The sequence below is a fragment of the Jaculus jaculus genome, chromosome 12, assembly GCF_020740685.1.
Source record: "Jaculus jaculus isolate mJacJac1 chromosome 12, mJacJac1.mat.Y.cur, whole genome shotgun sequence".
Classification (NCBI taxonomy): domain Eukaryota; kingdom Metazoa; phylum Chordata; class Mammalia; order Rodentia; family Dipodidae; genus Jaculus; species Jaculus jaculus.
In genome coordinates, this window is record NC_059113.1 from 60376187 (window position 1) to 60513618 (window position 137432).

General features: G+C 47.4%; 9 protein-coding genes, 1 long non-coding RNA gene, 1 other non-coding gene and 2 pseudogenes across 38 annotated transcripts in view; 5 read left to right on the top strand and 8 right to left on the bottom strand.

The window, feature by feature from the left end:
* LOC123453648 overlaps positions 1 to 941 on the top strand; it is a 6107-nt gene extending 5166 nt beyond the window's left edge. Inside the window, exon 3 of the long non-coding RNA XR_006632907.1 lies at positions 1 to 941. This exon is cut by the window's left edge and continues 1717 nt beyond it. This is a non-coding gene — a long non-coding RNA (uncharacterized LOC123453648).
* LOC123453647 overlaps positions 1 to 941 on the top strand; it is a 3876-nt gene extending 2935 nt beyond the window's left edge. For 2 of the 3 annotated variants that reach the window (XM_045130833.1, XM_045130836.1), the window contains exon 2: positions 647 to 941. The gene's annotated coding sequence lies outside the window, so the exon portion shown is untranslated. The other variant, XM_045130834.1, reaches the window with a different exon arrangement.
* A 744-nt stretch (positions 942 to 1685) lies between these two features.
* Positions 1686 to 10719, bottom strand: LOC123453749. The gene is made up of 5 exons (XM_045131627.1): positions 10448 to 10719; positions 9688 to 9831; positions 9319 to 9474; positions 2175 to 2617; positions 1686 to 1908 (listed from the first exon to the last, which is right to left on the bottom strand). Exons 1-4 carry the CDS (start codon positions 10451 to 10453, stop codon positions 2504 to 2506), a joined length of 420 nt encoding a protein of 139 aa, XP_044987562.1. The 5' UTR covers positions 10454 to 10719; the 3' UTR covers positions 1686 to 1908; positions 2175 to 2503.
* A 28449-nt stretch (positions 10720 to 39168) lies between these two features.
* Positions 39169 to 40852, bottom strand: LOC101598542 (annotated as a pseudogene).
* An 8348-nt stretch (positions 40853 to 49200) lies between these two features.
* On the top strand, positions 49201 to 56994 carry Tlcd3b (TLC domain containing 3B). 2 transcript variants are annotated; one of them, XM_004670253.2, is made up of 5 exons: positions 49202 to 50093; positions 50998 to 51081; positions 54166 to 54400; positions 54716 to 54811; positions 55972 to 56994. In XM_004670253.2, the coding sequence occupies exons 1-5, from the start codon at positions 49969 to 49971 to the stop codon at positions 56257 to 56259; spliced, it is 828 nt and encodes a 275-aa protein (XP_004670310.1). In that variant the 5' UTR covers positions 49202 to 49968; the 3' UTR covers positions 56260 to 56994. The 2 variants fall into 2 exon arrangements, with proteins under 2 accessions (XP_044987407.1, XP_004670310.1); XM_045131472.1 differs by lacking the exon at positions 54716 to 54811 and having other exon boundaries at positions 49201 to 50093.
* A 295-nt stretch (positions 56995 to 57289) lies between these two features.
* C12H16orf92 (chromosome 12 C16orf92 homolog) lies at positions 57290 to 58207 on the bottom strand. Its single transcript, XM_004670187.2, has 3 exons — positions 58144 to 58207; positions 57461 to 57619; positions 57290 to 57381 (listed from the first exon to the last, which is right to left on the bottom strand). Exons 1-3 carry the CDS (start codon positions 58205 to 58207, stop codon positions 57290 to 57292), a joined length of 315 nt encoding a protein of 104 aa, XP_004670244.2.
* Positions 58208 to 67553: 9346 nt separating this feature from the next.
* LOC123453910 lies at positions 67554 to 67636 on the bottom strand. The gene has a single exon (XR_006633081.1). It is a non-coding gene; the product is annotated as a small nucleolar RNA snR60/Z15/Z230/Z193/J17 (small nucleolar RNA).
* Positions 67637 to 73562: 5926 nt separating this feature from the next.
* Doc2a (double C2 domain alpha) lies at positions 73563 to 80312 on the top strand. Of its 7 annotated transcripts, XM_045130769.1 has the most exons (13): positions 73563 to 73813; positions 74735 to 74833; positions 74917 to 75178; positions 75527 to 75606; positions 75756 to 75830; positions 75949 to 76058; positions 76569 to 76610; positions 78537 to 78663; positions 78743 to 78802; positions 78878 to 79041; positions 79131 to 79212; positions 79302 to 79398; positions 79481 to 80312. In XM_045130769.1, exons 3-13 carry the CDS (start codon positions 74926 to 74928, stop codon positions 79624 to 79626), a joined length of 1236 nt encoding a protein of 411 aa, XP_044986704.1. In that variant the 5' UTR covers positions 73563 to 73813; positions 74735 to 74833; positions 74917 to 74925; the 3' UTR covers positions 79627 to 80312. The 7 variants fall into 7 exon arrangements, with proteins under 7 accessions (XP_044986704.1, XP_044986703.1, XP_044986707.1 ...); XM_045130768.1 differs by lacking the exon at positions 74735 to 74833 and having other exon boundaries at positions 73564 to 73813; XM_045130771.1 differs by lacking the exons at positions 73563 to 73813; positions 74735 to 74833 and adding an exon at positions 74195 to 74288.
* On the bottom strand, positions 80025 to 92105 carry Ino80e (INO80 complex subunit E). 8 transcript variants are annotated; one of them, XM_045130776.1, is made up of 7 exons: positions 91919 to 92105; positions 91693 to 91802; positions 91454 to 91506; positions 85373 to 85451; positions 85166 to 85277; positions 84684 to 84749; positions 80025 to 80592 (listed from the first exon to the last, which is right to left on the bottom strand). In XM_045130776.1, exons 1-7 carry the CDS (start codon positions 91997 to 91999, stop codon positions 80371 to 80373), a joined length of 723 nt encoding a protein of 240 aa, XP_044986711.1. In that variant the 5' UTR covers positions 92000 to 92105; the 3' UTR covers positions 80025 to 80370. The 8 variants fall into 8 exon arrangements, with proteins under 8 accessions (XP_044986711.1, XP_044986709.1, XP_044986708.1 ...); XM_045130774.1 differs by having other exon boundaries at positions 84684 to 84800; positions 91919 to 92104; XM_045130773.1 differs by having other exon boundaries at positions 84684 to 84803; positions 91919 to 92104.
* An 85-nt stretch (positions 92106 to 92190) lies between these two features.
* Positions 92191 to 95158, top strand: Hirip3 (HIRA interacting protein 3). Of its 2 annotated transcripts, none has more exons than XM_004670257.2 (8): positions 92191 to 92284; positions 92370 to 92759; positions 92837 to 92957; positions 93056 to 93167; positions 93375 to 94261; positions 94357 to 94525; positions 94610 to 94708; positions 94786 to 95158. In XM_004670257.2, exons 2-8 carry the CDS (start codon positions 92695 to 92697, stop codon positions 94947 to 94949), a joined length of 1617 nt encoding a protein of 538 aa, XP_004670314.2. In that variant the 5' UTR covers positions 92191 to 92284; positions 92370 to 92694; the 3' UTR covers positions 94950 to 95158. The 2 variants fall into 2 exon arrangements, with proteins under 2 accessions (XP_004670314.2, XP_044986700.1); XM_045130765.1 differs by having other exon boundaries at positions 92865 to 92957.
* A 778-nt stretch (positions 95159 to 95936) lies between these two features.
* On the bottom strand, positions 95937 to 110919 carry Taok2 (TAO kinase 2). Of its 4 annotated transcripts, none has more exons than XM_004670262.2 (18): positions 110784 to 110919; positions 110533 to 110604; positions 109813 to 109914; positions 109304 to 109349; positions 109114 to 109210; positions 108853 to 108966; positions 108661 to 108752; positions 107294 to 107387; positions 107117 to 107198; positions 106059 to 106226; positions 105637 to 105903; positions 105302 to 105463; positions 102474 to 102839; positions 102192 to 102395; positions 101632 to 101871; positions 98389 to 98601; positions 97254 to 97436; positions 95937 to 97168 (listed from the first exon to the last, which is right to left on the bottom strand). In XM_004670262.2, exons 1-18 carry the CDS (start codon positions 110913 to 110915, stop codon positions 96647 to 96649), a joined length of 3156 nt encoding a protein of 1051 aa, XP_004670319.1. In that variant the 5' UTR covers positions 110916 to 110919; the 3' UTR covers positions 95937 to 96646. The 4 variants fall into 4 exon arrangements, with proteins under 4 accessions (XP_004670319.1, XP_004670318.1, XP_044987416.1 ...); XM_004670261.2 differs by having other exon boundaries at positions 105637 to 105921; XM_045131481.1 differs by lacking the exons at positions 95937 to 97168; positions 97254 to 97436; positions 98389 to 98601 and having other exon boundaries at positions 99850 to 101871.
* A 6562-nt stretch (positions 110920 to 117481) lies between these two features.
* Positions 117482 to 117607, bottom strand: LOC123453794 (annotated as a pseudogene).
* Positions 117608 to 120114: 2507 nt separating this feature from the next.
* Positions 120115 to 137432, bottom strand: part of Tmem219 (transmembrane protein 219) — a 20871-nt gene continuing 3553 nt past the window's right edge. For 7 of the 8 annotated variants that reach the window (XM_045131486.1, XM_045131485.1, XM_004670263.2 and 4 more), the window contains 2 exons: positions 124335 to 124564; positions 120115 to 120252 (listed from right to left, as the gene is read on the bottom strand). In XM_045131486.1, the coding sequence (XP_044987421.1) occupies positions 120115 to 120252; positions 124335 to 124564 (368 nt within the window). The remainder of the gene's footprint in view (positions 120253 to 124334; positions 124565 to 137432) is intronic. The other variant, XM_045131487.1, reaches the window with a different exon arrangement.

The window sequence follows — 137432 nt, forward strand, 5'->3', positions numbered from 1 at the left end:
GGATATACAGGTCCTACAAGATTCTATCTCCAAATTAGAAGAGTCACTAATTTCCTTATCCGAGGTGGTCTTACAGAATAGAAGAGGTCTAGATTTACTGTTCCTTAAGGAAGGGGGACTCTGTGTGGCCTTAAAGGAAGAATGTTGCTTCTATGTAGACCACTCGGGTGTTATCAAAGACTCACTGAGAAAACTCAGAGAGAGACTAGATGCCAGAAATTGGGAAAGAAAACAAAGTCAGGGATGGTTTGAATCATGGTTTAATAGGTCCCCCTGGTTGACTACTCTGATATCCACCCTATTAGGACCACTCCTCCTCCTCCTCCTCCTCCTCCTAACGTTTGGGCCCTGCATTTTAAACCGTCTGGTAACGTTCATCAGGGAGAGAATTAACACAGTCCAAGTACTGGTTCTCCGTCAGCGATATCAGCTAGTAGGGGAATCAGAAATCTAAAATTCCATGATTGGAATTATGCCCAAGAAAAAGGGGGGAATGTGAGGTTAAAAAAAAAAAGGACCATTACCATGCTAACCTGCTTTCTCAGCTTTTGTAACGTTGCTTGCTTGTCTCAAATTGTCTGGTTAGCCCCTGCCCCGAGAACCTAACCGACCTGTTGTTGTTCTTGAACCTTGCTCCATTGCCTAGTTCTCGAACCTGTCTCTGTTTCCTGGAACCCAGGAAGCCACCATCCTGCCTGAGGTCACTTTTGGCCTAGTCAAGCAATGCCACGTGGACTCCACCAATCAGAATCCACTCTATATGGAAAGTCCCTTGAGCAAGACCCCCTCCCTAGCTCTGTGGTTTTTCCCTATATAAACCCTGTAAAGTTGCTATTCGGAGCTTTTCACCCCTCCTGCGTGAGGACTCTGTGTTGAGCCCCCGTGCACCGGTACCTCAATAAACACTTCTTGCTGCATTGCATCGAGAAGCGTCAGTGTCAGTCCTTGGGGTTTCGCTCGATTCCCGAGACTTGGAGTCCCTCCGTGAGGAGGGGTCCCAACAAAAGCTGCTCCTGCTTCCTTCCCAGAAAGCCCCAGCTTCCGGCCGGCTTGGCGGCCACAGTTAGGTCACGTTACCGAGTACAGGGGTCGGGCGTGAGCAGCCTCACCCGTGGGCTGGACTGCGGAGCCAACCTCCCTGTGCCTAGCCCAGGCTCTGGACAGGAAGGCAGGGTGCCAAGTGCACGCACAGGGAACGGAAAAGGTGGTGAGAGCTTGCCGTAGAGGCCTCGGGGATCGGGAGGGTCGCCCCACTCCGCATAGCCAGTGCTCCCGCACATCAGTCCGAGGTCGGCCTCCTGCAGCAGGGGCTAGCCTGGCCTGCGGACTCACGCACGCTCTCTGCCACGGCTGACCGAGACCTGCTTCCGTTCACCCCAGACTGCGGAAATTGGCCATCTAGGGTTTGGCCTGAAAGACCTGTCTTGCCTGAACCTGACTGCCTTCTCCAAAATAAAATCAGTCCACAGCTTTCCGCTTCCCAGATACTTTTTAAGCACCGCCCCCCTTCCTCATCAGTCGGTCCCTACCCTGCCCGCTCCCAGTAGCGACCCACCTGTGGCGAGGATGTTCGAGCCGGTGGAGTGTGTTTGCAGCGAGTGAGCCCCAAGGCTCTGGGCTGGGTTATAAAGCAGCTCCCGCCCTCCCCCGGCGCTGGTGTCCCCGACCTTCTCTGTCACCCCTGCCCTTTCCCCACCACGGATCTCCGCGGCAGAGACCTATATTTAGGGAAACCTGAAGCTCCTGACATTCATGCCAACGTGGCGGCCCCGTGTGGGGGAAGAGAAAGCCTTGCTCTGCCCTGAGTGGAGGAGGGGCCCGCTCACCATTCACCGGTCCTTCAGAGGTACTTTTTTCCTTAGAAAGCCAGACTTGGTTGTCAGAAGAATGAAATCTTTGGAGAGGGATCTATGGAAAAGGAGGGAGAGGAATAGGATGGGGTAGCCCTCTGCCTCATTACTGAGCCGGCTGGTGGCTGTATTTTCTTTCCTGAGGTAGGGTCTCACTCTAGCCCAGGCTGATCTGCCACTGCCTCTGTGATGTCAGGCTGGCCTCAAACTCAGTGATCTTCCTCCTTAATACCTCTGCCTCCAGAGTGCTGCGATTAAAGGCATGTGCAACCACGCCCTGCTTTGTTTTAAAAGAGAGAGCTCAGATGCAGGCAATATACTCACCTCCTAAAATAACCAAGTGTCCATGGTTGGACATCCCATATCTTGATCCTCAAGGTTAGTTGAGTTCATCCCATACTGCTGTGTGGTGAGCAATCCTCACTTTCACATAAAAGAGTTTGCTCCGGAAGGGGGCAGGGACATTGTCCAGTGCATCAACCCTTCTCCTTTCCATCCCTCAGGGAACCAGGCCCTCCACTGAAGACTCCCAGACGGGCAAGCTGGACAGCCATGTGTAGTTCCAGTGGCTTGGCCAGAGATGTCCTCAGGGCCCAAGGATAAGGAGGGCATGTGGGCCCTGAGTGCTGGCCACTTCCCAAAGGATTAGGCCCTCATCGGAGCTTGATCTCGAAGCACAGACAGTTGAGACTCTGGCAGTCAGGAAGCTGGCAGGCACAGGCACAGTCGCACAGTGGGCAGCAGCGTGGACAACGAGGAGCCCAACCCTGAGGGAGAGGAAGCGAGTGAATGAGGCAAGACCAGGCTTTCAGTATGCTTCCTTACCATGGGAGAAGGGAACCGAGGGGCCCATTGGAACAGAGGGTACCATCCATCACTCTTGGGAACAAAGCAATTCCCCATACTGTTGAGAAACCAGCAGTGATGCAACATTCTGGACAAATGAGTTCCAAAGCTTAAAGCTGTTATTCGGAGTTCTGTCCTCCCCCCACCATCCATAGGTAAGAAGAGTAAGGGCCACTGAGCTGAACAATAGGCCCCAGGTCCCAACTAGTATTTATTTGGGTGTCCCAGTGTCCGGCTCAAAGATAGTTCTACTCTACTCTCAGAGCCATGTGCAACTGACAGAGAAAGGAAGGAGAAGGAAAAATAGATATTTTTGTTGGCTTTAAACTAAACTCTAAGCTGAAAAGTGTCTTTTTAATGTGTTTATAAACATTTTGGCTTTTTTTTTTAAATTTTTTTTGTTTATTTATTTGAGAGCGACAGAGAGAGAGAGAATGGGTGCGCCAGGGCTTCCACCACTGTAAACGAACTCCAGACGCGTGCGCCCCCTTGTGCATCTGGCTAACGCGGGTCCTGGGGAACCGAGCCTCGAACCAGGGTCCTTAGGCTTCACAAGCCAGCGCTTAACCGCTAAGCCATCTCTCCAGCCCCATTTTGACTTTTTCTTTTTTTTTTTGAGGTAGGGTCTCACTAGCCCAGACTGACCTGGAATTCACTATGTAGTGCTGGGATTAAAGGCGTGCACCACCACGCCTGGCTATTTGAAACACAGAGAGAAAGAGGCAGATAGAGAGGGAATGGGTGCACCAGGAACTCTAACCACACTATAAACAAACTCCAGATACATGTGCCACCTTGTACATCTGGCTTACATGGGTACTGGGGAATCGAACCTGGTTCCTTAGGCTTTGTAGACAATCACCTTAACCGCTAAGCCATCTCTCCAGCCCAAGACATTTTTTTTTTTTTTTTGAGATAGGGTCTCACTCTAGCCCAGGCTGACACTATGTAGCTTCAGGGTGGCCTTGAACTCATGGTGTGTGCACATGTAAGTGGAGACCAGGGGAAAACATCGGGTGAGGATAACTGATTATTGCTCTTCTGCTTAATTTCCCTGAGTCTCTTACTGAACCTGGAATGCCTCATATTTTGGTTAGACAGGCTGACCAGGGAGACCAGTGATCCTCCTGTCTCCACCCTGCTCAGTGCTGGGATTACAAGCATGTGTACTCATACCTGTTTTTGTTTTGTTTCTAATGGGTGCTGGGAATCAACTGAGGTCTTTGTGAATTCCCTATGTAGTCTCAGGCTGGCCTCAACTCACAGCAATCCTCCTTCCTCTGCCTCCCTAAGTGCTGGGATTAAAGGCATGCACCACCACACCCAGCTCCCACATATCTTTTTTTAAAAAAATAATTTAAAATTATTTATTTATTTACCTATGAGAGACTGAGAGAGAAAAACACATATAGAGAGTGAGAATGGGCAATGAACTCAAGACATATGCACCACCTTGTGCATGTGGCTTACGTGGGTACTAGGGAATTGAACCTGGGGACTTTGTACTTCATAGGCAAGCACCTTAACCGCTAAGCCATCTCTCCAGCCCAACCTTTTTTAACACAGACTCTTATTCTATAGCCTAGGCTAGCCTGGAATTTACTATGTAGCCCAGGTTGGCCTTGAACTCATGATCATATTCCTGCTTGGTATTGGAGACATGAACCATAATGCTTGGTGATGTCATATGTCATTCATTTTTGAGTACTAACTGCAAGGCACAGACCATATTTGTGAATGATTTTTTTTCTTTTTTTTGCAAAGAATTTTTTTTAACCTTTCTGAGTCAGGTGTGGTGTCTCACACCTGTAATCCCAGTACTTGGGAGACAGAGGCAGAAGCATGGAATTCAAGGTCATTTTGAACACACAGCAAATTGAGGCCAGCCTGAGATACTGTCTTGGGTGGAAAATATAATTCTATCTAATGATCACTACCCTACATGAAAGGCCTCTTCACAACAAGAAAATGGAGCCTTAGATTAGGGAGGGATTTTCCCAAATAGCATCTAGAGAATTGAGCTGGCACGGACCAGAGTTGACACCCCAGGCCTGTGATTACCCTCTCCCCACCCTTTCAGGGTCAGGAATGTCCACTTCATCCTGGGGCCAAGGGCAGAGGCAGTTAAGTCTCATCTCTCCACTGAGTTAGTGTATAGAACTCATGCTCAGCAAGTGTCTGAGGAGATGAGTGCTGAATGAATAGAGGAATCTAAACATTACATTTCCCTCTTTAGGCAAAGAAAGAAGAGGGCTTCTCAGCACCAGAAAAGGGCAGGTCTGTCTCCTGGACATAATCTGAGAGACAGGAAGGGACATTTGCTCCTCCAGCCCACAGTTCTCTCCCTGGGACAGGGATGATCTACCAACTGCCCTAGGCATGGACTGGAGAAAGGCCAAGTGGCTGAAGTAGACACACCCAGGATGGCTATGTGACAGAGGTTGGCTCCTTGGTGCCACAAGCAAAGCTAGTGACAGCCACAGTTGCACAGCTCAATCAGAGACCAGGTCAAGCCAGGAATAGGGAAATGACCTTTCCAACAGCTGAAGTTTCAGGGTACAGTGAGTATCAGATGACTGGTGAGATCAGCTATCATTAGGGGCTCCAGCAAGGGTAGAGGACCAACCAACCACAGGGAGAGGGGCCTGAACTGGGCTGTGCTACTGCCAACACAGAAAAGCTGGAGTGTCATGGTGGAAGAGAAAAAGAAGTGGGTTTTCTCATGTGTGATGAAGAGTGGTTGAGGGACATCTCTGGGGAATCTCAGTTTAGGGTTGAAGTTGGTTCTGTGGGTTTCTTAGAGGACCACACCATCATTCTATGTGTAAAACCATTGGCCAAGAGGCTCCACTGCTTTCCTCAGAAAAGAGGGTATTAAAAGCACTTCTTAGCTCTGTCTGTGGAAGAATTTAGATCCAGCCATTAATAACTGGCTAATGGATTTCTTGACTCTCACAAGTACTGGCTTCTAGAAGAAATCTTCTGTTTAAGTACATTAAACATAACTCCACATGCCTGTTAACCTTTGTGTTTCCCTAAGCTCTTGGATAAGGTTTTCACTTTGACATTTTGCCCTTGAACTTTAGAAGGGTCAGGAGTCATTTTTACTGGCCAATGTCTCAAGTCCTAGAATCAGTATGCCCTAAGTTTGAATCTCAGCTTAGCTAATTCATGTCCTGGGCCTCATTTCCTCATCTCTGAAATAAATACAGTACCTACACTTTGCAGAGTCATTGTGAAGTGTCAATGGGAAGAACTGAGTATGCCTCACACTTAGTGAGAGCTCAGTGAAGAGAGCCATGCTGGTCATTACACTCCAGTGGACATCAGAATTACATGAGAACTTGTTAAAAAGTCACAAACTATAGTCCATCTTGACCTAAGGAGCCTAGAGATCTGACTTCCAAGTCTCCTACCTACTTTGCACATACAGGGCTACATGTTACCTCTTTTTCTCATGTTACTACAATTGCCTACATACTTATATGTGTACCACACCACAGTGTAAGTCCTGGAGGTCATAGATCTAATCTTGTTTTTGCTGGCCCCAAGCCTTAACAGTCCTCCCCATATATATTGAATTCTCACAACAAAGCAATGTAATAAGCAGGCGTCCCACACACACAAGGAAGAAAACATTGGATTTGTGGTCTGGCTGGCTCAGCTATTAACCCCAGGCAAGTCACTGGACTCTCTGTGAGCCTTAGTGTCTTCAACTGTAAAACAGGAGAGCTTTGTACCTTTGTGGTCATTGTTATTATGAGGAAACTGGAGAACAGTGGCACTGTAATATACTTTGAGGAAAGACAGATCAAGGACAGGATATCCCTGCCCTATTCTAGGTCATTCTACATCTCCTTCTGGTCCAGTAGAAACTAGATAGAATCAAATGCTGAAGGCCCTGGAGCCCTAGATACCATCCTTCTCACACTCTGCCTTAGCCTGTCCTCTCTCCTAAGAAAAGCACAGGTCCATAACCACTTCAAACGCACAGATAGGGAAAGGGACAAGGTACTGAGTACCAGAAATCATTCTGTGACTGATCATCTACTATAAAAAATGGAGTTTTTAGGGGCTGGGGAGATGACGTACTGGTTAAGGTGCTTGCCTAAAGACCCAGGCTCAATTCCCTAGTACTCATGTAAACCAGACACACAAGGTAGCTCATACTTCTGGAGTATGTTTGCAGTGGCTGGAGGCCCTGGTGCGCCCATTCTCATTTTTTTTCTCTCTCTCTGTCTCTTAAATAAATAAAATAACTTCTGCCAGGCATGGTAATGCACGCCTTTAAACCCAGAACTTGGGAGGCAGAGGTAAGAGGATTGCCATGAGCTGGAGGCCAGCCTGAGACTACATTGTGAATTCTAGGTAAGCATGGGCTACAGTGAGGCCCTACTTTCAAAACAAAATACTTTTTTTTAAATAGGAGTTTTTAGAACCCATGGTCTCCTTCTTTCCTCCTGTGCTTCCCTGCCCTCAACCCCAGAGGCCCATCTCTTGGCTATCTCTGGAGAATCAGAAGCAGATTCTCTGAAAAAGGAAAGCTCTTGACCCAGTGATTTTTTTTTTTTTTCTGAGACAGGGTCTTTAGCCCAGAGTGGTCTACCCAATTCCCTATGTAACGGAGGATATGAACTTCTGGTTGTCCTGCCTCTTCCTCCTAAGTATTGGAATTATAAGCCTGTGCCAACATACTGGGTTTATATGGTATTTGGTGGGGATTGAACCCAGGATCTTGTGTATTCTAGGTAAGCATTCTACCAAATGAGCTATATCCTCAGTCCCCATAATTTATTTTGAACCTCAAAACATCTTCCAGAGATTTGCACTAAGTATAGTCAGTGCAAGATATGAACTTGCTGGCACTCAGACTATTATCCCCCTCCCTTCTAGGGAAGGTCACCACTCCAAGGGCAAGAGCTTTACTGTCTAATCTCTGAGACCAAAATAATCATTGTCTAGGAAGGTGGTCAATCACATTGACCATCTTTAAACCCACAAATGCAAAAATGGCTATTCTTTTGTGAGCCAGCTTCTTCCCCGAGGATTCTGTTGCAGATAAAACACCATGGAGCAATTTACTGTGGAGACTCTGCTGTGTAATACCAGAGAAGCCACAACCCTCCTAAGCAGCCTGCTCCTCTGTGAGATGGGCAGAGGAGTACTTATCTAGGCTATGTTACAACACGGAGGAATTGCCAAGGTGTGATGTCAAGGTGAAAGGGCAAGTAACAGTTGGGATGAATAGTCTAATGTGGTAGAGCTCCATTTTTTGGCAAAGAATACTAACTGTAGTGATGGATTTGTATATTAATATATGTGGGATAACCCCCCTCCCCAACAATCTGGGGTTACAGAGCTAGCTTAAAAATCTTTGAGCTGGGTGTGGTGGTGCACGTCTTTAATCAAGGCACTTGGGAGGTAGGGGTGGGAGGATTGCTGTGAGTTTAAGGCCACCCTGAAACTACATAATGAATTCCAGGTCAGCCTTAGCTACAGTGAAACCCTACCTTGAAAAACGAAAATAAATAAATATCTGAATAGCTGGGCATGGTGGCACATAACTTTAATCCCAGCACTCGGGAGGCAGAGGTAGGAGGATCACTGAGAGTTTGAGACCACCCTACATAGACTACATAGTGAATTCCAGGTCAGCCTGGGCTAGAGTGAGGCCCTATCTCAAACAAACAAACAAACAAAAACCCTAGTTTTCATACTTACTATGATTCAGTTAAAATTTGGGGCAGCATGGTGATGCATCCCAGCCTGGGAGGCAAGAGGATCGGGAGTTTAGGGCTAGCCTTGGCTACACAGCTAAGACCAGCCTAGGATACATAAGACTTTACCCCCTAAAAAACTAAAAAGTTAAATTAAATAAAATAAATACTTGAGGGGCTAGAGGGATGGCTTAGCAGTTAAGGTATTTGCCTGCAAAGCCAAAGGACCCAGGTTCGATTCCCCAGGACCCACATTAGCCAGATGCACAAGGGGGCACATACATTTGGAGTTTGTATGCAGTGCCTGGAGGCCAAGGTACGCCCATTCTCTCTCTCTCTCTCTCTCTCTCTCTCTTTCTTTGTCAAATAAATAAAAATAAGGGAGGGAATTACCATGGGATATTGTTTATAATCATGGAGTCATGGAAGTTATCAGTAAAAAAAAAGAAAATATTAAAAAAATACTTGACACTTAGGTTGGAGAAAAAAATGTCAGTAAAACAGTGCTATTCTCTGGACCATAATATTCACCTAATGAGTAGTAGGTGTTTTATTGGGGCTCAAACCCTTGTCTATGCTAGATAGGCAAGCACTTTATCACTGAGCTACACCCCCAGTCCTACTTCTTTAAGGACTCTTTCAGAAGTTCTAATTATGTACTGTGCATGTCACACACAGCATTTTTATCAGTCATCCAACTTTCAAGTACCTTTCATCACCAGGAACCATCTGATATGTTGCTTGTGTTTTTTTTTTTTTTTTTTTTGCTATCTGCATGTGACTCAGTACCTGGAATGGTGCCTGGGCCTAAAGTTGCTGCTCAGTAATAAATGTGGCCAAAGAAAGAAAATCAAGGCGCAGAGCATTCCTCAGTGACAGCTCTTCAGGGTAAGAATGGAACTCACGGGATCGCTGGGCTGGGGGCAGCAGGCATCCAGGCAGTGGGCTGGGCTGGGCAAAGGGAAATCCCAGGTTTCCGCACAGGTCCAGCAGCAGTCTTGGGTCTCTGAGGCACCCTGGTTTTTGCAGGGGGTGGTACAGTCTGTGCAGCAGCCCTGGGCCTAGGAGATGTCAAGGCTCAGGGCATGGGTCAGGCAGCAGGAAAAGACAAGACTGACTTTCCCAAGAGGGGCAAGAGTAGGGTTAACTGGAACAACGGAATCCCATGTTCCATAAAAAGGATAGACTGAATAGCGAAGGTGCAAGTGAAGGGGCATTTTAACCAATTTCCACGTCTCCAGAGCCCACCCTTGACGTCCCATCAAGCCCCTCACCCGAAGGCAGCGCCTGGTCAGCAGCACCAGGCCCAACAACAGCAAATAGATGCCCACAGCTATGAAGACAATGGCGGGGATAGGGAGCAGCAAGGAAGGGCTTCTGACAGAAGCTGCGGCTGGATTCCACGGGCTTGAGGAGGCCTGGACAAGGACAGGAGAAAGGAGTAACAAGGAGGTGAGGAAGGGCTGCATCCGATTGGGGTGAAGAGTTAATAGGACAACACCCTAACTTGTCTCCCAAACCTGCCGGTTTTCCTGTCATCCTCATCCCACTACCTAGCATGTGCGGGTCATTCTGGAATCTTATGAGAAGCATTGCTCTTTGTAGTTATCTTGTGTCTGGCTCCTGTACACTACTTTCCCATCCATCAGCCCCTTTACTGGCCATAACGCTCTTCCACACCAGCTGTTCTGTGCATCTCACCCTCGCTTACAATCAGCCCATCAGTGGTTCACAGGGACTCGGGGACAAACCCTCTGCCTACCTCTCTGTCTCCACACCCGCCCCCACAGCGCAGCACCCAGGGCTTTACAGCAGTCCCCAGGTGTTCCATTCTCCCTGTCCTCCAGGCCTCTGCCTAAGTGGCTAGCCATCTCCTTGAATGTCTTGCTAGGAATAATCAAAACGTGGCCTCCGTCGGGAAGGCATTCTCGGCACCACAGCGGCACAGCGCCTATCCTGAGCTGGAAGGGCTAAGTGAAGTGGAAAGCCGTTCCCGGCCTGAGAGGTCAGGTGAGCACAGGACACTGGACTCACGTCCATGGAGCAGAACAGCGCCAGTTCGTCCAGCAGCTGCTAAAGAGAGAAGATCCTGGGCTGAGCGACCGAAACCCAGGCACCCAGTCTCCTCTCTCTTCCTGTGTCGGGGAAACTGAGGCCAGAGATGGCCGCTGCTCAGGAGGGGGATGGGAGCACTGGGTCTGGGGAAGTCAGAGGCGGCTCCTTCTCCACTGGCCCGGGCCGCGCCCTCGGCTGCCAGCGCACACGGCCAACCCCCGGCCCGCGGGTCCCCCACACCGGAGTGCCGCTGGCGTTTCACAGATTCCGCGCCGCGCTGGCCAGCCCGCCCAGGCGCCAGGCCCGCCCAGAAACCCCGCGCTGCTTTTTACTGTTGCCATGGGGAGCGGAGAGCTGCGACTACGGCGGCTGCCGAGACCCAAACTCCCTCTACCCTCCTCATTCCACGGCCTGTTTATCTGAGCCCACAGATTCTACTATCATTGCCAATCTTCTTGGCTTTTCCGTCTAGACTCGACGGAAATTGCGAATTCTCGCCGCTCTAGGCCCAGGTCGGATCTCAGCAGATACTGGACATGCTGGGCCCCGGGGCGCTGCAGAGGGAGGACCGAGTTCCCAGGCTACAGCACTAACTGGTGGTATCACTGTGCCTGAGTCAGTTTCCTCTTCTGCCTCACGGGGATAGTGTGCTTAAAAAAAAATCGCGGGCGTGGTGGCGCCCGCCTTTAATCCCAGCGCTCAGGAGACAGAGGTAGGAGGGTTGCTGTATGTTCCAGGCTGGCCTGGAATTACAGAGTTCTAGGTCAACCTGGGCTAGGGCGAGACCCTACATCGAAAAACCCAGGCTAACCTCGAATTCACTATGTGGTCTCAGAGTGGCCTGAAACTCATGGTGATCCTTCTACCTCAGCGTCCATGGAATTAAATTAAATTCTGGGATTAAGGGCATGGGCCACCACACCTGGCCCCCAGTATTTTTTTTTTTTTAACTGACTTCTCTTTCCCATTTTCACTTCTTTTTGCCATCCTTTGTTATCACTGTTATTGTGATTTCCTACCATTCACATCACATCCATCCACGTTAATCTTTTTTTGTTGAGACAAGTGTCATTCTGTAGCCAGGCTGACCTGTACTCACTATATAACCCAAGCTGGTCTCTAACACTTGACAATCCTCTGACATCAGTCTCCCAAGGGCAGGATCCACCTTAACTGGCTCACCTCAGATCTTGTTCTTTTTCTATTTTGAACCTTCCAGAAGCTTCCCACTGGCTCCATGCAGTCAAGCCCAACACCATCTAATCTGAGTGCCTTCTAGCTTCCATTGATTTCACATCTCCCTTGGGTACCAAGCACTGCTATACTTTTGGAGCAGTTAAGGCAAATTTCCTGGCTCTTAATTTTTTTTTTTTTTTCAAGGTAGGGTCTCACTCTAGCCTAGGTTGATCTAGAAATCACTCTGTAGTCCCAGGCTGACATTGAACTCACAGCAATCCTCCTACCTCTGCCTTTTGAGTGCTGGGATTAAAGAGATGTGGTACTATGTCTGGCCTTCCCAACAGCTTTATACATGTATATTTTGATCATAATCATCTCATATTATCTTCTCTTTCCCTCCTCCTCTTACCCCTCTTACTGAACCCCTTCTTCCTCCCAACTAGTTCATGTGTGTAACAGTCAACTGCCAATAATTTCTCAGGGAGGGATGGGGATCTGCTTCCCCCACCATCCATGACAGAATGTTGATGACATCAATATTGTGCAGGACTTATTTAGGTAACAACAGCTGCTGTAAGGTCATGAATGCAATGGCCAGGTCATGTCTGGAAGATGGCATTCCACAACATTCCTTCCCATACACTGGCTTTTACATTCTTTCCACCCTGTCTCTTCTATAATGCTCCTTGAGTCTTGGAGGAAATGATATATATCATTTAGTACTTAACATTTGTTCTCAGCACTTTAGCAAGTTTTTGTTTTGTTTTGAGGTAGGATCTCACACTAACTCAGGCTGATCTAGAATTCACTGTGTAGTCTCAGGGTGTCCTTGAACACACAGCAATCCTCCTACCTCTGCCTCCTGAGTGCTGAGATTAAAGGTATGTGCCACCACTGTCGCGTTTTTGTTTTTTGGGTTTTTTTTGCTGCTGCTGTTAGTTTATTTATTTATTTGAGAGAGGAGAGAAGAAGGGAGAGGGAGAGAGAGGGAGAGAATGGATGCACCAGGGCTTCCAGCCACTGCAAACGAACTCCAGGGACATGTGCCACCCTGTACTTCTGGCTTACATGGGTCCTGGGGAATTAAACCTGAGTCATTTGGCTTTGCAGGCAAGTGCCTTTACCACTAAGCCATTCCTCAAGCCTGTTTTTTTTTTTTTTTTTTTTTCAAACTCCAGTGGATATTTACAACCAAATAACACAGCAGGGTAAGCCTAGAAAATCCCAAATACAAATGGAGGGCAGAAGTAGCACCATGGAGCAAAAAGCCAAATGAGGGAAAGGGGGGTGAGCTGAGGACTTCAAAAGAGCCAACAGATGTCCAGTGGAAGTCATGGCAGGCCAATTTGAGAACAGGAGCCCACACTGGGAGGAGCCTTACCAGTCCAACAAGCTGATTTTTGTTGAATTTGGTGAAAGAATGGTACATATAAAACCCATGTATACAAACAATCGCAGTGTTTATTGTAAGCTGAGAGACATTGGGACACTGTCCCATCTCCTGGATGAGGTTGGCAGTAGGACAGCTCCTTGTTGGCCTCCATCCCTTAGTGGCTGCTCAGACGTGTTCTCCAGGTGCTCTGGAGTGAAGAACCAGCAAGAAGCTCCACAGCCTATACGAGGACACTTCTTCCTCTGCCCGTTCCCACAGCCCCTTCCCTCCCACCCCAGTCGCTGACTTCCTGGCCAAGCCCCCCCACCCTTTTTTTTTTTTTTGGTAGGGTTTCACTCTAGCCCAGACTGACCTGGAAATCACTAGGTAGTCTCAGGCTGGCTTTGAACTCACAGTGATCCTCCTACCTCAGCCTCCCAAGTGCTGGGATTTAAATCGTGCGCCTCCCTGCCCAGCATTTTGGCAAATTTTGAGTCTCCCAAGTAACCACTACCTACTGCAAAAGAAGCATCTTTGACCAAAGGTGACAGCAGCACTTATCTATGAGCATACACATACATATTTAAGAGCAATCTGATGAGCACACAGTGTAATCATTTAGCCAAAAACTAGTAGTAACTTTCCTCCTCGGAGCTCCCCAGTAACAGGCCAGGTCTTCAGTACCAGGGATGGATTTCATCTGGTGGAGCTGACCTCAAATCCAATCAGAGCAGTGAGTGACCCCCATAACAGTCACACCTTTATTGTACCAGTGGGCACAACTTCCCAAGCTGGTTGGTGTATGGGACAAAGGGTCCACCGCTGGATAAGACTGGGTGATTTTTCTCCCCCAAGCACCTGCATAGCACTTTCCAATACAGTGAAAGCTGGCTAGCAGGGAATAAGCTTCCAGTTCCCTCCACTTAATTTCTCTGGGTCCTGCAACCAAAGAATGTGCTGTCTCAAAGCAGTAGGGTCTTACTATCTATTTTGGACAACCCAAAATTTCCTACTCTCTTTCATATATACAAATAGGGGTTTTTGTTTGTTTGTTTGTTTTTGTTGTTGTTTGTTTGTTTTCTGAGGTAGGGTTTCACTGTAGTTCAAGCTGACCTGGAATTCACTATGTAGTCTCAGGGTGGGTTGGAACTCATGGTGATCCTCCTACCTCTGCCTCCCAAGTGCTGGGATTAAAGGCATGCATCATCACATCCTGCTTATATATTGTTTTTTTTGAGGTAGGGTGTCACTCTAGCTCAGACTGACATAGACTTCACTATGTAGTCTCAGGGTGGCCTCGAACTCATGGCGATCCTCCTACACCATGCCTGGCTCCTCCTTTCTTTCTATGGATTGAAGGAAGGGCCAGATATACAGATTTTGTGCCATACCAGTTCTTTTAATGTGTCATGTAGGATCTGTTGAAAGTTGCTAAACCAGTGCACAGGGTTTCACAGCTGTATGGCTTTGAGGTGCTATTCCCTCTGCCTAGAACACCCTTCCCTTTTTTTCCCCTCATTTTTAATTAACATTTTCCATGATTATAAAAAAATATCCCATGGTAATACCCTCCCATCCCCCCTCCCCACTTTCCCCTTTGAAATTCCATTTTCAATCAGTCTATTATTATGATGTAATGATCTTTTCCTCCTCTTATGATGGTCTTGTGTAGGTAGTGTCAGGCACGGTGAGGTCATGGATATGCAGTCCATTTTGTATCTGGAGGAGCATGTTGTAAGGAGTCCTACCCTTCCTTTGGCTCTTACATACTTTCCACCGCCTTTTTCACATTAGACCCTGAGCCTTGGAAGGTGTGATAGAGATGTTACTCAGTACTCCAGTCATTTCTTTCCATCACTATGATACCTTCTGAGTCATCCCAAGGTCACTGCCATCTGAAAAGAGAAGATTCTCTACCCAAAGTGAGAGTAGCGTTAATATAAGGGTGTAAATATTAAGAGAAGTACTTACTGGGCAGTTTGATAAGCATAGTGTATACACTTATCCAGACATCAGCAGATGTTACAACCCTAGGGCTCATGACTACCCCTATTTTAAGTTTTCAGTATCAGGGATGTATTCCCCCCAGCCCCATGGAGTGAGCCTCCAGTCCAATTGGAGGGCAGTTGGTTTCCACTATGACAGACGTGCCAATTTTGCACCCGTTGGCTCGTTTGGCCTAGCTGGCTGAATATAAGAGTTTCAGTGTCCACTGTTGAGTATCTAAACTGGTGGTATCTCTTTCTCCCATTGAACTACATGTAGAATGGCTTCTTCCAGCTTTCTGTCATCTGGTCTACATGGAGGAGGTTATCAGCTCAGTTCCAGAAGAATTTTTCAGTGGCCTTGACGTCCAAGTATGTGGAGTCTTCAGCAATAGGGTCTTATCATCAATTCCTGGTGGGAAACCAAGGGCCTTGGCAATGGCCTATAATGTTTTGGGGGCATCAGGGACTTCCCTGGCCAACAACTCATTGGAGGTATCCCATCCCTGGCTCCTGAGTGTTCCATTGTCCGAAACCAGAGGATTCTGTATGAATTATTTGCATCCTCTTTGATTTTGATTAGCTGTCCCTCCACCTTTCCTTTACTCAATCTCTTCCCCTGACCTCACTTTGGGCCTATTTACACCCATTAATCTATTCTTCTTACATATATACAATATTAGCCTATTAAGTACCCTCCTCCCTTCCTTTCTCTTCCCTTTAAATCTCCTTTTTAACTTACTGGTCTCTGCTCCTGACTTTTTTCTTTCTCATGCAGAAGCCCAATCATTTGTAGCTAGGATCCACATATGAAGGAGAACATGTGGTACTTGGCTTTCTGGGCCTCGGTTACCTCACTTAGTATAATCCTTTCCAGATCCATCCATTTTCCTGCAAATTTCATAACTTCATTTTTCTTTACCGCTGAGTAGAACTCCATTTTATAAATGTGCCACATCTTCATTATCTACTCATAAGTTGAGGGACATCTAGACTGGTTCCATTTCCCAGCTATTGTGCATTGAGTGGCAATAAACATCGTTGAGCATGTACTTCTAAGGAAATGAGATGAATCCTCAGGATATATGCCTAGGAGTGCTATAGCTGGGTCATATGGTAGATCAATTTTTAGCTATCCTAGGAACCTCCACACTGATTTCCACAATGGCTGGACCACATTGCATTCCCACCAACAGTGTAGAAGGGTTCCTTTTTTTCCACATCCCTGCCAGCATTTATGATCATTTGTTTTCATGATGGTAGCTAATCTGACAGGAGTGAGATGGAATCTCGATCTAGTTTTAATCTGCATTTCCCTGATGACTAGGGATGTAGAACATTTTTTTAGATGCCTATACACCATCCATATTTCTTCTTTTGAAAACTCTCTATTTAGCTCCATAGCCCATTTTTGAATTGACTTGTTTGATTCCTTATTATTTAACTTTTTGAGTTCTTTGTATATCCTAGATATTAATCCTCTATCAAACATATAACTGGCAAAATTTTTTTCCCATTCTGTAGGTTGCCTCTATGCTTTATTCACAGTGTCCTTTGCAGTACAAAATCTTTGTAATTTCATGAGGTCCCAGTGATTAACCTGTGGTTTTATTGCCTGAGCAATTGGGGTTGTATTCAGAAAGTCTTTGCCAAGACCATTATGTTGAAGGGTTTCCCCTACTTTTTCCTGTAGCAATTTCAGAGTTTCATGTCTGATGTTAAGGTCTTTAGTCCATTTGGATTTAATTTTTGTGCATGGAGAGAGAGAAGAATCTATTTTCATCCTTCTACAGATACATATCCAGTTTTCCCAGCACCATTTGGTGAAGAGGCTATCTTTTCTCCAATGAGTATTTTTGGCATTTTCATCAAATATCAGGTGGCTATAGCTACCTGGACTTATATCTAGGTCCTCTATTCTGTTCCATTGATCTACATATCTGCTTTTGTGCAAGTACCATTCTGTTTTCATTACTATGGCTCTGTAGTATAGGTTAAAATCAGGTATGGTGATACCTCCCACCTTATTTTTGTTGCTCAGTATTATTTTAGATATTCGAGGGTTTTTTTGTGATTCCAAATGAATTTTTGGATTGTTTTTTCTATTTCCGTGAAGAATGCCTTTGGAATTTTGATGGGGTTGCAATAAATGTGTAGATTGCTTTTGGTAAGATTGCCATTTTCACAATATTGTTTCTTCCAATCCAAGAACAAGGGATTTTTTTTTCCATTTCCTGGTGTCTTGTGCAATTTCTCCCTTGAGTGTATTATAGTTTTCATTGTAGAGATTCTTTACTTTGTTGGTTAGGTTTATTCCAAGGTACTTTATTTTCTTTGATGCAATTATGAATGGGAGTGATTCTCTGATTTCATCCTCTGTGTGTTTCTTGTTAGCATGTAGGAATGCTACTGATTTCTGTATCTGCATCGGCACCTCTTTCCCAATTTGGAGGAAGTTTTCTTCTATGATTTTGTTGAAGATGCCTACTATGCCTTTGGTGTGGAATTCTTCTCCTTCTACTATGCCCTAAATTCTTATATTTGATCTTTTCATAGTGTCCCAAATATCTTGAAATTCCCACTCATACTTTTCTATTAGTTTGTCTTTCTCTTTGTTGGACTGTATTAGATCTGCCACCTGGTCTTCTAGCTTAGATATTCTGTCCTCTCCTTCATCCATTCTACTGCTGAGATTTTCTACAGAGTTTTTTATTTCTTTAACTGAGTTCTTCATTGCTAGTAATTATGACTGGATTTACCATATGACCCAGTTATAACACTCCTAGGCATATATCTTATGGACTTGTCTCACTCCCTTAGAGATACTTGCACATCCATATTTATTGCCACTCTATTCATAATAGCTAGGAAATGGAACCAACCTAGATGTCCCTTTTGATCAACAGATAATGAAAATGTGATACATTTACACAATGTGCTTCTATTAAGCAGTAAAGAAAAATGAAATTATGACTGGGCATGGTGGCAGACACCTTTAATCCCAGCATTTGGAAGGCAGAGGTAGGAGGAGTACCATGACTTTTAGGCCACCTTGAGACTGCATAGTGAATTCTGGGTCAGCCTGGGCTAGAGTGAAACCCTACCTCAAAAAAAAAAAAAAAAAAAAAAGAAAGAAAGAAAGAAAGAAATAAAACAAAACAAAGGGCTGGAGAGATAGCTTAGTGGTTAAGATGCATGCCTGTGAAGCCTAAGGACCCAAGTTTGATTCTCTAGGTCCCATGTAAGCCAGCTGCACATGGTGGTGCATTCATCTGGAGTTTGTTTGCAGTGGCTGGGAGCCTTGGTATGCCCATTCTCAATCACTCTGTATCTCTCTCTCCCTCTCTCTGTCTCTAATAAATAATTTTTTAAAAAATAAAAAAGAAAAGAGAGGAAAAATGAAATTATGAAGTTTGCAGGGAAATGGAGGGATCTGAAAAGGATTTCACTAAGTGAAGTAATCAAATTTAGCCCAGAAAGCTAAACTCTGCATGTTGTCTCATATGTGGATCCTAGCTACAAATATTTAGACTTTTGTATAAGTTGGAGTAAAAATCGGTAGTGGGGCCCAATAAGCTAGAAAGGGGCTATGTGGAAGCAAGGAAAGAGAAGGACTTAAGGAGACAGTATTGTATGTATGTAAATGGATGAACAGATTATTGGGGGTGGAAAAGACTAAGTGAAGTCAGGGAAAGAAATTGAGCAAAGGAAGGGTGAGTGGAGGGTTAATCAAAATCTCAGAGGGTATGAATAAGTCATATGGAAACCTACTTTTTGGACAACAGCACACCCAGAATTTCAGTGCCAGGGATGGGATACTTTCCAGTGAATTGTTAGCCAGGGAGGTCCCTGATGTTCATTGCCAAAGCTCTTGGTTTCCCACCAGGAATATATGGTAAGACCCTATTGCTGAAGACATACTTGGGCTGCATGATCACTGAGAAATCTTGCTTAAGCTGAACTGAAAAACTCTTCTGTGTAGATCATCTGACAGAATGATAGAAAAAGCTACACTGCATATAGCTTCATGGGAGAGAGAGAAGTTGACAGTGGAGATAAGTAACAGTGAACACTACAAGCCTTAGATTTAGCCAGCCAGGCCAAATGAGCCAATGGGTGCAATAGTGACATGTCTGTTATGGGAGGTGGGGGAACAACTGCTATCCAATTGGACTGGAGATCTGCTCCATGGATGCCTGGTACTGAAAACCTAGTCTAAAGCCTATGATGAGGGAAGTCATGAGCCACAGGGGTGTAACTCCTGATGGTGTCTGGCTAAATGCATAGATCGTGCTCACCAAATTGCCAGTAAGCATTTCTCTTAATGTTCATACTCATATATTAATGCTACTCTCACTTTTTTTTCTTTGAGGTAGAGTCTTACTCTAGCCCAGGCTGACCTGGAATTCACTGTGTATTCTCAGGGTGGCCTCAAACTCATGGTGATCCTCCTACCTCTGCCTCCTGAGTGTTGGGATTAAAGGTGTGGGCCACCATACCCGGCACTTTTATTTATTTTTATTTTTTTGTACTCTCACTTTTGGTTAAAGAAGCTTCTTTTTTCAGATGGGATTGACCTTGGGATGACTCAGAAGGCACCATGATGCTGAGAATAAATGACAGAGGAGTGCTCAGCACTGAAATATCTCTATGACATCTTCCAAGGCTCAGGGTCCATTGAGGAAGAGATGGCAGAAAGAATGTAAGAGCCAAAGAAAGAGTAGGACATCTTACAATACACTCTTTCACACACAAAATGGTCTGGATATTCATGACCTCATAGTGACTGGCACTATCTACACAGGACCATCATAACAGGAGGAAAAGATGATGACATCAAAATAAAAGAGAGACTGATTGAGAGGAGGAGTTGCAAGGGGGAAAGGGAAGAGGTAGGGAATTATCATAATTTATTGTCTATAGTTATGGAGTTGTCAATAATTAAACAAAAAAAGCAAGAAAGTACAAAAAAAAAAAAGGTTTTCATTGTAGAGATCCTTCACTTCCTTGATTAGGTTAATTCCAAGGTACTTTATTTATCTTTTTTGAGACAATTGTGAATGGGAGTAATTTCCTGATTTAATCCCCAGCATGCTTATTATTCATATATAGGAAGGCTACTGATTTCTCTGTGTTTATTTTGTATTCTGCTATGTTTCTAAAAGTTTATCAGCTCTTACAGTATGCTGGTAGAGTTTTTAGGGTCCTTTATGTATAGAATCATATCACCTGCAAATAATGATAATTTGATCTCTTCCTTTCCAATTTATATTCCTTTTATGTGTGTCTCTTGCCTTATTACTATAGCTAAGACTTCATGTACTACATTAAATAAAAGTGAGCACAGTGGACACCCTTATTTTGTTCCTGATCTTAGTGGAAAAGCTTAAAGTTTTTCCCTAACTTAGTATTAGGTTGGCCATAGGTTTGTCAAAAATAGTCTTTATTGCTGGGCATGGTGGTGCACACCTTTAAGCCCAGCACTTGGGAGGCAGATATAGGAAGATCACTGTGAGTTTGAGGCCACCCTGAGACTACATAGTGAATTCCAGGTCAGCCGCAAAAAAATAGTCTTTATTTTGTTGAGATAGGTTCCTTCTATTCCCAGTTTCTTTAGGACTTTTACCATGAAGGGATGTTGGATTCTGTCAAATATCTTTTCTGCATCTATTGAGATGATCATGTGATTTTTGTCTTTCAGTTCATTTATTTTTCAGTTCATTTATATAGTGTATTACATTTATTGATTTACATATGGTGAATGATCCCTACATCTCTGGGATAACGCCTACTTGATCAGGGTGAATGATCTCTTTATTATTTCTTCTTGTCCACTGATTTTTGATTTGCCTTGTTCTTTTTTTCCAAAGCCTTAAGGTGAAGCACTAAGTTGTTTACTTACAACTTATATAATTTCTTAAAATATTTTATTTTTATTTATTTATTTGGCAGAGAAAGAGGGAGAGGGGAGAGAGAGAAAGAGAGAATGGGCATGCCAGGGCCTCCAGCCACTGCAAATGAACTCCAGACGCAGGCAACCCCTTGTGCACGTGGCTAACGTGGGTCCTGGGGAATCTAACCTGGGTCCTTTGGCTTTGCAGGCAAATGCTTTAACTGCTAAACCATCCCTCCAGCCCTATAATTTCTTTATATAGGCACTTAGAGCTATAAATTTTCCTCTTAGGACTGCCTTCATTGGGTCCCAAAGGTTTTAGAATGTTGTGTTCTCATTATCATTTGAGTCTATGATTTTTTGGGGGGGAGGTTAAGGTAGGGTTTCACTATAATCCTGGCTGACCTGGAATTTCCTATGTAGTCTCAGGGTAGCCTCGAACTCACTGTGATCCTCCTGCTTCTGCCTCCCTAGTGCTGGGATTAAAGGCATATGTCACCACGCCTGGCTTCCTTCCTGATTTCTTCATTGACCATTCATCATTTAGTAGTGTACTATTCAGTTTCCATGATTTTGTGTATGTGCTATAACTTTTCTTGCTGTTGACTCATAGTTTAATACCACTGTGGTCATCAGATAGAGTGCAAACAATCATTTCAATTTTCCTCTATTTGTTAAGATTTGCTTTTTGTCCTACTATATGGTCTATTATAGAGACTGTTCTATTTGCTGCTGAAAGAATGTGTATTCTGCAGCATTTGGATGGAAATGTTCTGTAGATATCTGTTAAGTTGATTTGTTGTAATAACTCATTTAATCCATATGCTTCTCTGTTTATTTTTTGCCAGGATGACCTGTCAATTGATAAACGTGGGGTACTGAAGTCACCTGCTACATTTGTGTTTGGTGTTATCTGTGACCCTAATTCTTTTTTTGTGTGTGCCACCTTTTAAAAAATTAATTAATTAATTTTTATTAACAACTTCCATGATTGTAAACAATATCCCATGGTAATACCCTCCCTCCCCCCACTTTCCCCTTTGAAATTCCATTCTCCATCATATCTCTTCCCCATCTCAATCAGTCTCTTTTTTATTTTGATGTCATGATCTTTTCCTGCTATTATGATGGTCTTTGTAGGTAGTGTCAGGCACTGTGAGGTCATGGATATCCAGGCCATTTTGTGTCTGGGAGAGCACGTTGTAAGGAGTCCTACCCTTCCTTTGGCTCTTACATTCTTTCCACCACCTCTTCCACAATAGACCCTGAGCCTTAGAAGGTGTGGTAGAGATATTGCAGTGCTGAGCACTCCTACTATGACCCTAATTCTAATAGTATTTGTTTGATGAAATTCAGAGCCCCAAGTTTGGTGCATATATGTTTAAAATTATAATGTCCTGTTGGATTGTTCCTTTAATCAATATAAAGTGACCTTCTTTATCTTTACTAATGTTGGCTTGAAGTCAATCCTGTCAGATATTAGGATAGCAACCCCTGCTTGTTTCTAGGTCCATTTGCTTGAAATACCATTTTCTATCCTTTTACCCTAAGATAGTGTTGCAGTCCGGTTTACATTGCTGGTAGAAATCACCCAACCAAGAGCAGGTTCTGGGAAAAAGAGATTTATTTTGGCTTACAGGCTCGAGGGGAAGCTCCACGATGGCAGGGGAAAACGATGGCATGAGCCGAGGGTGGACATCACCCCCTGGCCAACAGAAGGTGGACCACAGCAACAGGAGGGTGTGCCAAACACTGGCATGGGGAAACTGGCTATAAAGCCCATAAGCCCACCCCCAACAATACACTCCCTCCAGGAGGCATTAATTCCCAAATATCCATCAGCTGGGAACCTAGCATTCAGAACACCTAAGTTTATGGGGGACACCTGAATCAAACCACCACAGATAGTGTCCATCTTTAATGGCAAAGCAAGTTTCTTGGAGGCAACAAATAGAAAGATCCTGGGGTTTTTTTTGTTTTTTTGTTTGTTTGTTTTTTTGTTTGTTTGTTTGTTTGTTTTTGGTTTTTCAAGGTAGGGTCTCACTGTAGCCCAGGCTGACCTGGAATTCACTATGGAGTCTCAGGGTGACCTCGAACTCATGGCAGTCCTCCTACCTCTGCCTTCTGAGTGCTAGGATTAAAGGCGTGCACCACCACGCCCGGCTGCAGATCCTGCTTTTTAACCTAGTCTGCATGCCTGTGATTTTGGTTGTAGCCTTGAGGATATTTATATTAAGAGTTATTATTGGGCTGCAGAGATGGCTTAGCAGTTAAGGCGCTTGCCTGTGAAGCCTAAGGACCCAGGTTCAATTCTTTAAGTCCCATGTATGCCAGGCATATCTTTCCTTATTTGGGGAAATTTTTCTCTATGATTTTGTTGAACATACCTACTGTCTTTGGAGTGAATTTCTTCTCCTTCCACTATACCCTGAATTCTTATGTTTGATCTCTTCATAGTGTCCCAAATGTCTTGAAATTCCTATTCAAGCCTTTCTATTAGTTTGTCTTTCTCTTTGTTAGACTGTATTACATCTGCCACTGTGTCTTCTAGTTTAGATTGTCCTCTCCTTGATCTATTCTACTGGTGGGACTTTCTACAGAATTTTCTATTTAACTTACTCTGTTTTGCATTTCTAGTATTTCCCACTGGTAGTTTTTCATTATTTCCTTACTCATGTATTGACCTCTTTATTTCATTATGTTGGGGTTCTCTTAGAATTCCTTCAGGAGTTTATTTTCTTGTTTAATTCCTTTCAAAATAGATATAATCTTTTTTAAAAAATTCTTTGTCAGGCATTTCATCTAAATCAGTATCATTGGAGGTCATTTCTGATGGGTTCATAATTTTTGGTGGAATTGCATTGTTTTGATTATTTGTATTTCTTGTATTAGAATGTAGAGATTTTTTTCATCTTGGGTTACTTTGATGCTTGGGTTTTCTAATTATCTGTAGTATTATTAGATGTGTAAATCCAGTGTTATGTATTTTCAGGGTAGGAATTTAAGGTGTCAGGTGTGGCTCTTATGTTCCTCCCAGAGTAATAGCAGAAGTGACCCTATGTGTTGAGTTTGCCTACTATACAAGTATTCTAATAGACTGGGTGAAGCAAATTACTGGCAAATTCTAAAATAAGTAATATACACATTCAATCAAAACCAGCACAGAGTATTGATGCAAGAGTAGGGATTAGCCAGACATGGTGGTGCACACCTTTAATTCCAGAATTTAGGAGACAGAGATAGGAGGATAGCTGTGAGATTGAGGCCACTCTGAGACTACACAATGAATTCCAGGTTAGCTTGAGCTAGAGTGGGACCCTACCTCAGGGAAAAAAAAAAAGTAGGGATTAATACAAACAGATAATTTAATAAAGTCAAAGTCTCTAAGAGTGTGTGTTGACCCACCCTCTTAATCCTGTCCACTGGGAGGCTGAGATTACTAGTCTGAATTGGGTTCTAGGTCAGCCTGGGAGTGAGTGAGACCCTGCCCCCAATAGTGGCAGAAGAAAACGACCAAGGCCTATAATCATGAAATGTCAAAGGCAACAATAGTCAACACCAAAATACAGTTTATTTGATTATGGTAAAACTGACCAAGAATACGTCAGTGAAATCTAGCACATAACCTGCCCTGACATGGAAGGTGAGATTAGCTTCCAGTGCAGGCCTATGTACTTGGCTTTGTGTAAGTAGGCCCTGTTACCTTTTGGGGTGACTTCCAATCTCACCTATGCTGAGTGCCCACCTTGAACCCTCTCTGTTGCACTGTGGATTCGGTTAGGCTGCTTGGATTGCTGGATCTGGTTTTCTGATCAGCTTTGCTGGATTCTGTGTGGCTGGGGGCCAGGTGGATGAGCTCTGTGGTGGTTCACAGCACTGATTGTTGGGGGGTGGGAGGCTGTGCAGGATGCCTGGAGTTGTACTGGAGCTGCTCTGCTGGTCCTCCTTGTGTTCTCCTTCAGCAGCTGCTCAGCTGGTCCCTGCTGGCTTCCCCTTCGGGTTTACTGACTTTGCGAGGAGGCTGGTGTGCATGGCAAATCCCTTCACCTGGCTTCTGCTCCTTTGGCCCTGTGTGGGGTTAGGTGGGCGTGGGGATCCAGGCCACAGCTTCCACAGTGGGAGCCGATTCTGGCTGGTTTCCTGCTTGCTAGAAGCTCTGGGTCTCTCCTGCTTCTCTGCTGTGATTGATAATTCCTTATACACTTTCACTTTGTGGTAGATGAGTGTATTTTGTTGCTTTTTGCTTATTTCCCCTCTTCCCCAGGCTGCTTTGGCTTGGCTACTACATCACCACCTTACCTGCAAGTCCACAACTATGCTTTGAGCCTCTTTATTTTTATTTATTTGTATATACATGTGTTTGTGTGTATGGGCATGCCACAGTCTCTTGCTTATGCAAATCAATGTAAGATGCTTGTGCCACTTTTGTTTTGTGTCTGGCTTTATGTAATTAGCAGAGAAATTGAACCTGGGTTGACAGGCTTTGCAAGCAAGCACCTTTAATTGCTAAGCCATCTTCCCAGCCCATATACCTAATTCTGCTCTCCCATCTTATTTTTGCTGTTTGTTTGGTTTTTTGAGGTAGGGTCTCACTGTAGTCCAGGCTGACCTGGAATTCACTATGCAGTCTCAGTGTGGCCTTGAACTCATGGCAATCCTCCTACCTCTGCTTCCTGAGTTCTGGGATTAAAGGTGTGAGCCAGCAGGCCCTGCCTGTTCTCCATCTCAATGCATCTGGCCACAGCTGCTGCCTCTGCAGCTTTCCTATGCCAGCCACAGAGCTTGCCAGAGTCTGTGTCCCTGAGTTCTGAATCTCCCCTCCCATGTTCAATCACAGTGAGAGTCCCAGGCACTCCCTGTGCCAACCCTTGCCGTCTCAGAAGGGGTTTTGAGTTTTGAGGTCCGCAGACAGTTCAGCTGTTCTCCACTGTCACCATTGCTAATATGAAGGCAGAGCCAGATTGTCTCCTTGGGGTGCCTTTTTACATGAGTCCCAAGAAGCAGGATGAGCCCGGTCCCTACCTTAGCTGCAGGAAAGGTGCTCTGCTGACATGAACTCCTTCCCTGTCTTCAAGTCTTGCCAACAGAGAGGCATGAGCCTTGGCAAGGGCCCGGGGCGGGTCCGTGACCTGCAGTGGGCAGGCTGACTGCTGATGGTGTTCCTTTCCTCCCATTGGCTCCTCCGGAGTGCAGGCAGGACTCCAAGCTGGCTTGTTGCCAGCAAGCTGAGAGGAAGGGTGATGATAGATTCTACTTTGTTGAGGCCCACTTCTACCCACGTTATATCACTTTCAGAAGGCAGAGTCACACTGACTTCAAAATAGCTGATTGCCATCATGACTCCCTCTGCCTGAAGTTCAAAACCAGAGATGTCAGATAGCATCCAAGATAGTGTCAAAATGCCCTAGCAAAGTGAGGAAAGGTTGGCAAACTCCCAGCCATCATCTCTGGGGAAGAGATGGGAAATGCAAAGGGCCTAGAAAATGAAAGGCCTGGAGAAGCGTGGGCTTGGACTCAGGAAGGGAGCCAGATAGGTTTTTCTTTTCAGTTTTTTAAATTTTATTTAGCCTGGCATGGTGGCACATGCGTTTAATCCATGCACTCAGGAGGCTGAAGTAGGAGGATTATCATGAGTTGGAGGCCAAGCTAGGCTACAGATTGAGTTCCAGGTCAGCCTGGGCTAAAGTGCTTCAAAACAAAGCAAAAGGCAGGGTGTGGTGGCACACGCCTTTAATCCAGTTCTCAGGAGACAGAGGTAAGTGGATCACTGTGAGTTGGAGGCCACCCTGAGACTACATAATGAATTCCAGGTCAGTATGGGCTAGAGTGAGACCCTATCTCAAACCTCCCGTCCCTGCCCCCCAAAAACCCCACCAAAGTAAAAGTAAAATTTATTTATTTGTGTGTATGCACACATGTGTGGGTGTATACATGCACTAGAGTCTCTTTTTTTCTACCAACAAGTGCCTATCTGGCTTTATGTGGGTGGCTGGGGAATTGAACCCAGGCCAATAAGCTTTGTAAACCAGCACCTTTAACCACTGAACCATGGACCTTAGCCTCACATTTTATTTTGATCTAATACTTCAGTTCCATTGGCTATCAGACAGTATTACTTCTTAGAGATTAAACAAAGTTCCTTAGCCTCCTTAATGTGAGCATGAAAGGCCCATGTTAGTCATTACCATGGGGGAACTAAGAAACTACACTGGACCTGGTATGGTGGCTCACCTCATCCAAGCACTTAGGAGGCTGAGACAGGGGGAGTCTAAATTCAAACATAGCCTGAGGGGCTGGGGAGATAGTTCAGTGGTCAGAGACACTGGCTAGAAAAGCTTGACAGCTCAGGTTTAATTTCCCAACATCCTTATAAAGCCAGATGAAGAGTGGAGATTGCATCTGTGATCCTGGAGCATCTGTGACAATGGGAGGCAGAGCCAGGAGAATCCGAATCTCTTGGATCAGCTACTCTGACATTTGTTTGCAGTGGCAAGAGGCCCCGTCTCAAAGATGGTGAAAGCGGGGTGTGGTGGTACACTCCTTTAATCCCAGCACTCGGGAGGTAGAGGTGAGGATCACTGTGAGTTCAAGGCCACCCTGAGACTACATAGTGAATTCCAGGTCATTCTGGGCTAGGGTGAGACCCTACCTTGAAAAGAAGAAAAGAAAAGGATGGTGGAATAAAGACACCTCAAGGTTGTCCTCTGACACCCATAGGTGTTTGTGCCACGAATGCCCCCCACCACAAATAAACTGTTTGCAGGGGACCTCAGCGATGGGATGCTTTGCTAGCATACACAAGGCCCTGGGTTCAATCCAATCCCCAGCCTCATAGGAAACAGAAACACTATGAAGGATGGAGAGATGTCTTAGTGGTTAAGGTGCTTATCTGCAAAGCCAAAGGATTCAGGTTCGATTCCCCAGGACCCATGTAAGCCACAAGTGACGCGTGCATCTAGAGTTTCTTTGCAGTGGCTAGATGCTCACCCATTCTCTCTCTGTCTTCCTCTTTCTCTCTTCCTCCTTCCCTCCCTCCCTCTCTATCTCAAATGCATAAAAATAAATTAAAAACAAAAAACAGACGCACTATGAGAAAATACCATAATGAATACTCATATAGGAACTGTGTCATATGCTTAGCTTGTTTAATTGTCCCCTGCAGCTCTTTGTAGAGTTCCTGTTCTTGTCCCCATTTGTATATAAGCACCTCAAAGCTCAGGGAACTTGAATCAAGTGCACAGGACCCATGCTTAGGCAACACGACTTTGTGTCTAGGTGACAGTCTCAGATTCTGAACTTGGTCAAGACCACACAAGTAGGCTATGTGGATCCATTGTCAGTTGGCTCACTGTGTCATCTGCTGTGCCAGTCAGCTTGTTCTAGTGTAAGGAGAAAGGGTGGGACCAGAATTGCTTGGAACTGTACTAACCCAGGACAGCACAAACAAAAGTGCTAAATAATAAATGCCCTGGCACACTGTGCAGAATTCTCCCCAGAGCGCAGGTGGGGGAATCAGACCCCTGTCTGAGTATCAGGTAGGAAACAGACACTTTTGGCTGCTCATTGGTTACTTATTCACAGCCCTTGATGATATCACACCTGAACACCCTCAGGGCTAAGGAGTGCTTTGCACTAGTCCTGAGGATGAACCTGGGAGTCTGTGAACAGAGAAGCCCAAAGCAACGGAAACAGTAAGCTTCGGGTACAAGAGAACCTGCCAGAAGCCCTTTAACAGCTTTCTGTCTCCACCTTTTTTTAAAAAAAATTTATTTATTTATTTATTAGAGAGAGAGAGAGAGAGAGAGAGAGAGAGAGAGGGAGGGAGGGAGAGAGAGAGAGAGAGAGAGAGAGAGAGAGAGAGAGAGAGAGAGAGAGGGAGAGAATGGGCACACCAGAGCTTCTAGCCACTGCAAATGAACTCCAAATGCATACTCCACCTTGTGCATCTGGCTTTACATGGGTACTGGGAATATTGAACATATGTCCTTAGACTTTGCAGGCAAGTACCTTAATTGCTAAGCCATCTTTCCAGCCCTCTCCCTCTATTTTTTTTTTTTTGCTTTTCAAGGTAGGGTCTTACTCTAGCCTGGGCTGACCTGGAATTCACTATGTGTCTTAGGCTGGTCTAGAGCTCATGGCAATCTTCCTATCTCTGCCTCCCAAGTGCTGGCATTAAAGGCATGTACCACTACACTGGCTTCTGTCTTTTTTTTTTTTTTTAAGTGAGAGAGAGGGGTGGGGGATGGCCTTCAGCTCAGAAAGTGCAGCCTTGGGCACTCTAGCTATAATGATTTGTCTTTGCTATTGTTTTTGTTACTTGTCTGTTTATAGTCGTTACTGGCATTCCATTTTCTGGGTCTTTAAAAAGTGTGTGTGTGTGTGTGTGTGTGTGTGTGTGTGTGTGTGTACTAGGGTCTCTTGCTGCTGCAAACAAGCACCCTGTCCAATTTGACATGGGTGATTAAGGAATTGAACTGGGGCCAGCAGGCTTTGCAAGTAAGTGCCATCTCTCCAGTCTGACTATTCTTTTCTTTTCTTTTTAAATTTTTTGAGGCAAGCCTAACAGGCCAGCCATATTTTTTAAGGAGAGAGAGCAAGAGCAAGGGAGACAGAGAATTTGTGTGTTTGGGCCTCCAACCACTGTAATCAAATGCCAGATGCATGCTCCACCTTGTCTGGCTTCCGTGGGGAGTCTGACATGGGTCCTTAGGCTTCCCAGGCAAGTGTCTTAACCACTAAGCCATTTCTCCAGCCCAAATGATACTATTTTATTGGTTGTTGGGACCATGCACTTAAAGGTGGCTCAGAACAGAAGTATCAGCATGGTGTCTCTCATACATTCTTGTTGCCTGCAAGGAAGCAAAAAATGTTCTTATTGGCATATATTTAGTGTACATAGTGATGGGTTTCATAGATATTTTCATACAAATTTACCATATGCTTTGACCATACTCATCCCGCCATGCCCACTCCTTTCTCTCCTCTCACTCCTCTACCAACTATTTTATTTTGTTTTAAAAACATGTTATATAAGCCAGGCATGGAGGCATATGCCTTTAATCCCAGCACTTTGGAGGCAGAGGTAGGAGGATTGCTGTGAGTTCAAGGCCACCCTGAGACTACATAGTCAGCCTGAGCTAGAGTGGGACTCTACCTCGAAAAACCAAAAATAAAAATATTTTATTTATTTGAGAGAGAGAGAGGAGACAGAGGCAGGTAGAGAGAGAGAGAGAGATAATGGGCACACCAGGGCCTCTAGCCACTGCAAACGAACTCCAGATGCCTGTGCCATCATGTGCATCTGGCTTTATGTGGGTACTGAAGAATTGAACCTGGGTCCTTTGGCTTTGCAGATAAGCACCTTAACCGCTAAGCCATCTCTCCAGCCCTGTTACTTACTTACTTACTTATTTATTTATTTATTTATTTATTTATTTATTTATTTATTTAAGAGAGAGAGAGAGAATGGGCATGCCAGGGCCTCCAGCACTGCAAACATACTCCACACACATGTAACACTTTGTACATCTGACTTACGTGAGTCCTGGGGAATCATACCTGGCTCCTTAGGTTTTGCAGGCAAACACCTTAACCATTAAGCCATCTTTCCAGCTCAAAACTGCTTTATTTTTGAGACAGCGTTTTAGTATGTAGTCAAGGCTGTCTTCAAACTCTAAATCCTCCAGCTTCAACATTCTGAGTGTTTGTATGACAAACATGAGCCACCATACTCAGAACCAAGAACTGGTTCATGTGTGTGTCTGGCTTTACATGGATGCTGGGGGATTGAACCGTAGGCCAACAGGCTTTGCAAGAAAGCACCTTTAACCACTCAGCCATCTTCCCAGCCACTCAAAACTTAGTTCTTGAAGTATAAAAAAGTATATATATACATATATATGTGTATGTGTATATATGTGTGTGTGTGTGTGTGTGTGTGTGTGTGTGTATGAAGCACAGATAAATAGGTATACATTATATCTGTTTTATTACAATTAGGGAAAAATTATGGGTTGGAGAGATGGCTTAGTGCTGAAGGTGCTTGCTTACAAAGCCAAAGGACTCAGGTTCTGCAAGGAAGACATAGTCAATAATGGGAGAGGAGCTGGAGAGATAGCTCAGCAGTAAAGGCCCTTGCTTCAAAAGCCTAGGAACCAGGTTTGATTCCCTAGTATGCAAGTAAAGCAAGATGCACAAAGTGGCACATTCATCTGTACTTTATTTTCAGTGGCTGAAGGCCCTGAAACTGTAGAGTGAGTTCCAGGTCAGCCTGGGCTACAGTGGGACTCTACTGTGGGAAAAAAAAAAAATGGAAACCTACTGCTATAACTCACTATTTTTTTTTAAAATTTTATTTATTTATTTGAGAGCGACAGACACAGAGAGAAAGACAGATAGAGGAAGAGAGAGAATGGGCGCGCCAGGGCTTCCAGCCTCTGCAAACGAACTCCAGACACGTGCGCCCCCTTGTGCATCTGGCTAACGTGGGACCTGGGGAACCGAGCCTCGAACCGGGGTCCTTAGGCTTCACAGGCAAGCACTTAACCACTAAGCCATCTCTCCAGCCCTAACCCACTATTTTTTTCCTTCATCTTTTATTCCTCAGACAAACCATGTAGCTGTGGAAGGTTTGGCTGGAGACAAGAAGTATTTGATGACGAAATAAAGAAATGTGAGAAAGTCCAGATTCTAATGAGACTTGGGCCTGACCTTTTCCAGACACTGGCTCTGGAGTTTTCTTCCCTTGCTCTCGGTAAGCCATAGGTCCAGAAGACCTCAAAATAGAAGAAGGAAGAGTGGGAAAGAAGAGCGGGTTCAGGGCTGGGGAGATGGCTCAGTGGTTAAAGGTGCTGGCTTACAAAGCCTGATGGCCTGGGTTTGATTCTCCAGTACCCTTGTAGGGCCAGATGCACAAAGTGGTACATGCATCTGGAGTTTTGTAGTGGCAGGAGTCCCTTGCACACCTATTCTGTCTCCTTGCAAATAAATCAATAGAATTTCTCCTTTCTTTCTTTCTTTTTTGATGTTTTGAGGTAGGACCTCACTCTAGTTCAGGGTGGCCTCGAACTCACAGTGATCCTCCTACCTCTGCCTCCCACACCCGACTTTTTTTTTTTTTTTTTTTTTTTTGAGGTAGGGTTTTGCTTTAGCCCAGGCTGACTTGAAATTTACTATGTAGTCTCAGGATGACCTCAAAGTCACTGTGATCTTCCTACCTCTGCCTCCCAACTGCTGGGAATAAAGGTGTGCACCACCACACCCAACTTCTTTCTTTCTTTCTTTCTTTCTTTCTTTCTTTCTTTCTTTCTTTCTTTCTTTCTTTTTTTTTTTTTGGCTTTTCAATGTAGGGTCTTGCTCTAGCCCAGGCTGACCTGGAATTTACTATGTAGTCACAGGGTGACCTCAACCTCAAACTCATCAGGGATTAAAGATATGTGCCATCAAGCCCAGCTTTATTTTTTTATTTTTTTTGGCTTTTTTGAGGTAGGGTCTCACTCTAGCCCAGACTGGAATTAACTATGTAGTCTCAAGGTGGCCTCAAACTCATGGAAGTCCTCCTACCTCTGCCCCCTGAGTACTGGGATTAAAGGCATGCAGCACGAGTGTCCGGCCTCTAGCTTTATTTATTTATTTTTCATAAAGGGAAGAGTTTTATTTAGCTTATGATTTATTTATTTTTATTAACAACTTCCATGATTATAAAAAATACCCCATGGTAATACCCTCCCTCCCCCTACCTACCCCTTTGAAAGTCCACTTTCCATCATACCCCTCCCCATCTCAGTCAGCTCTCTTTTACTTTTGATGTCATGATCTTTTTTCCTCCTCTTATGATGGTCTTATGCAGGTAGTGTCAGGCACTGTGAAGCCATGGATATCCAGGCCATTTTGTGTCTGGAGGGAGAACGTATGGAGTCCTGCCCTTACATTCTTTCTGCCACCTCTTCTGCATTAGACCCTGAGCCTTGGAAGGTGTGACAGAGATATTGCAGTACTGAGCACTGCAGTCATTTCTTTCCATAACCATGATACCTTCTGAGTCGTCCCAAGGTCACTGCCATCTGAAAAGAGAAGATTCTCTACCAAAAGTGAGAGTAGTATTACTATAAGTGTGTGAACATTAACAGAAGTGTTTACTGGGCAGTTTGATAAGCATAGTATATGCATTTAGCCAGACAACTCAGATGTTACACCCCTAGGGCTCATGACTACCCCTGTTTTAAGTTTTCAGTATCAGGGATGTATTCCCTCCCATGGAGTGGGCCTCCAATCAAATTAGAGGGCAGTTGGTTTCCCCCATAACAGACGTGTCACTATTGCACCCATTGGCTCATTTGGCCTGGCTGGCCAAATATAAGGCTTGCAGTGTCCACTGTTTAGTATCTTCACTGGTGATTTCTCTTTCTCCCATTGAACTGCATGCAGAATGGCTTCTTCCAGCTTTCTGTCAGCTGGTCTACATGGAGGAGGTTATCAGCTCAGATCCAGCAGGATTTCTGAGTGGCCTTGCAGCCCAAGTATGTGAAGTCTTCATCAATAGGGTCTTACCATCTATTCCTGGTGGGAAACCAAGTCTAGCTTTATTTTATTTTATTTATTTACTTTGGTTTTTCAAGGTAAGATCTCATTCTAGCCCAGGCTGACCTGGAATTCACTATGTAGTCTCAGAGTTGCCTTGAACTCAGGGTGATCCTCCTACCTATGCCTCCCAAGTGCTGGGATTAAAGGCATGTGCCTCCACAACCAGTCTATTTTTTATTATTTAATTAATTAATTTTGTTGTTTTGTTTTGTTTTTTTGAGGTAGGGTCTCACACTAGCCCAGGCTGACCTGGAATTCATGTAATCTCAGGGTGGCCTCAAACTCACAGTAATCCTCCTACCTCTGCCTCACGAGTGCTGGGATTAAAGGTGTGTGCCAGCACTCCTGGCTTTATTTCTTATTTTTTAATTTTTATTTATTTGTAGGGAGAGAGAGAGAGAGAGAGAGAGAGAGAGAGAGAGAGAGAATGGGTATACCAGGGCCTTTTGCTACCTGGTTATGTAATTCTTCAATATTTTATTTATTTATTTTTTGTTTGTTTGTTTTTTTGAGGTAGTGTCTAACTCTAGCCCAGGCTGACCTGGAATTCACTATGTAGTCTCAGGGTGGCTTCAAATTTATGGCAATCCTTCTACCTCTGCCTTACGAGTGCTGGGATTAAAGGCATGTGCCACCATGCCCAGCTCTATTTATTTATTATTATTTATTTGAGAGAAAGAAGCACATAAATATATATGTATAGATAGATACAACTTTCTCTCTCTATGTCTATCTCTGTCTCTCTTTTATTCCTTTCTTCCTTCTTTCTCTTTCTTTCATATTTTCTACTTTTTTCTCTTTTTCTTTTTTCTTAACAGGATCTGATGTAGCCTGGGCTGACCTCTAACTCACCATGTATACTAGGCTAAACCCAAACCTATGGTGGTCCTCCTACTTTAGCTTCCTAAGTACAGGGATTAGAGGGTCTCACTCTAGCCCAGGCTGACCTGGAATTCACTATGTAGTCTCAGGCTGGCCTCGAACTCATGGTGATCCTCCTACCTATGCCTCCCAAGTGCTGAGATTAAAGGCTTGTGCCACCATGCCCAGCTCCAATGAATGTTTTAAAATAATTATTATATTTATTGAGGGAAGTACAGAAGAAAGAAAAGGTAAATGAACACCTATGTGATCCGAGAGCCCACATGGAGTTAGAGAAGAAAGAAAATAAAGTACAAAGAGCTCCTGCCACATGGAGTGAGTACAGAGCCCATGTGGAACTAAGGGTCAGAGGGTCCCCCTCATCTCAGCCAGCCAAGAGGAAGGAAAACATACCAGAACCTGGAGGTTCATCAGCAGTCAGGCAGCCCAGAGCCAATTAACTTTTTTTTTTTTTTTTTTTTTGAGGCATGGTCTTACATAGCCCAAGCTGGCACCAAAATGGCTATTTAAGAACGGATGATCTTAAACTCTTGATCCTCTTGTCTCCACCTGCTCAGTGCTGGGATTATAAGTGTGTGCCACTGAGCTGGCTTACTTTTTATTTTGAGACAGGATTTCACTGTTTTACAGGTTGCCTTGAATTTACTCTGTAGCTCCAGCAAATTCTGAGATTTTGATCCTCATACCTCAGCCTTCTGGCTCTCTGGGATTATGGGCCTGACCATTAGGCCCAACTTTCACTTGATTTTGTTTGTTTTATTAGTTTTTTTGAGGTAGGGTTTCACTCTAGTTGAGGCTGACCTGGAATTTACTATGTAGTCTCTGGGTGTCCTCGAAATCATGGTGATCCTCCTACCTCTGCCTCCCAAGTGTTGGGATTAAAGGCATGCGCCACCATGCCCAGCATATTTGGCACTTTTTATAACTGCAGCTGAAAGTGCACCATTTTTTTATTGACAATGTCCATGATTGTAAACAATATCCCATGGTAATTCCCTCCCTCCCTGAAAGTGCACAAATTAAAAAAAATATTCCTCAATAATATTTATGCACATACAATCATATATATTCAGACATACATGTATATACGTATTTATATGCCCAACAGTACCCCCCCCACACATTAAATGCTGTTCTGAGGAAGCAGGAGAGTGTGGGGTGGGACTGGTATTGAGTCAAAAGACACCATGTATGGAATCTTTTGCAAGTCTGAGCTTAAGATACCTGATTTGCAAATGGCTTTAATAAATTTTATTTAGTTTTGTTTTTTTTTTTCATGGAAATATGATGTTATTTTCTAATTGATTGTTTTGCCTTTCTGAATTCTTCCTCCTCTTCCTCCTCTCCTCAGACTCCTGCATCTTCTCCTCTTCTCTTCCACCTTTTTAAAAACATTTTTCTTGCCAGGCATGGTGGCACACACCTTTAATCCCAGCACTTGGGAGGCAGAGGTAGAAGGATCGCTGTGAGTTCAAGGCCATCCTGAGACTACATAGTGAATTCCAGGTCAACCTGAGCTAGGGCGAAACCCTACCTTGAAAAACCAAAACCAAAACAAACAAAAAAAAAATTATTGACAGCTTCCATAATTATAGACAATAAATCATGATAATTCCCTCTTCTATTTTCCCCTTCACAAATTACCCTCCATCACATCCCTTCCACCTCTCAATTAGTCTCTCTTTACTTTTTTTTTTTTTTTCTTTATGAAGCAGGGTCTCCCTCTACCAAGGCTGTCCTGGAATTCACTATGTAGTTTCAGGGTGGCCTCAAACTCAAGGCGATCCTCCTACCTCTGCCTCCCAACTCTCTTTTAATTTTGGTTTCATTATCCTCTCCTCCTATTATGAGGGTCTTGTGTAGGTAGTGCCAGTCACTGCAAAGTCAGGATATCCGGGCCATTTTGTGTCTAGAAGAGTGCATTGTAAGCATCTTACCTTTTTTTTTTTTTTTTTTTTTTTTTGGTTTTCGAGGTAGGGTCTCGCTCTAGCCCAGGCTGGCCTGGAATTCACTAAGTTATCTAAGGGTGACCTCGAACTCTCAGCAATCCTCCTACCTCTGCCTGCCTCCTGAGTTCTGGGATTAAAGACGTGCACCACCACACCCAGCTAGTCCTACCCTTCTTTTGACTCTTACATTCTTTCCATTATTTCTTCCCCAATGGACTCTGAGGCTTAGAAGGTATGATAGAGATGTTTCAGTGTTGAACACTCCACTGTCACTTTTCAGCACCATGGTGCCCTTTGAGTCATCCCAGTGGTCACCACCCTCTGAAAAGAGAAGCTTCTCTAACCAAAAGTGAGAGTAGCATTAATATATGGATATGAACATTAAGAAAAGAGCTTACTTTGGTGAGTATAATCTATGCATTTAGCCAGACACCAGCAGGTGTTACACCCCTAGGACTCATGACTTCCCTCCCCCAATCCATCATAGATTATTCAGTATCAGGCATGTGGTCCCTCTCGTGGAGCAGGCCTCCAGTCTAATTAGAGAGCAATTGGTTTCCCCCATAACAGACGTGCCACTATTCCACCCATTCAGTCATTTGGCCTGGCTGACCAAACTTAAGGCTTGCAGTGTCCACTGTTTTCACTGCTGGTGACTTCTCTCTCTTATAGGGCTATATGCAGTGCAGCTTTTTCCAGTTGTCAGTTGGTCTACAAGGAGGAGGTTTTCAGCTCAGCTCCAGCAGGATTTCTCAGTGACCTTGCAGCCCAAGCATGTGGAGTCTTCAGCAATAGAGTCTTGCCATCTATTCCTGGTGGGGAACCAAGAGCCTCGGCAATGGCCTGTAATGTTTTGGGGCCACCAGGGACCTCCCTAGCCAACAACTCACTGGAAGGTATCCCATCCCTGGCACTGAAATTTATCTACTAACAGTCTATGGCTTCTAGATGCACCATTATTAAAAGAAGTAGGTTTCCATATGGCTTATTCACAATATCTTGAATTTTGATTAACCCTCCCCCCACTCTTCTTTTATTCATTCTCTTCTGCTAACCTCACTTAGGCCATTGTGTCCATTGTAATCTGTTCATCTACTTACATATGTACAATACCCTCCCCTTAAGTTCTCCCCTCTCCTCCCTCCTTTATAGCCCTTTTATAGATTATTGGCCTCTGCTACCATTTTTTACTCCAACTCATGTATAAGTCTAAACATTTGTAGCTAGGATCCACATATGAGAGAGAACATGCGACTTTTGGCTTTCTGGGCCTGGGTTACCTCACTTAGTATGATCCTTTCCAGACCCATACATTTCCCTGCAAATTTCATAATTTTATTTTTAATGTTGAATAGAACTCTATTGTATAAATGTACCACATCTTCATTATCCATTCATCAGTTGAGGAACATCTAGGCTGGTTCCATTTCCTAGACATTGTGAATAGAACAGCAATAAACATGGATGAGCAAGCATCTCTAAGGTAGTGAGACGAACCCTTAGGATAGATGCCTAGGAGAGGTATAGCTGGGTCATATGGTAGATCTATTTTTAGCTGCCTCAGGAACCCCCACACTGATTTCCATAACAGCTGTACCAGATTACATTCCCACCAACAGTGTAGAAGGGCTCCTCCTTTTCCGCATCCTCCCCAGCATTTTCTATGTTTTGTTTTTTTGAGGTAGGGTCTCACTCTAGCCCATGCTGACCTGGAACTACACTATGTAGTCTCAGAATGGCATCAAACTCACAGCAATCCTACTACCTCTGCCTCCTGAGTACTGGGATTAAAGGCGTGTGCCACCATGCCCAGCTCCTTGCCACCATTTATTGTCATTTGTTTTCTTGATGATAGCCATTCTGACAGGAATGAGATGGAATCTGAAAGTAGTTTTAATTTGCATTTCCTGATGGCTAAGTATGTGGAGCATTTTTTTAGATGTTTATATGCCATCTGTATTTCTTTTCTTTCTTCTTTTTTTTTTTCATTTTTTGAGGTAGCCCAGGCTAACCTGGAATTCACTATGTAGTCTCAGGATGGCCTTGAACTCATGGCAGCCCTCCTATCTCAGCCTCTCAAGTGCTGGGGTTAAAGGTATGCATCACCATGCCCAGCTTGTATTTCTCCTTTTGAGAACTCTCTACTTAGTTCCATAGCCCTTTCTTTTAATTCTGTTTTTTATTTTTATTTATTTATTTGGGAGTGATAGAAGGAGAGAGAAAGGCAGAGAGAGAGAGAGAGAGAATGGGCACGCCAGGGCCTTCAGCCACTGCAAACAAACTCCAGATGCGTGCGCCCCCTTGTGCATCTGGCTAACGTGGGTCCTGGGGAATAGAGCCTCGAACCGGGGTCCTTAGGCTTCACAGGCAAGCGCTTAACCACTAAGCCATCTCTCCAGCCCCCATAGCCCATTTTTTAAAAAAAAATCTTTGTTTTAGAATTTTCATTACAGTTGCATTGTTTTACTTAACAAGTCTACTGTTTATTTTCTCAGGATTTTAAACAAAAACAATTAAGATTCTAGAGAATTAAACACCAAGGAAAGGGCACAACTGTCCCATTCTTAGCTATTCTAGTTTAATGTCTAGCTTCAAAACAAAATTAACTTTCTTATTTCTAAGTGAAATAATGTACAACCACCATCTGCATCTATGTGTGTTATAACATTCAAATACAAAGCTTCATTTTAAGCTTGGTTAAAAAAAAGTAACAGGAATGATGGCTGACCTTAATATGTAGTATATTATTCCTTACAGGAAATATTGTTAATAATCATAACACAGTAATAATGCCATTAATAGTGAAGTCCTCAATTTAGAATTTGGAACATTCTTCCGTCAAGGGGGTAAGGGGAAATTCAATCCAATGAGTCTGCCTTAACATCTTCATTTCTTGTTTGCTCCACTTATATTCTCTCTTTAGTAACTGGATTAATGCTATGCTTTGAGCTCCCCTCCCCCCAAATATATATATATATATATATATATACCATACCTGGCAAGATGTACTTTTAAGAACTATTTTATTTTTCCTTATTTATTTGAGAGAGAGAGAGAGAAATAGGCAGGTAGGCCGGGCATGGTGGCACACTCCTTTAATTCCAGCACTTGGGAGGCAGAGGTAGGAGAATCGCCATGAATTCAAGGCCACCCCGAGATTACATAGTGAATTCCAGGTTAGCCTGGGCCAGAGACTCTACCTCGAAAATCCAAAAACGAAAGAAAGAGATAGGTAGAGAGAAAAAGATAGAGGGGGAGAGAGAGAGAGAATGGCACACCAGGGCCTCTAGCCACTGCCAACGAACTCCAGATACGTGTGCCTCCTTGTGCATCTGGCTTATGTGGGTCCTGGGGAATTGAACCTGGGTCCTTTGGCTTTGCAGGCAGGTACCTCCACCACTAAGCCATCTCTCCAGCCCAGCAAGATGTATTTTTATTACTGCAGATTACATCTGTTTGGTGTTCTGTCTCCATTGGTTCCTCCTGCTTCTTCTCGTGCTGCCCTTTCAGTGTCTTCCTCCTGTGAGCACTCTGAGCTTCCTTCCACCCTCCTCTTCTTTTCGCCTTCTTGATGGTCTCCTTCCTCTTCAGAACAGAGGTTGATGCAACCCCAGTTTTAGGTAAGTTCTTCCTTTTTGATTCAACTTCTTCCCCCTCCCCACCCTTTTTTTTCGAGGTAGGGTCTCACTTTAGCCCAGGCTGACCTGGAATTCACTATGGAGTCTCAGGGTGGCCCTGAACTCACAGTGATCCTCCTACCTCTGCTGGGATTGAGGGTGTGCGCCACCACGCCTGGCTTTTTCCCCTTTTTTATCTGGTTCTTTTTTTGGTTTATCCTCATCCTTTTGGCCTTCTTCCTCTTTAAGTTACTTTTTAGGCTGTTTCTCCTCATGCCCCTTTTTTCTTACTTTCATCTTCATTACTCTCTGAAGGGCAGGGCTGTTTTACTGTTTTAGGTCTGCCTCTTGGTCTGGAATCTTGACCTCCGTAGCTGCACGTCGTCCTCTTTGAGGACTCACTTTCAGATTACCAGATGCCATTGCTGCTGTTTCCACTCATGTCTCCTCAGTTTCTACTTGTTTTTCTGCCCTTCTCTTTCTTCCTGTTGAGCAGCTTTTGGAGTGGTGATGTAAATTGCTTTTGTCACATCTTCATTGCTGGCTTCTTCTTCATGATCAGAATCTTCCTTTGAAACATTAGTTTCTTTTTTTTCCACTTCAACATCAGATGATGCATTTGGTTGTCTAGTTGATGTCTGTTAACTTGAAAATTTCACTTTTGGATTGTTATCTATCTCCCAAAAACCTTCATTAAGTCCTTTTCATTTATTTGGTTTGCCATACTTCTCCTTATTCTTTGAGTATGGAAATATATCCTTTGGCCCTAGAAAAGCAGTCTCAAGTTCCAGGAAAAGAAGACGGGTAGTTTGTGTGTGGGTGGCCTTACTGCTCCCTCACGAACTTCATCTACCCAAGCTGGCCAATGAGGGTAACCTTTCATCTTGGCAAAGATGAGGTCTCCAGGTTTGAAATGGCGAGTCATCTTTCCCTGGGTGAAGCCAGGGGTCCTGAGATCAGGAGGTGGTGAAGCCAGTGGCCATCTAAAGGTGGATGGAGGCCCAGGAAGTGGGGTTAGGGGTGTTCAGATGTGGCTGCCGAGGCACTTGCACTGGGGCTGGCCACCTCTGCCCGCGTCCTTGGGAGCCACCTGCACCACCAGCTGCTGCAGAGGCATCTCAAGGGCCTACACTTACCACCCCCATATAGCCTATTTTTTATTTGGACTGTTCGATTTCTTATTATTTAGCTTTTTGAGTTTTTTTGTATATCCTAGATACTAATCTTCTGCCAGGTATATAGCTGGCAAAGATTTTCTCCCAGTCTGTAGGTTGCCTCTTTGCTCTATTCACAATGTCCTTTGCTGTACAAAAGCTTTGTAATTTCATGAAGTCCCAGCAGTTTTATTCCCTGAGCAACTGGGGTTATATTCAGAAAGTCATTGCCTATGCCAATATGATGAAGGGTTTCCCCTACTTTTTCCTCTAGCTGTTTCAGAGTTTCAGGTCAGATATTAAGGTCTTTAATCCATTTAGATTTGATTCTTGTGCATGGAGAGCAATAAGGATCTATTTTCATCCTTCTGCATCCAGATATCCAGTTTTCCCAACACTATTTGTTAAAGAGCCTGTCTTTTCTCCAATGAATGTTATTGGCATTTTTGTCAAAAATCAGATGGCCAGGCTAGAGAGATGGCTTAGTGGTTAAGAAGATACTTGTCTGCAAAGCAAAGGATTCAGGTTTGATTCCCCAGTACGCACATAAGCCTGATGCACAAGGGGGCACATGCATCTGGAGTTCATTTGCAGTGGCTAGAGGCCCTAACATGCCCATTCTCTCCCTTCCCCCTCTCTCTGCCTCTTTCTCTCTCTTTTTAATTAATTAATTAGTTAATTAATATTTTTAAAAACTCAGATGGCTGAAGCTGCCCAAATTTATATCTGGGTCCTATATTCTGTTCCATTGATCTTCATGTCTGTTTTGGGACCAGTACCATGCTGTTTTTGTTACTATGGCTCTGTAATACATCTTAAAATTAGGTATAGTGATACTGCCAGTCTTATTTTTCTTGCTCCAAATTGTTTTGGCTATTTGTGGTTTATTGTGCTTCTAAATGAACCTTGGATTTTTTTTTTTTTTTGAGGTAAGGTCTCGCTCTAGCCCAGGCTGACCCGGAATTCACTATGTAGTCTCAGGGTGGCCTCGAACTCTCAGCAATCCTCCTACCATAGCCTCATGAGTGCTGGCATTAAAGAGGAGTGCCACCACCACCCGTTTTTTTCTATTTCTGTGAAGAATGCCTTTGGAATTTTGATGGGGATTGCATTAAATGTGTAGATTGCTTTTGGCAAGATTGACATTTTCACAATATTGGTTCTTCCATACAAGAACATGGGGTGTCTTTCCATTTTCTAGTGTCTTCTCCAATTTCTCTATTAATTTCTTTTTTTTTCGAAGTACGGTCTTGCTGTAACTCTGGCTGACCTGGAATTCACTATGTAGTCTCAAGGTCGTCTTGAGCTCATGGTGATCCTCCTAACTCTGTCTCCTGAGAGCTGGATTAAAGGCATGCACCACTATGCCCGGCTCTCTATTAATCATTTTTCTAATATTTTAATTATTTATTTGAGAGAAAGGAGGAGAGAGAAAAAAAATGGGTGTACTAGGACCTCTAGCCACTGCAAACAAACTCCAGATCCATGCACCACCTTGTGCATTTGGTTTGTGGGGGTCCTGGGGAATTGAACCTGGGTCCTTTGGCTTTGTAGGCATGTGCCTTAACTGCTAAGCCATTCTCCAGCCCTATTAATTATTTTTTAAAATATTTTATTTATTTATTTATTTGAAAAAAAGAGAAAGTCAGATAGAGAGCGAATGGGTGCACCAGGCTCTCTAGCCACTGCAAATGAACTCCAGATGCATGTGCCACCTTGTGCATCTGGCTTTGCATGGGTACTGGGGAATTGACCCTGGTCCTTTGGCTTTGCAGTCAAGCTCCTTAACCACTAAGCCATTTCTCCAACCCTAGTGTTTCTTAACTTATGTATTTGTTTGATTTTTGGCTTGCTGGAGATTCAATTTAGGCTTTAGAAATACTAGTCAAGGACCCGGGCATGTTGGCTCATGCCTTTAATCCCAGCACTCAGGAGGCAGAGGTAGAAGGATCACTTTGAGTTCAAGGCCAGCCTGAGACTACAGAGTGAATTCCAGGTTAGCCTGGGCTACAGTGAGACCCTACCTTGAAAAACAAAACAAAACAAAAGAGTAAGGGTAAGCCTGCTGGCTTTCAGTGATGGCACATGTGGATCTCAGGGGCCATTGTGCTGTTGGGGTGAGGGCACCGGGTGCTCGGCAGGACAGCTGCATTGAGGTGTTCTCATGGCGTCTTTCTCTTACTCCCCCACAGAGCGGCATGCCCCTGCTCTTCCTGCTGGGCTGTGCCTTCTTCCCCCTGTGCTTCACTGTCCTCTGTTGGGGCCTGCAGAACCATGGCAACTTGCAGATGGAGCGACAAGAGGCTGTTTTGGTCGCATCCAAGTAAGATGACAAGGGTGCGGGATTCTTTCCTGGCTAGGGCTCACGGAGCTGATCTGCCAGTCCCGAGAGAAGTTAGTAGAGGCAGCAGCAAGAGAGACTGTGCTGTGGCTAGGATTGAGTCAAGAGATACCAGCTATGGAATCTTTTGCAGGTTATCGACTCTCTGAACTTAAGGTCCCCCATTTGGAAATGGGTTTCATAATCATGTCATTTGATTTTTTTTTTTCTTAGATAGGATGTGAGAGTTATGTGAATTAAGGTCTATAAAGGAGAGACTGTAAATTCCTGCAAATAACGTAAGGGCTATGGACTTTGGAGATGTGTGAGCTGATGGACTCACAGTCCATGTACGGGTGCAGCAGCTGGCGAGCCCCAGGAAGACATGGCGGAGTCAGAGTGTGAGCTCAGCCCAGGAACTCTCACAGGCCAGGCCAGTGCTGTCCCCTCGCCGGCGTGCCCAGTCCGTGTGTGTGTTTCTGAGCGAGCTCCCGACTGGCTTCACACTGGATCCTCCTGCCCTAGCCTCCCAAGAGCTAGAAACTGAGCTTCCGAGCTTTTATGTGAAATCTACTGTTTGTTTTGTGGGTTTTTTTTTTTTTTTTTGAGGTAGGGTCTTGCCTCAAACCCAACCCCCCCCCCCCCAAAAAAAGAAAGAAAGAAGTCAGGCATGGTGGCACAAGCTTTTAATCCCAGCACTCAGGAGACAGAGGTAGGAGGATCACAGTGAGTTCGAGACCACCCTGAGATTACAGTGAATTCCAGGTCAGCCTGAGCTAGAATGAAACCCTATCTCAAAAACTTAATAAGTAAAGAAAATAAAATAAAGAAAGAAAAAGAAAAACAGAGTCCTGGACTCTGCTGGCAGCTCCACTCGGGCCAAATAACACATGTTTGTGGGCTGGGTTGCAGCCTCAGGCTTCAAGTTTCTCACTCATTTGACAGATCTTAATGGAATGTGATCCATGGTTTGGCAGGTAGGAAAGAGAGTGGCAGAAGGCAATATTTTGGTTTTGTAATCTTGGGAATAGACTTCAGGGATTCACACATGCTAGGCCAGTATTCTACCACCGAGCAACATCTCCACCCCCAGAAGATAGTTTACCAAAGTGTGGAAATGAACTTCCAGTAGAGACAAACAAAACAACAAACTCAATGGCAAAAAAAAAAAAAAAAAAAAAAAGTGGGGGAGGGCTGGGAAGATGGCTCAGCAGTTAAAAGTGCTTGCTTGCAAAGCCTGCCTACCTGGATTCAATTCCCAAACCACCTGCCACCCACTACAAGCCCGGTGTTTACAGCAGCAAGAGTCCCTGAAGTCCCCTGACATGCAAATAAATAAATTTTTTGTTGTTTTTTTTGGTTTTCGAGGCAGGGTCTCACTCTGGCTCAGGCTGACCTGGAAGTCACTATGTAGTCTCAGAGTGGCCTCGAACTCATGACAATCCTCCTACCTCTGTCTCCCGAGTGCTGGGATTAAAGGTGGGCAGCACCACACCCGGCTTTTAGCACCCCCCCCTTTTTTTAAAAATTATAGATCTCAGCTGTCTCTTCCCAGTACTTGGGTCAAAGAAACATTAGTACAAATCCTGGCTCTGTAGTTAGATGCCAGGAAAACTCAGGAGGGCCGGCCCTTTTTCCTTAACTGTGAGGCCATGGGTCAGAAAACTAGGTAACAATAGTCTCTAAAATTGGTTCAAATGCCAGTCAATTGCAAAACTTCTCTTGGTTTTTCCTATATCACACCACTAGAGGGCAACACAGAATTGGGAATTGGGCCCCTTCCCTTCAGTGGCAAAGAGGTAGTAAGGTTTGGGCTGGAAGATGTTTTAGATTTGTTGTGGGATTTATTTTGGCTTTTGTTTTTTGAATTTTTTGTTTTTTTGAAGGTAGGATCTCGCCCTAGCCCAGGTTGACCTGGAATTCACTATGTAGTTTCAAGCTGTCCTCAAACTCATGTGGATCCTCCTATCTCAGCCTCCAGAGTGCGGGGATTAAAGTTGTGTGCCACCATGCCTGCCTTGTTTTATTGTTTTGTTTTGTTTTGTTTTGTTTTGTTTTGTTTGAAGCAGGGTCTCAGTCTATCCCAGGCTGACCTGGAATTCACTCTGTAGCCCAGGCTGGCTTCAATTCATAGTGATCCTCCTACCCACCCTCTTCCCAAACACACCAGGCCAAATGTGGACTTTTTGAGTATAGATAGGGTGGCAGGCCTCACGCACACAGAATGCTGCAGGGCAGCGGGTTCAGGGAAGAGAGGCAGGGCGCCGGCGAAGCTGCAGGTGACCCCTGCCCTGTCATTGGGCTAAATATCCCCTTTGCGTCCATGAGGAAGTTGAACCAGCTAACCCCACGAGATTCTTTCTCACTCTGAAACTAGGCTGTTCTGTGAAAAGACAGGGGAAAGGGAGCCAGGGTGCAATAGGGGAGAAAAGGAGAGTGCTGGTGCCGGGGGAAACCAGAAGAGGGCATGGGCAGCCCAAGGAGCAGCCTGTTTGGACAGCAGTTCCCCTACTTCAAGCCCGAGCCACTCTCACAGCTGGTATGAGAGGCTTTCTGCCGCTTGCTTTTATTTTATCTCTCTTTCTTCCTTCTCTTTTTATTTTTATTTGTTGGTGGGCAGAGAGAGTGTGAGAGAGGGAGAGAGAGAGGATGAATGGGTATCAGGGCTCTCACCACTACAAACTCCAGATGCATATGCCACTTTATGTATCTGGCTAGGGATTCAAACTGGCAGGGAGGCTGTGCAAGCAGGTGCCTTTAATGATGGAACCATCTCCCCAGTCCCTCTTTCTCTCATTTCTTTCATTTCATTTTCGTTTTTCTTTCTTTCTTTGTTTGAAATATGGTCTCTGCAGCCCCAGCTGGCCTTCACTCGTGGTGACCGTCCTGTCTCAGACTCCCAGGTGCTGTGATTACAGGTGGAACCACCAAGCCCAGTTTTCCTTCCCTCCCTCTCTCCTCTTCTCTCTTTTTTTATTCCTTTAAAAAAAAAACTCATGTATTTATTTATTTGAGAGAGATAAAGAGGCAGGGGGAGTGAAAGAGAGAGAGAGAATTGCATGCCAGGGCCTCTAGCCACTGCAAATGAACTCCAGACTGCGTCTGGCTGATCAGGGTACTGGGAAATCACACCTGGGTCCTTAAGCTTGACAGACAAGTGTCTTAACCGTTTAACCATCTCTCCAGCTCTCTCTACCTTCATTTCCCTCCCTCCCTTCCTTTCTTCTTTCTGTAGCCCAAGCTGGCCTGGAACTCACTCTGTCATTTCAGGTGGCCTCAGACTCACAGCAGGGATTAAAGATTTTTTTTTTTTTTTCTTTTTCGAGGTAGGGTCTTGCTCTAGCCCAGACTGACCTGGAACTCACTATGTGAATCTTAGGCTGGCTTCGAACTCATGGCGATCCTTCTGTCTTTGCCTCCTGAGTGCTGGGATTAAAGGTGTGCACCACCACATCCGGCTCATGCCTGGCTTCTTTTCTTTTTTATTTTTATTTATTTATTTATTCTTATTTTTTGGGTTTTCGAGGTTGGGTCTCACTCTAGTCCAAGCTGACCTGGAACTCAGTATGTAGTCTCAGAGTGGCCTCGAACTCATGGTGATCCTCCTACCTCTGCCTCCTGAGTGCTGGGATTAAAGGCGTGCACCACCACGCCTGGCTTTTTATTTATTTTTTGAGACAGGATCTCCCTATGTACTCCTGGCTGAACCTGGAACTTGCTGTGTAGTTCAGGCTGGCCTTGAACTTTGGGCAATCCTCCTGCCTCTGCCTCCGGCTCCTCAGTGCCAGGGCTATGAGTATTCTCACCACAGTTGGTTAAGTCTTCTTGTTGTTTTGTTCTTTTTTTGACATAGGGTCTCACTCTGGCTCAGGCTGACCTGAAATTCACTCTGTTGTCTCAGGGTGACCTCGAACTCTCAGTGATCCTCCTACCTCTGCCTCCTGAGTGCTGGGATTAAAGGTGTGTGCCATCACGACAGGCTCTTTTTTTAAAATTATTTATTTATTTGAGAGAGAGACAGAGAGGCAAATACAGAGAGAGAGAGAATGAACACATCAGAGCCTCTAGCCACTACAAATGAACTCCAGATGCATGTGTTCCCTTGTGAAGCTTGTTTATGTGGGTCCTGTGGCCTCGAACCTGGGCTTTTTAGACTTCTCAGGCAAGTGCCTCAACTGCTAAGCCATCTCTCTGACCTTTTTTTTTTTTTTTTTTTTTGAGGTAGGGTCTCACTCTGGCCCAGGCTGACCTGGAATTCACTATGTAGTCTCAGGGAGACCTTGAATTCATGGTGATTCTCCTACTTCTGCCTCCCAACGGCTGGGATTAAAGGCATGCGCCACCATGCCCAGCTCATTTTTTTTTTTTTTAAGAAAGCATTTTTTAAATTAATTAATTAATTTATAAGCAGAGAGAGAGACAGAATAGAGATTGACAGAGAGGGAAAGAAAGTGGGTTTCCCAGGTCTTCTAGCCACTGCAAACAAACTCCAAATGCATGTGCCACTTTCTGCATCTGGCTTTATATAGGTACTGGGGAATCAAAACCAGGTTTGTTAGGCTTTACAGGCAAGCACCTTAACCACTGAGCCATCTCTCCAGTCCTGTTTCTTTGTTTCTCTCAATCTTTTTATCTCTCTTTCTTTTCCTTTTTTTTTTTTTTTTTTGCGGGGGGGAGGTTGAGGTAGGGACTCTCTAGCTCAGGCTGACCTGGAATTCACTATATAGTCTCAGGGTGGCCTTGAACTCACAGCCATGCACCTACCTCTGCCTTCCAAATGCTGTGATTAAAGGTGTGTGCCACTACACCTGGCTCACTTGCTTGCCTGCTTTCTTTCTTTCTTTTTTTCTTTCCTTTCCTTTTCTTTCATCCTCAATGCTGGTGATCAAACCCATGGCTTTACGCTGCTAGGCAAGTGCTCTAGTATTGAATCCCTCAACCACGTTTCTGTCTTAACGTTGTGACCTTAGGGGACATATGAGTTATATTTTAGGACTATTCCCTGATCCACAAAAAAGTGGACAAGAAGCCAAACTCAGTGGTCCTCCTACTTCAGCTTTTGGGAGTGAAGGTATATAAATAATAAAGAATGAAAGCTGGGGCGTGGTGGCACATGCCTTTAATCCCAGCACTTGAGAGGCAGAGGTAGGAGGATCTAAGTGAGTTAAGGCCAACCTGGGGCTACAGAGTGAGCTCCTGGTCAAGCTGTGGTACAGCGAGACCCTACCTCAAAACAAACAAAAAGTAGGCAACCCCTGCTACCTGGTATTGTCACAGTGGTGAGATGAGGACACGGGACAGTCTTGCAACAGAGTGCGTACAAGGCGACCGCTTCGTTAGTGTCCCCTGCCTCTGATGGGCGAAGGGCGTTCCGAGTCTGAAGGGCATTGTGTGTGAGATGGTTTTGTTCCTATGTATCTCTTTAACATTTCCCTTCAGGGAAAGCAAGAAACACTACTTACTCAGGCTCCCTTCCCTGGGGAATCCTCTCGGCTAGAGTGGGCACCCCGAAGCTAAGCTTCCCAGCTGGCCTCTGAGGGACACATGTTTGTTGGTATTGGCAGAGGAGGAAATGCCAGGCATTTTGCAAAGTGCTGATGGGAAATGGTGTCAGGTCCATGGGGGGGGGGGGCTCAGTGACCATTCCCAGCTGGCCAAGGAGCCCCAGGCCACCTTCTTTCCCAAGAGATAACCCACTCTTCCCCTGTCGCTTGTTCCCAAGCAGCCCCCTGTGTTGCAGCTTCTGTCTCTTTAAGGGCCTCCCCCTCCCTCTTCACTTGCTTTCCCCCCCTTCCCACTCTCTGTCGCAGCCGCTGCCGTGGCTCAGAGCTGCATGGACGACACTGCTGCAGGTCCTGTTTCTTGGTGTCTGGTCGGTGCCATCATTTCCCTCCCCCTCCTTTGCCCTCCCCAAGCTGACAGCTTCCCCTCCCCCTCCTCCTCCCCACAGAGGGGGCAGGGGGCTGGGCACCACTCTATAATGCCATGTGTAATATCCACGCAAGGCAGTGGGGACTGTGGCAGCAGCCTGAGAAGGCAGTGGTAGCCGGTGGTGGCAGGAGATCAGTGTTGACCGCTGACCATTTGCTCAGCTGCTCTCCTAGCTCAGACCTTCGGTCCCTCCCTCCTTTCGGGGCTGGCACTGCCGTCCCCCACCCCGCCTCCTCGGGCCCTCCCAGCCTCTCCACGTAAGTCCCCCCCCCACCTGCCGCGGCTCTCCCTCCCCTCCCCCAGCTGCATCCTCCTCCTCCTGTCCCTTCTCTCTCTCAGTCCTCTCACCAAGTCCTCCCCTGGTCGCCTCTTCCCATCCTTCCCACTGGCTTTCTCCTCCCCAGCTCCCATCCTTTCTTTTCTGACTCTGCCTGGCTGGTCCTCTTTCCCGTGTTCCCAGTCTCATCGAAGTCGCTGCCTCCCTTCCCCTGGTCTGGCTCCCTTGTCCCATCCTGTCCCCGCCCTGTCCCCTTTGTGCCCCTTCCTCCTCCTTTCTCTCTCCTTGCCTGGCTTGGTGTCCCTTCCCCACCTCTAACTCCTTCAGCTCGCTGGTTTCCCTGCCCCGTTTGAGCCACCATGCTCACCCCAATGGTGGCTGGGGGGGTTGTGTTCCCCGGACTCTTCCTCCTATCCAAGAAGACGCTCCAGAGGCTGCCCCAGCTGCGCTGGGAGGAGGCTGACGCGGTCACTGTCTCCGCCAGGTAAATCGCATGCCTTCGCCGAGCTCAGCCCCTCTTCTCTGTCAGCCTTCCTTGGGATGGCAGGGACCCCAACACTTCCCTGGACCCTTGGCCCTGAGGGGATGGCAGCCCCATGTGGTGGGCAGTCAGTGGGTGTACCTCCAAGCTTCTTTTCATCCTTGGGCCCCTCACCTTCCCCAGAGACCTCAAGCTAACCCAGCCATCTGGTCTACTAGCATCCAGCCTGCTTTTCTTCCTTCCCCTTGTCACTGTCCCATCCTCCAAAACAGACCAGCATGTGACTAAACATTCCTACAAGATATCAGGGAACAAGGCGAGAGGCAGACCATGTGTTTTTCAGGGCCAGTATTTGGGGGGCCAAGGCACAGAAGAGAAGATGGTGGAATTTGCACATCCCTAGGATGAGGGTCAGCCTCGGGGAAGGGAGCACAGTGGCACTCAAGAAGGCGGCGGGAAAGTGGCCCCGGGGAACTTGGGGTCACGGTGGGACCAGGCACTGGAGTGATGAGCATCCTGGTGATTGGGAGCCCCGTGGTGCGGGAGCAGCTTGAGGCTTCCTTGGCCTTCCTCAGGGAGAGGCTTTGCTGTCAGCACTCCCAGCAGCACCTCACCTCAGGATGACCCCCCTCCCTCATGTCTTGGGAGAAGGCAACTCAGCTGTCACAGATTGTGGGAAGGAGGAAGGCCAGGAGGCGTGGGGAAAGTGGCGGGCAGTGGCTGAGCAAGGCCAGGATCTGGGAAGTGATGGTGGAGGGCGAGCCTGGCCCTGGGAGAAAGTTGTCAAGGAGTGGCCCTGAGAAGTGACCAGTCCCAAAGCACAGTAACTGGACTAACTATGAGGAGGCAGCAGCATACACGGCTTGTCCCTTCTTCCCTTCCTTTCTTCCTTCCCCTGTCTGCCTAGGCTGGTGTCCTCCGTCCAGGCCATCATGGCCTCCACAGCTGGCTACATCGTGTCCACCTCTTGCAAGCACATCATTGATGACCAGTAAGTACCTCACAACACCTCTGCCCGTGACCCCTCGGTCTGTGTATGTGTGGGATCCAGGAGTACCCCAGCTAACTTGGGCTTGAGCAAGTTTGTATAATTGCTGTAACTCCACACTCAGGGAGAAATTCATCCTGTCCTGTACTTAAAGGTCAGAACCAGGGGAGCAAGAGTAGGGGGAATCAAAGAACCCTCAAGGCAGTGTCTGGTCAGCTTCCTGACCTCTTGTATTATAGTGGGATCTGCATGTCGTTTCCAACCCTGCCTCACCCCAACTCTTACACCCCTCCTGTCCCATTTCCAACCAGCATTCAAATGGGGTGCCCCTCATTGTACTAGGCTTATCTCCCAACTCCTCCCAGAATTCAAGTGTCCAACCCAGTTCTGTGCCCAAGAGAGAAGAGAACAGAAAGATGACACAAACAAAGCCACTAAGGGTCAGGCCGTGGGGGAGGGGAGGGAGGGCAAAGAGGCCAGAATTTGGCACAGGAAGCTGCTGCAGTGTTTAGTGCTTGCCAAAAAGGCCCAGGCCTTAAGAGGTGGGGCAGGAAGAGGTGGAGGGAAGACGGGCCCTGTCCGTGGTGCTGATCCGGACACTTTTGCTGGCTGTGTGCTGCAAGTTGGTTCTGAGGGTGCCCAGGATGCCCTCCTTTCACTCTTTGCTTCTGATTCTGTTACCATTCTGTAGTGTTCCTTGAGCCCCAGGGGACATCCTGGGGATGCTCTTGTCCCCAGCTGCCCCTGATCTGTTTGCTTTCTCTTTTCCCATATGTGAGTTCTCTCCTCTGTAAGGTGAGGTTACATCCTTGCCCTGAAGGGCTGCTGCAAGAAGGGATTGGGGTGGCTGTAGTAGGTGCTTAACTCCTCATACCCTCTCCATGACTTGGCTTCCTCCTGACTTTTCCCTCCCCTTCCCTGGCCAATTAGATCCAAGAGGAGCCTAGCCTTCAGGGCCTTTCCTCCTCACACCTTCTTACTCAGGGGTCACCTTTTGGCTCTTTCATTTCCTCCCCCTCTAAGCTCGTTCTTGCCCCCCCTTTAATCCTCAGGTAGGTGGGAGGATCAAGGTTAATCAGGGGCAACAGCTGTTCCTCCTTCTGAGCACCTGATTGCTGAGGGAGTGGGGAACGGGATAAAACAGCTCACACAGCAGCCCGGGGCCTGGAGCCCATCCTGCACTCTCCCAGCCGAGGGTCCCACAGGTTCCAACCCCCACCATGTTTCTGGGCATGCTACCTGAACTACTCTTTAAATAAAAAAAAAAAAAAAAAAAAAAATATATATATATATATATATATATATATATATATATATATTTTTTTTTTTTTTTTTTTAGGTTTTTCAAGGTAGGGTCTCACTCTAGCCCAGGCTGACCTGGAATTCACTGCATAGTCTCAGGGTGGCCTCCAACTCTCTGCGATCCTCCTACCTCTGCCTTCCCAGTGCTGGAATTAAAGGCATGCACCACCACACCAGGCTTGAGCTACTCTTTACTATAGTTTCTCTAAGGCTAGTTTTCTCCTTCTTCACTGTTCCCCTGTGTATCTGTTCTTCATGTCTGGTCATCTGCCTCTCCCTTGTCATCCCTGTGTTCCAGTCACATGCCCTTCTAGCAGGTTCTCCCCTCCCCACCGCACACACTGCCAGTGGTTCTTTTAAGAGTGGACCTTCTCTCCTTCCAGAACAGCCGACCTTGGCACACTCCATCCCCAGCTGGCCTCCACCCCAAGTCTTGCACTCTCTCCTCAGCAGCAGCAGCAGCAGCAGGTCTTTCTTGGTGTAGTAGGGCTGGCTGACTTTGCTTTCACCCCCAGCCCACCTGCCTGGATGAACAGGCTCCCCTGGGCTTGCCTTTCTTACCCACTACCACCTCAGACCCGCCGGAGGACTGCTGGACTTCAGAGAAAGTGCCAGTGTGCTGACTCGAGGCAAAAAAAAAATGCAATGGTGCATATTCGTGTACTTCTGTTTTTTGTTTGCACTCAAAGCCCATGGAACTTTCTCTGTCCTGAGCATCTTTTGCTCAGCATTTTCTCCTGTCTGCTTGGCTACACTTGAAGAAATGAGATGGACCACCTTGGAGCAAAGAGAGCCGCAGCACTTCTGCCTCACCATGGAGGTCTGGCTCTGACACCTCGTGAACTTTCTAGAGACAGTAGGGTTGACAGCAAGGACTTCTGAGGTTATTGCTTGGCCACATTATCTAGCTTTTCCATGACTCAGTTGTATTGTCTGTATATGTTTTTTTAAAATTTTTATTAGCATTTTCCATGGTTATAAAAAAAATCCAATGGTAGATTCCCTCCCTCCCCCACCCCTCAGGTAGACTCAACACCTTTGCACCTCAGGCTGCAATGCTGCTAAGGAATGCCCCCCACCCCCAAGTCTTTCCCCTTTGTGTACATGGGGTTTTGTGAGGAGTGAACAAGTTAACACAGCCAGGTGTGGTGGCGCTCGCCTTTAATCCCAGCACATGGGAGGCGGCAGAGGTAGGAGAATTGCTGTGAGTTCAAGGCTAGCTACATAGTGAATTCCAGGTCATCCTGGGCTACAGCAAGACCCTACCTCAAAAAAAAAAAAAAAAAAAAAAAAAGTTAATGCACTATAAAGAAAGCCTTCGCAGCACAGGGTCTGGCATATGGTAAGTTGGCAATTGTAGCTGGGCTGTAGGTTCTTTCTCTGGTGAGCACCAGTCTCCCCACTATTTGTCCTTACTCTGCATATCTGTATTTGTACTTGGCCAGAGCTCATTTCCATCTCTACCTTGTGAGCTACAGTTTTCTGGTCTTTTCCTTCCCTTCCCCCTTTATGTTGCAGAGAGAGAGAGAGAGAGAGAAACCGAGAGAGAGACAGACAGATAGCATAGGTTCCGAGGTCCATCTGGCTTGCATCTCAGCCCCATTTCTTAGTAGCTGTGAGACTGCATGACCTTGGGCGAGCTCCTCACCCGCCTCTACCCTTCAGCTCCACCGCCCGTAACCTGAGACCCGGTTGTTGGGAGCTTGCTGTCCCAGACTCTGGAGCACTGGGAGCTGCTCACCTGGGAACGGAGCTCTCAACCCCTCTTACCCCACTTCCCTACAGGCACTGGCTCTCTTCTGCCTACACACAATTCGCAGTGCCCTATTTCATCTATGATATCTACGCCATGTTCCTCTGCCACTGGCACAAGCACCAGGTCAAAGGACACGGAGGAGAAGATGGGACACCCAGAGCCCTGGGCAGCACCTGGGCGGTGGTGCGTGGCTACCTGCACAAAGAGTTCCTCATGGTACTCCACCACGCCGTCATGGTGCTCGTGTGCTTCCCGCTGTCCGTGGTGAGTCCTTTCTCCCACAGCCAGGTGGGCTGGGGTATGGATGCAGAGAGCAGGTCCCCCACATCACGCCAGCCCTGTAGGAAACCTAGCAGCAAGACTTGGGGGTGGGGGGCATTCCTTAGCAGCATTGCAGCCTGAGGTGCAAAAGCATTGAGTCTACTTGGGGTGCTTTGGAGATCCAGCTGTGCATCCGAGCCTGTCCCTCCTCTGTGGTGTGAGGCCTGCAGTCTTGCCTCCAGGATCGTTGTGTGTTAGGCTCTCGGACCTCTCTGAAGCAGGCAGGCCTCCTCCTCACACTCCTGCCTCTCCCCTCAGGTGTGGCGACAGGGCAAAGGAGATTTCTTTTTAGGTTGCATGTTGATGGCTGAGGTCAGCACCCCCTTTGTCTGCCTGGGCAAGATCCTCATCCAGGTGAGAGGGGAGCTGAGGGCCTACGGGTCTAATAGTAGGGAGCAGACATGGAGGGCTTTCAGAGATTTTTCTAATAATTTATTTATTTTTATTTTTTAATTATTATTTCATTTTACTTGTATTTTTTGGTTTTTAGGGGCAGGGTTTCACTCTAGCCCAGGCTGACCTGGAATTCACTATATAAATCTCAGGGTGGCCTTGAACTCACAGTGATCCTCCAACCTCTGCCTCCCAAGTGCTGGGATTAAAGATGTGCACCACCATATCTGGCATATTTTTTATTATTTTTATTTTTATTTTATTTTTGAGATAGGGTCTCACTCTAGCCTAGGCTGACTGGAATTCACTATGTAGTCTCAGGGTGGCCTTGAACTCACGGCGAACCTCCTACCTCTGCCTCCCAAGTGCTGGCATTAAAGGTGTGTGCCACCGTGCCTATTATTTTTTTATTTAAATATTTTATTGGGGCTGGAGAGATTGCTTAGTGGTTAAGGTATTTGCTTGCAAAACCAAAAGATCCCAGTTTGATTCTCCAGGACCTACGTAAGCCAGCTGGCACATGCATCTGGAGTTCATTTGCAGTGGCTGAAGGACCTGGCGTGCTCATTCACTTCCTCTCTCTCTCTCTCTCTCTCTCTCTCTCTCTCTCCCTCTTTCTATCAAATAAGCAAATAAATAAATATATTTTAAAATATTTTATTTATGGGAAAGAGGGCATGCCAGGGCCTCTAGCCACTGCAAATGAACTCCAGATGCACTTGGCACCTTGTGCATGGGGCTTTATGTGGGTACTGGGGATTTGAACGCAGGTCCTTTGACTTTGTAAGCAAGTGCCTTAACTGCTAAGCCAGCTATCTTTCCAGCCCTCAAAGATTCTTTAAAGGCCAGGTACAGCTGTTGGGCATGGTGGCAGTGCCTATAATCCCAGCTTGCAGGAGGCTGAGGCAGGACGATCAAGGGTTAGAGACTAGCCTAGACCATATATTATAGTACGATCAGCCTGGTACCGAGGTGGTCATGGGCGGAGCCCTAGGCCAGGTGGAGGGGAGGCTGTGGGTGGCTGTGGAAATGTGCAGGGAGGCAGGTGGGCAGAGGCCCACGGGCGTAAGTGCAGGGCAGGGTCCTTCTCTGCCCCTGCCACCCCCGCTCTATCCACACAGTACAAGCAACAGCACACACTGCTGCACAAGGTGAACGGGGCCCTGATGCTGCTCAGCTTCCTGTGCTGCCGGGTGCTGCTCTTCCCCTACCTGTACTGGGCCTACGGGCGCCACGCCGGCCTGTCGCTGCTTGCCGTGCCCCTGGCCATCCCAGCGCACGTCAACCTGGGCGCCGCGCTGCTCCTCGCGCCCCAGCTCTACTGGTTCTTCCTCATCTGCCGCGGGGCCTGCCGCCTCTTCCGGCCCCGAAGCTCCCCTCCACCCTCTCCCTGTCAGACCCAGGACTGAGGGTGGGGGCCTGGGGACCCCCCCCACCCGTACCCCAGTGGGGACAGGGCTCTAGGGCCAATGGGTGGGGGGTTAAGAGCCAGGGACCCCTTGCCTTGACAGCCCCAAGACCCACAGATGGACCCAGAATGGGGAGGGACCATCTACCCTCCAGCGCTGAGGACAGGTGACCGGAAGGCAGGGCGAGAGAACCGCGTCTCCCCCCAAAGTGGCCGAGCCCGGTGGGGGGGGTGACCCTCTTCCCACATAGCCCCATGCTGGCGAGGTAGAGGAAAGAAGGCGACCATAGAACCAGACGTCAAAGGTCACGGGGTGGCCCCGTTACTAAGGACATCCCAGCCCCTCTGCTGCAAAGCTCTCTCTGCTCCCCATCACCTGGAGGGAGGAGACACCTTAATCCACCCCATGGGCCTTGTGAGGGGTTGGTGCCCTCCGCATAGCTCCTTCTTGAGGAGGAAGTCCGAGGAATCTTAATTATGTACTTATTTATTCTCATATCAAACTGATTTGTTGGGAGGGGCTGGTGACTGCTAGCCCTCCCCCAGGCTTCCCAATGCTGAGCAACTCCGGGGGCAGGTGAGGGCCCCAGCCCCTCCCCTTAGGCTGCACATCTTGCCCTCAGGCTCTGGCTTGTCCCTGGTGCTACAGCCCTCTCAAGGCTTCCTCCAGTCGTGGGTCCGGGACCCTGGGAGGTGCTTTACAGACCGCTAATAAAGACGATCTGCGTGAACGCCATCAAGGCTCCTCCTCTGGAATTTTCGGGCTGGGAAGGGCGAGGCTGTTCACAGAGAGGACAGGACACCTCCCCTCTCTGGCCCGTCACTGCTCACCGAGCAGTCAAGGGGGAGGGAGGCGACAACCTTTATTATCAGTAGGAGAGCAGCGGGGTCTGGACGCAGCGTTGGGTTCTGGGCCCTTAGGCTCCTTTCTGGAGAGTCCTGTAGGGCCGGGAGATCAAATGGAATGGTCACACATAGAGGACTTGGGTCCTCTGGAAGGGGTGAGCGTGGGGGGAGCATGGGAACAGGCCTCACATGTGGGTGCAGAGCTGGAAAAGGAGCCAGAAGAAGGCGACAGTCAGGGCGCTCACCAGGAAGTGATGGAAGAGCCCAGGTCCCGAACCTGGCAGACAGAGAAGCGTCAAGGGCAGCTCCCCTTCAGCCCGGAGAGGAGGGAGGCCCCTTTCTCAGCTGCTCTGTACCTGTCTTAAAGACCACGGGTCTCTCTCCAATAAACTGGGCCACAGCAAGAAGACTGGCTTCATCTGAGTCTGGGTAATCAAAGAAGTCAGTCCTGTCTAAGAAGAGCTGGGATTCTTCTGCTCCTGGGGCTGAGGCCTTGGTGCCATCTGGCCTGGGCGCTAGGATCCAGAGCAGAATCTGTGACAGGGACCTAGCAGACTCCTGTGCCCACCCAACCAGGTCAGGCAGACTCTGGGCCCTGCTGGTCCTTGTTCCCAAGGTAGATGAACTCCCACAGGAGGCCAGTGTCTGAGATGGGGTAGATGGGAGATGAGCAGAGGAGAGAAAGGCCAGTCAGGGGTGTTGGTTCATGCCTATAACCTAACACGAGGGAGGCCAAGACAGGAGGATTGCTCTAAGTTCGAGGCCAGCTTGGACTACATAGTGATTTCCAGGCCAGCCTGGGCTACAGAGTGAGACCCTTCTCTCAAGAAGAAGAAGAGGAGGAGGAAGGGGAAGGAAGGGAAGGAGGAGAAGAAGAAGAAAAAGGGAGAAAAGGGAGGGAGGAAAGGAGGGAAGGGTGGAGATAGAGAAGAAAAAAGAAAAGTTAAAAGGCCTAGAGCAGGCTGGGCTCCTCACCCTACTGAACAGTACTTATCCCCAAGCCTCCTTTCTTCCCACTGTCCCAGGGACAGCTTCCCACCTGTTTCTATGATCTCCAACCCAGCCAGCCACACGCACACAGACACACACTGCCACAGCCCCATGACCCCTCTGCTCCAATCTCCACTCCGACGACAGGGTGGGGTCTATGATGTCACAGCCCAGAGCCATTCTGATGGTCCGTGGTGGGGTGTGGGGAGAAAGTGCTCAGAGCTGGGCCCCTTTTCCCAAACTTCTGAAAGGGGGGATATTAAGGCCACTGAACCTTCATCCTTGGGGAAGATACACACGATAACGCAGTGACGGGATTGCGGTGTAGCACAGGGGTAGAGCTCCTGCCCAGCATACACGAGGCCTTGGGTTCCATCACAGCACACCAAGATAAATAAAAAATAAATAACAGCAGTGGCCCAGAACTTGGCAGTTCAATCTTGCCAAAAGCTGGCACTGCGGGGCACTGCATTGGTACAGCAGGCATATTTTAGGGTGGGGGACAAGGCCTCACATGTCATTGTCGCTTGAATCAACCATAAGTAATGTTTATTGAGCACTTATTAAATGGTAGGAGGGCTGGGGATGTAGTTCAGTTGAGTGGCACACATAAAGCCCTAGGTTCGAGCCCCAATATTATATAACCTGGGTGTTGTAGCAGATGCCTGTAATCCCAGCACCTGGGAGGTAGAGGCCGGAGGATCTGACCTTCGAGGTTGACTACACAATGAGTGTGAGAGCAGCCTGGGCTCCATGAGACCCTGTCTCAAAAAAAAAAAAAAAAAAATTACAAACTGCTGGGCATGGTGGTGCACGCCTTTAATCCAGCACTAGGGAGGTAGAGGTAGGAGGATCTCCACGAGTTCAAGGCCACCCTGAGACTACAGGGTGAATTCCAGGTGAGCCTGGGCTAAAGTGAGACCCTACCTCAAAAAACAAAAACAAATTAAAAATTAAACTAAACCAAAATAAAATCAAATGCTAAAAAAGAGGCTGGGTAGGGCTGAAGAGATGGCTTAGTGGTTAAGGTGCTTGCCTGCAAAGCCTAAGGACCCAGGTTTGATTCTCCAGAGCCCACATAAGCCAGATGTACAAGGTGGCATATGTGTCTGGAGTTCGTTTGCAGTGGCTAGAGGTCCTAACACACCCAGTCTCTCTCTGTCTCTGCCTCTCTTTCTCAAAATAAATAAATAAAAATAAAAGAGGCTGGAGAGATGGTTCAGTAGCTAAAGGCACTTGTTTGCAAAGTCTAACAGCTTGGGGTTCAATTCTCCAGTACCCATGTAAAACTGGATGGGTACTTGTAATGGCAACAGACCCTCCTCACAAATAAATATTTTTTTAGATGTAGGGTCTCACTGCAGCCCAGACTGACCTGGAATTCACTATGTAGTCTCAAGCTGGCCTCAAACTCACAGTGATCCTCTGATCTCCGCCTGCACAGTGCTGAGATTAAAGGCGTATGTCACCATACCTGGCAATAATTTTTTTCAAAAAAATGTCAAGAATGACTAGAGAGAACCCATTGGTTAAAAAACACTTGTTTGCAAGGCCTGATGGTTCAGATTCTATTTCCCAGTACCCACATAAAAACAGATGCATCTGAAGTTTATTGTGGCAAGAGGCTCTGGCAACCTATTCTTTCTTTCTTTCTTTCTTTCTTTCTTTCTTTCTTCCTTCCTTCCTTCCTTCCTTTCTCTCTCCCTCCCTCCCTCTCTCTCTCTCTCTCTCTCTCTATCTCTGCTTACAAATAAATATTACATATATATATACACATATATATATATGTATATGTATGTATATGTATGTATATGTATGTGTATATATATATATATATATATATATATATATATATATATATATATATATATATATATCGTTTGCTTGTTTTTTCTTTCAGGGAGGGTCTCACTCTAGCTCAGGCTGACCTGGAATTCACTATGTAGTCTCAGGGTGGCATCAAACTCATGGCAATCCTCCTACCTCTGCCTCTCAAGTGCTGGGATTAAAGGTGTGCACCACCATGCCTGGCATTTTTTTTTGTTTTTTGGAGGCAGTATCTCACTCTTGTCCAGGCTGACCTGGAATTCATTATGTAGTCTCAGGGTAGCCTCGATCTCACAATGATCCTCCTACGTCTGTCTCCTGAGCACTGGGTAAAAATATTTTTTTAAGGGCTGGAGAAATGGCTTAGCAGTTAAGGCACTTGCCTGAGAAGCCTAAGGACCCAGGTTCAACTCCCCAGAACCCAGCCAGATGCACATGGTGGCACATACATCTGGAGTTCATTTGCAGCCGCTAGAGGCCCTGGCACGCCATCCTCCCTCTCCCTCTCCCTCTCAAATAAATAAATAAATGTAAATACCAAGAAACCACAGATTGGCTCATTTAACCAATTTTGAAATAGCTCTAGGACAGAGGGCCTTGTGTCCATTCTACAGAAGACAGAACCAAGCACAGGGGGGAAAGGAACTGAACAACTGTGTGCATCTTCCTGGGGTTCTTCATTGTCTTCTGGGCCTAAATTCAGGAGTGTTCTCTGATCCATCACCAGATCCTGTAAAGCTCAACAGACGCTGAGGACCGAGGGTAATAGCAGATTTTCCCACAAGGTGGCAGCAGTATCCACCTGACTTACACCTCCTCACTATAGGAGCCTCCAGGCCTCCAGCCAGCCTCTTCCCACAGGAGGCATCTGGTGCCCCAGGAAGACATGCATCACTAGGGACTGGCTATGGGGTTGTCAGATAAATTTCCCTGGCTCATTCCAAAACAAGACTCTAGGCCGCCAGATTTCTTTCACGCTAACTCAGTTTCCCCTCTGATGGCAGCAGCGACTTTTCTGTGACACTTCTCAACTGTCATCTGCACTCCTCATCTCAGCTTGTAAGAGACAGCTTCTGTTTAAGACCTCCACCTTAATTTTTTGTTTTTTTTTTTTGTTTGTTTTTTCGTGGTAGGGTCTTGCTGTAGCCCAGGCTGACTTGGAATTCACTATGTAGTCTCAGGGTGGCCTTGAACTCATGGCGATCCTCCTACCTCTGTCTCCCAAGTGCTGGGAAGAAAGGCATGCAACATCATGCCCGTCTATCCACCTTTATTATTATTTTTTGTTTATTTTTATTTATTTATTTGAGAGAGACAGACAGAGAGAGAAAGAAGTGGAGAGAGGGAGAGATAAAACAAACTCCAAATGCATGTGCCGTCACCTTGCACATCTGGTTTTTGTGGGTCCTGGGGAATCGAGCCTCAAACCGGGGTCCTTAGGCTTCACAGGCAAGTGCTTAACCTCTAAACCATCTCTCCAGCCCCCACCTTAATTTAAAAAAAAAAGTTTTATTCTATTGGAGAGAGAGACAGAGAGAAAGAGAGATAGAGAGGCAGATATATAGAGAGAATGAACACTCCAGGGCCTCTAGCCACTGCAAACGAACTCCAGACACATGTGCCACCTTCTGCATCTGGCTTACGTGGGTCCTGGGGAATTGAACCTAGGTCCTTAGGCTTTTTAGACAAACTCCTTAACCGTTAAGTCATCTCTCCAGCCCTCCATCTTAATTTTTGAGAGAGGGTCTCTTATTGAACCTGAAGCTCACCAATTCACATGGGTGTATAAGCAGGTGCATGTGCATGTGTGTGTGAATGTGAAAAACAGGGGTTGACATCAGATGTCTTCCTCAATCGCTCTCACCTCATTTTATTTTATTTACTTATTTAGGTAGGGTCTTACGCTAGCCCAGGCTGATCTGTGATTCAGTATGTAGTCTCAATGTGTCCTCAAACTCCCAGTGATCCTCCTACATCTGCCTCCTGAGTGCTGGGATTAAAGGTGTGCGTCACCACGCCTGGCTTTTTTTTTTTTTTTTTTTTCAAGGTTAGGGTCTTGCTCTAGCACAGACTAACCTAGAATTCACTATGTAGTCTCAGGCTGGCCTTGAACTCATGGTGATCCTCCTACCTCTGCCTCCTGAGTGCTGAGATTAAAGAAGGCATGTACTATCATGCCTGGCTATTATTTTATTTTATTTACTTGATTAGAGAGAAAGTTCAGGCGCTCCAGAGCTTCTTGCCACTGTAAACAAACTTCAGACACCTGTGCTACTTTGCACATCTGGCTTTATTTGGGTACTGGGGATTGAACCTAAGCCATTAGGCTTTGCAAGCAAGCTCCTTTAAGCAGTGAGTCATCTTTCCAGTCCCACCACCTTTATTATTATTAGGGATTTTTTGGGGGGGGGGTTCAAGGTAGGGTCTCTCTCTAGCCCAGGCTGACCTGGAATTCATTCTGTAGTACAAGGCTGACCTCAAACTCATGTCGATCTTCCTACCTCTGCCTTCTGAGTGCTGGGACTAAAGGTGTGAACCACCATGCCTGGCCTAAACCTTATTTACTTATTTATATCTGAGAGAAAGAAAGAGAGTGAGAATAACCATGACAGGACCTCTAGCCGCTGCAAACAAAACTCCAGATGCATACACCACCATGTGCATCTGGCTTATGTGAGTTCTGGGGAACTAGACATGGATCCTTAGGCTTCACAGGCAAGTGCCTTAACTACTAAACCATCTCTCCAGCCCCCACCTTATTTTTTTTTTAAGTTTATTTCTTTTTTTCTTCACTTTTTAAATTTTTCTTTGAGGGAAAGGAAGAGGCAGAGAGAGAAAGGAATGGGGTGCGCCAGCGCCTCCAGCCAGATCAAACAAACTCCAGACGCATGCCCCACCTTTTGCGTCTGGCTTACATGGATACTGGAGACTCAAACCTGGGTCCTTGGGCATTGCAAGCAAGTGCCTTAACCTCTAAGCCATCTCTCCACCTCACTCACCTTGATTTTTGAGAGAGGGTCTCTTGTTGTACCTGAAGCTCACCAATTCTGCTAGACTAGTAACTAGTCAGCATGTTCCAGGTTCTTTCATTCTTAACTATCCTACCTCTGGAATGACAGATGCACACTGCTATAGCCAGCTTGTATGTGGATTCTGGGGATACCACACAAGTCCTCATGCTTACACGGAAACTGAGCCATCTCCCCAGCCCAGTATTTCTTTTCTTTTCTTCCTATTTTATTTATTAAAAAAATTATTTTAAAGAGAGCCGGGTGTGGTGGCACATACCTTTAATCCCAGCACTTGGGAGGCTGAGGTAGGAGGATCACTGTGAGTTTGAGGCCAGACTGAGCTGCATGGTGAATTCCAGGTCAGCCTGGGCTAGAGTGAGACCTTACCTCAAAAACCAAAAGCAAGCCGGGTGTGGTGGCACATACCTTTAATCCCAGCACTCGGGAGGCAGAGGTAGGAGGATCGCTGTGAGTTCGAGGCCACCCTGAGACTCCATAGTGAATTCCAGGTCAGCCTGGGCTAGAGTGAGACCCTACCTCGAAAAACCAAAAACAACAACAACAACAACAAAAAAAAACCAAAAGCAAATATTTTTTTAGAGACAGAGACAGAGAGACACACACAGGAGAAAATTGGCATGCCAGGGCCTCAGCCTCTGAAATTGAACTCCAGATGCTTGCTCCCCCTAGTGGGCATTGTGACCTTGCACTTGTTTCTCCTTTGTGCATCTGGCTAAGGTGGGATCTGGAAAGTCCAACGTGGGTCTTTAGACTTCCCAGGCAAGTGCCTTAACCACTAAGCCATCTCTCCAGCACTCTTTCTATTTATTTATTTATTTATTGATTGATTGATTGATTGATGTTTATTTGAGACAGGGTCTCACTCTAGCTCAAACTGACCTGGAATTCACTATGTATTCTCAGGGTGACCTCAAACTCACAGTGATTCTCCCACCTCTGCCTCCTGAGTGCTGGAATGAAAGGCGTGCACCACCATGCCTGGCTCTCTTTTACTTTTTTTTTTTTTTTTTTTTTAATATTTTTGGTTTTTCAAGGTAGGGTTTTGCTCTAGCCCAGGCTGACCTCAAATTTACTATGTAGTCTAGGGTGGCCTCAAACTCATGCAGTCCTCCTCTACCTCCTGAGTTCTGGGATTGAAGCCACCATGCTTGTCTTATTTTCTTAAAAAAAAAAAATCTATCTATCTATCTATCTATCTATCTATCTATCTATCTATGATTGAGAGAGAGGCAGACACAGAGAGGGAAAGAGAATGGGTATGCCAGGGCCTCCAGCCACTGCAAAAGAACTACAGATGCATGCCCTACCTTGTGAATCAGACATTATGTGGGTACTGGGAATTCTAACCTGGGTCCTTTGGCTTTGCTGATAAGTACCTTAATCACTAAGCCATTTCTCCAGGCCCTAGATTTTATTTATTTTTTAAAATATATTTTATTTATTTATTTGAGAGAGAGAAGAGGGAGAGGGAGAGGCAGAGAGAGAGAGAGAGAGAGAGTGAGAGCGAGAGAGAATGGGTTTGCCAGGGCCTCCAGCCACTGCAAACAAACTCCATATGCATGGGCCCCCTTGTGCATCTGGCTTATGTGGGTTCTGGGGAATCGAACTGGGCTCCTTTGGCTTTGCAGGCAAATGCCTAAAATGCTAAGCCATCTCATCAGACCCCAGATTTTATTTTTTTGAACAAACAAACAAACAAACAAATGCCTAGACGGCTGAGCACAGTAGTGCATTCTGGTAACCTAGAAATCAGGAGCGTGAGATACAGATGCACAAGGTGGCGCATGCATCTGGAGTTTGTTTGCAGTGGCTGGAGGCTTTGGTACATACACTCTCTCTCAAATAAATCAAATATAAAATAATATTTATTTGGGGGGCTTTACCCCCCTCTTGCTTCCCTTATTGCTGGAGCTCTTTGTATTTCCTCCTCTTGTTATGGGAATTGCTGGGTGTCAAGAGACCAACAGCCGAGTCCGGAGGAGAGGAAGTTTATCCATGCTGGTGGGCAGAGACTCAGTTTGATCATTTCATAATGGCATCAGCCCTGAGTTTAGGTTTGTAAGGGGATTTATACAACATGTATTTATGGTAGGTGACCAAGTAGGTTACAAAAGATTACAAGAATTAACAGTTTAGCAAACAAAGGTTACAATGGGGTGTAAGTGGTAGTTAAAAGTTAAACCTACCAAAAAAAAAAAAATTTAAAAAAATTTAAATCCAGCACACAGAAGGCAGAGGTAGGGGGATCACCATGAGTTCAAGGCCACCCTGAGAGATTACATAGTGAACTCCAGGTCAGCCTGGGCTAGAGTGAGACCCTAAAAACAGCAACAAACCACAAGGAGATCTTGGGCAGACTCCCTGTTTATCCTTCCTCAGTCTTTTGTTATCTCATCTTGGGGACTTTCCACTATTCAGGCTCTTTGGAATATTTCTACTGCCATTACAGTCTTTCCTTCTGTTAATCTAATAAAGTCTCTCTAACCCTTAAGGGCCATTTGTTTCTATTTCTCTGTGGTGTGTGCCACGCTTTGTGCACCTGTGTGCAAAGCCAGAGCAGTGTGTGTTTTCTTTCACTCTTCTGCCATTACTTCCCTGAGACACAGCCTCCCACTGAATGCTTTTTCTTTTTTTGTTTAAGAAATTTGAGCTAGGCATGGTTGTCCACACCTTTAATTCCAGCACTTGGGAGGCAGAAGTAGGAGGATCGCCATGAGTTCGAGGCCACCCTGAGACTCAGAGTGAATTCCAGGTCAGCCTGAAGAGTGAGACCCTACCTGAAATTCACTATGTAGTCTCAGGGTGGCCTTGAACTCACGGCGATCCTCCTACTTCTGCCTCCTGAGTGCTGGGATTAAAGGCGTGAGCCACAATGCCCAGATATGATCAATTTTTTAAAAATATTTTATTATTTATTTATTTAGTTATTTGACAGAGAGAAAGAGGGAGAGAGAGAGAATGGAGGTGCCAGGACCTCCAGCCACTGCAGATGAACTCCAGACGCATGTACCACCTTGTACATCTGGCTAATGTAGGCCCTGGGGTATTAAACCTGGATCCTTTGGCTTTGCAGGCAAACACCTTAACCACTAAGCCATCCCTCCAGCCCCCCCCCCTTTTTTTTTGTTTTTGAGGCAGTGTCTCACTATAGTTCAGGCTGATCTGGAATTCACTAAGTAGTCTCAGGGTAGCCTCGAACTCACATTGATTCTCCTACCTCTGCTTCCTGAGTGCTGGGATTAAAGATGTGCGCCACCATGCCGTTTGTGATCAATTTTGTTTAATCTTTTATCCCAAAGCGTCCATCCAGCTATGTTGCCTTGCTGCTGCCACAAGAACCCTTCAAGCTGCCAGGACAGCATGCTCACCTAGCTCTGATACTGGAACTCTTTTTTTTTTTTTTAATAAACTTTTAAAAAAATCTTTTTTGTTTTATTTTTATTTATTTATTTGAGAGCAACAGAGAGAGAAAGAGGGAGAGAGAGAGAGAGAATGGATGCACCAGGGTCTCCAGCCACTGCAAACGAACTCCAGATGCTTGCACCCCCTTATACATCTGGCTGATGTGGGTCCTGGGGAATCAAGCCTCAACCGGGGTCCTTAGACTTCACAGGCAAGTGCTTAACCACTAAGCCATCTCTCCAGCCCTGATACTAGAACACTTAATGCTGATTCATTCTAGGAATACAGGATTAGGCATATTATGTGTTATCTAAGAATTTAAACCCATTTCCTTTTTATTTTATTTTATTTTTGATAGAAACAAAGAAAAAGAGGCAAAGAGAGAAAGGCAGAGAGAGAGGGAGAGAGAGAGACAGAATGGGCACACCAGGGCTTTTCAGTTGTTGTGAATAAACTCCAGATGCATGCACCCCCTTGTGCACATGTTTGACATTGCATGCTTGCATCACTGCATCTGGCTACATGGGACCTGAAGATTCGAATATAGGTTCTTAGGCTTCGCAGGCCTTAACCACTAAGCCATGTCTCCAGCCTTTTTTAAATTTTTTATTTTGTTTTTCAAGGTAGCATATTGCTCTAGTCTAGGCTGACCTATATCTCACTATGTACTCTCAGGCTGGCCTTGAACTCATGGTGATCCTCCGACCTCTGCCTCCTGAGTGCTGGGATTAAAGGTATGTGCCAGGCTTGAGGGATGGCTTAGCAGTTAAGACGCTTGCCTGCAAAGCCAAAGGACCAAGGTTTGATTCGCTAGGGCCCACATTAGCCAGATGCACAAGGCGGCATATGCATCTGGAGTTCATTTGCAGTGGCTGGAGGACCTGATGCACTCATTCTCTCCTTCTCTCTCTGCCTCTTTCTCTCTGTCAAATAAGTAAATAAAAATAAAATATATTTAAAGGTATACACCACCACACCTGGCTTTTTATTTTTTTTCGAGGTAGGGTCTCACTGTAGCCCAAGTTGACCTGCAACTCACTATGTAGTCTCAGAGTGGCCTCAAACTTATGGCAATCTTTCCCACCTCTGCCTCCCAAGTTCTGGGATTAAAGGTGTGCACCACCAGGCCCAGCCTTAAACCCATTTTCTATTTGACAGGTTCAGGCTTTTTCATGGACATACATTAAACTATTGCAGCCAGATACATTAGATAGGAATGAAAGACTTCTTATTGCTCATCAGTGTCAAATCCGCTGAACTATGTTATCATCATTGTATTGGACCCTTTTTCTCTTCTGTTTTTGGGGGTACATTTTTATGTGTTTATTTTAAACTATTTATTTTAGTTATTTGCAAGCAGAGACAGACAGAGAGAAAGACAGAGAGAGGGAGGGAGGGACTGAGAAAGACAAAGAGAGAATGTGTACATCAGGGCTGCTAGCCACTGCAAATGAACCCCAGTCATGTGCACCACTTTGTGTATCTGGCTTTACATGTATACTGGGGAATTGAACTTAGGTCATTAGGTTTTGCAGGCAAGTGCCTTAACCACTGAGCAATATCTCCAACCCAAATGTTTTTTTATTAAATTGACAACTTCCATAATTATAGACAATAAACAATTATCATTTCTTCTCCCACTTTCCCCTTCACAAATCTACTCTCCATCACATCCCCTCCATCTCAATTAGTCTCTCTTATTTCAATGTCATCATCTTTTCCTCCTATTATGAGGTTAGGCCATTTTGCATCTGGAAGCTTGCATTGTAGGCAGTCCTATACTTCCTTTGGCTCTTACATTCTTTCCGTCACCTCTTCCACAATGGACCCCGAACCTTGGAAGTTGTGATAGGGATGTTTCAGTGCTGAGCACACCTCTGTCACTTCTCAGCATTATGGTGCCTCTTAGGTCATCCCAGTGGTCACTGCCATCTGAAAAGAGAAGCTTCTCTAATCAAAAGTGAGAATAGCATTAATATGTGGGTATGAATGTCAAGAAAAGCACTTACAGGGCAGTTTGATGAGTATAATACATGCATTTAGCCAGTCAAGAGCAGGTGTTAACATTCCTAGGGCTCATCCCCTCCCCTGCCACAGGCTTTTGACTGGGTTTTCAGTACCAGGCATGTAGTCCCTCCCATGGTGCAGGCCTCCAGTCCAATTAGAGAGTGGTTGGATTCCCTCATAGCAGACATGCCGCTATTGCTCCTGTTGGCTCCTTTGACCTGGCTGGCCACACTCAAGGCTTGCAGTGTCCACTGTTGTCTATGTTGATGACTTATCTCTCTCTCCCATAGGGCTCCATGCAGCCTAGCTTTTCTCTGCTTTCTGTCAGCTGGTCTACATGGAAGTGGTTTTCAGCTCAGCTCCAGCTTGATTTCTGTTATTTTGCAGCCCAAGCATGTGGCATCTTCAGCAGTAGGGTCTTACCATTTATTTCTGGTGGAAAACAAAGAGCCTTGGCAATGGCCTGTTATATATGGGGAGGGGGATCAAGGACCTCCCTGGCCAACAGCTCACTGGTTGTTGTCCTCCCGTCTCTAACCCTCAGCACTGGGGTTCCAGGCATGTGCAGCCATGCAACTTCTCTGAATATAGCTTCAGCCCTATTAGCTCACTCACTGGAGCCACTTTGGTGAAATCCGCCAATGGCATCAGCCCCTTTTTTGTGGGGGTGGTTTGAGGTAGGGTCTCACTGTAGCCCAGGCTGACCTGGAATTCAGTATGCAGTCCCAGGCTGGCCTCAAACTCACAGTGATACTCCTATCTCAGCCTCATGAGTACTGGGATTAAACTGTGCACCTCCATGCCCAGTTGACATTTCCTTCATCCCTCCTAAGCAACCATAGCAGTAGAGCAGCCAAGCCACTCCCTTCCCTTTCTGTTCAGTCTCTCCCAATTGGGTCTTCTGTCCCTGTCTCCCACTCTTCAAGACTTCTCTTGCCAGCTTGGCTTTGGGTCTCCTTTTATCTGTATTCCCTCTCTCTAGGTGATCTCATCCAGTCTCATGGCTTTAAATACCATGTATATGCTAGTGACTCACAAATGTATGTTTCCAGCCAAGACCTCTCCTCAGAGCTCCAGACTCCTATACCCAGCTTCCGGCTCCATCTCCGTATCCCAAAGCATCTCTGACAGTCATAGTGTGTGAAGCCCTCAATTTTCCAACTCCAAACCTCCCTCTCTCTTCATTTTACCTCAGCAGCAGAGTGCTGGGCTTCCTGTAGATGTTCTACTCAACACAGAACCCTCCCTTTCTTCTAGCTGACAAGCCCCAGGCAAACAACTATAGTCTCCATTTCCAACAGTAATCTCCAGTCTGGCTGGGTGTGATGGCCCCGGCGAGGCAGAGGAGCGTTGATTCTGGTCAGCTCCAGCCTGGGATGTGCAGCAAGATTCTATCACAAAAGAAAGGGGAGGAGGAAGAGGAAGAGAAGAAGGAGGCGGGAAGAATCTCAAATTCATCTGTTTTTCCTCCCTCTCGACTTCCCTCCTTGTTGAGACCAAGGCTATATTTCATCTGACCAGTTTACTGAGATAGTCTTCTGTCTGGTTAAGTTATAGTTGTTTTTACATCCTAAGATTCAGCCTCCAACCATCACCCGAACCAACCAGAAGACATGGACCTGCAACTTAATCTTTCAGTGCCTTCACACTACTCCTGGTTTGACTTGCTTGATGGCTGTCCTGCCACCTATCCATCTTACACTGGCTTTCTCACAGCATGTCAGTCATGCTGGCTTTAGACCACTCTCTGCCCCCCTCGCCCACCGCCAAGTTAGGGTCTTGCTCTAGCTCAGACTGTCCTGGAATTCACTACATAGTCTCAGGGTGGCCTCAAACTCAAGGCAATCTTCCTACCTCTGCCTCCTGAGTGCTGGGATTAAAGGCATGTGGCACCACGCCCAGCTTCCTCTTCTTCTTTTTTTTAAATTATTTTATTTTATTTATGAGAGAGAGAGAGAATGGGCATACCAGGGCTTCCAGCTGCTGCAAACAAATTCCAGACACATGTGCCACTTTTTTTTTTGTTTTGTTTTTTTGAGGTAGGGTCTCATTATGGCCTATGCTCCCAAGTGCCTCCCAAGTGCTGGGATTAAAGGCGTGTGCCACCATGTCTGGAACATGTGCCATTTTATGCATCTGGCTTACATGGGTCCTGGGGGATCAAACCTGGGTCCTTTGGCTTTGCAGGCAATCACCTTAATCATTAAGCCATCTCTCCAGCACCCCTCCCCTCTGTTTTTTTAAATTGATTTTTCTGAAATGAGGGTCTTGCTATGTAGCCCAAGTTTCTGGCCTGAAACGCACACCCTGCTGGGCTCACAGGTGCAGGCTCCAGGCATAACTTATTCTAGGTTTTAGACTGCTTTCCAGCTTGCTCACAGGCCTCCTCAAGGCCACTGCTGCTCCTTATTGGATGTGGTTAACAACTCCTCAGCATGTGACACACTTCCCTGGGAAAGGAGCCCTGACCATCCGGCTCTTGACCATCACCTGTCCCTCCCCCCATCCATCTCACTGGGTAGAATCCTCTGTGGGTTTGTCTGTCACCCTGCAGGACCGAGGGCAGAGGCTGCTGCTCCCAGCAGAGCAGGTATGGAGTGACACAACATAGGTATGTTGGATGCAGAGTCTTTCCAACTCTGGACAGGGCAAGGCTTGGCATCGTCTGCTGTTCTTCTGGACCCTTGCCTTCAAGGAGGCCTGGCAAGGTATGACGGGTTGGGCCCATGCTGTGCACTGTGAGATGACAGCAGAAGGAAAAAGAGTCTGTGGCCTCAGTGATCACACAGCAGGTGCAGGTGGCCTGCATCTAGGCCAAGGTCACCCTCATTATAGCCCTGGCTGGCTTGGAACACAGGGATCAATGCTCCTGCCTTTTAAGTACTAAGGGTCACAGGCTTGCAACACCAAACTCAGCCTTCTCTTTCTCCCTTAGAGACCGGGTTCTGCTATGTAGCTCAGGTTGATCGTGAACTCACAGTGATCCTCCTATCTCTGCCTCCTGAGTGTGTTGGGATTAAAGGCACCCGCCACCACACTGGGCTCTGCCTAGTTTGATATTCCTCTTACTTAAAAAAAAAAGTGTGGGGCTGGAGAAATGGCTCAGCTGTTAAGACACTTGCTTGCAAAGCCTAACAACCCAGGTTTGATACCCCAGTACCAATGTAAAGCCAGGTGCACAAAGTGGCGCCTGCACCTGGAGTTCATTTGCAGCAGCTGGAGGCACTAGTGGGCCCATTTTCTTTCTCTCTCTCTCTCCTGTCTCCCTCCACTTGCAAATAAATAATCTTTTTTTTTTTTTTTTTTTAAGTTGCAGGCTGGGGAGATGACTCAGCAGTTAAAGTTGCTTGCTACCAAAGCCTGCCTTCTTGGGTTTGATCCCCCAGCACCCATGTAAAGCCAGGTGCACAAAGTAGCACGTGTGTCTGGAGTTTGTAGTGGCAGGGGCCCTGGCGTGCCCATGTTCTTGCTCTCTCTCTCTCTGACTGAAAATAAATCTAATTTTTTTAAATTAATTAATTTATTTATTTGAGAGTGACAGACATAGAGAGAAAGACAGATAGAGGGAGAGAGAGGATGGGCACGCCAGGGCTTCCAGCCACTGCAAACGAACTCCAGACGCGTGCGCCCCCTTGTGCATCTGGCTAACGTGGGACCTGGGGAACCGAGCCTCGAACCGGGGTCCTTAGGCTTCATAGGCAAGCACTTAACCGCTAAGCCATCTCTCCAGCCCAAATCTAATGTTTTTTGTTTTTGTTTTTGTTTTGTTTTTCAAGGTAGGGTTTCACTGTAGCTCAGGCTGACCTGGAATTCTCTGTGGTGACTTCACTCAGGGTGGCCTTGAACTCACGGTGATCCTCCTACCTCTGCCTCCTGAGTGCTGGGATTAAAGGCATGCACCACCATGCCCAGCAAAATTTAAATTCTTTAAAGTCATGATAAGTTTTTTTTTAAGGTGGCTGTGAGTTTAAGGTCTGGGCTAGAGCAAGACCTTACCTGGAAAAAACAAGTTATGATAAAGCCAGGCATGGTGGTGCATGCTTTTAATCCCAGGAGGCCTAGGTAAGAGGATGGTAGTAAGTTCAAGACCACCTGAGGGGAGAGGAAAAGTTATGATAAAATACAAGCGCAAAATTTCCCTACAGCAAACTTTCCAACGTTAGCTTTTGGGGGGTGCTTCTCAGCACCCCACAATCTAGGGCTTCGTGCATGCTAAGCACACACTGCGCAAGAGCCCAACCTTGCCCATGTTTCAGTGGGCAGTCAGTGTTGGCTCAGTTTCTGTTACGTCTCAACACTTAGGCTGACTTGGTGCCAGGCCCAGTCTGGGGCAGTAGGGCCTTGGAGGTGAATCAGCCCCTGCTCAGTGCACAACTCCCTGGCTGATGAGACGCAGAAATGTTAACAGGCAGACAAAACTCAGCAGAGCTAAGGGGACAAGGGAAGGAGGTAGAAGAGGGGTGCTCTAGGGACACTCCTGGGACCAGGTAACCTGGCATGGTCCAGGTGTCACCAGCAGAGGTGTGCACCTGAGCAAAGGCCCAGAGGCCTAGGGATCCAGGTGTGTTTTGGACTTGGAGGTAAGTGTTGCCAGTCTGTGGTGGGCAGAGAAGTACCCTGGCAGCCTTTTAGGGCTTTGTCTTTCCAAAAGGGAGGGTTGGGGGGTCAAGATCAAAGGCTGGGTTGAAGGCCCAGGTAGCAGCACAAGTCTGGGATTCCAGCACAGGCTAAGCTAGGGCAGGACGTTCAGTATCTTGGGTTACCTACGGAGACCTGTTCTCAAAGATCACAGAATAAACAGAAGACTAGGGGCGAGGCGCTGGAGGGCAGGGTGGAGGTGGCAGGCCTCCTCAGATCGCAGGCCTTGGCGCAGATGTCCCTCCCCACTTGAGGGGCAGCACTGTAGACAGCAGAGGGTGGAGGAGGGGACGGTGAATTCCCCAAGGAGATGTGGTCCAGGGGGCCTGGTGGGGACACGAGAAGCGAGGAGGCGTGGGAAAATCATGTCTCAGGCTTCTGAGTGTCCTTCAGACTTGGAGGTTCCCCAGCACGGATCAGTGACCCTGAGATGCCAGGCTAGCGCCAGCCAGAAAACTAATAAGACCCCCTTCCCCGGCTGCCCCTAGGCCACTGCGGATCTCTAAACCACGCCCCTGAGGACATCCGAGTGGGGAAGACACTGCCCCTCTTCACTCTCCAGCGCGGGTGTGAGTGTGAGTGTGTGTGTGTGCGCGCGCGCGTGCATGTGTGAGTGTCGCCATAGCAACTAGGCTGGTGGTCTGGCCCAGGAGACCTGGGAGCGAGGGAAGGAGGAAGCCAGGGGAGGCGGAGGCTCCGTGGGCACGGCGGACTGGCGGGCAGGCGCGGCGGCCTGGGTCTTCCTGGAGGAGTTGGGAAACACCGGGCAATTCTCGTGCCTGGTCCGTGCTGGCGCCGGGAGCCCGTGTGTTGGTGAGTGTGCAATGCGAAGTTCTTGGGCGAGTGTGCCCGCCCGTGTCTGCGTTTGGTGAACGGATATGAGTTTGCACACACGAGCACAGGCGTTGGGTTATGTGCACGCGGGAGTGCCCGGGTCTGCGTGCACACTCGTGGATGCCAGCCCCCGCGTGCCCGTGCGTGGGAGTGCGAGCACACGTGTCCGGTGGTGGTGGTGCCCTCGCGGGCGCTCCCAGGCGGACGCGTGGTGCGCGGCCAGGGGCAGCCGGAGAGTCCCGCCCCCGCCCCTCCCCAGCCGGCGCCCCCCGCCCGCGGGCCGCGGCGCCTCCGCCCGCTCTCCCCCTCCTCCCGCGCTTGCCGCGCTCCCTCCTCCCTCCCGCTCGGCGCACAGCCGGACTCCACTCCGCTCGCCCGCCGCCCTGGGACTCGCCGGCCGCCGCCGCCCAGCCAAGAGCCCGCGGGCTGCCCGGCGTCTGGGCACCTGTTGGAGGTGCAGAGACAGGTGCAGGGGGGCTGGGCCGTCCGGGGGCGCGCGGGCGAGGGCGAGCGTTAGCCTGTGTGCTCCGGGGGTGGTTAGCCCTGCCGCGGGCTCCATCTCTGGCTCTTCTGCGGAGTGGCGCTCCGGAGGTGGCATCTGAGGCGGGGGGTCCCCACCTTGCGAGGGGCGATGACGGTGGTAGGGGATGATGCAGTAGCTTGGACTGAATGAAGGGAAGCTAGAAGGATGGGTGACACCTTGGCCAGCCCAGGTTTGCCTGGTGCAGAAGACGATGCCCAACGCCTCAGAGCAACAGAGGAGAGGACCTGTGGGGTCCCTTGGGGGTATACAGGGGTGCGGAGAGAAGGGAGCCCGGGATGAGAGGAAAGCGCTGGAACAGGGGAACAATCTAGAGGTAGGTAGGTGAGGTTAAGGGGGAGTCACGATCTTTCTACTAGGAGTGACCTGGAAGCCCAGCCCCTGTGGAGCCAGGCCTTCTGCCTGCATGCCCACCCGCTGGCACAAGCTACCCTCTCCCTTGACACCGAGGAAGAGAGGTCAGTGAGGGCCCCACAGACTCAGAGGCCGTGCCTGGCCCGGGGCCAGACACTCCAGTTCTCACACCCAGTCCGCTTGCCAGAAGTGCTGCATGAGGGGCCGCAGGGGCGACCGCATGACCATCAACATCCAGGAGCACATGGCCATCAATGTGTGCCCTGGGCCCATCCGGCCCATCCGACAGATCTCTGACTACTTCCCTCGCCGAGGGCCAGGACCCGAGGGTGGTGGGGAGACCCCAGCTCATCTAGCTCCCTTGGCTCTGGCCCCCCCTGCGGCTCTCCTTGGGGCCACCACACCCGATGATGGAGCTGAGGTGGACAGCTACGACTCCGATGATACCAGTGAGTCTGGGGTCTTGCAGGGCTTATGGGGGGAGGCAGCCTCCTGGGTGTGTGTGGGGGTGGGGGAAGAGGGACAGCAGTCCCAGTCCCGCCACCACAGCTGCAGTCCGGGTGGAGATTACAGCTTCAGCAAGGCTCAATATTCAATATTTCTGCTGAGACACTCCACCACCCACACAGCCCGTTGCAGCCCAGCCAGGGACCCAGACACGCGCATGCATATGCCTGCTCAGCCTCCAGCACACATACACCCCAACAGATAGGGACAAAACACATTCAGTGCCCAGTCACAGGATCTCTCATACACCTGTCTTGGCCAGAGGACTCACACTTTTCCCTCTTCCGTAGCTTCCCTGGGCACGCTGGAGTTTGACCTTCTCTATGATCAGGCCTCTTGCATGCTGCATTGTAGAATCCTCAGGGCCAAGGTGGGCAACCCTGCCTCCCAGGAATTCACCCTGGGGTCTCCATCCTTCCTGAACCTGGGCTCCTCCTTCCTCCCTGTTGCTTCACCCTGTGGGGGATTCAGCCTTGCAGAGGCAGGGAGCCAACAGCCCTCTTCCTACCCTGTGCTCAGGGCCTCAAGCCCATGGATTTCAACGGCCTAGCTGACCCCTATGTCAAGCTGCATCTTCTTCCAGGAGCCTGCAAGGTATGTCTCTGCCCTAGCCCTGCTTGTGGCTGCCTCCCAGACTCTCCCAGTCCCTGTCGTCACTCTCCAGAGGCCGGGGGGGGGACATGCATCAGAACCCTCTGTCCCCACATCCCAGGCTAATAAGCTAAAAACTAAGACTCAGAGGAACACGCTGAACCCTGTGTGGAATGAGGACCTGACGTACAGCGGGATCACTGATGACGACATCACTCACAAGGTGCTCAGGTGAGGGCTCTTCCTGCCTATGGCCAGGGATTCCAGCCCAGCACCTCTGTGGGACAGTTGTCATTGTAAGCGTTGGTTGGTTGAACACCCTATGTCTCATTAAGCCCCCACCTCGATGATACTCAGCAACAGCCAGTGGCTCCCCAGCCCTTCAGCAGCAGGTCCACATTATCCCTGGCATTGCTGCCCCAACACATTTTCCACTGCTCAGTTTCCTATATGCCAGCCGTTGTCAGTCATGTCTCTTCCACCAGGAAAGTGCTCTTGGCTTTCTGTCTCCCAGCTTCAGTCCAAGACATGCCTCCTCTGAAAAGCTTTCCCTAGTTCACCTTCTCAAAGCTGAGGTCAGACCTCTCCATACCTCAGGCTACCAGTCTTGTCCCATGTCCTCAGTAAAAACCTCAGGCTGCCAGTTCTCTTATGTTGGGAAAGTATGTTCCCCAAGGTTAATGGAGCAGCCAAACCCAGGCTTGGGATAGATCTCTCTCTCTCTTTTTTTTTTCCCACTAGGGAACCACAGAAGAGCTTGCATGAGGAAAGGAGCGCAGTCAGGTCAGGGCTGTTTTAGAGATCATCATGGTGTCAGAGGTGGGAGGGACAGAGGCAGATATCAGAAAAGCTGGCTCCGGGGTCCAGATGTGAGAGGTCGAGGCTCAAAAGTAACTGGGCACTCTCTTTTTTTCCTTTTTGAAACAGGATCAGCTCAGGCTGGCCTCAAACTCACAATCCTCCTGCCTCCTGAGTGCTAGGATCACAACATGTGCCTCACCTATTTAGTAGGAAGCATCTCTATCTCTTGACTAGCTTTAAGAGGCATATAAGTGTTATCTCTACAGATGGGAGTGGGGGCTCAAGGGGGTCACAAACAGGTAATTAGAGGCAGGGCTGGAATTTCAACATGTCTACATGCCTCAGCTGCTTGGCACAGCAGCTGGTCACAGCAGCAATGCAGTGTCTGCAGAGGAGAAAAGTTAAGCCAATTGCTTTTTTTTTTTAATTTTTTTTTTTTTTATTTTTATTTGAGAGCAACAGACACAGAGAGAAAGACAGATAGAGGGAGAGAGAGAATGGGCACGCCAGGGCTTCCAGCCTCTGCAAACGAACTCCAGACGCGTGCGCCCCCTTGTGCATCTGGCTAACGTGGGACCTGGGGAACCGAGCCTCGAACCGGGGTCCTTAGGCTTCACAGGCGAGCGCTTAACCGCTAAGCCATCTCTCCAGCCCCCCCCTTTTTTAATGAGAGAGAGAGGGTGGGGGGAGAGAATTGGCATGCCAGGACCTCCAGCCACTGAAATCCAACTCCAGACGTGTGTACCACCTTGTGCATGCATCACCTTCTGTGTCTGGTTTATGTGGGATCTGGGGAGTCGAACATGGGCCTTGAAACTTTGCAGGCAAACACTGTAACTGTTTAGCTGCCAAGCCATCTCTCCAGCCCAAGCCAACCACTTAAAAAATATATATATATTAGCCCAGCACTCGGGAGGCAGAGGCAGGAGGATCGCCATGAGTTTGAGTCCACCCTGAGACTACAGAGTAAATTCCAGGTCAGCCTGGGCTAGAGTGAGACCCTACCTTGAAAAAAGAATTTTGTTTGAGGGAGGGAGGGAGGTGGCAGGGACAGAGGCAGGGAGAGAAAGAGATAAGAGGCAGAGAATGGGTGCTGGGCATAGTAGTACCAAAAAAAAAAAAAAAAAGAGAGAGAGAGAAAGAGAGAAAGGGAGGGAATGGGTGCACCAGGGCCTCCAGCCACTGCAAACGAACTCCAGATGCGTGCACCTCCTTGTACAACTGGTTAACGTGGGTCCTGGGGAATAGAGTCTCTAACTGGGTCCTTAGGCTTCACAGGCAAGTGCTTAACCACTAAGCCCTCTCTCCAGCCCTTCAATCACTTTTTAAACGATGCATGGATCACTGTGCATGTGGTTTTACATGGGTACTGGGGAATCAAACCTGGGTTTTAGGCTTCACAAGCATGTACCTTAACCACTGGGCAATCTCTCCAGCCCCAGCAATCACTTCTTGGGCTACTGAATCTCTGCTAGGTTGGCTCCCTGCTCCAGCAAAAAACAAACAAACAAACAAAAAAAAACAGGAGGGCCCCAGGGGATCAGTGTTTTTGGCTATCCGAGACAGCTCCAGGCCCTTCTAGCTCTTACTGTCTGCATTGTGTGGCCATGCCAACCTCCCACCAACACATGCCTGTAGTATTCAGTTGGCTTGTGTTCTTAGGACCAGCATGGGGGCAGTTCACTGGATTTGTGGTGGCTTCCTACTATAGCTAAATAGGTCCTGAGAATTTAGGAAAACCTGGAGCAGAGAGCAGGGCAAATCCAATTGTCCTTCTCAAGCTCCTGCCCATTTTACAGATGAGGTGGAGAGAACTTAGGGCAGAGCTGGGAGTGGTCTGAGGACCTGTCTCTCCCTCCGGAGCGGGGTTCAGATGCCCAGGGCCCTGACCCTGCAGTTCCCTGCCAGGATCTCCGTCTGTGATGAGGACAAGCTGAGCCACAATGAGTTTATTGGGGAGATCCGAGTGCCCCTCCGCCGCCTCAAACCTTCACAGAAGAAGCATTTTAACATCTGTCTTGAGCGCCAGGTTCCGGTCAGTGTCAAGGTTATGGGGGTTCGTGGGGGAGGAGCCCTAAGGAGGTCAGCTTGCTAAAACCTCTTTGCTCTCTCAGCTTGCTTCACCTTCTTCCATGTCTGCAGCGCTGAGGGGCATCTCCTGTTACCTGAAGGAGGTGAGGCACCTGGGGGGAGCTGTCTGGGTGAGAGGCAGGGGAGGCCCCAGCTGACGCTGGTGTTGGTTTCCACAGCTGGAACAGGCAGAGCAGGGCTCTGGGCTGATGGAAGAGCGTGGGCGCATCCTGCTGGGCCTCTGCTACAGCACCCCGCGGCGAGGGCTGCTGGTGGGCATCATTCGTTGTGCCCACCTGGCTGCCATGGATGTCAACGGTTACTCTGATCCTTATGTGAAGACGTGAGCCCTCACCTAAGCCTGACCCTCACCCAACTCCCTCTGGGGCCTAGCCTGTCCCTGACCACACAGCTCTCCTCTCCCTCCCCCAGGTATCTGAGACCAGATGTAGATAAGAAATCCAAGCATAAAACCTGCGTGAAGAAGAAGACACTAAACCCAGAATTTAATGAGGTAACCATGGCAGACCACATACCCAGAAGGGCTGGGGCAGGGGTGGGGTTGGAGAGGCCCTCATGGGGTGTGGCTTGCTTTGCTCCCAGGAATTTTTTTATGAGATGGAGCTCTCCACTTTGGCCACCAAGACTCTAGAAGTTACAGTCTGGGACTATGATATTGGCAAATCCAACGACTTTATAGGTGAGAGGAGACAGCTACTGTGGTGCTTGAGGGAGGGCTGCCAGGCTGGAAGCTGACTGGACCTGCCCTGGCCACTTTCTAGGTGGTGTTTCCCTGGGGCCAGGAGCCCGGGGAGAGGCTCGGAAGCATTGGAGAGACTGTCTACAGCAGCCAGATGCAACCCTGGAGCGCTGGCACACCCTGACCAGCGAGCTGCCCCCAGCAGCCGGGGCTCTCCCTATGGCCTGAGCAGAATGCAACTGCCCCTCAGGCTGGGTCCAGTACCCAACCTTCGCACGAGTGTGTTGCACGTTTACACGGGGTGGGATGCCCCCCGCCCCGCACTATCTGTCTTATTTTTGTGCGAGTCTCTGTGACTGTCGGTCTGTTTTCTTGTAAGGGACTGTGGAGGTCTATATTCACATATGCAAACTTTCCTCTTGCCTGACTCGCTGTTACCTGCAAATATGCAAACCACCCCATGCACATGGTGGGGGTGGGGGAGACCTATCAGCGCCCAGGCCCCTCCCCAAACTGCTCTTCTCTTGGCCTCTCCAGGCTGCCCGGCCCTCTATCCTAAAGGGGAGGAGGTCGGATTAGGGGAGATTTGGAGGAGAATGTTTAAAAAAAAAAAAGATAAGCAAAAAGAGAAAAAGAGCCAATCCTTTAATATAGAATCTTCATTTAAAAAGTCCCAGCCTTGTTCAGCTGCCCTTTTAAAAGGGATGGCCCCTATAGGATCTGTGCCTCCCTAAGAGGTGGCAGACACTCCTGGCTACTAATTTAAATAACTGTCCCCTGAATGGGGCTGGGATATGAAGGGAGGGCCCCTGCCATCTTCCTGAGGGACATCTGTGCATGTTTACGCCTTTTCTGATTGTGTCAGTGGCCGAAGCATGGCAACTGGGCATCAATAAACATCTCTGAGGAAGTGAGCTCGAGTATGCTGGCACAGGGAGGGTGCTGGGCAGGGCTCTGCAGGGCACCTGGGGCTCACTCCGGGATGTCAATCACCAGGTCGTCATCACCGTCCAGAGCATCATCCCCGCTGCCTGCATCGCTGAACATCTGCCGAGGGACGGTGCTCAGGATCGTGTGGGGGGGCATCTTGGGTGGGGGCAAGGGGGTCAGGGCTGCCCCGACCCCAGCCCCAGGACCCCGGGCAGGGAAAGTCAGCGGCCCGCCCACAGGGCAGTCAGGGGGTCCCACCGCCATCTGCATCAGGGGGAGAAACACAGGGAGGGATTGTCAGAGAAGTTCTGGCACCTCTGGGAGGCTGGGCACTGCCCCTGAAGGCAGTTCTAGGGGTGGGGAAGGGGCAGCAGACACTCAGCTGGCCAGTTCTGGAATGGGGTCTGCCCCACTTGAGCCCCTTAAGAGTCTCAAACCAGCAAGTGCCTGGAGGTGAGGGGCAGGGATAGAGGCATGATGGGAGGAGCAGGAGGAGCTTGCCAGCAAACTTGGACAGAAAAGCTGTGCCCTTCCCTCTCCAGGGAGGCACCCTGGCTGCCCTGTCACCATAGTTACAGCCAGAAGTCAGTACCAGCTCAGAGTGCTTTCCTCCTGCCTCTGAGCCCCTCAGGTACCACCTGCCACCACTGGACACTCTCCCTCCTCCTCCTGGGGACTTACTGGCTTATGGAGGGCATCCCCAGCTGCCTGAGCCAGGAGCCTCGATGGTGGCTTTGCCCCTCAGCTTCTATGACATTGTGGATGGGCCCCTCCATGGGATCCCAACAGCCACCAGCCTGGGCCAGGTCCTCCTTGGCTCACCTGGACTAGGTACCAGCCTCCTAACTGGATTCCCTGCCTTCAGCCTCTCCCAGATCCAGCTCCTCCTCCACACTGCAGTCAGAGTGATCGCTCTAGAACACAGACCTGAGCATGTCACCCTCTGCCTAGGGCCTTAGCCCTAGCTGCCCTCAGGACTGGCAGCGCAGTGTGTCTCAAACAGGTTTACCCTGCTACCTGGTGCACCTTCTCTATGTGTCGAAGTCCTGCTTTGTCCTGGGAGGGTGGGAAGTGGCCTCTTCCCTGTCCACTTCCACGCTACCCTGTCCAGGTCCTCACAGAGCTCTGGGTGCGGGCAACAGCTTGTGTATTGTGGGCACTACTATGGGCTAGGTGAATTTTATCAATGATCTCTACCTTCTAGAACCACCCTGCAAGGAAGGTACTGTCATATGCCAGAGGATCCTAGGCTACACTGGGCAGCACCCTGGGATTGAGGTGGCAGGAGACACTCATCTGTGCTCTCCACAATGGCCTCTTTTTGTTTGTTTTGGAGGGAGGGTCTCATTCTAGCTCAGCTTCACTTGGACCTCATTCTGTAATCCCAGGCTGGCCTCGAACTCAGCGATCCTCCTAAGTACTGGAATTAAAGGTGTGCGTCATCATGCCTGGCCACAGTGGCTTCTTGATTGCTGACATAGCTGGCTCTGTGGTCTGCCCTCTGCTTCTCAAGGAGACTTCTCTTCTTGGGGTGATACTGGGGTCTGGGGTGGGCAAGGTCTCCAGAAACATGGATAGCAGACAGAGGAGTTGCACACACGACTAGAGAGGTCAGTTCCACAAGGACCATGCTTCTGCTGGTTACCCTGTCTGCACCCTCGCCCTGAGCCAAACCTCTTCAACACCACCAGGAGCAGCTAACGTGCCAGGGCCCAGACACTGGGCTGTGTTCCTTATCCCTTCACTAATTTTAGCTTCTCATGCTTCCAGTGACCAAAAAATATACAAAAAATAAAAATAAAATAAAAATGCAGAGTTAGTGACAAGCCCAAGGTCATATGGTAAATACATGAAAGAACTGAGATTCAAACCCAACCAAGGATAATTCCCAGCTTTTAACTTTTATTTTTAGAGTGTCAGGAATCCAACCCAGTGCCTCATGTGTATAGCAAGTGTCCTGCCAGAGCCACATGATGTTGGTGAAATCCCAACTCTTAACTGACTTGTATTAGCCTTCATTGTCCCACAGTTTACACTTGCCTCCTTCCCATAGCTCTCACCAGGAAACGTCAGAGACTTACTCCCTTCTCAGAGATGGGCTGCGTCCTGACCAGGTGTCTAGACCGTGACTCACTTTTTACTTTCCAGTATCCTCTCTGGTCACTTCTACTGTATGTAGCCCACTTCTCACTGTGCTCCCTTCCCACTATGGCCTCACTTGGAACTATCAAGATCTTACTTAACTCGTGCTCAAATTTTTTGTCTTCTCCAGACTTCCTCTGATTTACCCCTCCTACCCCCTACACTGACAGCAGCCTTTCCACTAACCTGGTTACTAACCTAATTCAGGACAGCAGCGACCAGAAGCCTTTGTCCACACGTGCCTCCACAAACCAGGCTTCCCATCTGCTCTAGGACATCATGGCTTGGCTTTTCCACCCACCTGTCTTGAAGGCCAAATCAGCAGAGGCCCAGCATTATTATCGTGATTTTCTTTTCTTTTTTTTTTTTTTTTAGGTAGGGTCTCACTCTAGCCCAGGCTGACCTGGAATTGGCCTTGAACTCACAGCAATCCTACTACCTCTGCCTCCCCAGTGCTGGGATTAAAGGCGTGTGCCACCATGCCTGGCACTGATTTTTATTTTTGGCAGTGCACACGGTAGGCGGGCACTCTCCTCCTGAGCTGCATCCCCAGGACCCATGCTCGTAATACTATAAACACAATCTCCCACTTTGCTTGTGGCTTCAGAGTCCTGAGAACTGAGTGGCCCTGTCCCTACTCAGTGCTTCCCAGCGGACAGGTCCTAACCGTATCTTGGCTAGTTTCTCACTGCTTCTGAGCTTCACGTTCAGCCTTCTTCCCTTCTCCCTCCACCTCCAAGTACACACCCTGTGCTCCCCAGGATCACACGTGCCACTGTCTAGTTTGCAGTTTCAGATGGCCTCCCAGCTCCCAGAGCTGAATTCTTATTTTCCCTGTAAAACCCGCTCTTCCTACAATCTTTTCCGAAAAGGCCAGTAGGCTTCTTTACTGCTCAGGAGCGAGCTCTGGAGCTCCCTGCTTGGCTCTTCTCTCCTTCACACACATCCTGTGGCCCCTTCTTTGGGCTAGAACCATGGTGTACTCTACTAGGCCTCTTGCAGTTGCCTCCTCCCTACCATCCTGACTGCCCTGCCTCTGTTCCTAGGCTTATCTCCATACAGCCATATGGGTCATGTGTCAAAATGTAACCTGGATCCGACCCTGCCCTGCTCACCCTCCCCAAGTGGCTCCCATCCCATGCCTATGTAAGCCAAAGTCTCTCCAGACCCACAAGGCCCTATGCATTCTGGTTCTTCAGGTGCCACTGTCTCTGACCTGCTGACACTGGACTCTCCTCCTTCCCATCAGGTCTTTTCACAAGCCAAACAAGCATGCTCCCTGGGGCTTTGGGCCTGGCTGTCTCCCTGACAGAAGCACTGTTCCTCTATCTGAAACACTTTCTCAAACAGCCACATGTCTTGCTCTCATTGCACGTAAGTATCCAATTAAGTAACACTCCAGACCACTGAACTAAAAAGGTTCCACCCACCATGCTCTTCCACCCTTTCACTTTTCTCCATGCGGCCTATTACTCATCTTGTTAGACCAGGAGCTGCATGAGGCAGGGGTGTGTCTCCCTGCACAGTGCTGTAATCGCAGCACCTTGGACAGGGCCTGGTCCATAGCAGACGCTCAGTGAACACCTGTTGATTTCACTTGGTTCAATTCTCAGAGTCCAGGAGACCTATTCAGTCACGTAACTGAGGAGCCTCTGGACTCTACATTCCACAGTTGTGTCTTCCCTCAGGGGCTGAATATAGTACTTGTGACCTGTGTGAATATGACTCGTTCTGGCCACACCGCAGACCCTGCCAGGGAAAAGAACCGTAAGCACCCTCACTGCCTGTCTTCTAAGAGTGGTTCTGCCCAGTTCTGTCTCCACAGGAGCCAGTGGGCCAGGATGTCTGTGCTCTGTCCCTCAGTGTTGAGCCCTGGTCTGGATGTTAGCATCGCAATCAGTGTTTCAAAGTTCCTGTACAGTGGGCTTGGGATAGAGCTCAGCAGGCAGAGTGCTTGCCTAGACACACAATCTCCAGCATTGCATGGTGGTGCACACCTGTAATCCCAGCACCTGGGAGGTGGAGGCAGGAGGATAAGACGTTCAAGGTCATCATCAGCTACATAGCAAATTCAAGGCTAGTCTGGGACATATGAGGCTCTGTGTCAAAAAACAAAACCCCCAACGCCCCCAGAGTTCTTAAGACACCCAGCCTGTCTTACGCCTCCCTCAGATGGCTGTCCTGCTGCTGTGGCCCCTCCCACATCAGGGTACCTTGAGTTTCCGGGGCAGGCGGGGCCGTTTCTCCAGCTTGGGCCTCAGGGGGCTGGGCTCGGGCAGCTGCAGGGCCAGGTAGTCAGAAGGGAATGGGGGATAAGGGGGGGAAGCCAGCTGCTGGTGGGAGTTAGGGGATGAAGATGGGAAATGGAGTGGTCAGGGCAAGGGGTGAAGGAAAGAAATGCAAATAGGAGGAAGAATGGAAAAACAAAAGAGATGGTGATGAGTGTGGCTCCTAAGAACAGAAGGGGGAGGGACAGCAGCAGGACTATGTCCTGGGTCTGCTCCCTAGTCCTACATAAGAGAAGCAGGTAACCGTGACTCACACCCTCTGAAGGACACTTGCTTGCTGGCCATACCTGGACACATGTCCTGAGTTGGTAGGCCTTAACCTGAGGCCTAGCCCCTTTGCCCAAATGATGCCCACTTTATTCCCAGGCATCATAGCCCACCACTTCCTAACACTGACCCCAACTTACCGAGCTCAGGTATGGGGAGGGGGCTCCGGAGGACTGCAGGGGAAATCCTGTTGAAGGAGGCAGGGAGAGGCTGGAAGGGGAGGGGGTACCCCCCAGAGGAGGGCTTCTCTTCCTAAAGGGAAGACAGGAAGGTGTCAGAGGCACCTAGGAGGCCCAAGTCTACCCATCACTCCTGCCCTGCCCTGGGGATTGCTGGCTGCTTCTTACCTCTTGGGAACCGGAGTGTCCGACAACTTGGGTGTCCCCTCTGTCTCACTGTTATCTGAAGATGCAGTGGCATCTGAGTCTGTGAAGGGGAGGGCTGGTCAGTGGAGTTGGGGGGCAGTTTATCAGAGAGCTCTAACAACATAGAAGGGCCCTAAGGAAATGAACTCACTCCCTAGTCGGCACACATACATACTACTCTGGGAAGGCAGACCACTCCCCAGCTTTCATGCCCGTTTCCTGCTTTTGGCTCCTTCATAACACACTTGCCATGTTCATACTATGTCCCAGGCTCCTCTACACTCACCACCTCTTTGGTCTTCAGAGGCACTGAAGGAAGAAGGTAAGAATACCACTTCCCCTTCCAGATGAGGTCACTGAAGCTCAGAAGGCAGGTGTGGGCTGAGACCCGGACTCAGGGCTGAGGCTCCTTGGATTACTTTACACTCCCTCATTTGTCTCTAAGGCTCCTTCAGCTTCTATTTCGGCTCCATTTTCCTTATTCAGGGTTCCACTAACCTACCCTCCAACCTCTCAACTACTGCTCCCCATTCCAACTGTCACATCAAAACCTAGTCAGCAGTCTTACCACTCTTCAACACTCACTGTCCAACCCAGTTTCATAACCCTGGTTACATCCCTCCAGACAGGCACCTCCTCATTTCCTGAAGGCATTAACAGTTTATTTTGCCCTCAGCCTACCTTTAAAGGATCTCGCTGTAGCTCAGGCTGACCTGGAACTCACTTTGTAGTCTCAGGCTGGCCTCAAACTCACAACAATCCTCCTACCTCTGCCTCCCAAGTGCTGTGGGATAAAACGCATGCACCAGCACATCCAGCTAGCCTACCTTTCTTTCTTTCTTCTTCTTTTTCTTTTTTTTTCGAGGTAAGATCTCACTCTAGCCCAGCCTAAGATGGAATTCACTATGTACTCTCAGGCTCATGACGATCCTACTTCTGCTCCCTTAGTGCTGGAATTAAAGGTGTGCAACACCATGCTCAGCTAAATAAAATAAGGTTTTTCTTAAGGTAGGGCCTTGCTCTAGCCCAGGCTGGCCTGGAATTCATTATGCAGTCTCAGGGTGGCCTCAAACTCACAGCAATCCTATCTTCCTACCTCTGCCTCCCAAGTGTTGGGATTAAAGGAGTATGCCACTACACCTGTCTTTTCTAATAATTTATTTATTTGAGAGAGAAAGAGGCAGAGAGAGTTAGAGAATGGGTGCACCAGGGCCTCTAGCCAACGCAAATAAACTCCAGGTGTGTGTGCCTCCACCTTGTGCATCTGGCTTTACATGGCTATTGGGGAATAGAACCTGGGTGCTTTCACTTGGCCAGCAACTTCCTGAATGGTTAAACAATTTCTCCAGCCCTAAAATATTTTAAAAATATTTTATTTATTTGATAAAGAGATAAGAGGGAAGGAGACAGAGAGAGAGAATGGGCATGCCAGGGCCTCCAGCCATGGCAAACTCACTCCAGATTCATGTGCCACCTTGTGCATTGGCTAACATGGGTCCTGGGGAATCAAACCTTGGTCCTTTGGTTTTGCAGGCAAATGCCTTAACCACTAAGACATCCCTTCCGCTCCAGCCCTAAAATATTTTTAAGACAAGTTCTTGCTATGCAACCAAGGCTGTCCTTGAATTTGCAATTCTCCTTCCTTGACCTTCTGAGAGCTTGGATTACAAACACATGCTATCACCATGTCCAATTCTCTTTTACTATTATTGAGGCCAGCTCTCACTCCAGCCCAGGCTGACCTGGAATTCACTCTGTAGCTCCTGGTTGGCCTCTTATTTCAGCCTCCCACATGCTGGGATTAAAGGCAAGGTTGTCCAGGTATGATTCTTTAAACTACAGATTAAAGGCCTCTTCTTCTAAGAAGTTCTCCAGAATCCCTTGGGTCCAGGTAAATGTTGCTTCTCCCAGAACCTCCTCTCACACTGTGCTGAGAAGTGTGGCATGTGTGGGCCTCTCCAGGATATGAATGGAGACTTTATCTCTGACTCATGCTCCTTATATTTAACCTACTCTGACCCTGGGTTCTCTCAGTCTCCTATCCTAAAGTTCACCTCAAACAGTAAGTTAACTGGAAGGTCTTAAGGGAGAAACAGGGAATGAGGCTTGACTAGAAAAGTTAAAACTTCCTGCCGTGACCTATGAAGCTGGCCTTTGCCTATTCCTCTGGCCCTATCTATAAACCTTCAGTAACAGTAAATAAATGCATGGAATGTAGTCCAAAAAACATTTATAAAAACAAGCAGTTTGGGCTGGAGAGATGGCTTAGCGGCTAAGCGCTTGCCTGTAAAGCCTAAGGACCCTGGTTCAAGGCTCGATTCCCCAGGACCCACGTTAGACAGATGCTCAAGGGGGCGCACACATCTGGAGTTTGTTTGCAGTAGCTGGAAGCCCTGGCACACCCATTCTCTCTCTCTCTGTGTCTGCCTCTTTCTTTCTCTGTCACTCTCAAATAAATAAAGGAAAAAAAGAAAAGCAAGCAGCTTAGTTGGCTAGCATTTGCAAATCCCTGCCCTTAACTAATGTTTTTATTTTCCAGACAGAGTCTCAAATGCAGCCCCGGTTGGCCCCACTATCTTTCTCTTAAGATCCTGGCCATCATATCCAGTAGACCAGTGTTTAAAGACACTGGAAAGGAAACATTGTGTGTGATCATCTTATAAGGTCCTCATTCTAGAATAGGCCCACAATGCCTATTTTTTGGACTTTTTCAAATTGTGGGTTATTTTTTTTTTTCTTCTTTTTTTTTTTTTTGGTTTTCAAGGTAGGGTTTCAGTCTAGTCCAGACTGACCTGAAATTCACTATGCAGTCTCAGGGTGGCCTCGAACTCATGGTGATACTCCTCTGCCTCCCAAGTGCTGAGATTAAAGGCCTGTGCCACCATGCTTGGCTTTTATTTTTTTTAATTATTTTTTGAGGTAGGGTCTTGTTCTAGCCCAAGCTGACCTGGGATCACTATATAGTTTCAGGCCTTGAACTCACAGCGATCTTCTTACCTCTTCCTCCCCAGTGCTGGGATTAAAGGCGTGCACCACCATGCCCAGCTGACAAATTGTGGGCTGTAATTCATTAGTGGTCATGAAATCAACTTATCACTCTGTAGCATTAAAGGAGGGACAAGAACAGTGTAAGAAATATAAGGATGAATTACATTTGGTAATCTTAAAAAAAAAAAGTTTCAGGGCTGGAGAGATGGCTTAGCAGTTAAGGCACTTGCCTGCAAAGCCAAAGACCCAGGTTCAATTTCCTAGGACCCACATGAGCCAGATACACAAAATGACACATGTGTCTGGAATTTGTAATGCAGTGGCTAGAGGCCCTGCTGGTGCACCTATTCTCTCTCTCCCTCTTTCTCAAGTAAAGAAAAACAAAATATTTAAAAGTTTCAATAATTCTGTTTTATAAGCATGCATGTGGATGTATGTGGGGGGCTTGTGATTATTTTTTTTAGGTAAGGTCTCACTCTAGCTCAGGCTGGCCTGGATGGAATTCACTATGTAGTCTCAGGGTAGCCTTGCACCCACAATGATTCCCCTACCTCAGCTTCTCAAGTGCTAGGATTAAAGGCGTGCATCACCACGACCAGGAGGACTTGTGCTTTTAATATATAATTGACTGTAGACAATACTAAAAACAGTGGTCTATTTTTCATTACTGCTATCTGCACAAGCCTGGGTCATTCTTATCTCACAGCATCTATATTGTTATTCTACCTAGAAAGCTCTAGCTCTGTCTTATTATATGGGCTGTTTCTCTAGCTTGCGGCCCAAATTCATCACAAAACAGGCCTTTCTCATGTGTACTTTATTCAGACGCTACATGCTGCCTGCTTTTGTGCGGCCTACAAGATAGAATGGCCTATTTGAAATAAGGTCTCATTCTGTAGTTCTGGTTAGCTTGGAACTTGCAGCAATTCTCCTGCCTCAGCCTCCCCAGGGTTGGTATTACAGGTGTAAGTCATCATGCCCGGCTGGCCTATTTTATCTTTCTTTCCCCTACTCTTTTCTGATACCAGGTCTAGTTCACGTAGCCAAGGCTGTTCTTACATTTCTTTTGAAATATTTATTTTGTGTGTTTTTTCTAGGAAGGGTCTCACTCTAGCGCAGGCTGACCTGGTATTCACTCTACAGTCCCAAGCTGGCCTCAAACTCACAGTGATTCTACCTCTGTCTTCTGAGTGCAACACTACACTTGGCTGTTAAATTTCTTAATCCTCCTGCCTCCACCTCTTAATTAGGATTAGAGGTTTGTACCATCGTGCCCAGCTTTACATTTTTCAATGGCTGGGAAATTTTCTTTTTTTAAAGCTGGCTGCAGGCTGCAGAGATGGCTTAGCGGTTAAGCACTTGCCTGTGAAGCCTAAGGACCCCAGAGACTCGATTTGGTGCATGCGTCTGGAGTTCGCTTGCAGTGGCTGTAGGCCCTGGCATGCTCATTCTCTTTCTCTGTCACTTTCAAATAAATAAATGAGAAAAAAAAAAAAGCTGGCTGGGCGTGGTGGTGCAAGCCTTTAATCCCAGCACTCAAAAGGCAGAGGTAGGAAGATCACCATGAGTTCTAGGCCACCCTGAGACTACATAGTGAATGCCAGATCAGCCTGGGCTAGAGTAAAACCCTACTTTGAAAAACCAAAAAAAAGCTGGCTGTGGAAGTCAGGTGGTGCACACCTTTAATTCCAGCACTTGGGAGGCTGAGGTAGAGGACTGCTGTGAGTTCGAGGCCAGCCTAAAACTAATTTCCGGTCAGCCTGGGCTAGAGCAAGACTCTACCATGAAAATGGAAAAAACAAACAAACAAAAAAAGCTGGTTGTGGTGGTACAAGCCTCTAATTCCAACACTGGAAAGCTGAGTCAGTAAAATCATGAACTTAAGACCAATCTGGGACACATATTGGTAATTTATCTCAAAAAGAAAATAATAAAAAAATTATATGAAATTTAAGTTTCAGTGTCTCCTAAGGTTTTATCAGAACACAGTCATCTTTGTTTATTTACAAATTGGCTATGGCTGTTCTCACATCAGCCAAATAGTTTGCTTTGAGACTATGTTCTACAAAGCCAAAATTACTTATCTGACCTTTTATAATAAAAAATTGTCAGGCCAGGCATGGTGGTGCATGCCTTTAATCCCAGCACTCGAGAGACAGAGGTAGGAGGATCACCATGAGTTCGAGGCCACCCTGAGACTGCATAGTGAATTCCAGGTTAACCAGGGCTAAAGCAAGACCCTACCCCAAAAAGACCAAAAACAAAACAAAACAAAACAAAACAAAACAAAAAAAGTCAACTACTGTTTTACTGTAATTACTACCACATTACGCTGTTTAATTCTCTTCAATTTTTTTTTTTTAATGTAGTGTCCTGCTCTAGCCCAGGCTGGCCTAGAACTCACAGCAATCCTCACGAGTGCTGGGGTTAAAGGCATGGGTTACCACAACCACCTCTCAAGTTCTTACCACCACTTAACTATAGGGGTGTTTTTGTTTCTTCCCTCCCACCCCACTTTTTTCTTTAACACTAGGTCTCATGTATGCCCAGGCTGGCTTCTAACTTGTCATCCTCCTGCCTCAGCCTTATGAGTGATGGTATTAAAAGCATGTGTCACAACCTCTGGCTTTCAAGTCCCTCCCCCGCCCCCAGGCCCCCAAGGTAGAGTCCCGCTCTAGTTCAGACTGAGCTGGAATTCACTATGTAGTCTCAGGATGGCCTCGAACTCATGGCGATCCTCCTACCTACTTCCTACCTCTGCCTCCTGAGTGCTGGGATTAAAGGCGTGCACCACCACGCCCGCCTCAAGTTCACTTTTTCACTTACCACACCCACCCAACTAAGATGTAAGTGACAAGGGACCAAAGGCTTTGTCCATCTTTGCTACCCTGTGCCAAGCATGGTGCTTAAAACACAGCAGATGCCCAACAACACTGCAATGAACGGGATGGTAGTGGTGGAAGGCAGAAGACAACTAGGTTGCATCAATTTCCACATCCTAAGAGGAAGGGCCTAGAAGACTTGCTTAAGTGCCAGAAGCCATGTCCTCTTTCAGCTTTTCACGACCTTGCTCACCAGAAGAGTCTTCGTCCACGTTCTCATACTGCAGAAGTCGGTCTAGAAGGAAGCTGGGGGGAGAGGTGAAGGAGAGAGATTATTTCCATTTCAGCAATGTTTCTCATGAGTCCCAGCTCCTCCAAGAGGGCCCACAAGATCCTTCTAAGAGTCCATGCATCTGTGAACCCATCCCAGGAGGGGGCCAGAATGTAGATCCCTAAGAGTCATATCACCTTCTCCCCCACAATGTGCCTCACCTCTTGTCCCGGGACACCTTCAGCAATTTCCTCTGCGCTTTCCTGAGCTCCTCCTGGAAGCACTCGTGTTCCTGTAGTACAGACAGGGCGGGTGCTGAGCCAAGGGAAGTCTGTAACAGGCCAGAACCAAGAAACATCTCGCCCCACCCCCTTTACACATGGGTAAACTGAGGTCCTCTCAGCGCCAGGCCTCATACTTCACAACCTCCCCCACAGCAACACTCACATAGATGAGGAACTTAAGCTTCCGCTTCAGGTTCCGGTATTTCTTTTTGTAGTCCACTTCACCGTCCGCCGGCCCGTTCATGACCCGCCCACGAGCAGCGCCCGAGCAGCAACCGCACCACCCGTGGCTCCTCCAGCCTCCACTTCCCGAGGCTCTGCAACGCTCACCCCGGAAGGACTACAACTCCCGGCAACCTCCGCGCCAGTTCGACCGGACTACAACTCCCGACAACGTCCGCGCCAGGGAGCGTAATCGCACGAACCACCCTACCAGGAAAGACCCGGAAAGGAACGCAGCTACGACTGGCTACCCCGATGATGTCACATGGGTGCGGTACGCCGGAGGGCGCATTTACTGATTCTCAAGGTACTTAAGCGATTTGGAGCCACAGAAGGATCTCCTTCAGAGATTCATAGTGCTTTGTCAATGGTCTTTTCTCTTCTGCTTGTAGAGATAACGAAGGCGTAGCTTGGTGACCGTGACTGCAGAGCAGCGTCGCGAATTGATTACGCTATACCCAAAGATTTCCGGTGCCGAATCGGTTTTTAACGAGAAATTTAAGAATAATTTGTTTTAACCAAGAACAGAAGCCTATAAACTCTGCAAATGCCCAGGAAAACAAGTTTTGTCTAGCAAAGTTCTTCGTCTCTGGCGGTGGGCCAACGGCTCGGCCCCTCACGGTGCCGCGGCAGTGCGCATGCGCAAACTGCTGTCACACGCGCTGACTGAAGCCGGGAAGGAAAAAAGGCGGGAGCCGCCAATCAGGCTGGCGCAAAATGGCGCTGGAAGATGAGGTGCTGGAATTCACGCGCAGCTTTTTCCGGTGCCGTCCTGACCTCAGGTGCACAGTGGATTGGAGTTGGGGTTGGCTGGGGCAGGGCTGGGGCTGGGACTGTGTCTTGATTGGTGTCTCTGTAGCACGCTCACGCTCTCCACCGTGCGCCAGAAGTTCTTGGCTCACACGGGCCGGGACCACCTGAGACCCGAAGAGAAGCAGGCGCTGAAGCGGCTGGTGGAGGAGGAGCTGCTGAGCATGCAGGTGTGGGCATGAGCGTGGCCAAGAGGCAGGGCTTGTTGCTGAGGGGTTAGGGCTGCACACAATGTTGATCTGGTGTGCCTTTGTGTTGCTGCACACAGGTGGAAGATGCTGGCTCCAGGGAAGAAAAGCTAGGCTTTACTAAAGCGAAGAGGCCTCCTGCCCCTGGCAGTGATACCGAGAGAAAAAGATTCCGCTTCAATTCAGAGTCAGGTACTGACCTCCTGCCTGCTTGTCCACAGCAGGTGCCTTCTGTATCACTGGGTTCTTTAGTAGGAGTGAGGAGGGTCAGGAACCAAGGAAGAGGTGAAACCCTGCTGCCCTTCTTTCTAACTGTAGGGATGGAAGCAACTTATCCTAAATAGAGGGCCAAAGGACAGGAGGAACCTATCCCAGCTCTGACTTCTCTCCATATTCTAGAGTCCAGCTCTGCAGCCTCCAGTCCAGACTGCTTGGGATCCCCAGCAAAGGATGAAACAGTCGAAGAGGAAAGTCCAAGACAAACCTTAAAGAAAACAGTTGAGAACATCGCTGAACAGCAAAGGGACCTGGTTGCAAAGATGGGATTAGAGGAAAGCAGTGAGGAGGAAGGGGAAGCGTCTGTCAGAACGAGAAAGGTCTTGGAGGAAGAGAGCAGTGAGGAAGGCGATGAGAAGGAAAAAGAACAGAAAGGCAGGACTAAGAAGGAACATGGGACTAAGAGCAAGCTGGTAGCAGGCAAAGCTTCAACCAGAAAGAAGCATGTTAGAGAGGAAATTGAAAGCAGCGAGGAAGAGCCTGTGCAGAGGAGAAAAAAGGTGAGGGGAAAAAGAGGAGCTAAAAGCCACAAAGGTGAAGAGAGTGAGGAGGAGGAGCCTAGAGCCAGGGGCAACAGAGGGGAGGGGGCAGCCTGGGGGGGCACTAGCTGTAAGCAGAAAAGCAAGGATGGGAGGCTGAAGGGAGACTTGGGGGGCAGTGAAGAAGAGAAAGAGGCAGCAGGCAGTGGGGATGACAGTGGTGGAGATGAAAACTCCCCAATACAGAGGAAAAGCAAAGACAAGACCCAGCTCCAGGGTGGGGCAAGCCAGAGTGGAAGCAGTGAGGATGAGGACAGCAGGAAGATGCAAGCAACTGCTCAAGGCACTGCAAAAACAGACAGACAGGGCAGCACCAGTGGTGAGAGTGACACTGAGAGGGAGGTGAGTGACTGCGACACAGGAGGGAGCCCTAACAGGGTGAGGAAGAACCGCTCTTCCAAGGGCTCCAAGAAAAGCAGGACGCGGAGCTGTTCCTCCTCATCATCAGATGGAAGTCCAGAGCCCCAGAAGGTGAGGAGGGTGCATGTTGGGTGGGAGGCTACCATTAGGAAAGAGGAAGACCCTAGCACAGCAGGCTGGGCCTTCAGCTGTGTTTTCCTTGATAGACTGGCTCTCAGCGCCGTGGAGAGGACCACCCAGCTGTGGTAAGGCTGAAGCGCTACATACGGGCCTGTGGTGCCTATCGAAACTACAAGAAGCTGCTGGGCTCCTGTCGTTCCCATAAGGAGCGTCTGAGTGTCCTCCGCTCTGAGCTGGAAGCTCTGGGCATGAAAGGTGAGGTGGCACATGCCCTGAGGGGTCAGGAGGGCCTGGGCTACTGTGGAAGAGGGAGGGACTTATACGCTACATTTGTTTCAGGCAACCCTTCCTTGGAGAAGTGTCGGGCCTTGAAGGAGCAGCGAGAAGAGGCAGCTGAGATGGCTTCTTTGGATGTAGCCAACATTATCAGCAGTTCAGGTGAGTAGTTTCCTCTCTGCTCAGAAGAGGAAGAGATCGTGCCTGTTCAGATAATTTATCTCTGTCCCACCTCCCAGGCCGACCGAGAAGACGCACAGCCTGGAACCCTTCAGGAGAAACAGTCCCACCGAGGGAGCTCTATCACCGGACCCTAGAATCAGAAGACGAACAGCCACGTCAGGCACCCCCAGACTGGTCCCATATGCGTGGCATCATTAGCAGTGATGGTGAGAGTAACTGAGCTCCACCAGCCCCAACCCCAGGATGAACTTTGCTCTGTTGTACAAAACTTAAATAGTACCTGAGCTCTGACTCTGCAGAGCAGCCTTTCAGAGAAGATTACAGCCCCAGGGCATAAAGTATTGGGACACTACTCAGTTGCATGTTCTGTTTAAGGTGGTTTTAGGGGCTTATTTTTAAAGGCCCAATAAAGGAGTATTTATAATCACAGTGCTTTGTTACAAATGGTCCTTCACTCTCATGCCCTGTCCTTTGTGGGGCAGAAAGCTGAGGAAGTTACTAGTACTTGGCAGATTCCCCAGCCGAAGGACCCTGCCATGTGTCCAGTCTGCCACCTGGCTATGTCAAAGGAGTGTGGCTCCTATCCTTCAACTTGACCAATCCCATCCCCACCCCCTCAAACCACTCTTAATAAGGAACGTGCGATAAGGATATGGCCTAGTGGTAAAACACTTGCCTAGCATGCACAAGGCCCCAAGAAAAGGAAAGAGTACAGCACAAACTCAGGCACAGATAGCCAGGAGATGACTCAAGTGTTGAAAGTGAGTACAGTAGACCTGAATGACCCATTAGAGTCCCACAGATCTCTGCAGGAATTTGTATTCAGGTACCTAGTTAGAAGGATGTAGGGCTTTGTGTTTGAAGTGGGCCTTCTGAAAATCCCTGAACCTAAAGAAAAGCAGAATCCAAGGGTTTTGGAGGCTGACTTTCCCAATCATGAAGTCATTTTTTAGCTACACAGCCAGATACATTCTTTTAAAGCTGGGCATGGTGGTGCCCACCTTTAATCCTAGCACTCAGGAGGCAGAGGTAGGATCACTGTGAGTTCGAGACCACCCTGTGACTACACAGTTAATTAATTCCAAGTCAGCTTGGGCAGAGTGAGACCCTGCCTCGAAAACCCAAAAGCAGATAAACACAAGTAATAATCACTTGCCACTGAGCAGTTCTTCATATACACCTTAGACAGAAAGGGTGACTCCTTCAGTCTGTTAGAATAACCAACAATTTATTAAAAGCTTGCCCTGGGCTCTGTGCCAGCCCCATAGCTGGGAGGGGCTCCCATGACTGCTTCCAAAGGGTACAGCCCTTTCCAAGGTAATTTCCCTTGTCCCCACCCCAGCCCTGACCCCAAATTAAAAAAAAAAAAAAAAAAAAAAAGACAAGACGGCACAGGACGTCAGATAGCAATGGGGGAATGGAGAGACCCAGGCGCATCCTAACCCCAAGACCTCATCCCAATCCTGAGGAAGGCCTTCTCCCATTCTCCCTACTTTGGATCCCAGACATGTTCTGCCATATCTCAAGTCTGGAGGCCCTGTCATTCCCAGTCCATAGCCCCATCGCAAGGGTAGTATAGTTCTCTGAATATAATATATCTAGACCCACCCTTCCCCCTCCCCCAGGGGACCAGATGAATATTGACGCACACTCCTCCCTCTGCTCCCAGGCAGTGATGGAGGGAGACCCTGGCACCATAGTGGGTAGGCAGGGCTCCTGGTCAACATTGGGGCACCAATGCCCAAGCTGGCCTGGGATCACTGGCCAACCCCGAGAAGCTCATGAAATGAGGTCTGAGGGGAACTGAAACCAACATTCTGTCCCCACCACCCTTGGGTTGGCCTCATTTACTGCCTGTAGGACCAGGGTCCACCCACTCCCACCCTGCCCTACTCCTTGGCTAACCCACCCAACACTTCAGGAATAGAAGTGGGAAGAACCATTGAGGATGTGGGAAGCAACACTGGTACTACGGCTCAGGGGCCCTGGTACTGCTGCAGCAGGGGGCCCCACATTCTCACTGCTACTACCCCCAGAGGCTGCCCGACGCAGGGGCTGGGGGCTGTTTCTTAGCAGCAGCAGAGCTCCACCACGAGGTGTTCCACTCTGTGTTGGAGGCCCCAGCCAGTTTGGGGGACCTGGGGGAGCCAGCAGAGCTGGTTGACGCCACGCTGGTGGGGGCATGCCTGGTGGAGGAGGGCCGTGGCTCCAGTGGGCCCCTGAGCGGGGGACAGGACGGGAAGGCCAGGCAGGGGCAGGGGGTGGAGCGGGATAGCCCTGGGCAGCAGCTTCAGCTGGAATGCCCCCCAGAGCCATGCTGGAGAAGCCCAGCCTCATGCTCTCAGCATCAAAGGCCTCAATCTCACGGGCCTGCCGCTCTAGCAAACTCCGGATTCGCTCGGAGCGTCCTGTTTGCAGGGCCAGCAGCTCTTCTTCTACCTGTGACACCCAAAACAGGGGAGGTGAGAGTCCCAGAGTGGAAAGCTGACCCTCCTTCCCACATCCTGGGGCCTGAACCTCGTACCCGCTGCTCCAGCAGCGCCCGCCTCAGGGCTACTCTCTGCTCTAGCTCCCGCAGCTCTCGCTCATGCTGGCTCTCAGTGCGGATCTTGATCTTGCTCTGATAGGCGTTGAGCAGCTCCAACTCCTGCTGAAGCTGCTGCCTCAGGGCCTGGAACTCTGCCTCTTGGGTCTCATCAAGCCGGAGCTGGAGGGCAGGAAGAGCTGATTTTAGGGACATTCTCCTCTCCCCCATGATCCTCCCCTGCCCCGGTAGGCCTGGGCCCTAAGGTGGCAAGGAGCAGCAGTCTCAACGTCTATCAGAATGGAAGATGGTCATACCCTGTGGCACAGCAATTACACTTGCAGGAATCTATCCCCCAGGTATACTTGCACATGCGCTCCAGGTGTTCACGGAAGCGTTGTGATAGCAAAATGCTGGAAACAACCTAAATGTCCACCAATAAGGGATGGGTTAAATAAATTATGGTACAGCCATACCATGGAAAATTCTACACTGTAAAAAATGAGATATGTGTACTGACATGGAATATGTCCAAGAAATATTGGGTGGAAAAAGGAAGTCAGAAACAAATATGTACAGCATGATTCTATTTGTAACTTTTCTATATAATTTTCCAAATATGCAATAGGAAACAATCTATAAAACACTTAATCATTACCAGGTTACCTCTGAGAGGTGGGACTGGGTGAGAATGGGGTTCCTGATTCTTTGCACTCCATTTGCACTTTAATTGGCCCACTCCAGTGTTGTGTATGGTCAGTTTTTAGAAGAGCAACCTTCCAAATTTCCTGAAGTCTGAGTAAATAGGCATATGGGCCACACTCATTGTAATCTGCTTCCTGTTCACATAGTAAACTAACTGAGGCCCAGGAAAAAAAATTATAGCCACTCTTTTTCTTTGGGTGTTCTTGGTAGACAGAATAGCTTTGAAGACATTAGGAAAATACTAAGAGAAATAATAAAACAATTGAGAAATTGAAATAATAAAACCACTGCAGCAAATATCAGCAAAGCGTATCTGAATTTCCTCAAGTCCAAGAAGGCCCAGCTCTGTTCACACCTCCCATCTTCCTTTGACAGAACTCAGGTGGAAATAGGCCAACCTCTAGCCTCCCTCCCAGACCCCAGGCCTCACCGCCTGTGAGCTGAGCATCTCTGAGATGGACTGGTCGTACTGCTCGGCCAGGATCGCCAGCTTGCGGGTCTGTTCCTCCTTGAGCCGCTTAAGGAGGCTCTTGTGCTGAGCTTTGGGGGTGGTCTCCAGCAAGTGTGCCCGCAGAGCCTTGTACTGCCTGGTCTGGATCTTACATGTCTCCTGGAACTGCTTCTTGATCTGCAGCTCCTTCGACTGTGCAGTGGATGGATCAAGGGGAAATGGGGGCAGGGGAGAAGGAGAGGAGGAAGAAGAGGAACAACGAGGGAAAAGGGAGAAGAGAAGGAGAAAGGAGACAGAAGCAGAGACAGGGAGAGGGAGAGAAACAGAAAACATGTTAGACAGAGGGGGCGGGGGGAGCTGTATATAGACAGACATGGAGATGGGATTGTACTGAGAGACAGAAAGGTCTCCACAGGTAAGAGAGGAGTAGAACACAAGACAAGTTCTAAGAGCATGACCACAGTTGAGTGAGATATCACAGAAAAATGTCAGGAGTTCACAGACAGGGAACTGGGACTCTGGAGGACCAAGTGCTCTGACCATGCAACCAGGGAGAATGTGACCTCAGAAGAGAAGCATGTGAGCAAATGTTTAAGATTGTGCAAAGGATCAAGAGGGAGGACCAAGTCACACACAACAGCCATGGAAGAAGCCGACACAACTAAGGACAGACAGAGAAGTCCCAGGAGCAGCACCTCAGGGAGAAAAGGCAAGGGAAGGAAAAGCACCAACTGAGGAATGGGAAAGACGCTGCCCTGGCTTGGGCAACAGAAGGGAGAGGCAAAAGAGGTGACCAGAAAAGGCCTGACAAGTTCAACAGGCAGCAGCTGTCACCCTGACCAGATCCACATTCCAGCCCAGCCCCTACAGACTCAGCTCCCACTCCAAGCCCACAGCAGTCCCAGTCCTTTGACCCGTACACTCTGGTCCCCAGCTCAACACCCTCAACTGTGGAGGGTCTATAGTCCCAGCCCCCAACCCTCTAGGCTAATGCCTGACACAGGGGAGAGACACAGCTCCAAACCATATAGGCAACAGGTTTGGAATAAAGATGGCGAATGATTCCTAAGGAAGGGGCCCACGATCAGGGGAAATGTGAGACCAGGTTCTGTGGAAGCTCCATGGGGAGCCCAGAGCTCAGGGCTGGTGGTGGTCATGGTACAATACAGCTATGAAGGTAAAGAGGATGTGGCTGAGGAGTGAAAGGAGTGGAGACAACGTAGATGGGGTGAAGAGGTCATGGAGCTGGGGGGCCAAGGGTCCAGACTGGGGACAAACCAGGGAGGCTAGGCGGCAGGACAAAGCAGACAGAGGCAGCTTGGGCCAAAGGTACAGTTCCGCTCAGATATTTTTATTTGTGTTTGTCTTTTTCTCTTCTTTTTTGGTGAAGGGAAGGGGACAGGTTGGAAGGGAGACAGAAAAACAAAATCAAAGAGGAGAAAAAAAAAAAAACCCATGACTTCCCTCCCTGCCACCCCTGGCCCCAGGCCTGAGCTGATGAGGGTGAGGATGAGCACACACAGTGGTGGGGGGTGGGGGACAGCAATAACTTAGGGAGAACACAGAATGTCACTTCTGGACTCCACAATAGAGAAGGCTGCCTGACTAGAGGTCTCAAGGGCCGGGCTTGGGGAACATATTGAGGAAGGAGGTGCAGAAAGGAGGACTGGGGACTGGAGAAATTTCACCGAGTTGTAGGAGATAAAGTGCTCAATGCTCTAAATTTGGGTGTGGGGGGGTTAGAATTGGTTACCTCCAGGGAGGAAGGGCCCGGAAATGACGGGTCCGGGACCTCCGCCCAGCCAGAGTCCCTGCTGGTAGCTGTCTGGGAGCAGGGAGCATAAGCCGGCGCTGGCTACGAGGTAGTAGCCGAGGGATCCGGCTGGGACGTTCACTCCTAAGCAGACCCCAGCTGGCCAATGTGTGGATGGCCCAGGGGGGCAAACGAGAGGCTAAACTGTGGCTGGCTCGGGCCAGACGCCAGTTCCAACCCTTGCACAGAGCCCAAACCCTTGCTAATAGGGCTAGTGGATGCTGAGCAGTGTGAGGCTGTCCCTGCCGGGGCCAAGGGACAGGCAGTCGGCTTCGGAAACCATTTTTGTTGGTTTTGGGGTAGAGTGCAAATAGGCCCCGATCCCCCACAGCCCCACAGCCCTGTAGGGCCCGAAAGGCCATTGGAGACAGGCGCAGCAGAACCCGCAACCAGAGTCGAGAGATGCCTCGGCGCAAACGGGGGCCCTGCTGCTGTACCCATTTGCCCCCAGCTGCCACAGCTGCCAGAGGTAGAGCCAGGCCAGGCCAAGCTAGAAGCCAGGCAGCCCCAAGGCCCAGAGGCACACCCATCAGGCCTCGGCGCCAGCTGAGGCTGAGGACTGTCCCCAGTGCGGTGCCCTGGGCCAGGAGGAGGAACAGACTAGGGGGCAAGTGGAGAGCTGTACAAAAGAGCAGGTAGGAGGCCCCCAGGCCCACAAGTCCTACCTCAAGGGCCAATAGTGCTGCCTGAAGGCCACCCCCACCCTGGGCTGCCAGCAATGGGAGGAGCAATAGAAGTAGTAAGGGCAGGAGGCCAGAGGAGGACCCCACAGCAAAGGAAAGGCCAGCCAAGAATCCATGAGATAGGAGTCCAGGGAGCTGGCTAGCAGGGCCAGGCCTCAGATGTGATGGAGGTGGCTCTGGAGGAATGTCTGGAGAAGGACAGCCATCTCCAGGATCCCTAGGGGTTCCAATTGGAGCCCCTTCCTCCTCTTCCTCCTCTTCCTCTGGGACTGGAGTCAGGGCAGGACCCTGAACCCAGCCGAACTTTAATTCCTCATCCAGAAGGCTCCCATGCTCCTTCCCCCACAGCCTCCATTCCCCAGCCTCCTCCTGGCCAATAATGCTCCTCTCTTCAGGTGCTGGAGATGGGACTCTATGTTCCTCCATCTCCTCCTGAGGTATACCCCAATCTTCCTCATTAACCAGACTCCTATGTTTTTGTGGGCTGGTACTAACGGTTCCTGATTCTTCCCCCAGAATCCTCTGCTCCTCTGGCTTCAAAGTGGACCTTTCCTTTCCCAGAATCCTTCTCTCTGGCACTGCTTCCTCCTCCTCTCCCAGCATCCTTTGGTCCAGGACTGCCTCCTGACCAGATAGGCAGGGCTGCTCTTCACTAAGGGTGCCTGTGCTGGGTGGTCCCAGAGCCCCAGTAACAGGAAGGGCCACGGGGCGCCGGCCTGCACGTACTTTGAGGCTCTTGGGTTGCTGGCGAACCTGGGCCGCGTGCTTCTGACGTAATTCTTGCTCTCGTCGTTTGTTGTACTCCAGCTGATTGCCCAGCTCTGTCTGGTGCTGGAGGCGGGTGAGCTCAGCACGTGTGCGCTGGACAGCCTGGAGTTGCCGCAACTCCAGCTCCCTAGTGGCCTCGTGCTGCCGTAGCAGCAGGGCACACTCCAAGTCCTTCTGAGTCTGTTTCTTGTTCAAGTCCTAAAGCAGAAGAGAGGCAGTGCTCAGGGCCCAGTCAGAGAGCCTCCTTGTTGGTATCAAGGAAGAGCCCAGGATTCTTTCCTTGGCAGAGGGACCTCTGATGTAGGGGGAGATGAGGAATGTAAACTCTTGGTTGGCCTAGGAACAGGAGGCCTAAGGATATCCTAGCAGGGTCCAATGGGCATGAAGGGAAGAAGGGTGTTGAAGCCAAACTACACCACCAGGAGGGCAGAAGGGAAAGAAGATGTGACGGAGGCAAATAAATGAAGGGAGGTGTTGGGATCTTTGAGTGGACAGAAAGGGCCAGTGGGCAGCCCTACCTCTCGCAGCAGATCCTGGTCTAGGCTGTGACGAGCCAGCAGCATCTTGCGCTTGTATTGGCGACACTGCAGCTCAAAGTACTGGCGCTGGCGCCGTAGCAACCCTGCTTCCTCTTCCGCCTGGCACTGCTGTAGTTGCTCTTTCTGTCGTAGCAGCCACTCAGCCTTCTCCCGCTTGGGTGTGCTGGGGTTTTCCTGGAGTTCCTGGTAAGGTGGTGAAGAAGTGGGTCAGAGCCTGCCACTGGTCTGGCCCTTGGCTCACCCATGGCAGCTCTGGCTAACCTCCTTCAACTGTTCTTTCCGAAGCTTGTAGGTTCTCTTCTGTGCCTCTAGCAGCGCAGCCAGTTCCTTCTTCTGCTGCCCGAGGATATGTTGCTGGAACTTCCGTTCCTCAGCCTGGGCAGCTCGTGCCTCTTTCTCACCAATGGCCTGGTGCCGTCGGGCCAGCTTTTCAGCCTCAGCCCCAAAGCCAGCCCGCTGTGCCTCAAGTTCCCGCTGTAGCCGCCCACTGTGCTCCTCACGTTCACCCCTCAGCCGAGACTCCAGGGCCAGCAGCTGCTTTTGGTGCTGTCGCCGCATCCTTTTGTAACCACTCAGTTGCTCCCGCAAGGCTGAGTCCTGCTCATGCTCCTGGATCTGACGGCTGACCTAGAGTAGGAGAGAAGACAAAACTGGGAAGCAGCCCTGGCCTCCACTGTATGCACACACATTGTCTTTATGCTTTATGGGGATAATCATTCTTCTCTAGTAACTTCCCCACACTTAAACACTCTATTTTTTCAACTGGGTAATGGAAATACTATCTACATCATGGGTTGGTATGATATAATGAGATGATAAAAAGTGGCAAACACTGGTCCTGGCATAAAAGTAGGAACAATTCAGATGAGTTCAAAAGAGTGTATCAGACACATCTGGGCTCAGTTCCCAGCTTTCCCAATTATCATCATATGATCTCAAGCAAGTGAGCTTCTAAAATCATAAATTCCTCATTTGTTACATGGGCCAATATCATTACACAGACAACTGTGATACACACAGAAGACTGACCAGTAAGTGCTGGAGTCCTTCCCCTTTACCAGATACTGAGGGTCACGAGGGTCCAGGCCAGAACAAAACTCAGGGCCTGGATGTCCTAGTCCAACTGTAATCTCTGGTTCCATCTCAGCAGATCTGTTGGTAGCTCTTAAACTACTTTAGGTAGTAAAGGTCTCAGAAATCATGTATCTCTGTACAGTACAATAAAGCAAAGTACTATCATAGCAGCCAGAGTTGTCCCAGAACCCCCAGATATGACCACTTGCCCAGCAAACTCTATGGGTTATGGTACTCAAATGCAACTAAGCTGGGGAGTAACCTAAAGGTTTATTAAGAGCAGGAATGAAAATCTATGTCTTTTTTATTATTATTTATTTGCTTGAGACAGAGAGAGAAGAAAAGAGAGGAAAGGAGAGTGAGAGGGAGGAAAAGAAGGAGAGAACGGGTGGTCATGGGCCTCCAGATATTGCAAACAAACTCCAAACGCATGCCCCACCTTGTGCATTTGGCTTATGTGGGTTCTGGGGAATCAAACCTAGGTCCTTAGGCTTTGCAGGCAAACACCTTAATCATTGAGCCATCTCTCCAGCCCGAAAATCTATCTTAAAAAAAATTTTTTTTTGTTTATTTTTATTTATTTATTTGAGAGTGACACAGAGAAAGAGGCAGGGAGGGGGGTAGAGAATGGGCGCACCAGGGCTTCCAGCCACTGCAAACAAACTCCAGATGCGTGCGCCCCCTTGTGCATCTGGCTAACCTGAGTTCTGGGGAATCGGGGTCCTTAGGCTTCATAGGCAAGCGCTTAACTGCTAAGCCATCTCTCCAGCCTGTGAAAATCTATCTTGTGAAAAGCTTTGATTTGCCAAGTGTGGTGGCATGTGCCAGTAAATCCTAGGACTCAGAAGACTAAGGCAGGAGGACCACAAATTCCTGAGGCCAGCCTGAGCTACATAGTGAGGTTTTATCTCAAAAAACAAAAATAGGGTTGGAGGGATGGCTTAGCAGTTAAGGTGTTTGCCTGCAAAGCCAAAGGACCCAGGTTCGATTCCCCAGGACCCATCAGCCAGATGCACAAGAGGGCGCACATGTCTGGAGTTCATCTGGAGTGGCTGGAGGTCTTGGCGTGCCCATTCTCTACCCCCTTCCTCTTTCTCTGTTAAATACATAAAAATAAAATATTAAAAAAAAATAGCCAGGCGTGGTGGCGCATGCCTTTAATCCCAGCAAAGATAGGAGGATCGCCATGTGAGGTCATCCTGAGACTACATAGTTAATTCAAGGTCAGCCTGGACCAGAGTGAGACCTTACCTCAAAAAACAAAAACAAAACAAAAAATAAATAAAATAAAATAAATCTAATAACATTTTTTCCATGAACTGAAAAAAGTCTTGACTTTAAGAGCAAAATAAGAGCTGGGTGTGGTGGCGCATGCCTTTAATCCCAGCACTCAGGAGGCAGAGGTAGGAGGATCACCATGAGTTCCAGGCCACCTTGAGACTACATCGTGAATTCCACATTAGCCTGAGCTAGATGAGATCCTACCCTGAAAAACCAAAAAATAAATAACTAAAATAAGAGCAGAATAAGGTCCCACTTAGGACTAAGACCCACCAAAGGTGCCTGGGCAAATACCTTGGGTAAATAGTTCTAAGCCACAGTGGCCTCACCTCTCAACACTCCCTCCCAGGGGAGCCGATATGATTACACATGTGAGGACCTGACAGCGGGTCACTGGCACAAGGCAGACCTCTGAACCTCTCACCCCTGCCCCCAGCAGCACTGAATCCAGCAAACCTGCACACTACCTCCAGGAACAGCACAGCAGGCTACATGTGCCTGTTCGTGGATATGAAGCACCTGGCCACCCAGAGAAGCCCAGGAAGGCCTCCAGAAGGTGTTATTTCAGCCAGGCTTTGAAAATGGGATAAAAGTCTGCCAAGCAGGGAGTGGGGAGGGTCAAGAGAGGAGACAGCAAGACACAACTATAATCATGTGCTAGAAGGACAAAGTCATTTTGGAACTTGGATAGTCTGGTGTATCCAGGAAACATGTAAGAAAAAAAGGACACTTACCAGTGAGGCAGTACGGATGGTGGCAAAGTGGTCCCGGTTGCGACAGTAGGCCCGGCGGCGGGCAGAAGAGGTGGTAGAGGTGGGAGCTGGAGCTACAGGTGGCTGGAGTGGGCCTGGGGTCATCTCTGGCTGGTAGGGGTCATCATACAGGTTGTCTGAGCCCTAGAAGGGAATGTAGAAGGGTTACCCAAGCCTCAAATATCAATGGGCCCAAGGAGAGTTACCTGGGAAGGCGCAGTCAGATATAGGAGGAGCAATCATGCTGAGGGAGGAGGGAGTACAGGGTTCAGGCAGCTCGCCTCCTGTCCCATGGCTACTCAAGATGAGCTACATACCGGTAGCCGGTGGATGATGGAGCTGTGGGAGGTGACTGTATGTTCCCCCTCCTGCATCATGGCCATCTCTCGGGCTTCAGGGCCTTCCTCCTCCTCCTCTTCCTCCTCCTCCTCTTCTTCTTCCTCCTCCTCTTCATTGTCCGAGGCATCTGCTAGGCTGTTGACTGAGCTGCTCTGGCTGGAGGCGCTGATGGACATGCTGGGCACTGAGTGGCTACTCTCTAGACTGGTCAGTGTCCCTGCCCGGTGCATGTAGGCCTCAGCCTCCTGTGAACAGGGCGTGAGCTGTTGGGCAGGGAAGGGGAAGGACAAGGAGTGTGTGTATGGAGCAGCACAAGGAGACCGAGGGTCAAGATGGGGGAGAAGGGGACCAAGCCCAGAATGGGGCAAGGGAAAGAACATAGCAGGGCAAGCTGGATCACCTCTTCCTCCTCTGGGGCCTCAGCACCAGGACCATTGGGTGCCTCTTGGAACAGGATCTTCTTCATCTTGCGGTATTGAAGGTTGTCTAACTCCCGCACAGCATCCTTGGTCCTCTGGATCAAGTCCATGATGACTGTGGGTGGCCGCTCCCGGAGCACAAAACGGTGCTGAGGAAGAGAACTCTGAGACCTATTGGCAACTCTCTCTAGAACCCATGCCTCTCAGGCATTCCTGTGGGGGCCCAACCCTACCACAGCTGGATGCTGATCTTGTCTTAATCCCTTTTCTCACTATCATCCATCCATCCACCCGCCCACCCACCCACCCATCGAGAGAGAATTGGTGTGTCAGGGCCTCTAGCCACTGCAATTGAACTCCACACACGTGCACACCCTTGTACACATGTGTGACTTTGTGTGTGTCATTGTGCGTCTGGCTTACGTGGACCTAGAGAGTAGAAGATGAGTCCTTAGGCTTTGCAGGCAAATGCCTTAACCACTAATCATCTCTCTAGCTCTTAAAAATATTTTAAACATTTATTTTTTAGTTTTTGGTTTTTTGAGGTAAGAGTCTTGCTCTAGCCCAGGCTGACCTGAAATTCACTATGTAGTCTCAGGGCGCCCTTGAACTCACAGTGATCCTCCTACTTCTGCCTCCCCAGTGCTGAGATTAAAGGTGTGCATTACCATGCCCGGCTTTAAAAATATTTTTATTTATTTGGAAGCAGAGAGAAATAGAAGAGGGAAAAGAGAAAGACAGAATGGGCAGCCAGGGCCTCCTGCCACTGCGAACGAACTCTAGATGCATGCACCACCTTGTGTATCTGGCCTTACATGGGTAATCGAGCCCAGGCTGTTAAGCTTTGTAGGCAAGCATCTTAATTGCTGAGCCATTTCTTCAGCCACCCCCCTTCTACTTTTTCTACTTCTACACCTAAGTGAAATCACACATTTAGCCTTGACAAGGCTACACAGGCTTTTGGCTTGAATTACATCAGAACACTGTGGTGGCTCCTACTAAGGTAGAGTTCTAGAATGCTAGGGGAACCACCACTAACCTTCAAAAGAACTTCTGAGGTTGGTCTGTCTTGAGGGATTTTCTGAAGACAGGAATCCACAAAATTCCGGAAGTACTCAGACCTGGGAATCCCAGAGGTTTGGAGATAGGAGAAAGGGCATGAGTCAGGCAGCCAGATGCCAGGGCTTAACCATGGGCTCAGAAACCCAGTCCTCACCAGTGTCCTGACTGGAGCGCAGGGGACTCATTCTGTGCAATGTGGTATAAGGCACTCATTGCATTCATGTTAAACAGTGGTGGTTTCCGTTCCGCTAGAGAAAAGACGGGGGAAGGTGAGAGGTAGCAGATAAACAGAGACTAGAAAGGAACGCAAGACAACTTGGATTCAAATGACCCTGAACAATTCCCATTATCCCATGGACACACCCATTCTATCACTATATATGGATAGAGTAGGGATCCAAGAAAGTCATATCAGCAAAAAAGGCAGAAAGAAGCATATTCAGTTATCATCCAAATTAGCACTTCCTAGGTACTAAATGAGAGCAAATAGTCTGCTAAGTATTATGGGGAAGACGAAGAAAATTTAAGAAGCATGCCCTGCCACCAAGGAATTTCCAGTCCAAAAGGATGAAATGAACTAACAAGTAACCTCACCTTAGGGCTGGGATGTAGCTTAGTAGTAGAATGGCTGCCTAGCCTGTGTCAGGCTCTAAGTTCAAGCCTCTAGCATCAGCAACCAAACAAACCCCCAGCAATACCAAATTAAAGATGGTAACTAGGCCAAGGAGATAGGTAATTGGCTAGTAAGCTGAGGGTGTTCAGAAGGCCTTTAAGCCAGCAAATCTGCAGGAAACTCAGGGGAGGTCTTTTGGAATAGGAAATACTAGAGTTAGACCTTGGGTACAGGAAGCAATACAAAAAAGGCAACAAAGTGGGAAAGTTCATAAGATACTCTGCTCAGGCACAACCTGTGATGGAGAGACTTAACACTAGGAAACATGGCTCTAAGGCTTCAGGAACTCAATCAGGCCTAACGTTTGGAGCCTGTCATCATGCATTTTATTTCCAACAACTGAAGCTAGTCTTAGTACCTCAAGCCCGCTTTCACATCCAGGCTACTGCAATAATGATCTCTGTCTGGAATGCTCTTCCCAGCATCCTTCTGACAGCTCTGTCTTGTGGGTCTGTTTAAGCATCTCTACTACACAAAAGAGGCCTTCTTCAACACTTAAACTAGGTCAAGTTTTACCTTTGTACCATGCCTTGAGCTTCTCCATTCTGTTCTCATCCCATTAACAGAAAATATGCCCGATTTCCCCAACTCGAATCCAAGTTCAATGAAGGCAGGAATCTCATCTCACTGCTGTACCCCTGTATACCACATAGTGGGCACCCTAAACAAACTAGGGTAGCAGACAAGAAGAAAAACTGCTACCCAATTCTTAGGCCTAAGAGCTGGTAGATTTGGCAACTGCTTATATCAGGGTTCCAGGGTAGTCAAATTGGACAGGAGCTTGGAAGCCTGGGGTCCATGGGAAAGGAATGTAAAAGAGGATGGGGGAGCAGAAAGGGCATCCTTACCCAGTTCAATGCAGGTTATCCCCAAGGACCAGACGTCTACTTTGCCATCGTACTGCCCCTCATCCATCGCCAGGATCACCTCTGGAGCCATCCTGGGAGAACAGTAGAGAGAGGCTCATCACTCACCCAGACCCTGAATTTCCTACACCCAAGACTGTGAGAGTTTCTGCATACACCACCATTTCCACTCACCAGTATGGGGTGCCCACAAAGGAGTTGGCAGGTGCCATGATGGATGCAGAGCCAAAATCACCCAGCTTTACTAAGCCTGGTTCTGACAACAGGATGTTCCCAGCCTTCACATCCCTGCCAGAGGCAAAGTATAAAGATAACACAGTATCCCAGAAAGGCTGGGCAGGGGCTTAAGGAGTGCCCAGGGCAGATGTATATAGCCCAGGAAAATAAGGAGCACACAGATAGCAACCCCTCCTGCCATGCTAAGTGCTTCTGTACCTATGGATCATGTTGTGTGAATGCAGATACGCCAGGCCCTGAAGTGCCCCATGGGTCACAGCAGCAATTTCTACCTCCTGAAGGGGCTTCTTGTGCACTGGCAAAGAACCAAAAGGAAGACTTAATAAGCCTTCTTCCTATAGCTCCTCTGTTCTTTCTTAGTCTACTTTTTGACCAATGAGTGGCTTACCTTCTAGAAGGTCAGAAGCTGAGCCCAGGCAATACTCCATCACCAGCTAAGGAAAAGGCAAATGTTAAGAGACCAATAGATCCTGGCCACCCCTGGCCTAGACTCAAAAAAAGAACTTTCTTGCCTATCCTTTACTCAGGCAATGGCTAAGGGAAGACAGGGAGGAAGGGCAACTAGAGAAAACAGGAAGTGATGGAGAGTCCCTGGAGTCAGGATCACCCCTACAAAGAGCCCAAAACACTCCCATTTGGATTTCCAAAGCCGCCTTCAATCTTCACCTCATAAAGCACACATGCCCCTTTTCTACTTGTTGTGTATGTTGCTACTCTTTGGGCCAGCCTCTCCTCCTTTACCCACCCTGACGCTCATGGGTTTTTATGAGGATTCAAGTGGTCAGGACAGACTCCTTCCCTCTCACTATGGTACCCTGAACAGGGCCTACTTAAAGAGCTGGACCAGGAAAAGATGTGCCAGAGTAAAGGTGACGCCAGAGTTGGTGGGTAGCTCACCCAGGCTGTGTGCTCCCTCAGGTAACAGCCCCGGTACTGAATGGTATTGGGATGCCGGAGCTTCTGTAAGAACCGAACTTCCTTGATGATGTCCTGCCATTTCTAGGAGGTCAAGGGAGGAGATGGGTGGGTTACCCAGCCTGCATGTTGAGACTGGAGCCGCTTGTTCCCAAGCCCATTCCTCTCACCCCCCCCCCCCCCCCCCCCCCCCCCCCCCCCCCGGCGCAAGGTAGGGTCTCATTCTAGGCTAACCTGGAATTCACTATGTGGTCTCATAGTGGTCTGGAACTCACAGCAATCCTCCTACCTTGGCCTCCTGAGTGCTGGGATTAAAGGTGCATGCCACCATGCCCAGCTCAACCAGATTTTTTAAAAATAAACTTTTTTCCCTCTTTTTTTTTTTTTTCCTTTTCAAGGTAGAGTCTCACTCTAGCCCAGACTGACCTGGAATTCACTATGTAGTCTCAGGCTGGCCTTGAACTCACAGCAATCCTCCTACCTCAGCCTCCCAAGCACTAAGATTAAAAGCATGCACCACCATGCCCGGCTCTTAAAATAAACTTTTTTATTTGGTGGTATGTGTGTCTTGCTGATGCAAACAAATGCCCACCTGGCTTTATAAGGGTGGTTGGGGAATTAAGCCCTGGCTGGCAGGTTTTGCAAACAAGTTCCTTTAACTGCTAAGCCCTCACCAACCTGATCTTAATGAGCCTGACTCACCTCATTTGACTGTTTCCCACTATAGGACATCTTCTTGATGGCCACGACCTCACTGTTTCGAACATCTCGGGCCTAGAGGACAAGATTGGAGGTGTAAAAGGCCATTTAGGACACAGGGTGGAGGAAGACCTGCTGACCCAGGAGAAGGGGGTAGAAAGGGCTGAGGTGGTGGACTGGTGCACAGAGGCTGCCTACAGACCCTCAAAGTTGAGAGCCTCCACTCTTGCTTTATTTCCCAAGTCCCAACTTACGAAGTACACAGCTCCAAAGCTGCCATGACCAATTTCCCGAAGGTCAGCAAAGAGCTTTTCAGGGTCATCCTTGAAGAACAGCTCAGCCACATCAGGGTCCTTCAGGCTCCCGGCCCGGCCCCCAGCTGGCATGGTGGCCCCTGGGGGCCCTGAGAATGGAGCCTGGCCTATAGAATGGAGATAGGACCTTTGAGCAAGGACAGGACCCTGAGGGAAAGGCCCTCTCTCAAGTTCCTGCATTCTCCTCCCCTCATCTAATGAGGGGGAGGCACTGGTGAGGAAGGGCAGGGGGATATTAGGAGTAACATCAAAGCTCAAAAAAAAAAACCCCAATGTTGCCTTGGCAACTAGATCACGGGCCAGGTCCCCAGAGTCAATAAATTGCTAGGAAGACAACTCTGGGAAGCTAAGCATCCCCAGCAACTCCTCAGCCTTCAACAAGTTCCCAGCTCCTCAGAGCCCGTTATTCCACTCAAGGATAAAAGGTTCTACTTGCTAGTCAGAACTCCAGATTCCCGCATGTAAGGATAAAAGGTTCTACTTGCTAGTCAGAACTTCAGATCCCTGCATGTTCTGTCCCACAAGTCCCATACCTCAGTGGTTTCCAGGCACATTCCTATTTCCCTTGGTCCTGAGGCTCCCCTCCCCCAACCTCTCACACCATGGATGAGAACAGGAAATAGGCTGGAGGTGGTGGAAATCCGGCCATTGTTGTAAGTGGGTACTGGACTGAAGGGGCTAGGAGAATCACTCTCAAAAAAAAAAAAAAAAAAAAAAAAAAAAAGGTAGGACAGATAGGGAGGAGATCTAGAATGGGAAGGACAGGGATATAAATGGCATCTGACTTTGAGAGTACCCACAGTGCTCTGGGCAGCCTTGCTTGTTCAGTCCAACTGTATAATCAACATACACAGGTATCAGATTTTATAGGGTATAAACATTTATTGAGAATGGATATTAAGCACTTCATATGCATCACCTTTCACTGGATCTCCACAACCTTATGGGGTGAATATTATCAGTACCCCTATTCACAGATAAGGAAACAGGCCCCAAAAGGCTAAATGACTTCCAGAACAGCCCTAGGAAACCATTTCCTAGATAATCACTAAGACAGAGGAAAAATGATGTCTCCAAGGTCAGAGAACAGGACCTTTTCATCTACAGACAGACCTGCATGCTCAGGACTGTTAGCTCAGCAACCGAGCTCAGCCCCCCTTTACAGGAAGGCTCTCTGACCGGGCCATCCCTAGGAGGAGCTTCCATAGCACCCAGAGAAAGTTGCTGCAGGGTATCAGAACCAGGACTCTTTAGGATAGGCTTCGGTAATTTAGGCACAAAGTAGTCTTCAGTAAAGCTGGACTCCCAGGACAGAGTTCTAGCTACTTAAAAGCACCTAACAATTTTAGCAAGTAATATTCTGTGTGCATTGTTTCCTGCTGTGCTGTTAATTCAGTCTCCACAGCCCAACTTGAAGCTGGAGGGTAGGGAAAGAGTCTGACTCTCTAGTTGGCCCCGGGGGTGTGGAGGGCTAGAATAGCCTGGGAGATTGATTGACAGACCTGAGCCCAGCCCTCAGCAGCTCCAAGACTGCTCAAAGCAGGACCCCTTCTGCCTTCTGCCAGCAACAGTGCCAACCACCCCTCACCCACACCACACACCCACACAGACAGGCAGGTGCTCACAACTTGCTAAGGAACCTTCATGACCTTCTTAACAGCAACAAGCCCAAGAATGCCAATCCAGGACCCAGCCCACATGAAAGAGGTGCCAGCCACTGGCAAGCATCACACAGGTCCATCCCTCTCTTCACAGTAACAGCATTTCAACAATTAACATCCAAGCTGCAGATGAGGAACCTGTTCCTTAATTGTTGTCAGTACATCCCATTGACAATGTATAGCAACAGGGGTTTTGCTACAAGTTCCTTATTCTTGATTTCCCCTTTGGTTAAATGGATTACAGCATGGGGCTGAGATCCCATACTCAGGAACACACATGGATTTTTCCTTCCCTTCCAGGATTGCCACAAAGCTTTAATCCTTGGTGTGTGGGGGGTGGGGGGCATTCTAACCCAGTTGCTTGGCTTTGTTAAGAGAAGTCATCATGGTCATCATATGTCAGAAGAGCAAGGCCTTTCTGGAATCCAGGCCAAAATGTGGGATGGGGTAAAAATGAAGGTCACTTTAGAAAGATAAATCCATGAGGCAGATAGACAAGCTGGAGAATTCCTTTCCTTCAGGAAAAGCTACCAAGTATAGCCTTTTTGAAAAGGAAGCTAATTATACCCCCCATTTTCAAACCTCACATTCCAATACATTCTTCTGTTGAGTCCAGGTCAAAACCAGGCTCAGAAGAAAAGAGACAGCAAGAAGCAAGTATGGATTAGCAATAACATTTGGTTTAAAATCCTTATTCTGCCATTGTATGACCTTGAGCAAACTCTTAGTGTCTCAGTGTTCTCAACTGTAAAATGGGATGACAGTAAAAAGAGCTCCCATGGGGTGAATGGGTAGGTGTGTGGCATGAGGACATGTATGCAAAGCACAATGTAAAGGAAAGATCGCTTGACAAGTACATGAGATTATATGCCATCACAGCATGAGGTAGGAAGGTAACTGCAGCTGGGAGAAAACATTACTGAGTATACACACACATAAAGACACACAGTGCTTTGTAAAGCCAAGCAACCCAACCAGACCAGGCTTGAAAAGATCAGCAGCCAGGCATGGTGGCTTGCACCTATAATCCCAGGACTCCGGAATCTGAAGCCAGCTGGGCCTGGAATTAGACCCTGTCTCAAAAAGCAAAGATAGGGCTGCCCCGCTATGGCAATCAAAGGCAAGAGACTCAACATCCCAAAGCAGTCTGGAAGAAGTATAATCATGGAGTAGAGGTAGTTGTGAGGGGCAAAGTTAACAGGAAGAACACTAGAAAGGTGCAAGCCCAGCTGATTAGCTCAAGCACCTTAAGGCGTGTCTCCTGGTGACATGAGAGACCCTGTCATCTGAGGTCCTTCAGCAACCAGACACAATGAAGGGAAGAGGAAGGGGGAAGAAGGTGGCAATAGAAGGCTAGGCTGGCTAAAGGCTGACCCAGGGCTCAGCTAGGCTTCTCCATCCTGAGGAGAGGACCTAACCAGGCCCAGCTTCTCAGAAAGGAACACCCTTTCTTGAAGCTAGATACAGGGACCCGCGCCCGTGCACCCCCGCGTCTCACCTGGTAGGGGTCACTATGGTGCCCCAGCGCCTCCGCTTCCGCCTGGGGTCCTCCAGCGGCTCTGTCAAGCAGGGAGAGGGGCAAGGAGACCTTTCCCCTTGCCACCTCTTCCTCGGCTTTCGCCTTTCCTTAGGGGCGGGCCCGGGAAGCCACCCCTGGAGGGGAGGGGGTGACAACCTGATCTGACCCCGCGGTCCAGACCTCCCCCAACTCGAGGTCGACAGTTGATCAATCCCGGATTTCTGAATGTGGGGTCTAAGCCCCGTACATTTACACGCGGAGAAAATGAATCGGACAACTGAACGCCTGGGAAATGAACCCCGGATACTGGTGGACGCAGGGGCCTGAACCCCCGACACTTGAAATTCTACAAAATAGAGACCCAGCTTTAAAAAGGTCGGGACCCGAGTCCCGGTTAGCTGACCTAGGAGGGCTGGTACCCGAGTATCTGAGAAGCGAGGGGCCAAGCCCGAAAATTAGGGACCTAGGGGCCTGAGCCCCAGGTCTTCGGCCACCAACAGGGGGCCCACCCCGAGGACGTCCGGCCGCACGGCCGCTCTCACGCTGGGGTCCTAGAGTGACAGCCACCACTCCCGCCGGGGCCGCCTCCCTTCCCCCTCTTCTGTCTTCAGAGCAGCTGAAAGACTGTAGCTAAGGTACTGCTGACGGTCCCCGCGCCCTCTCTCCCTCTCTCCGTTCTCAGCCTCTCTCAGAACCACAGCCCCGCTCTCGTCCCAGCCTCCCTCTCCCTTTTCCTCCCAATTCCAAGATGGAGACCCGGCGGGAGCGCGCAGGCGCGGTAGGGATGCCGGGCCAAAGGGGGCGGGGCCGCAAGGGAAGTAGCCCCGCCCCTCGGCCGCGGACAGCAGCAGCCTAGGAGCCCGAGTGCGCGCGCGCCCCGCCACGCGGATTCTGAGTGGGAGGGGGCAGGGAGAGAGGTTGGGCTTGAACCGGGAGGAACCCAAGCGCGCAGGCCGACGACTGGCGGTGGAAAGAGCTGCGGCGCATGCGTTCGCCTCGCTTTCTCTGTGCGCCTGTGCTTGTTGCTAGGGGAAGCTCCGAGGGGGCGCGGGGGAACGACAGGAGCTGTGGTCTGCGCCTGCGTGCAGGGTAGTCTGGGAGGGGTAAAGGAAGGGCGCTAGCAGTTGGGCGCGGAAAAGGCGGGAAAACGGACCTGCCCAAGGGTTCCTATCTATCTAGCCTGGAAGTGAGCTTCGAGGTACAAGGATTAATTCATGCCGATGTTGAGAAACCAATAGGTAAAATCCCTGAAGGCAACTGAGGTCTCGCAGGGTTCACTGGTTTGCCGAAGGTCACAGTGCATTTATGTCAAAGCATTTTCATGCCCCGAGGAACCCCCCCAAACTACATGGAATTGCCAATTTTAGTTCATGGTAGAAAACAATTATCAGTTGGTGCTAAAATCTGCCAGGCATAGTGGTGGCTTACGACTGAAATCCCAGCATTTAGAAGGCCAAGGCAGAAGGAAACCAAGGTACAGACTGGACTAACCAAGTGAGACCATCTCAAAAACACAACAAAACAAAAATATTTTCCAAAGCCAACTCACATCCATGGGAAATGCTAAAGTAACCTATACCCTATGCCAATCTGTATTTCAAACTAGAAGCAATAAGGGTGCCTACTGCACAGATGCTGGAGAGGCTGAGGGAGTAGGACTGAGTTCACAAGGTACACCTGAGATCACAGGGTGACTTCATCTCAAAAAAGTAATAATAAAAAATTTAAAAAGGTGGAAGTCATTGCTCAGTGGTATATGAGGCTCGCCTACCATGTGTGGAGGCTCTATGTTTAATCTACAATACTATCAAAACTAAATAAATAAATAAAGGGGGAAAAAAAAGTCAACAAAGTACTCCAAATTTCCAAAGCCTAACCCCTAAAATTCCCACTTTAGAGCTGGAGAGATGGCTCAGTGGTTAAGGTGCTTGCCTGCAAAGCCTAAAGATCCAGTACCCACATAAAAGCCAGATACACAAAGTGGCACGTGCTTCTGGAGTTCATTTACAGTGGCTGGAGGCCCTGGCATACCATTTTCTCCCTGTCTCTCCTCTATCTATCTCTGCTTGCAAATAAATAAGGAAAAATATTTTTTTAATTCCCACTTTAATCCAATTCCCAATAAATACACAATACTGGGCAAAAAAAAAAAAAAACTTTTATTTTCCCCTCACACTCCATCTCTTCAGTTTTTGTAACATCTCTTCCAACCCAGAACCAAAGCCCAAGAAGTTGATTCATGCCTACAGAAAAAGACAAACACCAGAAGAGGTAAGAAAGTCCCTGGGGGATGCTCCAGGATGAGTTCAGAAATTGAGGAAAGAGGAGAGGAAGTGACAACTAGAGGCAGGTACAGGGACTTAATCCCATGGGTATGACCTCAAAGTCCCAGTATCTAACAGGGGCCAGAAAATCTTCCTTTTCCACCCCAAGACTTGTGAACAACATCAGGCCTGTCTAAGGTAAGTGACTGGGACAGTGGGGTCTCGTCCCAAAGAGAACTAACAAAGTTGATTTTGAGCTTCCAGTTCCTCTGGGCCTGGGTTGTTTCCACTTCTCCCAAAGTCATTTTCTAAGGTGCGAAGGCCAGGAGAGGCTGGGAAAGGTTCAACACCTGGATGCATTGGATGCACAATATAAAACTTCCAAATTAGATGAGACCACCTGACAGGGTAAAGATTCTGTGTAGAAAGATTTTTTTTCACTTAATGAGTGCACATGAACTAGTTAACTAGTATGTCCTCCATCTCTTTCTACCTTTGTGAAACTCATTCCCTCCAAAGATCCTGTTAGCAGCACCAACTATTTTCTAAATGCAATAATGACTAAATGGAGGAATACATGTAAAGTACTTGCGAACACAGTATGTGACCAGGAAATAGACATCATTACTTAGATTCCTTTGAGCTGTTCAAGTTGAATTTTACAAAATTTGCACCAAAAACTAGTTATCACAATTTCAGGACAAGGACTGGAGAGATAGCTTAGTGGGTAAGGTGCCTGCCTGCAGGGGGAAAAAGGACACACCAGGACCTGATGTCATTGCAAATAAACTCCATGTTTATTTGCATGTGCCACTTTGTGCATCTTGCTCTATGAGGGTATTAGGATTTGAACCTGGACCACCAATTTCTGCAAGCAATCACCACTGAGCAATCTCTCCAGCCCCCCATATTATTTATTTATTTATTTGTGAGTAGCGACAGACACAGAGTATGGGCACATCAGGGCCTTTCACCACTGCAAAGGACATATGTACCACTTTGTACATCTGCCTTTACATGGGTACTGCAGAATCAAACCCAGGCTGGCAGACTTTGTAGGCAAATGCCTTTAACCATTAAGCCATCTCTCCAGCCCCACTGCTGCCATTTTACAGGGCAGCTATGAACTACAGCTCTGGGTGAATCTGCAATCAGATTACTTAAATCAGTTATACAGTAACACTTATAATACCATCTACATAAAGCTTAAAAAAGTAAGTAAAACTAAACCACAGTGCATACTAGGGAAAAGTTTTCAGCAAGCAATAACTATGCTTCAAATAAACCTCATTAGCTACAAGTCTGCCACTATACAAAGCTCCATATTTGGAATGCATGCTTGCATAACAAAGTGGGAAGGCACTGTCAATAGGGAAGGGACCATGGGGGGGGGATGATTCTGTATTGCTGGTAATGTTCCATTTTTCCTACGGTGGTATTTACAAATGTCCACTTTTTTTTCCAAGGCAGAGTTTTTTTTTTTTTTTGGTTTTTCAAGGTAGGGTCTAGCTCTCTACCCCAGGCTGATCTGGAATTTACTATGTAGTCTCAGGGTGGCCTTGAACTCACAGCAATCCTCCTACCTCTGTGCTAGGATTAAAGGTGTACACCACCATCCCCAGCTCCAAGATAGAGTTTTACTCTAGCCCAGGCTAACCTGGAACTCATTTTGTAGTCCCAGGCTGGCCTTGAACTCACAGCAATCACCCTACCTCTGCTTCCTGAGTCCTAGGATTAAAGGTGTGCACCACCAAATCTGGCGAAATGTCTGCTTTTTAATAATTTTCTAACCAACACAGAGAAAAATCAATTCCTACCAAATCAGAGAGCCAGAGCCTCAGAGGGCCCCAACAACTCATCACTGAAGCAGACCAAAAATGAACCCAACATAGCTCAGGGAAATTTTGCGGACGATGGGGCGGAAAGAATGTCAGAGCCACATGTTGGGTCATGATATGCAGAGACATTTATCGTACCAATAACTGTGGGCTAACTCCACAATGCACGACCCATATACATCAACAAGGAGGGGCCATTGGGGAGGGGGTAGGTCACGGATGAGCCTAATAATGGTACCAAACTGCCTGTATTTGCTGAATAGAAAACTAACAAAAAAAATTTAATTAAAAAAAATAATTTTCTAAGATATTATATCTTTAGATTTTTTTCTACATGAATGTTAAATATTTCCTAATAAACAGTAAAAACAGGGCTGGAAACGTGGCTCAGCAGTTAAGGCAGTTGCATGCAAAACCTGTACCCACATAAAGCCAGATGTACAGGGTGGCACATGCGTCTAGAGTTTGAGGCAGCTGGAGGCCCTGGCACACCCATTTTCTCTCTGCTTCTTTCTTTCTCTCTCTCTCTCTCATAAATAATAAATGAATAAATAAATAATGAAATGAAATGAAATAATAAAGTAAAAATCAGCTGGGCGTGATAGCACACACCCTTAATTCTAGCACTTGGGAGGCAAAGGTAGGAGGAACACTGTGAGTTTGAGGCCACCCTCTACATAGTGAACTCCAGGTCAGCCTAGGCTATTGTATGTAAGACCCTACCACACACACAAAAAAGTCCTCCAGACACAAAATGGCCTGGATATCCATGACCTCACCATGCCTGACACTATCTACACAAGACCATCATAAGAGAAGGAAAAGATCATGACATCAAAATAAAAGAGAGACTGATTGAGATGGGGAGGGGATATGATGGAGAATGGAATTTCAAAGGGGAAAGTAGGGGGCGGGGAGGGAGGGAATTACCATGGGATATTTTTTATAATCATGGAAAATATTCATAAAAATTTAGAAAAAAAAGTAAAAATAGGGCTGAAGAAATGGCTCAGCAGTTAACACATTGATCTACAAATTCTAATGACCAGAGTTTGATTCCCCAGTACCCATGTAAAGCCAAATGCACAAAGTGGCACATACATCTGGAGTCCATTTGCAGTGGCTAGAGGCACTGGCATGCCCATTCTCTCTGTCTCTCTTTCTGCTTGCAAATAAATAAATAAATAAAAATATTTTTAAAAAGTAAAAATAGCTGGGTGTGGTGGCACATGCCTTTAATCCCAGCACTTGGGAGGCAGAAGTACGAGGAACGCTGTGAGTTTGAGGCCACCCTGAGACTACACAATGAATTTCAGGTCATCCTGGGCTATAGTGAGACTGTACCTTGACAAAAACAAAAAACAAAAAACAAAAATAACAAGCAAAAAAAAAAAAGTAAAAATAAAAATAGTAAGACAAATATTGCATGCTTATGGTATGAATTGTTCAGTTTCTGCAGGGATAGACACTAAGTGGGAATGGTTTTCAGGAACTCATAAGAAGTGGTATTTGGCCAGGTGTGGTGACACATGCCTTTATGCCTTTAATCCTAGCACTTGGGAGGCAGAGGTAGGAGGATTTCCATGAGTTCAAGTACACCTTGAGACTACATTGTGAATTCCAGGTCAGCCTGGGCTACAGTGAGACCCTACCTGAGGAAAAAAAAAAAAAAAAGGCCGGGCGTGGTGGCATAAGCCTTTAATCCTAACACTCAAGGAGGCAGAGGCTGGAGGATTACTAAGAGTTCGAGGCCACCCTGAGGCTACATAGTTAATTCCAGGTCAGCCTGGACCAAAGTGAGACCCTACCTTGAAAAGCAAAACAAAAAAAAGAAAAAAAAAAAAAAGAAAAAAAAGCAGCAGCAGTATTTGAAGATTGATTCCAAAGATCTGCTCCACCTCAGCTACAGTTGCCATCCCCTTCCCACCCCCTACATGGTCAAAGCAAAGAACCTTACCTGAGAACAAGGTAGGAAGTAGGCCAGTGCTCTCAGAGCCGGGTTCTAGACCAGTGGAATTCCCGGCGTGGCTGGAAGCACACCGCAGTGACACAGCAGAGAAGGCCACAGAAGAAAATTAGAAAAGAGCCCAAGATCAGCAGTCTGGAGCCACACAGAGCCAGCTCTTCCTAGGGATAGACACAAGGAGGCAAGGAGAGGAAAATGGAAACAGCGTGAGTTAGGAGTCTTCCTGGAAAGACATCTTTCCCTTACCCCACAAGTGATGGAGACAAGCTCCCATGAGGCAGTGGTCTCTTGGCATCTAGGGAACAGCTAAGGGAAGATAGTGATTTTTTGTTTTGTTTTGTTTTACAAGGCAAAGTCTCTCTCTAGCTTCACTATGTAGTCTCAGGGTGGCCTCGAACTCATGACAATCTTCCTACCTCTGCTGGTTTGTTTGTTTATATATATATATATTTCTCTTAGCCAGGTGGTGGTAGCGCATGCTTTTAATTCCAGCACTTGAGAAGCAAAGGTAGGAGGATTGCCAAGAGCTCGAGGCCACCCTGAGACTACATAGTGTATTTCAGGTCAGCCTGGGCTAGAGTGAGACCTTACCTCACAAAACAAAACAAACTATAAACATATATATATATATATATATATGTACGTATGTATATGTATATGTATATGTATAATTTATTAAAGAAAGAGAGAAAGCCGGGCGTCGTGGTGCATGCCTTTAAGCCCAGCACTCGGGAGGCAGAGGTAGTAGGATCACCGTGAGTTCGAGGCCACCCTGAGACTCCATAGTGAATTCCAGGTGTCAGTGTGGGCCAGAGTAAGACCCTACCTCGAAAAACCAAAAAAAAAAAAAAAAAAAAAAAAAAAAAAAAAAGTGTGTGTGGGCTGACAAGGGCCTCTTGCTGCTGCAAACTCCATATGCATATGCCATTTTGTACATCTGAGGAATCGAGCCCAGAGTGACAGGCTTTACAAACAAGTACCTTTAACTACAGAGTTATTTTTTGTTTCATGTAGCCCAGGCTAGCCTCAAACTCACTATGTAGCCAAGGATAGCCATGAACTTTGGATCCTCCTGAGTTGCTAGAATTACATGTGTATGCCACAATGCCCAGTGGTAAGGACTGAATCCAGTGTTTCATGCATGCCTTAACCAACCAAGCTATACCCTCATTCCAGGAAGATGTTATTTTTATATTAGTTAACATCTGTCTCCATGGTGTACAAACTGCATTCTCTCCTAGCCATTGACCTGTACTTCCTGAATGACTCCTCCAAACAGAAAAGTTCAGGATTTTCCACATCCTTCATCCCTTTGCTTTTGAGACAAAGTCTTGCTATGTAGACCAGGATGGCCTCAAACTCTCACATTCCTCCTAATTTAGCCTTCCAAGTATCTTATTCAACACATTTTAAAAAATTTTTACAGGCTGGAGAGATGGCTTAGCAGTTAAGGTGCTTTCCTGTAAAGCCAAAGGACACAAGTTTGATTCCCCAAGACCCACATAAGCCATATGCAAAGGTGGCACATGCATCTGGAATTCATTTGCAGTGGCTAAATGGCCCTGGCATACCCATTCTGCCTCTCTCAAATAAATAAAATTTTAAAATATTTATTACTTTTTTTTTTTTTTGATTTTTCGAGGTAGGGTCTTGCTCTAGCCCAGGTTGACCTGGAATTCACTCTGTATTCTCAGAGTGGCCTTGAACTCACGGTGATCCTCCTACCTCTGCCTCCCAAGTGCTGGGATTAAAGGCATGCGCCACCACGCCCAGCTTAAAATATTTATTGGGGGGGGGCAGGGTGACAGAGAAAGAAAATAGGCATGCTAGGTCCTGTAGTGATTGCAAATGACCTCTCCAGCCCTTAAAGATTTTTTTTAATTTTTATTTGCATTTTCCATGATTATATATAAAAAAAAACCCATGATAATTCCCTCACTCCCCACCCCCCAAAGATTTTTTTTTAAACCAGGTGTTATAGTGCATGCCTTTAATCTCAGCACTCGGGAGGCAGAGGTAGGAGGATCGCCATGAGTTTGAGGTCACCCTGAGACTACATAGTGAATTCCAGGTCAGCCTGGGCTACAGCGAGACCCTACCTCAAAAAAACCAAAAAAGCCAGGTGTGGTGGTATATACCTTTAATCCCAGCACTTGGGAAGCAGAGGTAGGAGGATCACTGTGAGTTCGAAGTTCAAGGCCACCCTGAGACTACATAATGAATTCCAGGTCAGACTGAGCTAGAGTGAGACCCTGCCTTGAAAACCAACCCCCCACCAAAAAATTATTTAAGCTGGGCATGGTAGTACACACGTTTAATTCCAGCACTTCGGAGGCAAAGGTAGGAGCAGTGCCATGAGTTTGAGGCCACCCTAGGACTACATAGTGAATTCCAGGTCAGCCTGGGCTAAAATTAAACCCTGCCTCAAAAGACAAAAACAAAAACCAAAGCCGGGCGTGGTGGCATACGTCTTTAATCCCAGCACTTGGGAGGCAGAGGTAGGGGGATCACCATGAGTTCAAGGCCACCCTGAGACTCCATAGTGAGTTCCAGGTCAGCCTGGACTAGAGAGAGACTCTACCTCGAAAAACAAAAAACAACAACAACCAAAAGCCAAAATGTTATTTAAGATGGGCATAATAGTTTATACCTTTAATCCCAGCACTTGTGAAACAGAGGTAAGAAAAAACAAAAATCCCCTATTATTTATTTATTTGCAAGCTGAGAGAGAGAGAAGAGAGGCAGAGAGAATGGGTACACCAGGGTCTTCAGCTGCTGCAAACAAACTCTGGATGCATGCACCACCTTGTGCATCTGGATTATGTGGGTCCTGAGGAATTGAACCTGGGTCCTTTGGCTTTGCAGGCAAATGCCTTAACCACTAAGCCATCTCTGCATATTTTAAAACCTATATACATCAGAGGTCTTTTCAAAGGTGGGTAAGAGAGCAACATCCTCCTAACCAGCCTCCCTTCTACTCAGGCCAGTCTACTCTGCACTAATCAGTAAGGGCTGTTCTTTCCTCCAAGCCTCACAGGTCCCACATCAGTCCACTAGCATCATAGACTGGTACTCAGGGCCTCAAGACCCGTCCTGAGCGCTCTCCTACCTCTTCTGTGTCAACCCTAAGCTTCTCCTGGTTTTGGTTCCCTATAAGGCTGCACTACATAACTTCTTCCTTTAAAGACCATCCTAATAGGGGAGAAAGCCTGCGTTGCCATCTAGGCTTTGACACTTACCCAGCTGTGTGGCCTTGGGCAATTTGCTCCTTCTGTCTAAACATGTTTCCTCATCTGGAAAACTGGATAATAGCACTTACCTCAAAGGGCTTTTTCAAGGTGTATGATAACGTATACAATTCTGTCTTAAGCGCCATGCTCTCTGGGAAGGCTCTCCATCAATACTCAAGCTAGGGATAACTGTACCTTGCTTTGTGTTTGTGTAACACTCTGCTCCAATCTTTAGACAGTAATTAGTCTATTCTGCTTATCATTAAGCCTCTTAATTTCCGAGGCACAGATATCTTATTTCAGTTTAAGACAATAGCAAATGGTGGTGATTGACCAAATTTTGCACAAGGCATCAACCTTTACTTGCTGGAATTACTGTCATCAGAAAAAAAAAAAAAAAAAAAGTTATCAGAGGCCTGCAGAAGCCTGGAGCGATGGCTCAGTGGTTAAGGTGCTTGCCCGTAAATCCTAACAACCCGAGTTTGATTCCCCAGTACCCATGTAAAAGCCAAATTCACAAAGTGGTGCATGCACCTGGAGTTCAGTTGCAGTGTCTAAAGGCCCTGGTGCATACCCCCCTCACCCCCAGGCGTGATGGCACATGCCTTCAATCCTAGCACTGGGGATTGAATCCCAGCACAGTGGTAGGAGGAGCGCTGACTTCAAAGCCAGCCCAGGTTTCCTGTTTCACACAGGAGGAAGCTGAGGCAGAGAGATTCAGATCCTTGCTCTAGACCACACAGCCTCTAATCTAAGGCAGTTATAACTCCTCTTGCTGTTTTGAGACAGTCTTTCCATGTAGCTCAGGTTAAATCCAAACTCACTGTACAGCTCAGGCTGGCCTCCAACTCGTACTCCTCTCGCTTCAGCTTCTGGAGTGGGAGGATGAGTGCCACAGCACGCAGCCAAGCCCATGCTTTTGCTAGTAAGTGAAATCACCTCCTGGGATCTTCTAGGCACAGCATGAAGCATGATGATCTATGAAGCCCTGAGTATTGACCTGAGGCTCTTACCAAGGTGAGCAGCTTGGTGAGCACAACGCCTTCATGACTCCAGACCGTGACACATTCTTCACCCATCTTCAGGCTCAGTGTGGCATTTCCTGCTCCTTCTTCTGAGCATGATATGGGTGGCTGGCTGAAGGGCAAGATTTCTGGAACAGCGCTAAAATACAGACAAGTTCCTGGAGTTTTTTCTTTGGTCACTTTTGCTGTGATGAGGATCAGTTCACCTGCAGAAGACCCTATAAAAGGTACCAGAAAAGACATGAAAAAAAAATGCAGGGTGGGCAGGAGCCAGAGACTTCTGCTTATTTCTGAGGCTTTCTATACTGTTTTGACATTGATTCCATTCAATAAAGTCCTCCATACATGACACCATTTATGTCACCGAGAAACACAAGCAGCTGTTTATCAATATAAATACAAATTAACTGAAATTAGCTTACACTTAGTCATACCAAGATCCACAAGGTTGCAGTGGAACAGGCAGATACAAATAGCCCTACAGCCTCCACTAGTTTGCATGAATTTCTCCTTTTAAAGAAAACAGATATGCTGGGCGTGGTGGCACATGCCTTTAATCCTGGCACTGGGCAGGCAGAGGTAGGGGGATTCCAGAGAGTTCCAGGCCACCTTGAGACTACACAGTTAATTCCAGGACCAGAGTGAGGCCCTACCTCAAAAAGAAAAAACAAAAACAAAACAAAAAACAGATATAAGGCAGGCATGGTGGTGCACACAAAGGCTACCCAAGACTACATAGTTAATTCTAGGTCAGTCTGGGCCAGAGTGAGACCCTACCTCGAAAAACCAAAAGAAAGCAGATATTGAGCAGGTGCCAAGCTTTATTAGGAGGTTCATACCCTAATCTAAAGTATTAGGCAAAGAATGACCTGTTGAAAAGCAGTTTTTGGACAACTTCCATGTAGACAAAAATAACAAGTTAGACAGTTAGCTTACATTATAAAATAAAAACCAGATGTATTCAAGAACCTGCACAATGGGCTGGAGAAATGGCTCAGTGGGTAAGGCGCTTGCCTACAAATCTAAGGACCCAGGTTCAATTCCCCAGTACCCACATAAAGCCAGATGCAAAGAGATGCATGCATCTGGAGCTCGTCTGTAGTGGCTAGGGGCCTTGTTCACCCATTCTGTCTGTTTCTTTTCTCTTTCTCTCTGCATACAATCCATAAATAAAATATATATTATAATATGATAGAGAATGGAATTTAAAATGGGAAAGTGTGGGGTGGGGAGGAAGGGAATTACCATGGAATATATTTTATAACCATGGAAAATGTTAATAAAAATTAGAAAAAAACCAAAACCAAAAAAATAAATAAAATATATTAAACACTTTTTTTAAACTTATACCTTTTAATGCTTTAAATAAGCATTAAAAGAAAATATAGGGCTGGAGAGGTGGTTTAGTGGTAAGGCGCTTGCCTGCAAGGCCTAAGGACCCATATTTGACTCTCCAGATCCCATGTAAGCCAGGTGCACAAAGGTGATGCAAGTACAAGGTCACACTTGCCCACTAGGTGGCACAAGCATCTGGAGTTCAATTGCAGTGGCTGAGGTGCTGGCACTCTCACTCTCTCTCTCGCTGTAAAACAATAATAATAATAATGATGATGATGATGATGATGATGATGATAAAAAATATAGCCAGGTGGGCTGGAGAAATGGCTTAACGGTTAAACACTTGCCTGTGAAGCCTAAGGGCCCCAGTTCGATGCTGGATTCCCCAGGACCCACGTTAGCCAGATGCACAAGGGGGCGCACACATCTGGAGTTCGTTTGCAGTGGCTGGAGGCCCTGGCGTGCCCATTCTCTCTCTCTCTCTACCTCTTTCTCTCTGTCTGTCACTCTCAAATAATTAGAAAGTGAACAATAAAACTTTTTTAAAAAATATAGCCAGGTGTTGTGGTGCACGTCTTTAATCCCAGCACTCAGGAGGCAGAAGTAAGAGGATTACTGTGAGTTTGAGGCCACCCTAAGACTACATAGTGAATTCCAGGTCAGCCTGAGCTAGAGCGAGATCCTACTGGAAAATCGAACCTGGGTCCTTAGGCTTTGCAAGCAAGCACCTTAACCACTAAGGCATTTCTCCAGCTCTTTATCTTTGAGAAAGGGTCTCACTTGGTAGCTTAAGCTTCACTGAACACATTATAAACTATATCCAGGGCTGACATCAAATTAATGGCAATTCTCCTGCCTCAGACTCCCAAGTGTTGGGATTACAAACATGAGCCACCATGCTCAACTTTTATCATAGCATTTTGTTGTTGTTTTTATTATTATTTATTTATTTATTTATTTATTTAATTTTTTTCTTGGTTTTTCGAGGTAGGGTCTCACTCTGGTCCAGGCTGACCTGGAATTAACTCTGTAGTCTCAGGGTGGCCTTGAACTCATGGTGATCCTCCTACCTCTGGCTCCTGAGTGCTGGGATTAAAGGCATGCGCCATGTTGTTGTTTTTTTAAGTTTTTATATTTTATTTTTATTAATTAGAGAGGGGGTAGGAGAGAATGAGCGCCCCAGGGCCTCTAGCCACTACAAATGAACTCCAGACGCATGCTCCAGCTTATGCATCTGGTTTAGTTGGGTGCTGGGGAGTTGAACCTGGATACTTAAGCCTAATAGGCAAGTGTCTTAAACTTTAAGCCATCTCTCCAGCTCTGTTGTTTTGAAATAGCGTCTCACTCTGTAGCCCAGGCTGGCCTTAAACTAATGGCAATCTTCCTACTTTAGCCTTCAGAGTGCTGGCATTAAAGGTGTGTACCACCCTACCTGGCTCTATCATAATTTTCAATGGACAAAGAGAGAGCTCACCAAACTGAACTTTTATTTATTTATTTATTTTGGATTTTTTGAGGTAGGATCTCACTCTAGCTCAGGCTGACATGGAATTCACTATGTAGTCTCAGGATGGCCTCGAACTCACAGCAATCCTCCTACCTCTGCCTCCCGAGTGCTGGGATTAAAGGCATGCGCCACTACACCTGGAAAAACTGTGAACTTTTTACATTTGGTTCGTAGGCTTTTGCATAGTCTGACTCTTCAACAAAATGAATATTCACAGTACAGTGAAAGGAAAAGAGCCCACATCCTTTGACTAAGTAGTATCACTTGTAGAATTAATCCTAAGGAAAGAAGTGAAAAGGAAAATGCAGAGTATGCTCCAGTCTCAGTGTGTGTAGCTCAGTGGCTGAGTGCTTGAGCAACTAGCATCTATGAGGCTCATGGGCTCACAGCAAAACCGTACACCACCATGTTTATTTCAATTCAACCAAAAATACACAAAGGAACTAGGGAGGGAATTATGGTTTATTGTCTATAATTATGGAAGCTGTCAATAAAAAAGTTTAAAAAATACCAAAAAATGGCCAGGCATGATGGCTCATGACTTTAATCCCAACACTCGGGAGGCACAGGTAGGAGGATTGCTGTGAGTTCTAGGTCACCCTGAGACTAAATAGTGAATTCCAGTTCAGCCTGAGCTAGTGTGAGACCCTACCTCAAAAAAACAAGAAAAGGGCTGGAGAGATGGCTTAGCGGTTAAGCGCTTGCCTGTAAAGCCTAAGGACCCCGGTTCGAGGCTCGGTTCCCCAGGTCCCACGTTAGCCAGATGCACAAGGGGGCGCACGTGTCTGGAGTTCGTTTGCAGAGGCTGGAAGCCCTGGCGCGCCCATTCTCTCTCTCTCCCTACCTGTCTTTCTCTCTCAAATAAATAAATAAAAATTAAAAAAAAAAAAAAAGGCTGGAGAGGTCAGTGGCTAAGGTGTTTGCTTGCGAAGCCTAAGGACCCAGGTTTGACTCCCCAGAACCCACATAAGCCAGATGCACAAGGTCATGCATGTGCACAAGGTCACGAATGTGCACAAGGTGGCACATGTGTCTGGAGTTCAACTGCAATAGCTAGAGGCCCTGGCATGCCAATTCTCTCTCTCTTTCTCATAAAAAAGGAGACCACAGAGATATTTACTAAGTAAAGAATTAACAACTTGCTTAATGACTCAACTTACAGTCATTAAAATAATGTTGAAGGTCATATAGTAAAATGGAAAACCACTTATATATAAATAAAAAAGGAAATACAGATCATGATATTACCTTAATTACAAGTTAAAAATATGCATGCAAAATTCTATAAAAGAATTCTCCCCTTTTTACTTCATTATTCCAATGTATTCAGTAGCTTGGTATTGTCAATCCTAGACTTTCTCTCCATCCCCCTACTTTTGAGTGTGTGTGTAAATGTGTGGTATACATGTATGTATATGTGCTGCATGTATACATGTGTGCATGAAGAAGTCAGAGGTTCACATCAGGTATCTATCTCAGTTGTTCTCCAACTTATCTGATAGAATTGGAGATTTAAACCTTGTCAGCCATCAATTCTGTTTGTTTTTTTTTTTTTAATTTACTGATCATTCTTATACTTGTATACTAAATATTGTTTCTTTTTTCAACCATTCCTAAAATTTTAACTGGGAACTGGGGATCTGAACTCATGTCTCAATGTTTCTCTCAGCTTATACCAATTTTAGCTTGGCTTTCTCATCATGTCTTTTTTTTGGTTTTTGAGGTAGGGTCTCACTCTAGTCCAGGTTGACCTGGAATTCACTATGTATTCTCAGGGTGGCCTTGAACTCCAGTGATCCTCCTACCTCTGCCTCCCAAGTGGGATTAAAGGCGCGTGCCACCATGCCTGGCTTATGTCTTTTTTCTTTTTTCCTTCTGTTTCCTGCTTCAAATTCTAGTCCAAACAAATGGAATAAAATAAGACTCTGTTTCAAAACAAAACAAGTTTTTCCATAGGTTTCTGCTTCCCTTAAATCTATTTCCTACTAACTACTCAACATTTTCCACCTTGTATGCACCACCCCCACTGAACTGTGCATCACAGTTCCCATCTATATGCAGCTGTGTCTCCCTTTGGCTAGAATTATACATACGGAAGCATTCTATAAGCTTCCTTCGGGGGAAAAAAACTTCCTTCACCATAATACTGTACCTATGTGCCACTGCACACAGGAAAAGGCATATATTTCTTTCATATATGTATTCCTGCTAGCCTGTGAGCAACTTGAAGGGAGAACCAATATACATAGACATCTGTATTCCCTATATTGGGTAAACAGTACATACACAACTGTTGTTGCATGGATGATGTTACTACTAGGTAATAATTTTTTCCCCATCAAAACATAGTCTTGGGCTGGAGAGATGGCTTAGTGGTTAAGCGCTTGCCTGTGAAGCCTAAGGACCCCTGTTCAAGGTTCGATTCCCCAGGACCCACGTTAGCCAGATGCACAAGGGGGCACATGCATCTGGAGTTTGTTTGCAGTGGCTGGAAGCCCTGACATGCCCACTCTCGTCTCTCTCTTTCTCTCTCTGTTGAATCTCGAATAAATTAAAAAAAAAAAAAAACATAATCTTTGGTGTTACTACTTTGTAACCACTATATAAAGAACAAGGTCAAAAAAGAAAAAAAAAAAGATGATTGGGCTTCTGCGTGGGAATGAAAATATTTAGTAGCAGAGGCCAGTAAGTTAAAAAGGAGACATAAAGGGAAGAGAAAGGAAGGGAGGAGGGTACTTAATAGTTGGTATTGTATATATGTAAGTACAATGATTGTGATGGGGAGGTAATATGATGGAGAATGGAATTTCAAAGGGGAAAGTATGGGGGTGGGGAGGGTGGGAATTACCATGGGATATTTAAAAAAAAATTTTTTTGTTTTATTTTTATTTATTTGATAGTGACAGACAGAGAAAGAGGCAGATAGGGAGAGAAGAGAGAGAGAATGGGCATGCCAGGGCCTCCAGCCACTGCAAATGAACTCCAGACACGTGCGCCCTCATGTGCATCTGGCTAACGTGGGACCTGGGGAATCGAGCCTCGAAGCGGGATCCTTAGGCTTCACAGGCAAGTGCTTAACCGCTAAGCCATCTCTCCAGCCCACCATGGGATATTTTTTTATAATCATGGAAAATGTTAATAAAAATTTAAAAAAAAATCCCCACCAACAGCAACAAAACAAAAGTCCTGCCAAAGACAAGAAAATAATAAGTAAAACTGAGCAAGTGATTAAATAAAATTTGTATGTCTATGCCTATAGATAGATAAAATACAGGTGCTGTAGAGATGGCTTAGTGGTTAAGGCACTTGCCTGCAAAGCCAAAAGACTGAGGTTTGATTCCCTAGGACCCACATAAAGCCAGAGGTACAAGGGAGTGCCTGCCTCTGGTGTTCATTTGCAGAGGCTGAAGGCCCTGGCGTGCCCGTTCTCTCTCTGTCTAACCTCAAATCAATAAATAAATAGAAATAAAAATTATATAAAAAAGGGGAAAAAAAACACAAGACAAAGAAGAAAAGTACTGGAGCAGGACACCTGGCATTCCACCCTGGCTCCTGCAGGTGAGTGACCCCTCCCACTCCAGATGAGCATTATGGGGTGCTGCAAGGGCACAGGTATGTGCATATACCATACACATACATACTACATACACCACTCAAGCAAGAAATAAAGATCCTATAGCTCCATAAGTCCAGAATCAGAAGGTTATGCAATAATCTAGTTCCATTGTCCTGGGTCCTCTTGCTTGCCCTCCAAGACCTGAAGGTCTAGAAGAATGGGAACCTTGAAGACCCCTCTGAGCCCCAATTTGCTCAGTTCCCACTTCTCTCCAATTCCTCTTGCTTTTGTGTATGTAATGTGGTATGTGTGTGAGTGGTGTGTGGTGCATTCATGCGTGTATACCCTGAGGAGCTCCATGTGGTCTCCTGTAGTGGTTAGGGAGAATGTTTGGTGCCCTGCGCCATTGCTATTCTGCCCATTTCTTATTTGAGCTGGAGTCTCTCACTGAATGGTGATGATTCCCTGGTCTCTGCTCCCCTTTGTGGGACTGGGGTTACAGGTGCATATGGCCACACCCATTTACTTGTGTGGGTTCTGCAGATTTAAACTCAGGTTGTTTCAGCCTCCCTCTTCCCCCAGCCTTTGTGCTGGTATAGGAAGCACACTTAACTGCTGAACCATCTCTTTAGCCTTCTTCCTGTCAAAGAATAACTTTAAAAAAAATATATATCTTATTTAATATTTGAGAGAAAGCAGCAGATACAGAGACAGAATGGATAGGGGTCAGGGCCTTCAGACACTGCAAATGAACTCCACATGCACGCACCACCTTGTGCATCTGGTTTACATGGATTCTGGGGAATTAAACCTGGGTCCTTAGGCTTCACAAGGAAGTACCTTTATCGCTAAGCCATCTCTCTAGCCCCTAAAGTAGACTTATTTATTTGTAAGCAGGGGGGGGGTGCGAGGGGGAGGGGGGAAGTGCACACTTAGGCCTCCTACAAAGTTCCTACAAAGGAACTCCAGACATGTGCATCACTTTGTATATCTGGCTTTATGTGGGTACTGGGGAATCAAACTTGAGTCATTAGGTTTTGTAGGCAAGCACCTTAACCATTAAGCCATCTCTCCAGCCCCCTCTTCATGCTTTTATTCTTTCTTTCCAACCTCTTCATCCAAGACTTTCTTCTTACACTATACAAATGAAAGAGAGCTTAGAAATTAAAGGCTTGCCTGCAAAACCTCAGGACCCAGGTTCGGCTCCCCAGAACCCACACAAGGTGATGTGCACATCTGGAGCTCAGCTGCACTGGCTAAGAGGCCCTGCTGCACCAATTATCTCTCTTACTCTGTCATTAAAAACACACACACATACACTAATGCATATTTTGGGATCCCTTAGATAGGCCTCCTGGAGAAGAACCCCAACTGCCACACCCAACAGTCCCACTCAGATCAAAGAAGCCAGATCAGTTCTTTCCAGCTCAGACTCCAGCTCAAATAAGAAACGGAGCCAGGCGTGGTGGCACACACCTTTAATCCCAGCACTCGGGAGGCAGAGGTAGGAGGATCACCTGAGTTCAAGGCCTGGGCTAGAGTGAGACCCTACCATCGAAAACCAAAAAAAAAAACCAGAAAGAAATGGGCAGGAGAGTGATGGAGCAGGATGCCAGACATTCTGCCCTGGCTACCACATGGGGCTCCTTGGGGCACGCATGCGTACACACACACACACACACACACACACACGTGCATTCCAATTCCCTAAAGCAGTTAGGATTACTTCTTCAGAGGGGGAATGGGAAAGATCAGGAGGAGAAATTGGCTAGGCAGCTGAAAAAAATTCTTTCCTCCCATAAACTGCTTCTGGTTGGGAAGTTGATTTTTTGTTTTTTTCCTTCTTCAAGGTAGGGTCTTACTCTAACCCAGGCTGACCTGGAATTCACTATATAATCGCATGTTGGTTTTGAACTCTCGAACTCACAGCAATCCTCCTACCTCTGCCTCCCGAGTGCTGGGGTTAAAAATGTGTGTCACCATTCCCAGCCTAGTTGGGAGTTTTGTCCAAGAGGTGACTGCTATAGGGACTATATATCATGAGGACAGACATACTGATCAGTGGAACAGAACTGAGAATCTAGAAATCAACCAAATATCTATGGTCAACTTATTTTCAATAAGGGTATTACGATCATTCAATGAGAGACAATTAGTCTTTTCAAAAATAAGTTATTGGAGAGCCTGGCATGGTGAGGCACACCTTTAATCCCAGCACTGAACTTGTGAGGTAGAGATAGGAAGATCACACTGAGTTCAAGGCCACCCTGAGACTTTAGAGTGAATTCCAGTTCAGCCTTGGCTAGAGAAAGACCCTTCCTTAAAAAAAAAAAAAAAAAAAAAAAATTAGAAGAGGTACTAGTTGAAAAGGAGGCGGCTAGTAGGAGTGGATTATAATCAGGGTACACAGTATGTTTGTATGAATGTTGTCAATAAAAAGTTTAAAAAATGCTACTCATCCGGGTGTGGTGGCACACACCTTTAGTCCCAGCACTTGGGAAGCAGAGGTAGGAGGATCGCCATGAGTTCAAGTCCACCCTGAGACTACACAATAAATTCCAGGTCACCCTGGGCTAGAATGAAACCCTGCCTCTGCCTCGAAAAACAAAACAAAACAAAATCAATTCTCACTTCTGGATTACAGAAACGTCTCTTTTCTGGTGGCTATGACCTCTAGGATGAGAAGTGACAGAGGCATGCTTAGCACGGAAACATCTCTATCAAACCCTCCAAGGCTCAGGGTCCATTGCAGAAGAGGTGGCAGAAAGAATGTACGAAGCAAAGGATGGGTAGGACTGATTACAATGCACTCTCCCAGACACAAAATGGCCTTGATATCTATGACCTCACAATGCCTGGTACTACCTACACAGGACCCTAATAATAGGAGGAACAGAGGATGACTTTATTTTTTATATATTTTATTTATTTATTTATTTGACACAGAGAGAGAATGGGTATGCCACTGCAAACGAACTCCAGACGCATGCACCACCATGTGCATGTGGTTAACATGGGACCAGGGGGAATTGAACTGATATCCTTTGGCTTTGAAGGCAAACGCCTTAACTGCTAAGCCATTCCTCCAGCCCCAGAGGATGACTTTTTTTTTTTTAATTTTTTTGTTCATTTTTATTTATTTATTTGAGAGAGACAGAAAAAGAGGCAGATAGAGAGAGAGAGAATGGGCATGCCAGGGCTTCCAGCCACTGCAAATGAACTCCAGACATGTGAGCCCCCTTGTGCATCTGGCTAGCGTGAGTCCTGGAGAATCAAGCCTCGAACTGGGGTCCTTAGGCTTCACAGGTAAGCACTTAACCGCTAAGCCATCTCTCCAGCCCCAGAGGATGACTTTAAAAATAAAAGAGACTAATTGAGAAGGGGAAGGGATATAATGGAGAGTGGATTTGTGAAGGTGAAAGTGGGGAAGAGAGAGAATTATCATGGTTTATTGTCTATAACTATGGAAGGTGTCAATTAAAAAAGTTTAAAAAATTTTAAAAGTACACAGCTGGGTGTGGCACATGTCTTCAGTCCCAGTACTCAAGAGGCTGAGGTAGGAGAATCTTGGTGAGTTTGAGGCCAGCCTGAGATTTACATAGTGAATTCCAGTCAGCCTGGGCTAGGGAGAGTCCTTACCTCCAAAACACCACCCAAAAAAGTTATACAATTGGGGCTGGAAAAATGACTTCGTGGTTAAGGCACTTGCCTGTGAAGCCTAAGGATCCAAGTTTGATTCCCCAGTACCCATGTAAGACATATACACAAGGTCGCACATGTATCTGGAGTTTGTTTGCAGTGGCTAGAGGCCCTGGTGTGCCCGTTCTCTCTCCCTCTCTCACAAATAAACAAATTAATTAATTATTTTTTCAAAGTTATACAAGGGCTGGAGAGATGGCTTAGTGGTTAAGGCATTTACCTGCAAAGCCAAAAGATCTTGGTTCTATTCTCCAGGACTCATGTAAGCCAGATGCACAAGGGGGTGCATGTGTCTGGAGTCTATTTACAATGACTGGAGGCCCTGGTGTGCCCATTCTCTCTTTCTCTCTGCCTTCCCCCCCTTTCTCTCAAATAAAAAAATAAGTAAATAAATAAAATAAAGGCATGAGCCACCATTCATGCCTAAAAAAAAGAAAAACCTTATTTTAAAAATGGGGTGGAGGGCTGGCTCAGCTATTAAGGCATTTGCCTGCAAAGCCAAAGGACCCAGGTTCAATTTCCCAGGACCCATGTTAGCCAGATGCACAAGAGGGCACATGTGTCTGGAGTTCATCTGCAGTGGCTGCAGGCCCTGACCATTCCTCCAGCCCCAGAGGATGACTTTATTTATTTTTTTAATTTTTTTGTTTTCTCTCTCTCTCCCCCTCTCTCTCTCTGTCAAATAAATAAGTTAAAAAAAAAAATCCAGGCATGGTGGCACAAGCCTTTAATCCCAGCATTCAGGAGGCAGAGGTAGAAGGATCGCTGTGAGTTCAAGGCCACCCTGAGACTATATAGTGAATTCCAGGTCAGCCTGGGCTAGAGTGAGACCCTACCTCGAAAAAAAAAATAAATAAATAAAATAAAAATGGGCTGGATTGCTTAGTGGTTAAGGCACTTGCCTGCAAAGCCAAAGGACCCAGATTCAATTCCCCAAGACCCACATAAGCCAGATGCACAAGGTGGTACATGTGTCTGGAGTTCATTTGCAGTGGCTAGAAGTCCTGGCATGCCAATTCTCTCTCTCCCCCCTCTCTCAAATAAATAAATAAATAAATAAATAAAAAGAAAAAATAAATGAGGCTGGGTGTGGTGGCACATGCCTTTAATCCCAGCACTCTGGAGGCAGAGGTAAGAGGATCGCTGAGTTTGAGGCTACCCTGAGACTACACAGTGAATTCCAGGTCAGCCTGAGCTAAAGTGAGACCCTACCTTGGAAAACTGGAAAAAAAAAAATGAAATATTGTAAATGCTGTAACACGGGTGAACCTTAAAAACATTATTCTTGCCAGGTGTGGTGGCACACGCCTTTAATCCCAGCACTTGGGAGGCAAAGGTAGGAGGATCACCATGAGTTCAAGGCCACCCTGAGACTACAAGTGAATTCTAGGTCAGCCTGGGTGAGAGTGAGACCCTACCTCAAAAAAAAATATATTTTTTTTCTTTTTCTTAAATTATTTTGGTTTATTTATTAGAGACAGAGAGGGAGAGAGTAAGAACAGGTGTACCAGGACCTCTAGGCACTGCTAACGAACTCCAGATGCATGTGCCACCATGTGCATCTGGCTTATGTGGGACCTGGAGACTCGAACCTGAGTCTTAGGTTTCACAGGCATGTGCCTTAACCACTAAGCTATCTCTCCCGCCCTCTTTTTCTCTTTTTATTGTTTTCTGAGGTAAGTTGTCACTCTAACCCAGGGTGACCTGGAACTCAGTCTAGTTCCAGGCTGGTCTTGAATTTATAGCAGTTCTACCTCTTCCTCCCAAATGTTGGGATTAAAGACGTGTACCACCATGCCTGGTTTTAAAAACATTATTGTTCTTGCCTAATGTGCTCTGAAGTCTTGGGTTTGATCCTCACCCCTGCTTAAACTGAGTATCTAGAGTTCATCTGTAATCTCAGCATTGGATTTTAAAATCTTTTCCAAGATTTTTCTTTCTCTGGGAGAAATAACCTGCTCACTTTGGAAATAAATATGCTCCTTGGGGAGGTAATATGATGGAGAATGGAATTTCAAAGGGGAAAGTGGGGGGGGGGGGAGGGAGGGAATTACCATGGGATTTTTTTATAACCATGGAAAATGTTAATAAAAATTAAATAAATAAATAAATATTTTTTAAAAGATCATGTATTTCAGATCAAAGCCACTAGGAAATCTATGATGAATAAAATACTGGCATTTTAAATAAAAGATATCAGAATTTAAAAAAATATATACAAATATATATACACATATATACATATACATACATACATACATACATACATACATATATATATATATATATTCCATACTCCAGGTGGGGAGCCACCAGCAGGGTGACATAGGTGTGGGCTGGGGTGTAATCTCGGCATTGGAAAGGGGGAAACAGGAGGACAAGAAGTTCAAGGCCAGCTGGTCTACATGAAACCCTGTCTCAAACAAAAACAATTACTCCAAGTGAAAGAAGCCAGTTTCAAAAGACTGCCTAATGTTCAGAACAGAAAGATCTACAGAGACAGAAAGTCGATCTGTGGCTGCCTAGGATGGGGAACCTGGGGGGAAGGGACTGCTAAGAGTGCGGAGTTTCTATTGGGATGATGAAAATTTTCTAAAATGCATAGTTCCATACTTGTGTCAGCAGACTAAAAGTTGTTTAATTGTATACTTTAACTGGGTGAATTATATAGTGTGTAAATCATAATTCAATAATGCTGTCCTATATATGTTGAGGGGAGGTGTCTCAGAATCTTGCTATGCAGACCTAGATGGTCTGGAATTCACTATGTAGCCCAAGCAGGCTAGTGTGCCAAACATCCATTTACCACAGAGTTATATACCCAGCACTATTTTTCTTTTTGAGACAGGATCTCATAAGTCACCCAGGCTGGTCTTGAACTTGCTCTAAAGAATAGGCAGGCTTTAAATTGCCATCCTCCTGGCCCAGTGTCCTGACATGCTGGGATTACAGGCCTGGACCCACAAATCCCGTGTCATTTTTATTT

Bases quoted from the DNA above. Each gene is read 5' to 3' on its own strand.
- Tlcd3b (XM_004670253.2), top strand. From the start codon at position 49,969: ATGCTCACCCCAATGGTGGCTGGGGGGGTTGTGTTCCCCGGACTCTTC. The intron at 50,094-50,997 runs GTAAATCGCATG...CTGTCTGCCTAG, and splicing joins GCGGTCACTGTCTCCGCCAG to GCTGGTGTCCTCCGTCCAGG. The intron at 54,401-54,715 runs GTGAGTCCTTTC...CTCTCCCCTCAG, and splicing joins TGTGCTTCCCGCTGTCCGTG to GTGTGGCGACAGGGCAAAGG.
- Taok2 (XM_004670258.2), bottom strand. From the start codon at position 110,915: ATGCCAGCTGGGGGCCGGGCCGGGAGCCTGAAGGACCCTGATGTGGCT. The intron at 109,350-109,812 runs GTGAGCTACCCA...CCTTTTCCTTAG, and splicing joins TGAGGGAGCACACAGCCTGG to CTGGTGATGGAGTATTGCCT. The intron at 109,211-109,303 runs GTAAGCCACTCA...GTTCTTTGCCAG, and splicing joins AGCTTCTGACCTTCTAGAAG to TGCACAAGAAGCCCCTTCAG.
- Ino80e (XM_045130773.1), bottom strand. From the start codon at position 91,999: ATGAACGGGCCGGCGGACGGTGAAGTGGACTACAAAAAGAAATACCGG. The intron at 91,803-91,918 runs GTGAGTGTTGCT...GGCCTGTTACAG, and splicing joins AGCTTAAGTTCCTCATCTAT to ACTTCCCTTGGCTCAGCACC. The intron at 80,593-84,683 runs GTACCCTGATGT...CCCCTGATGCAG, and splicing joins GCCTGCCCCGGAAACTCAAG to ATGGCGGTGGGACCCCCTGA.
- LOC123453749 (XM_045131627.1), bottom strand. The intron at 9,475-9,687 runs GTGAGGGGCTTG...GACATCTCCTAG, and splicing joins TGACCAGGCGCTGCCTTCGG to GCCCAGGGCTGCTGCACAGA. The intron at 2,618-9,318 runs GTGAGTTCCATT...CCTCTCCCTCAG, and splicing joins GCCCCCAGCCCAGCGATCCC to GGTTGGGCTCCTCGTTGTCC.
- C12H16orf92 (XM_004670187.2), bottom strand. From the start codon at position 58,207: ATGGGGCTGTGGCAGTGTGTGTCTGTGTGCGTGTGGCTGGCTGGGTTG. The intron at 57,620-58,143 runs GTGGGAAGCTGT...TCTGGATCCTAG, and splicing joins GTTGGAGATCATAGAAACAG to CGCCCAGGCCAGATGGCACC. The intron at 57,382-57,460 runs GTACAGAGCAGC...TCTGTCTGCCAG, and splicing joins ACCCGTGGTCTTTAAGACAG to GTTCGGGACCTGGGCTCTTC.
- Doc2a (XM_045130769.1), top strand. From the start codon at position 74,926: ATGAGGGGCCGCAGGGGCGACCGCATGACCATCAACATCCAGGAGCAC. The intron at 75,831-75,948 runs GTATGTCTCTGC...CCCACATCCCAG, and splicing joins TTCTTCCAGGAGCCTGCAAG to GCTAATAAGCTAAAAACTAA. The intron at 76,059-76,568 runs GTGAGGGCTCTT...TTTTCCCACTAG, and splicing joins ATCACTCACAAGGTGCTCAG to GGAACCACAGAAGAGCTTGC.
- Hirip3 (XM_004670257.2), top strand. From the start codon at position 92,695: ATGGCGCTGGAAGATGAGGTGCTGGAATTCACGCGCAGCTTTTTCCGG. The intron at 92,760-92,836 runs GTGCACAGTGGA...GTGTCTCTGTAG, and splicing joins CGGTGCCGTCCTGACCTCAG to CACGCTCACGCTCTCCACCG. The intron at 94,262-94,356 runs GTGAGGAGGGTG...TTTCCTTGATAG, and splicing joins GAAGTCCAGAGCCCCAGAAG to ACTGGCTCTCAGCGCCGTGG.